Source organism: Castor canadensis, chromosome 4 (assembly GCF_047511655.1).
Source record: "Castor canadensis chromosome 4, mCasCan1.hap1v2, whole genome shotgun sequence".
In the NCBI taxonomy this organism is placed as follows: Eukaryota; Metazoa; Chordata; class Mammalia; order Rodentia; family Castoridae; genus Castor; species Castor canadensis.
Window position 1 is genome coordinate 112,149,176 of NC_133389.1, and position 144,179 is coordinate 112,293,354.

Consider the following 144,179-nt stretch of genomic DNA (forward strand, 5'->3'; position numbering starts at 1 on the left):
TTTTGGGTTTTCTACCTATTCCCATATCTCCCGTATGTGCTCTCCCCTTGTCATGTGATCCAAGTCCAACCACATTGCTGCATTTGCCCTAGATCTAAAGTACACATATGAGGGAGAACATACGATTTTTGGTCTTCTGAGCTAATCTTCCTCTTTTTCTCACTTGTAACTGTGTTTTTTGTCTTCCATTATCCACAATTTATTTACTCATTTGCTCAGCCTTACAATACATATGAAGTGGTGTTAGGATGACTAATATATAGCCCTGGGAAAAACAAATCTACTAAAGTAAGTACAGCATTTATGTGCAGTGCAGTTCTTTGGTCTTTGGCCTTGTATAATATATTAAAATACTGCTTTCCACTATTATTGAGGTTTATTCTTTACCTTTTTATCTAGTTTGTTATGGTTGTGGTACTCATTTCTAATATAGTTACATTCATTGGTTACTGTTTGCATTCTATATGGGTTCCTCACACATCCCTGTTAATATTAATTGTTCATTAATATGTGAAACACTACTCAATTCTAAAAGTTGGAAAGATACAAGAAAGTGTTCTTAAGAGAAATGTCCTTACTTTTCCCTTCTGCCCATTCCCAGTTCCTTATTCTTCCCATCCCATTCTTACTCATCCTTACAGGTAATGACCCATATTCATTCCTAGTTTATTCTTTCCACATTCCTTTCTGCATACATGAGCAAATATGTGAATATTTTTTATAACTCTTTCCTTATCTCCTGAGGGCTTCATATTGTACTTACATTTCTACAATTTTTCCACTTAAAAAGTATAACCTTTCTTGATTGAGAAATATCAGTCCCGAGAGATTTTTCTTATTTTTTTATAGTAGATAATGCTGTCTGTTGTGCACATCCACTATCACTTATTCAGCAACTCTCCCATGTATGGACATTGAAGTGGTTTCCCATGTTTTACGTTTACAAACAGTGCTCCAACAAATCACATTGTGCACATGTAGTTGTGTTGCTGAAGGTATGTCTTTAGAACAACCTCCTAGAAATGAGATGTGGATTTAAAAGATGTGTTTAATCTTGTTTGTCATTTTGACTGGATTAAAAGATGCCTAGGCAATTGGTAAAGCATAATTCTGGGTGTGTCTGTGAGAGTTTTCTAGAGACAGTTATTATGTGGGTCAACAAACTGAGTAAGGGAGACTTGCCCCCCATGTAGCACTGTCCAATAAGCTGGGGGCCCAGGTGGAGCAAAAAGTGGAAAAGGGGTGAAGCTTGCTCCCACATGCATGCTTGCCTCTTTTTGAGCAGATGTATATTTTGCTGCAGCCACTGCCTGTGAATTTCAGATTCTAGATTCATCAGTTTTTGACTTGAACTTGTATCAGCAACTCACTATGGGGCTTCCAGGCCTTAATGCTTAGTCTGGGGCTACCTCCTTGGTCTCACTTATTCCAAACTTCTAGGTTCTTGAACTAAACTACTGGTTTCCTTGGCTCTCCAAACAACTGCCATTATAAGACTATTCATCCTCTGATGATCATGGAATCCAATCTAAGAAATCTTTCATATATATACATATTTGTTCCAGACAACCCTGACTAATACAAAAGGTAAATGCATATGTACTTTTCTTAGATGTTGCTAAACTTCTCTGGACAACTTTTAATACCTATCAGTATCTAACCAGATATTCTAATAAAATTTTTCTAAAGGTAGGTTCAAGCAGTCATATCAATTTTTATAATTTTACTTGCTGAGGTATAATTTGCATACTCTAAGTGTACAATTTAATGATTTTAAGGCAAATTTAAATAGCTGTGAAAATATCATCAGTATTAGTATCTTTTCAAAATTCCCTAAGTGATTTTAATCACAAGTGTTTTTAGATAATAGTTGGTGCATTATTTTTAATGTGTGTTTTGCTATCACAAGGTATTGTTACTAAAGTTGCATTCAGCTTACTTGGGCTTTTCCTGCACTGCAATGTTCCTGCTGGATTAGATTAAGCAGAATTTGTTTCATATTAAATAAAAGCATGCAGCTCAAAATCAGTCTTTGTTCTTCAAAGTCAAATTGGAATTGCTATGCTATAAATGCTATATCTGAGGGAACTTCCAGCCCAAGAGGTCCACTTGTCCAATCAGGCTCTCCTCTAAAAAGCCTTGTGCTATAACCATGCCATCAAACTGTCCTTATGACTTCTTTCAGGAAATTCTTTTGTTCATGTCCACTGTCCCTTCTGTCACAGCAATTGATTAAGCATAACTCTAGAAAAGGAAAAATATCTTCCATATGAGGTATGCAGCACTCACACTGTTCCATATATATAGAGTCTTTCTAGACCCAGTCTGGGATGTGTTGGACACGGTTTCCTTAGACTGATGATATATGAACTGAGTTTTAACAGATTACTATGAAATAACCCTGGGGAGCAAAGGGAGGCAGAGGGCCACACATTCTAGGCAAAGCAAGCAACTCAGGCAAAGACCCTGAGGGAGAAGAAGACTGTATCTGGTGAACAGGGACATGAGGGTAGAAAACACCTAGTAAAGTATAACTGAGACAAATCACCGGGGGTCTTTTTAATTCTGAAGGATTTTGGTCCTGATATTAAAAGCAGTGAAAGCCAACTGCTAAGTGCTGGATGAAAAGAGGATAGGTAGGTTGGTAGGACATGACCAGATTTACTAAGAAAACTTGCACGGCTGCAGCAAAGAAAATAGACTAGCAAGAATAGCTGCTGGGAGACCAATTAGAAAACTAATGTGCTGAAACAGGAGAAATGACATTTTTAATCCTACTGGTGACTAAAATGGTGCAGCTATTGATAAAAAGCAATAAATTGACCGGACTCAATGATTGGTTGACTCCAGCGGTGACAGAGATAAGGGCACTATCAAGGACTGCTCAAGTGAAAAGACTACACCACCCTCTTCTCTTTGTGGGTACCAGAGCCCTCTCTTCTTTACTCCATGGAGCTTTTAACACTTATTTTTCTCTCATTCTCTCTATGCTGTCATAAGTTTTTATTTATTATTTTCTACATATGTAGATAATCCTTCCATTTTCCTAGTTGTTTCATTCCTTGAGCTCTCTCCTTTGATCACTTTGTACTGTAACACCTCAGCCACTGATTCCCATAGGTATACCATTGACATTTCACTGTTAACTGAAATCCCTCCATAATCGTATCTGCAAACACTTTTCCTCATACCCCAACTCCAGCAATCCTTTGACTCTTCCAGGTCCTATGTTCCATTGATTGTTTCACTCTTGTACTGTCTGTCCTCCCCTTAGATCTCCATTTTTATTTCTAGGCAGTTTAAATTAGACTCAACCATTGCAATCACTCTCCTTATAACCTCACCACACTTAGGCCCCTCTCAGTTTGTAGAATCTCTTGGCCAAGCCACCATTATTACAATTAAATGGTGCCTGCCCTAAGGAGTTGTATTTAAAAAAACAGGGCATAAGGCTGGTGTTGTAGCTCAGTGGTAGAGTGCTTGCCTAATATGCACAAGGTCCTGGGTTTGATCCCCAGCCTGAAGAAAAAAATGTATGGCATATATCTTCTCTTTCTTTTTTCCCTTTAAGATTCATTCTCTTTTCCTCCCTATTCTATGCCCTAGGAAGATAACCTACGAGTGTTCCATCAACAAAATTCCCATATTCATAGGCTTTAAAATTGTTCAACCAATGGAGGGCGCTGGCAGAAAATAAGAAGGTAGAAGAGAATTCAGTTCCTTTTATTTTTTCACTGTTTCCATCCTTGAACGTTCATCAAGGTTTGTCTGAGTCCCTATCTGAAGTCAGTTCACTGGCCTGCTTTTGCACACTCATTCTCTTTCTGAGTTTTGGAAATCTCTTCTACTACCCATGCTCCTCCTATCAAGAGATGTTAGCAACTGGTAGACTGAGGTTCTGGTACATTAAAGTTCTGTGTTTCCCTGTAGTTTAACTATACCCATTCACAACATTTTTTATACTTATTACCATGAATGTATAAATGACCTGGTGAAACACATACAAGCCAATCAACTTTAGCAAATATGTACACCTAGAAATACCACATTCCAATTGAGGGCTGGCAGTGAGGCTTAAGTAGTACCTGAGTTCAAACTGTCGTACCACCAAAAAAAGAGAAAAGTGTTCAGATTAAAATATAGAACATTTCCATCACTCCAGAAAGCTTCTCATTCTCCTTTCTAGTCAGTACATTCTCCACCAAAGCAAGAACTGTTCTGATGTCTATCATCATGAATTACTTTTGCTCATTTTGAATGTCCATAGCTTAAATCATATGATGTTTTACTGTTTTGTGTCTTGCCTTTATTTCTCAACATTATATCTATGAGACATGACATAGTTCTATTGTAGGGTATCTTCCTTTACTGTATAATCTGATCTTATGAGTGTACCACAATTTATCTGTTGCCTTGTCCATGAGCACATGGGTGGTTTTTAGTTATTGGGTATTTGTTTGTTTGTTTTGGTGGTACTAGAAATGGAACTCAGCTCCTCATACTTGCTAGGCAAGTGCTGTACTGCTTGAACCACACCATAGTCATAATGTTTTTAGTTTAGTTGTTTTGTTTTTTTTTAGATAGAGTCTCCTGTTTTCACCCAGGCCAGCCTCAGACTTTCATCCTTCTACCTCCACCTCCTGAGTAGTTGGGATACAGGCATGAACCTACATGCACACCTTGTTTTTGCAATAGTATCTCACTAACTTTTGCCCAGACTTGCCTCAAACCATGATCTCCTGTCTCTACCTCTTGAGTAGCTAGTATTGTTATTGGCTTTTATACATAAAGATGTTATAAATATTCTCATAAAACCTTTTTATGAGGTTTTTTTTCATTTTCCTGGATAATTAAAGAGAAGTGAAATAGATGGGTCATAGGAGAAAAATACCTTTATCTTTGTAAGAAACTGGCAAACAGGTTTTTCAAAGTGATTGAACAATTTAGTACTTCATAAGTAAAGCATGATATGTCTAATTGTTCTATATTGTTGCCAAAATTTGGGGTTGTTACATTGTTTTTCTAATTTTAGATATTCTACTGAATGTGTATTGGTATCTTATTGTGGGTTTAACTTGAATTTCTAACACTGAGTGCCTTCCTAGATACTCATTAATCATTTGTCAATCTTTCTTTTTTGTGTGTGGTGTCCCAGTCTTTGGCCCAATGGAGAAAAGGGCATCTATCTACAATTAAGTTACAAGAGTAATTTTTATATTCTGAATGCAAGGTCTTTGCAGATACATATTTTAACAGTATTTTCTCCCATTTGAGGCTTTGCCTTTCCATATTTCATGAATTAGGTGATGGTATTATGTCAATGGTCATTTCCTATATGATCACTGTATTGTGGTTATCTAAAAGACTATCCCTGTGTTTAGGACACACATACTGACACATACTGAAATAAGTAGAAGTAAAGAAGCATGAAAGAAAGAGACAGAGACAGGGAGATAAGATACCAAATGTAAATCTAGTGAAGGGTAATGATTAAGAATTATTTATATAACTTTTCTGAAATTAGTTTAACATGAGTTTTTTGTGTGTAGGGGGAAGTGTTGGTTTTATGAGACAGTCTTGCTATATAGCCCTAGGCTGTTCTTGAGCTCACAATCTCCTGCCTCAGCATAGGATTTTTTTTAAGAATATATACCAAAGAAATAATAGGAAGAAAGTACTTTAATCAGAAGGAAGGTGTTTTTAATTGAATGTTTGTTTTTCCCCAAAATTCCTATGTTCTGAACTCTAACCCTTCAATGTGGTGGTATTAGGAAGTGGAGCCCTGGGGCGGTAACTAAGTTTAGATGAGGGTGGAGCCCCATGATAGGATTAGACCCTTTAATAAGAAGAGAAAGAAATACCACAGTTTCCTTTCTCTGCCATGTGAAGATATAGCAAGAAGGCAGCTGTCTGTACACTAAAAAGATGACTTTCACAAAAAAATGAATGTTCTCATAACTTAATCTTGGGCTTCTCAGGCTCCAGAACTGTGAGAAATAAATGTTGATTAAGCCACCCACTCTATGGATCCCTAACTGTCTAAGACCGAAAGGTTTATCAGACTTTATGAACTGGTATGAAGTTAAATCAGATAGGAACTAAGCTGTGTTGGAAAAGTACACAATGGCCAAATATAGAAGTCTTAGATTTTGGAATAAAGGTAACTGATTGTATTCCTGGAGGCAATAGGAATGCATTAACAGTTAGTGAACATTGGAACAACATGTGTGAGATTTTGTTTTAGAAACATTAAAAGGCATTCTTGGGGAAATGAAAGATTAGTTTCATTCACACCAATTAATACATAATTGTGGCAACCTAGGATGAAGGTTTGGACTTACTTGGGTAGTAATAAAGAGAATGGAAAGGAAGGGAGAAAAAAATATGTTTCTCTAGCTGATGGTGGGCCTTAGAAATCTGTAACTTCCAAAAGCTCCTCAGAAAACTTTGATACACAGCCAAACTTGGGGACTGTGAGACTAAAGAGGTTCTATTCGGTGACATTAATGAGGACATGACCCCTGGACAAAAATTAGCGGTCAAAGGGAACAGATTGAGGGTAAAGAAAATAGGAAATTAGTATAATAAAATTGTGTGTTTAGTTATTGTAAGATAGGGAACTTGACAAAAATGAAAATTCAATGCAATAGCAAATCTAAAGGGAAAGTACTGAATTAAAAAAACTGTACATTGACTGGAAATGGAGCTGGAGATTTGGGTGGGGCCTGTTCAGTATTATTTAGTATAAAATGTTTTTTATACTTTTTATTGAATTACAATAGTTTCAAATTGTATTTTATGTATTTGGGGCACAATATTAATGAATAAAAAATGTGTGATACAATACGAGCTGTATCCACTCCTGTTCCCTTTCTTCATCCTCTCTTACTATTCTAAGCTGTAAAAATCTCCCATGCATGTTTCTTAAGAAGTGAGTCAAATGCCTTTCCAAAAGACCTTCTACTTATAGGTTTTATTCTATGCAATTTCTACATCATGATCTTCCACATAACAGCATAGATAAATACATTGTGCTTTGGTATGAACAAACAGGAATGAAGTCACTCTGCCATGGCTGAAGGGGGACATATTTACTTTTTTCTCTTCCCCTATCAAATAGAAGTCACATAATCTGTTAATAGTGAATATATTTTTAAAATGATAAAAGTTGACTAATCCAGAAGGCAAGTGCATCATCAAATGATAGCATTAAATGACTACATCATCACCTGTAGTGGCAAGATAATCAATAAACAGTAGCTTGCCCGCTCTTCACAACTCCATCCACCACTTGAGACGTGTGAGAGGTAGAAAACATTGTCACAATTTTAAAATAATGTTAATTTGTGTTTTGCTGACAATCTCAGTTTTCTCTACAGGCAACAAATTCATCTGTAGTGGATTCTATCCACATGAAGTGTGTTTCCCAAAAAGGGGTATGGAGAGGTTACAAAGTAACTTTCAGAAATATTTTTTGCTTATTGTGGGAGGAGAGAGAGAGTAGGCAAAGAACTCTGGGAACAAAAGTGTCTCTCCCACTAATTCTATCAATTAGAGATTCAAAGTAGTTAATGAACTGTTCTCTTATAGTGCAAAGGTGTCATAGGGTTATCCCTCATTAGCACGTGAATGTCATTAAACAAATAATAATCAGGGTTAGCTCAATTTCCAGGCAGAAAAGTTTGTGGCAGGAGATGAGAAAGGAATAGGGGGTGGTGGACTGCTGATACCAGAAGCCCTAAGGTCTGCTAGCATCTAAAGGTTGGGAGGAAATAGCAGGGGCACCAGGATTGCCAAAGAGATCTGAACAATGGACAAGGTGACATTTTGTTCAGGAATCAGAGAGCAATGGGTGTGTGCCACTCATTTTCCAGCAAGGCTCACTTGAATACAACTACATTAATATACTCAGACTAATAATACTTGTTTCCCTTACTTCCATATTAAAAGTATATACCTGAAAACAATTTTGCAAGATTGATATGATATCCTCATCGCCCAGTTGAGGAAACTTGCATACAGAGAGATTATACAGCTTGCTGAGGGTCTTACAAAACTATTAAGCACAAGGGCAGAATATGACTACAAAATTTTTTAATCAAAAAACATGTCTTATTTTCAAGGAAGTCCTCTATGTTGTCAGGTTACAAACCTCATCTTTGTTCTACTGGGCTCAATTTTCTTAGGTTAGAACTTAATATACTTTTTGGTTCAATCCCACATCTTTCTGCCCTCTTTCAAGTCTATGTTGAAGAGTGGAAGGAACTCAAAGTTCATATACACTGGGGTTCTTGGTTTAGCTCTGCCATTTACATGTTACATGGCTGTCAACATACATTCTTATTAATAAAGTAGATGATCATATTATCCTATAACATTCTTAATGTATTATCTATTGCTGTATAAAAAATCATTTCATAATTTAGTAGCTTAAATGATATTCATTATGCCCATAATTCGGTAATCTGGTGAGAGTCTGTTAGCAATAACTCATCTCTGTTCCACTTTGGGGCAGTTTAAAGGCTAAAAACAGAATCATATGAAAGTTCCATTACTCACAAGTCAGCTCTTGTCTGAGATCTTAGCTGGTGCTCTCAAACGGAGCATCTACACTTGGCCTACAGCTTGGGCTTTCTCATAGTATGATACCTGAATTCCAAAGGCAAGCATTCCAAGGGAAAGAATGGTTAGGTGGAAGCTCTATTTCTTTCTATGACCTAAACTCAGGAATCACACAGTCTCACTTTGATGGGATCCTACTCTTAAAGTAGTTGGAAAGTATTGACCAGTTTTAGGGGATAGGACTTATTCATTAATGGGGGCAAGGTTCTGGAAGGACATTTGGCACCAAAGTATTAATGAAGGCCACTCTTGGAAACTAAAATCTGCCACAATGCAGTTTCAGTCCACAACTTACATCTCTTCCACTGGCAAAATACATTCATCTGTTTGCTACCAGCCTCTCTACCAAGTTCTTAAGGCTCAGCTTGAGGTCCAGGTTCTTGTTATCTAAATCAAATGAAGTTCCTTGAGAATGGTTTCTTGACTTTACCACCTTCATTGCAATCCTCCTGATCTGAAGATCTATGAACTAAACAGATGATTCCTATACTCCACGCACACCTGACATACAATAATGTGATAGATGGAGGAAAAGCATTAAATGAACTCACATTCAAACAAGATGAAAACAGATAAAACACAGCATTCACTGGTCTATAACAGTTATGAAATATAGCCAGGTAAATATTACCAGTTCCTTTACTAGGCATCAGATCTGCTTCCAAGGAGTTCTCTGTGGCTTTTTGCACTGCATTTTGATTCTATCAAACCATTAATGTATCCTTCCGATTCTAGAAAAAATAAGGTCATCTTTGTAGTTGGGTCATTTTCTTGGTCTGCTTCTTTCCCACAAATATTTTGGGGTTGAAAGGTTTCATTTGTGTACTTTTCAATAAAAGGTGAAAAAATTCCTTTAAACACATTGTGGGTTTCTTATGAATCAATTTATAATCAACTCCATTAGACAAACGCCACATGTTCAAACTCACTAAGACAAGCCTATTTGTGAAATATGTAAGAATACCACTTTTAAGATTCTGAGAAATCTTACTACTTTACAGAAGGAATCTGTGAAGTACACCATGAAATCCTTATATGACCTTTTGTCTGTTAAAATGGTCTATACCACACTATTTCAAAACTTTATGAAGCCTTAACAAAAGGTATTTATCTTTAGATCATAGTTTCTTGACAGCACCCTGGATTTGATCTCTGCTCAGAAGCCATGTCTTAATTTAGCATCATTTGCCATCTGGAGAGGCTGGGAATGAGAAACAGTTTTCATTTCCAACGCAGCAAGTCCTGGAGACATTATATATAACAGTTCTTTCTTTAGCTCATCTTTCTTCTTTGCATTTTACTACAGGCAGCTAGAAACAGACAGAAGGCAAAGCACTTTCAATGCTCTTTCTGAAACACTCCTTAGCTAGAAAATAGGTATATTTTCTATTTTCACCTCACTGCAGGAGATATTGTTGCTAAACTTTCTGCCAGTACATAACGAGAGTCCCCTCTCCTCTGGGTTCCAGTAACATTTTCTTCTCTTTCCTTTTAGTTTCCACCAGCATTCTTTTCAAGGTCCACTAGGTTTCTTCCAATAGTCTCCCTAGCTCCTCTAGGCTTTCACTAAGGCTGTCCTAAGGACACTTCACATCCCCATCTGACACTGATCCTAAGCCTACTGCCAAATGTATTAGGTTAGGTTTTGGCTGCACTTCAGTTCACAAAATCAAAATGTGTTCCAGCTATCTACTACTACCTATAAAAACTATCTGAAACTTAATGATCTTAAAAAAATGACATTTATTTTGCGCAGAAATTCTGTGGGAATTGCTCCTCTGTGCTCAATACAGCATTGGTAGGGAAATTCAAAAGCTGAGGATTGAATTCACATTGTGTCCCTGCTCTGTGATGTTTGGAATCTCAGCTGATAGATTAAACCCGCAGATAACTTATTGGCTGTGGCCTGGAATCTTCTGAAGACTTGTTCAGGTTCATATTTGATTGTTGGTACTAGATGCAAGATGAGATCTTCACTGGAGCTATTGGCTAGACTACCTACATGTAATAATAGTGTCCTAGACTTCCTCAGAACTTGGTGACTGTGTTTCAAGAAAGAGCATCTGAGGGAAATAGTGAGCCACGAAGATGTAATGCCTTTTATAACTTAGCCTCAGTAGTCATGTTTATTACTCTTTCTGCATTCTTTTTGTTGAGACAGACACATAGGCTCCATAAATTCAAGTGGAGGGGAAATACATTTCCACAGGTGAGGAAGTGGCAAAGTTCTGGAAGACCATGTGAGACCAAAAATATTGTTGCCATCATTATTAGAAAATATTCTCTACCTCGAAAGTGTTAAATGAAATAATTTATATTGAAAATAGATACTCAGCACATATCAGTTCCTTCCTCAAGCAAAACATACATTTCCTTTCCATTTTCTTCCAAAATATTACTTCAGCATAGGGAGTAGGGGTGGTCTTTAAAGATCCTTGGATAGAATCTAAAACTCATGAGATTTGAATATTAAGAGAACCCATAAGAGCCTTAAAAATATCCATGACTGGGAAAGACATAGTTAAACTGTGATCTGCATCCTTGAAAACAATATTTTTTAAATATATTTTTTGGGAAAAAAGGAGCTATTTTCTGTAATCCTGAAGATCAATTTTACTTTTTGTTTCTGTCAGAGAAATAATTGGTTAGAAAAAAAAGATGATCAATGCAAAAAAAAAAAAAGGTAAAGTTTTCATCTGTTAGAATTCAATAGATACATGTTACATATGTGGAAGCTAGCACATATTACATCCTTTCTTTAACTTGCCCTTAAATAATTTAGCTCAATTAAAACTGAAATAAATTTGCAGTAGTTCAGAATTCCCATTTCCTTAGAGTAGGCATACGTAGTAAGACTGAAAGGAGTTGGAATTTGTGGCAACCTGCCTCTAGAGTTGTTCTTCCTCAAATATCAATAAAAAAGCTGTGGTTCTACAAACTTAGGCTCAAAAGACCTTATGCTAGATTTTATAGGGATCATGACTAAGCCACATGAAGGAAGAAGTAATGAAACAAAATTCATCCCCTTCTAAACCAATATTAATGACTGTAATCCTTCTACTATAATGCTTCTTGAGTGAGAAAGACTGGGAAATGGAAGAATACACAAAATCCAAAAAGAAAAGAAGAAAATGTGGGAGTAAGAAAAAGAGCATAAATGTCACATTAGAGGGCATGTCAGGCACCTGCCACTCCAACCCCCAACCATCCAGAGAGAGAAACGTAACTGTCAGAAATAAGACAGAAGTATCAAAAGTATATATAATTATCACATTCATTTAGAATAATAATCAATGATTTTGTTCTAGAGTTCCATAGAAAATGGGAGATTTTATAGAGAACTAATGTTTAAAGATCTAACTAATTAAAGCACAATAAAAAATACTATCTCCCAGCTATACTTATAATAAGATTGATGTTAGAAGGACAATTGTGGAGATGTTTGCACTACTTACAAGTAGTCCATCCTCAAAAGTTATCGTTCATCACCTCCCACTATCTGTCTATTTGATCCTTCAATACGAATATGAAGCTCTCAAAATTTTTTTCTCTCTTGCTTTCCTCTCTCCCCATTTCTCTATCTCTCAATAATATAGATGAATTTTGATGAATTGGACACATTCAAATTTTTATTTTAGGTATTTGTCATTCAGTTGGATTTGACTTCATTCAATCTCAAAAGATGTAGTCCATAGAATAAGCAAGAATCTAGGTAAATAATTGAAAAAACAAATACAGCATGTTTTGAACTTTAAAAATGAAAATAGGGACTTCTGCTTCCACCCATGACAGACTAGCTGGCACTATAACTGCCCTCCTGCCATAAAAAGCTAAAATTCAAGGGATATATTATATATATCATATATCTATTCATATATACATATATATGAATTAAACATATATATGAACATATGTGTAAAACATACCAGTGAAAGTACATGCATATACATATATACTTCAGGCATTCAAAGATAGGTGGCAGTACAGGATTTTAATCCCTAAAATAAGGGACACATGGAACAAGCTTCACCATTGCCCAGGGTATTTCCCTAGAGGCATTGGGAGAGAAGAGGAAGAACCATACTAAGAATGGAAGTCTTGCTGACTGGAGGAGACTAAGCAAGAAAAGATAAAAATAACTGGTGTTTAAAGAACAGAAGGTCCTTCATAGAGGGACAACTTCAAAAATCTGTATTGTGTTACCCTGGCATCTTTTTCCAAATGCTACATATTACAAACTTAGGTGGATCTTTAGGAGACAAGTCAAAGAATAACTACCAAGAAGTTATGTACATATTTTTTAGAGTTCACTCTGAGCTTGGAGATGTAGAGTCCTGAACAGAGTATAGAGAGATTACTGAAACTTTGGCATTTAGTTAAAATCCCAGGAGGGTCACAATCTTGCAGTAAGATTAAGTTAGTCCTACAGTTAAGGTTACTCAAGGCCTTCAAAACAAAACTTAAAACTGACTCTTGAGAGGAATGAATTATTCTTGAAGCCCCTTAAATGCCTTCCAAATCAAAGTTCAACTTTCCAGAAAAGATGACAATAAAATTTAGACAATAATATCACCTCTAAAATATCTGGCATCTAATAGGAAATTGCAGACATGCAAAGAAGAAAATTTTATTAACTACACGAAAAGAAAGGAAGGAAATGAAAAAGAGCAGATCCAGAGAAGACAAAGGATTGAATATATCTATTATAAATATGCTCACCACTAAAGAAATACAATAATGGGAAAATAAGTGGAAAATATGAAAAGAGCCAAGTGATACTTATGGAGCTGAAAATATATCTAAAATGAAAATTTCATTGGAAGTATACATCAGGAGATTAGAAAATGCAAAAGAAAGGAGTGATTAACTTGAAGAAATAAGCAAGAGAACTGAATCACATTGAGGCACAGAAAAAGAAGAAACTATGGGAAACTGAGTAGAATCTTATTTACCAATGGAACAATATCAAGTTGCCTAACATACATGTATTTGAAACATCCTAAAAGAGAGAAAATGGGGATGGGACAGACAAAAAAAAATCTGAAGACATGGTGAGACCCAGAAAATTTCAAGAGTTTGATGAAAATTGTAAACACAGATTCAAGAATATCAATAAAACAAAAGTCAGATAAAAATAAATTAACAGCAACAAAAAATACCTGAGTCCATCCTAATCTCATTGCTGAAAACCCATGAAAAGAGAAACAAATCTAAAATGGAAAAAAGGAAGGGGTACAATAGAGAGAAAAATAATTGCCACTGACGTTGTCAGAAATAATGAGAATTGGGGCTGGTGGAATGGCTCAAGTGGTAAGAGTGCTTGACTGGCAAGTGTGAAGTCTTGAGTTCAAACTCCAGTGTTGCCAAAAAAAAAAAAAAGTACTAGAAATAATGAGAATTAGGGGGTAATGAAACATCTTCAAGTGCTGATCAACAAAGAAATAAGAAAACAAAAACTGCTAAGAGAATTCTGTGACCAGTGAAAACATCCTTTAGAAAGGAAGATATTTTTCAGATAAAAGAGTCTGAGTGAATTCAATGCTTCATGGGAATGTCAAAGAAAAAAATCTGTTTTGAAGAAAATAATATTGGATCAAAACTCAGAACTGGATTAGGGCTATAACTCAGTGGTGAAGGGGTAGAGGGCATACCTAGCATAAATGAGACCATAGGCTCTATCTCTGTCTCCATACAAAAGATTTTTTTAACCCTCAGAACTACACAAAGAAATAAGTAGTATCAGAGAACACAAGAAATATTTAAAATTTTAAAATTTAATTATTTAAAATATAATTGACTAAAAAATTATAAAAATATCTGAAATGTATAATATGTATGGAAGGTATGATAGCATGAACAATGCCAGCAGCTCTTTAGCCTCTAAAACTAAGTGAGCTTAGTAAGTCTCTTTCCACCATAATGTACTAATCCTCAGGTACTTCATTGTAGAAATGGAAAAACTGACTGACAGAATTAAATGACTATTTCAGAAATGTTGAAAAGACTCTTGATAAAATTCAATATTCATTCCAAATAATAAAATAGATGTATATTTCCTTAGCAACAACAACAAAAAAGAATAAGGGGAGAAAATAAAAATATATTTTGTAGGAGTCTTACTTCATATGTAAACCAATTTAGCAGTATGTCAAAGTAGATTATGGTAAATTAAAGATGCATAGTGTAAATCTTAGAACAATCCCTAAAATTTTAGAGAGATATCACTTATAAGTGATAGAGAAAATAATTTGGAATACTAAAACTAAGAAAGAAGAAAATAAATAAGGAAGATGAGAAAAATTGAAAAAAATAGTAAAGTAATAAGGTTAAAGCTAAACATATTGAAATTTACATTAAATATAAATGGCCTTCACACTTGAATTTTAAAAGTGAGAGGTTGTCAGACTAAATAAAAATGTTAATTCCAACTATATGCTGTCTACAAATTTGATATATAAAGACACAGATATGTAAAATTTGATATATAAAGAAAAAGTATGGAAAAATACATTTCATGGAAAAACTAATCATAGGAAAGCTTCATTGACCATATTAATATCAGACTGTAGACTTCAAATCAAGGATTTTTATGAGACATAAAAAAGATTTGTCATAATAATAAAAGGACTCATTCATCAAGAAGACATCACAGTCTAAATGTGTATAAACCTAAAAACAGATTCAAAAATCAGAAATAAAGACAGAAACTGCAAGGAAAAATCAGCACACTCACAATTATAGTCAAATATTTCAACTTTTCTTTGAATAATTAAGAATTAGACAGAAGCCAGGCACTGGTCCTTTATGCCTATAATCCTAGCTACTAAGGAGGCAGAGCTCAGGAGGATTTCAATGTCAAGCCAGCCTGGGCAAATCGTTCATGAGACCCTATCTTGAAAAACCCCTCACACACAAAAAAAGGCTGGTTATGCAGCTCAATATGTAGGCCTTGAGTTCAGGCCCCAGTACTGAAAAATAAGAGTAAGACGGAAGTCAGATAGGATAAAAAAGATTTGAACACTATGAAACAATTTATATGCATAGAGCAGTTTACAGAAAACTTAGAGAAGATATGTTCTTTTTAAGTACACACAGAACACACACCAAGATCAACCATATTCTGGGCCATAAACAAATATCAGTATATTGAAGAGAACAGAAACCATTCAGAGTGTGAACAATTCAGGACAAAATGATCAGAAAGTAGAATAATTAGATATGAGCTCAGTAGCAAAACCCATTACAACACACTAACAGCAGAGGTGAAATACTGTCATGTTCTGAGAAGATATTCTTTTTTTCCTAGGGAATTACTGGTCCAAGTATACACACACACACACACACACACACAGAGACATATACACACAAGTATATGTAATCCAGAATTTAGACATTCAAAATATTCCATTTTATGGATTCTTCATATTTTGTTTATCCATTTATGTATTACTCATCTGTTTGATAAGTAGAAAGGAAAATTAGATTTTATCCACACTCATGCCCGATTTTGTCAACTGAAGTTTTCCAGATAGAATAGTTTCTTTTGGTTTTAAACTTCATCCTTTGATTCCTTGGCAACCTAGAGCAGCCAGTTGTGAACTTTAATGCATAGCTTGTCACTGTCCTCCATACTATTCAAGTTTTTGTGCTCACAGCTATCACTCTTATCACACATAGCCAGTTATTTAATACCTGGTCCTCAGTTTTCTCACCTGGAAATAAAAGGCTACTATTGATTTCACTATTCCATCACTTGCCCAAAAAAATCACCTCAAGATTTTTAAAGTTTATAAAGAATGTATGACATCCCTCTATAACTTATGGAAAGCTAAAACTTCAGTACTTCACTGATTAAATTTAGACTTTGAGCTAAAATAATTTTAAAACACAAATTCATTAAATTCAATAGATATGTACCAATTTCTTAGCATGTCTAAGCTACTGCCCTCAGTACTGTGGATAAATGAAAGGTATAACGATGAGCCTAGTCCCTGGAGGAACTGATGTAGAAAGAACAATTGTATTTCCAAATATTAATACAGTGGAAAAACTAAGAAGTGAAAACTTTTTAATATTACCATACTATCCTAAAAGCATGCTATACTTATGGATCACTTAAAATAAGTGCAAAATGAACAGGTGAGGAGAAAGCCTCCAAAACATTGCTGAAAGAAATTAAGGAAAACACAAACAAAGGAGAAATGTATAATGTTCATAGATTGGACATATAAAAAATTGGTGTTGTTTTAAGGAAGCAATTTTCTCCAAATTGACCTCTGATATTAATGCAATCTCTATCAAAATTGCACAGACCTTTTTGTAGAAAATGAAAATCTGGTTCCAAAATACGTATAGAAATTCAAGGACTGGCTGGATGTGGTGCTGAGTTCCTGTAATCCCAGGTACTCAGGAGGCAGAAGTAGGAGGATTGTATCCTAAGGTTGGCCAGGGCAGAAACTGCAGACCCTATGAGAAAAAAACCTAAAAGGACTCAGGCATGGCTCCAGTGGTAGAGCCCTTGCCTAGCAGGTATGAGGTCCCTATGTTCAATCCCCTGTAGTGCCAAAATAAATAAATTAGTTAGTTAATAAAATCATGTGACTTAGAATACATAAGAACATTTCTAAACAAAAAAACTTGGTGGACTTATTTTCATTCATCTTAAGCCTTACTATAAAGTGAAAATAATCCAGATAATGTGCAGTTGGAATAATTATAGACACACAGATGAAAGAAACAGATTTACAAATACATGACAAATCAAACTTTGACAAAAGGTGTCAATACTTAAATGTGAAAAGCTTCCTTTCAAGAAAAGATGCTGAAACAACAGGACATCCATGAGTGTGAAACTTACCTCACACCATAGACAAAAGTTAAATCAAAATATATAGAAGAATAGAACTTAAATCTAAAGCTTTACAGTTGTAAAACTTTTAGAACACATAGGGTAGAATTCTTCACTGTCTTGAAGTAGACACACTTTCAGATAGAACTCAAAAGCACACCATGCACAAAAAAGAAATCAGTAAATTGTTCTTCATTGATTTCATCAATTTCTCAAACTTCTGCTGTTGAAAAACACTTTGACTAAAAAGCAAATCACCAAGGAGAAGGAAATATTTACAATGAATATACTTGGCAAAAATACATGCTCTATAATTTCATTCATATTAAATTGATTTTTGCACATTAATCTTACATTTTGTGACCTTGCTGAATTAATGTTATTACTTCTAGTAACATTTTAATGGATTTGTTAAGATTTTGTACATACATAACCATTTCATTTATTTCTTCCTTCCAATCTGTATTTCATTATTTCTTTCTCTTACCTTATTTCATGGATTAGCTCTGCAATACAATGTTGAATAGAAGTTGCAGGAGTGAACATTCTTAACTTATTCCTGATCTGGGGGAAAAGCATTCAGTCTTTAAAAATTAAATATGGCTGCTTTAAGCTTACCATACATTTGAAAAATGAACCAAAGGAGGACAAATAAGGGAATTTAGTTATCATATTCTAATTTTGTCCTGAAGCAAATGGAAAGCTTTTAAATATGATTTTTAAATGAATAGGCTGCAATGATAATTATTATTATGAGTCATCTGCCACTATTTAGAACACTCACTAGTATGATTAAATATATAGGAGTGGAAATGGAAAACTACATGAGAAGAGATGATGGCAGACACCAAGGTAAGACCTGGTAGGGACCTGAGCTAAGTCAGTAGTAACCGCATAAAGATGGAGAGGAGTGACAGATACATTACTGAGGTAGGAACAACATGACTTGGTGGCTGGGTAGAACAAGAGGGGCCTGTCATGAAAAGACATTGAGTTCATTTTTGATAAAATATTTGTATCCAACATACATAAAGTATACTTACAACTCACTAAGAAAACAACCAATAAAAGCGAGCAAAATATTTTCATGTATTCCGCAATATATGCAGTCAACATTTGCAGGAAAATGAAGCTAAATATAATTAGTGATCACAAAACTACAATTTAAAATACCAGTGAGATACCACTGTACTCTCATTAGAGGGCTAAACTGAAAAGGACTGGAGTAGCTATTATTCTGTATTATTTTTACACTGTAGTAAAATGAGAGTTTAAAATGGTACAAAGCTTTGGGCAATAGTTTCCGTTTAATGCCCTAGGTATTTACCCAATTATACTCCTAAGTATTTACTCTCCAGCAATTACACTCCTAAGTATTCCCCCAAGATAAATAAAAACATATATCCTCCAAAATCTTTTACATGAGTGTTCATAGAAGATTTATTTGTAATAACTCCAAACTAGAAACAATCTGAATATTCAACAAGTGAATGGATAAACAAAAGCAGTATGCTGGTAGAATTGTACCAGCAATAGAAAAGAACAAGCTGCCGACACATCTAACAACATGGTTGAATCTCAAAAACATTATGCTAAGCAAAAGAAGTCAGATACAAAGTATACTTTGACATCTGACTCTGAAGTGATATTGCCACATCCAAGAGAGAATTTCAGGAGGCTGCTGAACGTTAGGGCTTGGATCTTAAAAGCGAATCTGGAACAAAGATATATCTTTGGAAGCCACTAGCCTTGGTAAACACAAAAGAGTAGATGAGATCACCAAGGAGGAGTATTTAGGATGAAGTGTGCCACAGCCAGCATTCTGATTAAATATTACTGCTTTAGGACACAGAGAAAGGAAAATATATGGAGAACAGAAAAAGAGAATGGAAGGCAAAGGGAAAAGAGTCAGAAGAAGGTGCTATTTCAGAAGTGAGTGAAAAGAATTCTAGTAGATAGAATTTATGATAGAACCTTCTGACATAAAAGTCTTAGGAGGACCAAGGGAAGAAAAAGAGTAAACATTCTTTACACTAGCCTACTGAGCAGTCCTCAGTGAGTACAGAGAAGACAGCTTTCAAGGATGAATGAGGGCAAAAGTTGTATTGTGGTGGGTGCAGTAGTGAAGGGAGGCAGAGGGATGGTGGGGACAGAATGTTTCCTGCTCCAAAAGAACTTGTTTCAGAGAGCAAAGAATACAGTCTACGCCTTTCAACATCACTTTCCTATCTGATTGTAAATTTCTGGTATCTAATAAATTCCTCACAGCCTCTGGATTCTCAGTTGGATGTTTTTGATATAGCCAATGGATTTCTGGTGAAGGAAAAGCTAACATAGAGAAAAGTGCATTTTTATGAACTGATTCAAAAATCCAGATTGCAGTATAGAATTGAAATGGGTTTAGCAAAGCCTGGCTTTTGTTCTGTGCTGAAAACCTGGACTATATTTCCCCAGTTCCAGTTCACTTACGTCTTATATGGTTGTGTCACCTTGTGTTTCTCCATTTAAAAATAAAAGGCAAACTCAGCAATTCCTTTTTCTTAAACTGCTTCAGTAACCAGCAGTTGCCACATTAAAAGCTTTAGCTGGAAGACTATAAAAATAGTCTAATGCTCCCTAGCAGGTAAGGAGCCAATTCTCCTTTCAGGGATTCTGCAAGGTCAAATCAAATGACCAGGGAAGGACAGAATGGGGGAGAGGGGAATCCAGTTGGCTTTCAAAGGGCAAAAGTGCATTGTGCTTGGAATGTTTTGTGTAAATGTTAAACAGTGCCCACATTTAAACACCTGCTTCTTGTTTAGAAGAGTTCGAATGAACAATTTCAAGCACAATTGAGTAACACTCAAAAGAAAATCAAGAGTAATTTCCTAAGTTGCTGAAGCAAGTGTTCTTGTATGAAATGGCCATTAGTATTTCTAAACCCATTTGGTTATATTTGAAAAATAATGCACACAGTGCAGTGGCACCTGGAAATTTCTTCACGCAGAGATAGAATTGCAAGGTAGACCTTTTTCAATGATTGTTTCTGTCAGTGTACATGTGTATATGTGTGTGTGCTTTTTTAAAAAAAATTCTCTGGGTCATACTTTCAATACAATAAAATTATTAAAGATGAAATCTCTCACTTCTTCTTTCTCTTCCTGGTAACAATATTGCTGTACTTTGAAAACACAATAGAAGGAAAAGCACCATATAAAAACACCTACATCACACCATCTTGAAATTCTGCATGTGTCTACAATCTCTAAACACCAATAACAGGAGACAATTATATTATGGAAGCTTCAGGTTACTTTGATAAATCTCTTAAGAAAGTAATTATTTTTTTTTGGTGGTGCTGGGATTTGAACTCAGCCTGGCACTTGCTGGGAAAGCGCTCTACCACTAGAGAATATAGTGCAAATGCTATGTGCACATGTATGTAAACGGAAAAAAGATACCTGTTGAAACTATTCCAGATATTGGAAGGGAAGATAAAAGAAAATGGTGGAGGGGGTGAATTCAAGTATGATGTAGTCAATATATTGTAAGAACCTTTGTAAATGCCACAATGTACCCCCACCCAGCACAATAAAAAAAATTTTAAAGAAGGTAATTATTTTGCTGTTTTTGTTAAATACCAACTTCTCATGATCACTGCTGCTTTTAACCTCTAGAGTGTTCCTCAATGATAAGATCAGGTTTCAGCACTGATCTGATCCTTAAACAAACCCTCCATTCTTGCTCTGTAAGTTATTCACTGTAGTGAGCAGTCCTGACTTTGTTTTAGACATTTTTGTCAATTTTCTTGATTTTTCCAACTGAATTGATACTTTATTTCTATTCATTCACAATATTTATACCCACACTAGGCCTTAATATTTTTCCCTCCTTATGGCATCACTTACATTACTGCCTTCTAAGGTTACATAGCTTTCATGAGCATCCCTTATCTCCCTAAATAGATTGTTAATTTCTTAAATGCAGAAGCTTATTATTTTCTTAATACCACTTGCAATGACTGCTATGTTCCTATTCACCTAGCAGTAGCATTTGACAAAGATTTGTTGGCTAATATATGAAGGGAAAAGAATGTTAAAATACTTTAATTAAGGAAATGATTGCATGTATAATTTTGCTGGTTATAGCTTTAACAAAAAAAAAAAAACCTCCTTAAAGGAAAATAGATTTTAAAGAAACTATTCAAATCAAAATTTTCATAATTCTCTCAAGTATTCTTATCTCCTCTAAAAGTCATGGAGCAAATCTTGAAAATCTCATTTCCAGAATGCCCCATATAACAGCCTAGGTTTAGTGATTATCCCATCTCCAGGAATTTATCCAGATGGCAAAAAAAGTATCCAATTTTAAGTTCGCACTTTAGGTAAACCATTTCATCAGTATAAATATCTACCAAAATTTGTTTAAAACTTGAGACCTTGACATTGTAAAATGACAATTGAAGAAAAAGTTACTGCTAATACTGACTGACACTTAAGCATTTATTTCCTGTCATTCATAAGTCCACAATTGGTACTATTGTAAAATAAATAATTTGTTCTCTCTATAAAGGGGAAGCTAAAGGTAAAGTCTCTTGAGAACTTGACTTAATGATTGTTAATCAAAAATATTTGGCTTGTGAATCTGGTTAGTTCCAACATACTGCAAGATAATCAGGACACCTGTTACAAAACTCCAAAAAAGAAAAAGAAGTAGCAAAAACCACTTAAGAAACTTTACTAAAAGTAAGGTTGACGGTATGGCTCAAGTGATAGACTTGCCTGTCAAGCTTAAGACTTTGAGTTCAAATCCCATGCCACCAAAAAAAATTACCAAAAGTAAAACTAACACAGAGGCTCTGCCTCTCTTATAGTATGTCTCAAAAGCATCAGTTTCTTAAGAGTTAGAGGTATAAACCAAACCCCTCCTCATCTTCTCATAATATATTCTGAAACAATCACCTTTAGTCTAAACTATTCTTGATTGAGTTTATAATTCTCTCAACTTTTATCCCAGACATTTGGTGGATAGTGAGTTCCATAGAGCACTTCTCATTGTGCAAAACAATATATTCTGAAGGTTTTAAAACTACATCTTCAAATGTAAATGAAATGACCCCTAATCCCAATGCTAAGGACTTAGTCTTTATCATACTATACACTGTCAGATATAGGATATAAAATAAAGCCATTAATAAGTGCAATAAAGAAAAACAAAACAGGCTAAATGTTGATGAAGGGTGCTAATTTAGAAAAAGACCCATACTATATAAATATCTGGAGGAAGAGCATTGCAGATAGAGACAACAGTCAGGGACAGGCATATGTTTGACAAGTTCAAGGTAGAGCAAGAAGCCAGAGTACAAAGATGGAGGTGAGGGATACCAGAAATGAAAGCAGAGAGGTTACTCTGTATCGTGAAAACATGAGATGTTTGCGATTTTAAGTGTTACAGAAGTTATTTTAGGCTTGACAGCGAATCCATCTAATAGTCCTTTGATAAATGCATCAAAAATTGCAATATACTAGAAAAAAATAAAAAACTGTTTTCCCAAGTGTCATGAAGAAAAACAGTTGTTAAATAAGTGTTTCCTTTATCTCAGAAATTCTAGAACTCTGTAACTCTCTGGCAGGAAAGAAGAAAGCAAAATTCCAGTGCCACTGGAGCCAACATTCAAGTTTCCAACACCATTTCCATACTCTGCACACAAATATAAGCACAGTTTCAAAATAACAGAATATAACTATATGGAAGCCAAAATATGACACATTTCTTTTATTTAAAATAGAGTTCTATATACTTCACAGAAACAAGTGCAAGGAGTGCTTATTATCTTTGTCACTTTTCAGAACAATACATTTTCAGAAAATGCATATGTAAAAATATAACATTTAGGCAGACAAATATTTACATCTGGAGGCAGCTAAAAGTTGCACAATAATACTAAAAAGCTTTAAAATACTTTTATGACTTGCTGTTGATAAAGTTTAACATTTTGGTATGAAGGCTATCACTGAGTTCCTACTAAATTCTAAAATACCATTATTTCTAAATAAAACAAGTATATACATGTATATATAACTACAAAAATGTATATTTTCAAGGACTTGAAATGAATGAACCATCTGAATACCATTCATTTCTCTCTGGAATTTGGAATTCTATTCACCCTCAACAATTAATTGCAACTACATACTAAAATTCCCATCTGCACATTTTTGACACAATTTATTGCCTAGTTTTCATTTTAAAACCTAATTTATTTTTTCATATTCTTTATATACATTCATTTGGGCCTGTCTGTTGAAAGGCAGTATCTTTTTATATACTTAAGAATATCAGCTTACAAAAAGTCTTTACAACAGTGATTCTTTTCATAGTAGTTCAAGAGTTCAAGGCATGTTTTGCAATGTCAAAATGCAATGGTTTTGACACTTGTAATATGTTCTTAGGTATAAGAAGAGTCACGCTACCAAAAGAAAAGTATAATTAGTATTAGTACTTTGAAAGTCAATCCAAAACTCTTTTTTTGTGATTTGAATCTAATTTTCTGGTTTTAGGGCATTTTTAAAACGTGAAACACAGATCAAGTTTGAGTAATCTTACCTACTCTAGGATCTGAAGAGTACATGAGCTGACACTAGTCATTGCAGAAATGAACAAGAATTTAATATTTTGCTCAGATATCCTCATTTTTGTATAAAGAAGAAAAGTAGTGGATCTTTAAAATTGCTTAGTTATTACTACTTAGCCTCTGGAGAAGATGGAAATGTTGGTGAATCTGGTTCTGTGCTTGAATTAGAGCCTAGGCACACAAGCCTCTCTTTACAGGAAAGTCAATAAATAGGTTCCACATAGAATAAAAACCCAATGGAGATATTAAAATCAGTGTCCATGGGCCATCCTGAAGATTGTTTGGGTTGAAAAATTCAATCAACACGACAAAAATGCAACCTTACATTCTTTGAAATGCTAGATGAAAAGCCAAAGTATTTTTTATTCTAAATTCTCTGTTCAATTTGCAAATGTCAAAAACATTTTTAATTTTTAATTTTCATTTCCTGAGTATGTATAAGAAGGGCCATTTTCCTGAAAATATAGGAAGTACACAAGGTTCTTTTCTGCAAATTATAAAATTATGTCCTGATGGAAGAGCCAATTACAATTCTGATTTCAGCCCTTCATCTGCTTCTCACCTGGGAGCATTTGTATAGAGCACAGCAGCATTCCCAACAGAGGTGGTAACAATGGATATGAGATTAATTTCCTACTGCACTCAGATTCTTAGTGGCCACATTAACAATGAGATTCATATAGTCCAGGAATAAAATATTGCAATTAAGACTGTTAGGTCTGTAAAGAAAAACCCTCTTGCAGTATAACATGAACCAATAGTTAGAAAATATGGTCATATCTGAACATACTAAAATTAGTATGATATAGATATCATATTTTCCCACATGTTGTATTCATCTATTACCAAAGTAGAGAGGTATCATGGCTGTTCTTAACAGATGAATTTTAAAATGGGAATTATTACCTAATTTCAGTATAATAAGATATTCCAAACCATATGTCATAATGGCTTAATTTAAAAAGATGGCAAAATCAAAACAAAGCAATAGTATTAAACATCTCAGAAATAAATTTAATAGTCACATTATGGGACATATTTTTGCATTAATTTTCCAAATCACTGTCTCGAGTGGAGTTTAAGATTAAAGCAAAAGTAGACATTCTTGGTAGCTAAAAACTAGACTATAACAAGTCTTTTTAAAGTTTAAAAGAAAGTCATCTCGGTCATTAAGACACCTTCTTCATAGTGCCAAGAGAATAACTACCAATGAAGTTATGAGGTGAAACGTCTCTTACATAGGTAGAGAAATTAAAATCTTGTTAAGAAATTTTGTGTGTAACAATCTGGAGAGGGCTAGAACAGAACTAAAGGGCAGGAATTACAGAGTAATTTGGAGCTGATGAAATCTGGCAAGGATTTTTTTAAAGCACTGAAAAGAAAGGAATGTCAAAGATAAAACTAATGAGAAAATGAGAGGAAAAAGAAAATAGGCAGATAATATGCCGCTGGACATAATCCCAAATTCATCAGGAAGATGAATCAGGAAGAAGAATCAGGAAGCTTCTGTAATCATTAGGTAGTGCTAAGACTTTGTTTTTTGCTATTATTGTTTTGTTTTGCTTTGATATGCTGGGGATAGAACCTAGGTCCTTGCACACACTAAGCAAGCGCTCTACCACTGAGCTGTACCCAGCCTGCACTAAGAACTTCTTTATGCTCATCATTCTCAATTTTATTCATCAGCTTTATCAGCACTCTGGTGATTTTCCACCTAGATTGACAACTATTTTACAACTCTTCATTTGCCTCTTTTGGTTTTTCTCACTGACCTGAGCCTGAACAAATTATTTCACTATGAATACAAAGTCAAGTAAGATTTGATCATCATCACTGAGTGGTGCATTATATAGTCAAGATAGGTTTAGATACATGCTAATTAATATTTTAATTAGGAAACGTTGGAGAAGGCACAGTGGTAGATGTCATCACTGAGTGTTTATAATAACTAGTAGCATTTCATCGTTAATCTTTGATTTCTTCATCTATTAAATATTGGAATCAAGTTATAAATTCTCTAATTCCCAAATTCTGGTTTTCATTTTTGATTGTGACATATCTGAAATAATTAAGATCTCTAAGAGATTTTTTTTTCATTAGAAGGCTAAAAGTCCAAATGATTAAGTTAAATAATAACCATGCCTTAAAATTAAGAACTAATTATAATCGGGAAGCTGATGAAGGACTATTTGTTTTTAAAAGGAGGTGAAAAAATAATGAAACATAAAAAAGGATAGACGGAGGAAAAAAAAGGCAAATATCTGGATGTTTGCATTAAAATGTTTGGAAAAGCTTCCTATGTTATAGAACTTCTAGTTAATATTAAATTTTTAATGAAAGTTTTACATTCCAGTAATTTTTTTTTATTTCAAAGAATTCCTCAAAATAAATAAATAACATCCTTGATCACAGAAATTGCTCATTTTCACCAAAATAGTGAAAAAATTTCAGGTAGTTATTAGCAAATGGTAGTTATTAACATTTCCTGTTCAACATAGAAGTGTTATGTTTCACAAAAAAAAAGATTTTTATGATATTGTCCAAAAACAATGATGCCATTTTATAAAACTAACATTAAACATTTCTAAGTAGCTTAAATGTATTTGTAAATTTATTTAAAGGAATGGCTGTTGAAGATCTCAACTACCAATTTTTATTCATTTGCTAATATGCTCAGTTTCTTGATGGTAGATAAAATTTCCAAATTTTAAATAAATTTACTTAACCACATAAAATTTCCTAAGTATTTTCAATAATCAATCAAAAACTATTCCCTTCTGAGTAACTTTAAGTTGTTCTCTTGACCTTTGTATAATGGTAAGCTCAACTCCCTTCTTTCATGTGATTTGCTAAGTAGGTTTCCTGGTAAGACTCTAAGATTGCCCTGAGTTTGCTCTGCCCCAATAAGACACAGGGTGGCAAAATTCCAAGATAATAGTTCTCTTTTCCTTCACTTAATCATTTTATAATAATAGAAGTATTAAAAATAGTAAATAATTGTGGAACTTCTCATCTAATGAATTTGTTGTAGATTTTCATCTTAAGAGAAAAGCTGATTTTGAATTCTTCAGACACTGCAATCAGATTACTATTTTCATACAATCATGGAAATTTAAAATGCAAAGTTAATTGAAAGTATAAAGATGAAAAGCAAGTGCTATGCCTAAAATAGTGCACAACAGTCATGTTTCACTTAACTCTCAAGTCAGAACATAAATTACAAATTCTAGATGTGACATGCCAAATATTTGAAACATGGAAGAATGCATACAACAGAATCTGTACCAATTACAAACTTAAATGCATAACTTATAAGGGAACAAATTCATGCTTAAATATTAACAGCAAATAATGCTTTTCTTATTTTCAGAAAGTGATGCTGCAAATAAATTCCATCACCACTTTATACAGTACTGAAAATTCACAACAGCATATCCCCAAGCTTTGAAAAATATCTGAAAGGAGCAAAAGAACATGGATACTCTGAGCCTAAAGAAAAATATTTTTTGCTCATATTACAATTAAAAGAAAGACATATTACACAATGGAATACCATCAAAAACAAATATTATAAAATTTAACAACATAGGTATATACAGGAAATCTGCCTTATGCTGTATACTTTATCTTATTTTTATAAGCGAACATTTTCTATGTATAATTATGTTGAGAGTTAAGGAATAATGATAAGTTTTAAGTTTTAAGTTTTCCTTATGTTTTTGTTGCTCTATCACTTTCTTAAAAATATATTCTGTAATTGAAATACAAGATTATTCACTCACTCAGGAGTTATAGCTAACCAATATGAGAACAAGCAAAACTTCTCAGAATGTGCCAACATATAAATTTCTCCAGAGTGAAAGCTGAATCAATAAAATATAAAATTATATTTAGATACTTTCACATAAATTATAAAATATGACAAAGAAAATAGAGATGATAAAGCATCTTAAAAATTCAATACATATATTCACCCAACATACATAATAAAAAGGAAATATTCTTTTTTATGTGACTAGAGTACAACCATAGTAAATAAATAATTTCATTTTCCTATATGCAGAAACAATATATGAGAAACAAGGTAACAAGCAAGCTTACCCTTTCACATAAGCTCTTTTAAAAATCCCTTAACATAGGCACTTTTAAAAACTGATGATATATTTAGACTGCAATATCTAAAAACAGATACTTTTTAAATGTATTGCAAATTGAAAGTGATTTTCAGACCTATTCTAGAAACCCACTGTCATACAGAACTCAAGACATCCCACTTTATATTTTATCTGTCAATTTACTTTCTTCTTCCCCACACTCACATCCTTTTTCCCATTCCCAAATTAGACTTTAAAATCCCTGAGGGCAGGACCTATCTATCTTTTTATTCCCTCTTGCACCCAATATTGTGGCAAGCAAGATATGGGGTGCTCCATGATTATTTAATAAATGGATGAATGCATGAATAAGAATGAAAGTATATGCAAACCCCACAGCTGTCAGTTTTTTGTCTTCCTTATATCAAGTCAATCAAATGAAGATGGATTCTGTAACATATTTTCACAGTAAAATGAAGTATAATCACTAAATTGTGCTGTATGTGAAAATATATAGGCACATCCTTCAGAACACTGATACCCAAGCAGTGAGATAGTAAGCTGTATCCTGCCCTTAGTTAAAAAAAAAAAGCTCCATTAGGGTCAAATAATTTGAGAAATGCAGTATTTTAAAATTTTTGAGCAACGTGTCTTTACCACTCGATCCCTCAAAGCACATATGCTAATGTGAAGTGTCACTCTCTAAGGTGCTATCAAAGAACGCTTTTGTTCTTGGATCACCTCAGCAAAAGAATGTTCTAAGGAACAGAATACGGGAAACTGTTTTAGAAGAATAAAAGACACCATGTTAAATCTCCTTCACTAAAGCAATTTTATAGATTTGAAGGAAATATTTAGTGTTGCATTAAATATTCATCACTCTGTCTCCTCAGAAAGTAGAATGAAGACAAAACTATCACAAGCATCCTTCTGCACCCACCTGTCCCTCTTTAAGGGGTAGGGAATATCTATTCATTGGTGCTGATATTCTTTATAGGGATTGGTCGGTACACTTTTTGAAGAATTTTCTTCATTTTTCCTCAAAATATTTATTTCCCCTTCTTTTTGTGTTCTATTCTTTCTACACATATATGTTCAAAATAAAGGAACCTCTGGATTGCATCTTAAGAAACATATCTTCAGACAATAGATCATTATATTTGGTTAATCTTTAGGAGTGTTCAGAAAATATTAATACTCATTAATAAGCAGAATAACTATGACATTTCTATGAGGAAATGTTAATAGATATGGTTCTGAGATTTCCTACAGGCTCATTGTGATTCTGCAAAATTAATCTACATACTTTCTATATAACTAAGCTGCAGACATGATAATGAAAGGTTTTTCTACATTGGAAAAATAGTACTATGGGGATTCAAGGGAAAGTAGGAGACCAGATAACTCTCCACTGTTGATGGTCACAAGATTTAGACCTGCTGCCATCTCTAGCATTAGCTGGGTGACTTTGGAACATTGGTAAGTGTTTCACAGTGTCAGGTGTCTCTTTTATATATCTGAGAAAGTAATTCAGTGGTTTTTGAGCTATGTACCTTAGGGACTGCTGGAGCAGTGGGTTATGAAGACTAGGGGATTAGGGAGGACAGACCAAGGAGACAGTGGGGCTCTGGCCCCACGTATGCCACCTAGCAGCTCTGCCTTAAGATGTTTCACACATTAAAATTCAAAACAATATTTATTTTTAAAGCATCCTGTAAATTTAAAAAGAGAAACCCATAGATTACATGATCTAAAGTTCTGTTTGGGTATATGTTCTGTTTATATTTCTAATGGATATGTTTTCATCTCAGAAAAAAATCTTTTTACTTTTTTTCCTATTCATTCATATGCTCTTGGTTCAAGTAAAAAAAAACATAGTGATTTTTATTATTTTTATATAGCTTATTTTACACTTGTATAATTCTCTCTCTTTAAATAAAAACATAAGTTGATGTGTCATTTTTCAAAGCACAATTAAAGACAGCATGGAGATTGGATAATGTTAACTCTTGCTCACACATAACTTTAAGCGATCTTTTCATGCTGCCTTTGGACACTTAAATACTGTACTAAATAATCTTTGAGGTAGAACCAAAATGAAATAAAACAACAACAAAAAAGAAGCAAAAACATTCACAGGAAGCGGGAAAATGGGAAAGGAAGCTGTGGGAGATTTCCTTTTGACACAAGTATCATCGTTGGGCTTTGCAGTCTTCTTTGAGGCAGAGTTGGGAAATGGTCTTCTTAATCCGAAGTGCTGTCAGACGCGCTGCTCCGTTGGCATACCAACACTCACGCATTACTCTTCCCATGACCCGGAGTGCCTTTAAGAGAGAGAAAAATACCAACAGTTTTTAGCTTCTTACACAAAGCAGAGTACAAAAGAAACAAAACCACAAACCCAAGACTTGATGCTAAACTTTGATGGGGAAAAAAAATAGCAAACTTTATGCAACATTTGAAATAGACTGGGGCCAAACTTCTTCACTAATCCTATCAAGACACAAATATTGCAGTGGTTAGCTTAAATGAAAATCAGTCTGTTGGTTTCTGGAAATGTTGTAGGATGTCTATCTTTTAAAATTCTCACTTAAGAAGGGGCATGAAAAATATAAAGGAGAGAACTTGCTTAAGTCTTTGCTTTTGAGGAAGAAAAAAGAAAATGAAGTCTATGTTTCTAAATATTTCAGGAAACCTGAGCTCATATTGAAAATCCACAAACACACAGGGAAACACGGTCCCACACCAAGAGTCAACTGAAACAATAACCAGTAGACTCACGTCCATGAAAATATCAGATGTTAGAATTAAGTGATATAAGATAGCCATAGAAAATATGCTTTAAAAAGAAAAACTGCAGATATGCATAAATGTACTTTTAAATACCAATAAAGTTCTTGATATGAAAAATAATTAAAGATTTCAGTGGATGAGTTAGATTGCAGTTTAGATATATGAAACAAAGAACTAGAAGAAAATTTTGTGAGCTACAGCATAAAAAAGACCCAAATACAGGAAATATGAACAGAGAGAAGACAACTAAAACAGAATGAAAGAGTTAAGATTCATTCAATGAATTTTCCAAAATGAGTAATATAGACAATGAGAAGAGCAACTATTTGAAGAGATACTGTCCCAGAATTTTCAAGAAATGTCACAAATCCTTAGAATTAGAAAGGTTATAACTTCTAAGCCAGATTACCAAAGAGACACTAAAGACATGGAAAAGTTTTTAAGACTAATCAGAAAGAAAAGATAAATTAAGTGAAAAGAAACACAAACTTGATTACATGCAGACCTCTCAACAGTAATAATGGAAACTAGATGACAGTGAAATACTTCAGGTATTTAGAGAAAGTAGCCATTAGCTGAAATGTGCATGTCCAGATAAAGTACCTATTCAAGATTGAGGACAAAATAAAGACATTTTTGGACACCACAAACTTACAACCTGAAAGAACTTGTACCCACCAGACCTTCACTAAAACAAATAAATATACAGACAGATAAATACTTAAAGAATGAATATCAGAAGGTGAGAAAATGATTTTAGAAGAAAGCTTTGAGAGGCATGAAGGGATGGTGCATAAAAAAAATTATAATAGCCTGGTGTGGTGACAGATACCCGTAATCCCAGCACTCAGGAGGCTGAGGCAGGAGAATTGCAAGTTTGAGGACAGCCTGGGCTGAGATAGTGAGGCCCTATATCAAAAAACAGAACAAAACAAAACTAAAAGGGAAAATGATAATAAATATACAACAATGATATAAATCAGACCAATATCTAATACAAAAGATCAACATAAAATAAGCTATTAAGTAAATGACTAGACAAAAAACATATGTATCAACACTATGTAAAGTCAATCACATATAAAATGATAAGGTTGGGTCTCTTCCAGGAATGGAACAGTGGAATGGTTTAACAGTGGAAACTCTGGAAATGCAACTTATTACATTAAAAGAAATTAAAGCAGAAGTATCATATTATCACCTCATATACAGAAGAAAGATTTTATTCAAACCAAAATCAGCTTTTATTTAACCTACTTTTTTCCAATAAATCATAGCAGATATCATAGTCAAGAGTGAAAAATCTTTAAAAAATAAGGAGCAGAACAACGATACCCTTTACCACATTCAGGCAATATAATAGAAAATGTCCTTAAAAAGTGCAGTGAGAAAAAAGAACGTGAGGACTTGTCCCAGGACTCTCTGATTTGGAGCTACGGCTGTCTATGTAAACATCTCAAAAGAATCAGTAAGTTTTATACCTTAACAACTTTTCGAAACATGTATTTGTATAACCACATCATCTCCTTAAAAACTAACCATAACTCATACATCTGACAACCAATAGTAAAATGAACAAAGATATTCTGCTATATCCATGCTACACAGCAATGAAAATGGACAGATTATGGCTACATGCATACATATATATGTATATATGTGTAGCATAGTGAAAAAATTGAAAAGAAGGTATATACTAAGTTTTAATCATATAAGCTTCATAAATATACAAAAGCAAATAATAAATTTTTAGGAACTATGTAGTGATATAAATACACATATGGCAAATTTCTAAATAAAAACAAGGCAATAATAGTAGGAAATAATTAATTACAATTGGCAGAAATAAACAGCAATAATTAGAATGGGGGATTACAACATCAGAATAGTTTTGGAATTAGTTTTGGACTTTGCTTAAGCAAGACATAAAATCACCAGGTGAAATCACCAGGATTTCAGGATCTGTTATGGGATATGTTCTGCTAAAAGGAATAAAATTCTTCTAAAGGCTTATAAAAAGATACATTTTTAAATATATGGAGTGAATAGGCTTATAAAAAGATACATTTTTAAATATATGGAGTGAATATATAGGTGTCCTAGGTTGAGACACACATGGTGTCTGAAAATCCTCCCTGACAGTCACCTGAAAATACAATAGAAAAAACATACATAAGAACATAGCTGGTGCTAGATTTCTAGCACCATGGAACAACACCAAAAGCATAATGGCCTTACTTCACAGCTCTGCCACTGGTTTGGGATACTTGGCCGGAACTTCTGGTCACAAACAACCTTCCTCATTTCCTCTATCGAGGGATCAGAAGGCACCATGTCATAATAAGGCAACTGGTACTCCTCAACAATTCCTATAGGAAATTTGCATAGTAAGTGTATCTGCATAAATAATCAATAAGATGTCTATGTTAAAGTAATACCAATTAGGTCTTCTGGGCACAAGTCACCACCTTAGGAAACTGGAAAGGCAGATTTATTAAAACAATGTATGACTATAAAACTAAAGATTCAATTTAAAGTACTCGAATAGTCGTGTGAGTTATGAAATTTTATTATGAAAACACAAAGATTTTATGTGATTATTTATCATATGTGACACATAAAATGTTTTATAAAACATGTATTTTATAAAAATTATATATATTGCTTCCAATGAAAGTTTTGTAAATTTTTATTTACATAAATGTCTATGCAATTTTAAAATGACACTTAATTTCTCCTAATGATAAAAGTTATAGTATAGCCTCATTGCTCAGAATAAAGTATATTTTTATATCAAATTAATTTTTTGAAAGAAAGCAGCTCTCTTTGAAAAATTTCTGGCAATCTTTTAAAAGTTTATTTTCTCCCATTTAGAAGTTAGATCTACTGCAGGTGAAAACGATGAAGCAGACGGGATTGAGGAGGGAAAGTTCAACATGAAGGCTAGTGTTTACAGAGACTCAAATCCAAAGTCAAAGGCGACCTAAAGTATCAGGATTCTACTAGAATTCCAAGAAATTCCTTGTAAAGTCTTTTTCATTAACTATACCTCTCTTAACTGAAATATTTGAGGGCAGGGCTGGCAAAGGGGCTCAAGTGGTAGAGCCCCTGCCTAGCAAGCATGAGGCCCTGAGTATGAACCCCAGCACAGAAAGGAAAAATTAAGGACAAAATCCTAAAAGCAAATTTAGATAAGTATCAATAATGAATGTGCTAGAAATCCTTATTTGCCCCAGTCATTTTTATAAGCTTTCTATAAGTTTTAACTAATTACACCCCAAAACCACGAACCAAAGAAGGTACCATCTCATCCCTGTTTACAGATGAGGGAACTGAGACACAGTATGGTGAGTTTGCTAGTTAACTGGCAGACCTGGAGTTCAAACACAGGCTTAGAAATTCCAGGATTTGCATTTGCACTGCTCCAATTCAATTGCTTCTATGAATAGTTTCATAGTCCTGAATTTTTTGCTATCCAACTATGAGTAAAAGAGAAAAATGTTTTTTCATTCAAATACATTTTAATCTTATAAGCTTTTCATAAAATCTGCAAGTGTTTTTAAAATGAGATGGATATAATGCAAAGTAACATCAATACAAAATGCAAAAAAATGACAGTGGATTAGTAATAACAAATTTTATTGAATGCTTACTATGCAGTACTGTAAGTGCCACACGTATTGAATCATTAAATCCTCCAAGCCCAAGGAATAAGTTTCATCATTATCTTCATTGACTTCATCCTAAGTCTGTTTCATTTAAAAGTGAAAACTGGGCACCGTGGTTCATACCTGTAATCCCATCTACTTAGGAGGTAGGGATCAAGAGAATCACAATTCAGTGCCAGCCTGAGCAAAAAGTTAGCAAGACTCCATCTCAACAAATAAGCCAGGTGTGGTGGTATACCAGCTACACGAGAGGCATCCATAGAAGGATTACAATCCTAGGCTGGTTGCAGCAAAAAGCAAGATCCTATATAAAAAATAACCTAAAGCAAAAGGGGTGAGGGCATGGCTCAAGTGCAGGGTACTTGCCTAGCAAGTGCAAGGCCCTAAGTTCAAACCCTTGTACTACAAAAAATGTTTAAACTTTATAATCCGTTTTTCACCAGCATTAATTTTTTTCTCCACATATGCAATAATTTCAGCAGGCTGCATTTGTAGGACTTCATGTACCCAATTAATTTCTAGCTGCTGGAAAAAACAGAGGCAGGAATTTGTCTTCGCTCAGGACCCCTCTGCTTTCTTCCTTATTTCTGCCCCATATTCATCATATCACAGGAAAGAAAAGAAGAGCAAGAAGAATCTGAAAAACAGAAGACTTCAATTTAAGTCTTGTGGTCTTGGGAAGTCATGTAAGTTCTCTGGGATATAAACTAGGAATTCTAGCTAACTGCACACAAACTCAAATAAGATAGTTTTCCAGTGCCTCACAAAGCACCATGATGGGAATCGATTTCCAGGAGGACTGTCACTCCATCTAAGCAGAACTCAAAATATAAAATCTCCATTATATGTAGGATGTTCCACTTTTGTCACTGCAAAGATATTACCAAAGGGCAATTCTCTTAAATATTTTAAAAATGATTCAATATAGTGCTTAGGATAAAAAGATAGAAAACCACATTTTGTATTCAGGGTATCCAGGTAAGGCAGACAGAAAGGGTATTTCCAAACTCTTACCACCAACTGAACACCTTCGGGCGATTTCCCAGTAAACCAGACCAACAGAATAGATGTCCGCTCGTTTGAAGGACTCAAAGATACTCACATTCATTGTGTCATCAAGCATTTCTGGAGCCATATACCTTCAAAAACACGCACATTTCAGTGCCAGTCTATGACCTTATAGAAGTCTAACAAAATACAATCTTAATAAATCCTGACCTAAAGTATAAATTAAGATAGCTTCCATCAACATTAAAAGGATATCCAAAGTACCATAATGTTATACAATTTTATATATAAACTTACTCTTAAAGTTATATTATATAGTTATTGACCCAACAATCAAATTCAAAAACATTTCAAACAGATCTAGAGGTCATTCAATTTGGCATGACAGCGGGTGCAACAGGAGCCTAGTACTTGAAAAGTACAAATGAGAGAGAAATTCAGTGACAAAGCAGTCAGCATAAGATGGAACTCAATCTCCACCAATAACTTGCTGCCCCAGAAAGGTCTTTGAGAACAGAGTGAGCTTTACTCATCACAGTGGGCCCAAGCCTCCAACATGGTGCTGGGCAGCATTCCACAAATACCTTCTCCAAATAAATAAGTTTACTATATATTGTGTCAAGAAAAGTGTAGCCTTGTTTGAACAGAATTAAATGGAATTTCATGGGAACTGACAGCCTAGCCTACCTAGGAAGATTTTGGAGACTTCTCATACCTTTGAAGTAAAGATGCCACACTCTCCAAGTTCTTTCAAAAGTCTTAGAACCTCTGAAGGAATCCAGCATCCTAGCCTGCCCCAAGGATCTGTGATGTGAGACAGAAGAACTGTACTCTAGGACTTCCCATTCTCAATACACTGCCCTGAAGTGGTTCTGCTACTTTATTAATGTCTCCAGGAAGTCAGGAGCAGGATTCACAGGCATTGTCCTATAATCTCAAACACAGCATAGAAGCCAGCTGCACCAGCTTAGAAATTTTCTACTCTCTAGGGTCCTTAACAACTCTGGGAAAATATTTTGATTGTTGCTGAGTTCAGGGTCAAGAACCCTGGAATTATGCCAAAATAGCATAGCACCTGAAATTCAAGTAAAAGAAATGGAAATAGACTGGGTGGGTGGCCACCTGCTGTTCATAACAAGAAACACACTAGAAATCCATTACTAATGAATCTGTCCCAATACACATGTGGTGTGCTCCACTTACATCATGCTTTTCTTTGCTTTATCTTTCTTTACTTTTCCTTTTTTGGTGCTGGGGATCAAACCCAGGGCCTCACACATGCAGGGCAAGTATTCTACCATTAAGTTACATCCCAGCTCACATCCTGCTTCTTCTTAATATTCATGAATTATCTTCCTGGACAGTGGGAATTTTGTCTAAACTCATATTACCTGATGCATATCACTTGGAATACTTAATCATAAGTACGATTTTAGGTAACACACATCATATCTTTAAATTTTAATGGAATGTAATAGCACATAAATATATTTATTATATAGAATTCCTAACCTATCTATTTCAGTACATTGATTCTGTACCTGTTGCTTAGAATATGACCATGTAGAAAGAACCCTCAGTTTCAGTTCATTTGTGGGATAAAGTAGCTATTCACCACTAAAGGTATTTTCTTATCTGTAAGAAAATGGCACACTGTCTCTTCTACCATTCCCACTCTATGGACTCTGCACCCAAGTGGCTACTCCATAGCCAAAAATATCATCTCTACCACTCTAAGTCATTGTGTCCACTCACTTCTTAGTGACTCAGAAAAGACTTCTTGCTTTCTCTGGTCTAATCATTTCCCAGTTGAACCTGAGCCCCCTGTACACACATCATAGGCATTCATGTTTTTCTGGTTAAACATAAGTTTCAGTGTGCTACCAAAGTAGCCAGCTTACCTCTTGGTTCCCACTTTAGGATTCTGAGGTATATCTATAGTGTTAAGTATTGAATCATGCTTCACAGCCAGCCCTAAGTCTGCTATGGCACACGTTTCACATTTTTTCACTAAGATATTTTTTGATTTTATATCGCGATGAGCAATGGCAGGTTTACCTATGAAGGATAAGAAAAGCACATTCATTTTTCTTCTTTACTAAAGACTGAGTCTTTCCAAGAGGAGTCATTTTGAAGACTTAGCTCAAATGTTACCTCCACAGATAGCTCTTCCCTACCCACCCATTCTTCATTCCAAATCCTTCATCAGAACACCTACTCTGCTTTCCTCATAGCTTAGTAGTGTCTAGATTATCTTCTTTACTCATAAATGTGTCTAACCATCTGTCTTTCCAAACTAAACCATAAGCTGAATGAGAACAGTGACTTGTCTTGTTTGTCACCATGGCTTAGAATGCTAAGTGACATTAGTAGGCACTAATAAATAATTTTTGAATAAGAATGATGAAAATTACCATTACTGTGTATACCTATAAACATGGCAGATATTTTCTAACAAAACAGTTTAAATTTTTATGACCCTAGATCAGTGGTTCCAGATGTGAACAAAGCTCTGTGGGGTCCTTGAGACCATTTTCTAACTGTATTATTTGTGTGGTGCCACCTTTTCTTTACTTACTTCAACCAAAATAATATAATGGGACACACTGAATGAAGAACAGGTATGAAAATCTAGACAAGCTGGACATTAAAGAGAGGTACAAAAAATGTAAAACAAAGCCATTATTTCTGATAGGTTTTATATCAGGAAAAGTAATATAACATATAAAACTATTATTTACATTAACATTTAATTGGCTTATTACTATTACTTTAAGTAAATAATTTTTACTCAATTTTAATTTTTAATATGATAAATATTTATATAGCCTACATACACAAAACCTTTTTGGGTTTTGAATAATTTTTAAGAGTGTAAAGAGATCATGAATCCAGACTTGAGAACCATCGATCTGTTTATAATGACTTTCTACAGTCAACTTCCTATTAATTCAATAAGTTGAAAAGGCAGTGGATATCATTTGGCCTTCAAGTATTTGATAATCAAATATCTTTCATGTTTACATTATCTTTTCCAATTATTGTTTAATTATCAAAGACAAATATTTAAATTATTTTAATCTCAGAATGTTTATAGTCTCTGAGCTTTTGCCACCAGCACAAGATCTGTAGGCACATAGGTTAAATGACAAAAAGAGAGCCACTGGAAATAAGAATATATATAACAGATAACACAAAGAATTGAAAGTATACATGTAAAAGTTGACTGTATCATGCCAAAACCTCATGTTTAGGGCCAAATGTGATGGCTCAAAGCTATTATCTTAGCTACTCAGGAGATGGAGATGGGGAAGATTGTGGTTCAAGGCCAGACCAGGCAATAAGTTCATTAAGCCCCATCTCAACAAAGAGTTGGGTGCAGTGGCATACCTGTCATCCCAGCTACATGGGAAGCTGAAATTGGGAGGATCGCAGTTCCAGCCCAGTCCAAGCAAAAAAGTTCATGAGACACCCCAGCTATGCAGGGAAGCACAAATAGGAGTATCTCAGTCCAGGCCTGTCCAGGCAAAAAAGCCAGACCATATCTCAAAAATCAACAAGGAAAGGGCTGGCATAGAAATCTAAGTGGTAGCTCACCTGCCTACCAAGCATGAGGGCTTTCCCAGTACTGCCAATAAATAAGTAAATAAAGTTCCTTTATAACTGATCACTATATGTAAAGAACTAAAGTACAACTTAGTAGTCTATCCTCATATTCAAGGAGAAATAGTCTGAAAGGAAATGCATACCTTGTGTCCCAACAATCTCCATATGAAGGTGGGCCAGACCACTCGCTATTGAAAGTGCCAATTTGATCATTCCAGCCACTGTCACTATGTTTCTATTCAAATAGTCGAATAAGGAGCCCTGTTCATGATACTCAGATACAAGCCAAAGCTGAGTCCAAGTTCCATTATCTAAATACAATAGAAATATTATGGAAAACATAATTTGTTGCTGTAAAATATATGTTAAGAAAGAAGCCAAAAGGTTTTTTTAGCAAATGGCAGTACTTAACATTAATCTGTATTGTTATCAAAGCAAAGTTAATTCCTTCAGTAGGAATATTTTCAGTCCAAATTAGGAAAGCAGAAAATTGTTGACAAATTACTGACAATTTGTCAGAGCCCACCATAGAAACAGGAAGTTGTGAAATAGTGGTTCTAACAACCGAGTGATGCTTTCTTATAACAGCGTCCACACTGCAGGAGAAACTCCTGAGAGACACATGTAAGCTCAGTGTTGTGTCATAAATCACTCTAAGATTTAAGAATAATGACACCAAAAAAGATCAGAAATGCAACAAATTTGCACAAAGTATTTTTAGTGTCATAAAATCTCTAACGTTCCAACAATGTCCATGCTATTTGCCTTTCAAAATAGGAAGCGGATGATGTTCCCCAAATGCTTATAAAGGGCAAATACAATTGCTGGACATTTTTTAAAAATTTGCTTCATTCAACCAAAAGCTAACCCAGTTTCATATTCTTAAAGACTTTCAGTGAAGAGAAATTAGTCTAACATTTCTCTAGGTATTAGCACTCCCAGGATTAGCTTTAGCTTTCTAAATAAAATGTATGTAATGACCTATATGACTGGCCAGTTCTGACACTCAGGGAATGGAATCTAACATTTCTCAGAACCTCTCCCGCCAGATGTTGTATTGCAGGAGCTTCTTGTTATCCAAATTTCATTTCCAAACTCAAGTAGTGATAGAATTTCCTAGTAATACAAAGGTCACCCTAACGATAAGTTCACTAATAAGCTGGTCACACATAAAACTCACCCTTACATTCTCTCCCTGATTGGTGGCAGTGGCTATCTTTGCTCTTTCACATTGCCTTTGTGAGGCAGATGACTAAAAAGTGAGACTATAAGTGTCTCAGGAAGTACAGGAATTCACGAAGATGAAAGTAGTATTAGGCACCATTTGGTACTGTGCACAAAGAGATTGGTAATTAGGACCAGTTAAACTGAGGAAGAGAAACCTAAGGATGATTCCCATTTTGCACGGTCTTTTATAATCCAATAAGGAGCATGATTAACTAGTGCCATCAAGATGAGCCGAGCCGTCTGACTGTAGTCACGACTCAGTTGATAGCATTGCTAATTAATTTAACCAGCAGGGAGGTAGCTCGGCTCCAGATTAGGAGGGAAAAATTATTAATAGCTAAATGAGAAATGTCTCATTTTAAAAATTCTGGATAAAGTTTCAAAGTACATGTTGTTAAAAATTTGGAAATAACTTTTTTTATTCATTTTGGCTTTTCTCAATTTCTCCCTAGCAATTTAGAAATGACAAATCATCAACAAATACAACTACGGCCAAAATGTGTGACAAATGCTAAGTCTCTCTTTTGCCATCTAATTAATAATGAATACTTTTATTTAGATTAAAAGAACCATGCTTTTAATGTTTACAGGCAATGGTGGATGCCTGACATCTACAGAGAATTGGTTTTAAGCTTGTTTTGGATGAGGTTGTAACTGTGATTCCACCAAAGTACTTCATAAATTCTACTGATTAGAGATGTAATTTAAAAATGAACTGAATCAAGTTTTGCTCACTTTTGTTCCCCATTTCCTTTCCTGGAACAGTTAAAGAATAAAAGCTTTGAGGAAAGAAGAAAGCATAGGTAATCCATAAGGTTCATATCCAGCCTGATTACTCAGTCTTATATGTTATTTTAGGAATACTGATTTTAAAAACTAGAAAGCCGATGCTCTATTTTGCTTCATTGAACTCAAAAAACAAATAACACTGTTTATCACTTGTTAATGTTAAACTTCAAGATATAAATCATGTTCAAAGCAATTGAACATTGCTTCTATCCTTCTAATACAATCTGGAGATAACACTCATTGAAAACGGGAATCCTGAAAATCAAGTCTGTTACACAGATGAGAAGTACAGTCATAGCACAGCATCCATTGGTATGTCTGTAGAATATTGAAATATTTCCATCCTGGTGGGTAAACAGCTGCTATTCAACACTCCCAATGGCACTTCTTTGCCCTTGACGTGCAAATAGCCACGCCTATCAAGGTGCCACCAGATCTTTCCATGACCCAGCAGCAACTAAAGAAATGACACCCAGCATGGCAGGGTTTTCCAGGACTGGGCTGCAGATGAGACTTCTGTTTGATTGGTTGGTTCCCACTCCACACTAGTCATCAAATGCTTTAAACATCAACCTCGCTACTGCGTCATCGTGGTTTCATATCAGTCACTTGCCTTGCTTTACGGAATGGTCATGTACATGAATTTGTAGAAAAGAAGACAGAATTTTCTTCCTCAGTAAAGAAATTAGAGTTTTATGCAGCATTCTGTTGAAACAAAAAGATACTTTCGCTGCTGGCAGAGATAAGGAGGATCATGGTTCAAAGCCAGCCCAGGCAAATAGTTGGTGAAACCCTATTTTGAAAAAAACCATCACAGAAAAAGGCTGGTGTAGTGGCTCAAGGTATAGACCCTGAGTTCAAGCCCCAGTACCACAAAAAGAAAAAGGGAGATATATTCTCATCTGACAGTAGATGTGACATTTTTATTACTAAACCCAATTAAAGTGAAAATACCTTTGTTGTCAGCAGCGATGAAACCAAGGATGTTTTCATGTCGTAGCATAACCGTCTGATAAATTTCTGCCTCACGAAACCAAGACCTTTCATCTCTAGAGGAGAATATTTTCACAGCCACATCTTCCCCGCACCATCGGCCATGCCACACCTCACCAAATCTACCTTTTCCTACTATTTCCTGAAGTACAATCGTTCTTGCAATTGTTCTTTGAACTAGAAGAGGCAGACCTAACCAAAAAAAAAAAAAAAAAGTAGAATCAATCATTGAAAACAAATGGTCACTATTTTCATGACAAAAGCAAATATTTAAGCACTTTAATAATTTTATCAATTTTGAAGGAATAAGCATCATTATAGCAAATCTTAATGCAAAGGCATGCTCAAGAAAATACTCTAAATTATGAGTGTGAATTTCTCTTCTCCTAGCCACAAATAAAAATTTTTTGAACATAGTTTGCTGTTACAGTTATTGGAGTTTCAAGAATTGCTGAAAATCTCCCTGGATTGCTCATCAAAGCCAGTTAGGTTACTAAAGACACAAAGGAAAAACAAAGTTTGTTGACATCTAAAATAATGTGTGGTTTTTGATACACCTTGGAAAGCAAAAGAATTCTTTGTGAATTTTTTTCAATGCACTTTAAAATTTAAAAGTAAAGGATCAAATTTGGACTGGAGATATGGCTCAGTGATAGAATACCTGAAGTCCTGGGTTAAATTCTAAGCACAGTTAAAAAAAAAAAAATCCAGTGATCTAGTGAGGCAGTAATTCCTCACTAAATTATACTAAAAATATTTTTTCTGTGTAATAAAAAAATCAAAGAAAACATTCTGAGTGTATGCATAATTAGTTATGTATTTTAAACCAATGACTTCACCTCTAGAATTTTATCCTAAAGATTTCTTTTAAAATGCAGAGGCAGAAGCAGTAGCTCACACTTAATCACAGCTATTTGAATTGCAGTTTAAGACCAGCCCAGGCACAACCAATAAAACCCAATAAGAATCTGGGTACAGTGGTGCACTCCTGTAATTCCAGCTATGTTGGAGGCTTGTGGTTTGAGACTGGCTTGGGCAAAAATCATAAAACTCTATTTTTAAAAAAAAAGTAGCCTAAAGCTAAAGTGCTAGAGATGTGGCTCAAGTGGTAGAGCTCCAAGCAAGTATGAGGCCCTAAGTTCAAACCCCAGTACTGCCCAAAACATTAAATTAAAAAATAAAATGCAGAAAATGTTATGTCAAATGTTGAATACATTATTATTATTTATAAGGAAATGTGTCAGGTCACAGAAAAAAATTTTAAATATAGTACGGATGCTACAAGCACAGATAAGAAAGAACTGGGTTCAAATCTCGACTCTACTACCTGGTAACCATTAGAAAGTTAGTTAACCTCTCTGGGCGTTTGCTTCTTTCTCTGAAAAGCAGGGAAATAATATTACCTATCCCTCAGAAATGATGAGGGAATTAATAAGCATGGTAAACACCTAGCACAGTGTCTGACATATTACATGCTCAATAATGGTTTTACCTTTAATATTATATGCATCGTAGCTACATGCCTGTCACACCAACTACTACAGAAAGCATAGATAGGAGGGTGTGGTCCAGGCCACCCCAGGGAAAAAGTGAGACTTTACCTCAAAAATAACCAGAGCAAAAAGGGGTGAAGTTGTGACTCAAATGGTAGAGTGCCTGCCTAGCAAGAACAAAGCCCTGAATTCAAACCCCAGTACCATTAAAAATAAATGAAAAAAGTGTCTCTAGCTTTTAAAAATATGCAGAAGAGAAAAATATGTAGAATGAAATCTGCTAAGTGCTATGATGGTTATTTCCATTTGGTGAATTAAGGTGAATCATAATATTCTTCTTTCTCATTTTCATAATTTCTAAAATGCATATTTATTGCTCTTATAAGTCTTATAATCAGAGGGAAAATAGTTAAACAGGCTATAAGATAAATTTACTCTAGAAAGTCAGTTTGATTATTGTCATTGTCTTCAGATGGCTGTGACAGCAACAACCCTGAAGCTCCTGGGGGCTTCAGCCCTGGTTCTAAAAACAAGCCACTGTTTCTTCAGATGTTCTCATCTTCATGAGAACTGCTCACTGTGGCTAAATAGGCACAGACTAGAAATTTATTGGTATGAGCCTTGACAACTAGTCACAAAGCCCCACAGTCAGAAAGTTCTTTTGACATTGTCTAGCTCATCTTATCATTAGTGATAAGAAAATTGAAGCCCGACCAACATTAATCAAAGACTATGCTACCAGGACTACGCTGCTGCTGGGAGGCAAATGCAAAACTAAAATGGGTTTCCTGCCCAAACTCTACTCTCTTGCTATTGGGTGAATATGACTACAGTCCTCCCTGTGGGAAGATTTCTAGCAGTAAATTGTAAGGACTACTTTTGTTGGCTATAGTCAATTTTACTATTTGATAACACACAGAAAGTAACACTAACATCTTAGGCCAAATCTCAATCTCAGTCTCTCCCTCATTTCACGGTCTTAGACCCACATACATACACACTCACTCACACTCACAAAATCATCATGCCAACAGCCAGCATCACCACCACTGACACAACAAATGCATAGACAAATAGATGAGTCAATGTTTTCAAAGTGCAATTGATCAAATATACTGTCAGTGGTGCAGGCAAAGAAAGACAACATGTAAGTACTCAACAGAGCAATTAAGACTGTAAAAATGATAGTGCTTTGCTATCTTTCAAAGCAACCACTGGTGTAGTTCTTGTGTTGCGCACCTAGAGATTTCATTTGAAGACACATAGACTTTGCCTTTCGCTCAAGTTCTTTTTAATCTTTTCACCAGGAATTGTAGAAGCTGTTGCCTGATTTGTGTCACCATTCATCAGAACTGTTATACCACAAGAGAGAGTAGCAAACTTCCAGTCTTTTAGAAGCCAGCTGAGACACAATCCACTCTCAGAGACAGTCCAATAAAACATCAGTCTATTTTCCCCTCTTGCAGGCACTATATGTCTTTGAAATTTGTCCCAGACCAGATCAGGGATAAGCTTCACCATTTTTGTTTCTCAACATCTGACAAAGTTGCCTCACATTATTCAAGGTCAGTGGCCAATTAAGGAAAGCAGACAGGAAGTAGAACCACCCAGTCCCCCCCCCCCACCTTGCCTGTGAGCTTTTGTGTCGGAAGACTTGCTGTGGACAAATCCATTCTCTGATTTTCAAAAGCAGAGAAATGTCAGCTACTTTTAGCCAGAGGTCACTGCCAAACATATGCAACTGGGTTTGGAGAAGAATACCTAAAACTCCTTCAAATTTGTCTTTAAAGGAACCATTTGTGCTTGGTTACATTGACTCCTTTCTTTTTACAAGAGATCTTAGACTAACCTAAAAAAGGAAGAATCCAGAAATCAGGAAATCCAGAATTAGGTATGAAGATACACAGAAAATATCAAAAACCCTAGCTTGGACTCATGACTATTTTCTTAAACTAAATATCCAGTATCCAATTTTTAAATCTGTATTATTGTATCTGGAAACGAATTCCTTGGTTATCTTGATTTAAGAATAACTCTAAAATACACATTTCTACCTAACTCAGATGAAGCAAAATGTTTTGGTAGGGACTAAGTGGCTAGTTATTTAATCATTTGAACCTTAAGAAGAAATTAAATAAATTTTCAAGAAATTAGGCACAAATCAGAGTTTTTTGTGCCTAAAATGTTGTCCATGCTCAAAAGCTTAGGACACAGTGGGCTTCAAAATGTAACACTGAAATAAGGAAAGAGTAATGAGTCCCAATAAGTATTACTTTTAAGGAAAGAATGTCAGCCTTCTATCCAATGATTTTAATTTGGGTTCCAGTCTATAAATTTTGAAGTTTCAATATTTTTTTCCTAATTTTCCTTATTTGAAAACATACAACTAATTTGTGTGGTGATGGTATAGACATTTAGACTTGGGTCAGGAAAGGTCAGGGAATATACCAGGCGATCCCCTACCATTTTAGGAAGTTTTTATTATGATGAAAAGCTTTGTGCTATGAGAAATTCTCATTTGGGCCATAATACACACAGCCTGGAACTTGGAATTGCTTCACCAAGATCTGGAGTCCAATAAAGAGGAAAAGAGTCATCATAGACACTTAAGCAGCAGAAGCCAGCTCAGGGATGTAGTGCTGCTGCCTTTAATCTCAGCTTCTACCCTTTCGAAACGTACTGTTGATTTAATTCTACATCAGCTCCGTTAACTTTGCACACGTCCATGGTGTCTACAGATTCTGAAGCCCCTCATAACTACAAGCAAAGAGTACTACTTTGCATAACTAATGCATTTTCCCAGAATTCACTGCTTTAAATACAATAACCCTAATTGTTTTGTGTCCAAAAAACAGTGCCAAGACATTAATAAGTATTATTAAATAATCAAAATAGAGGTGTTAGGGAGGACAAAAGAGACACTGAAATAAATAAGGAGATAAATAAATAATGAATCAAACAAATAAATCCTAAAAGGGACAAGAAAATGAAAATCTCAACACATAAGGCTACAGGTGCAACTGAAAAGACTATTAGGCCGTGACAGTTTTTTTCCCTTAATCTAAAAGAAGTTTCTACACCAGAGCTTTCTATGTACCTCAGCAAGCATTTGAAATGATGGAATTCGTAATATTTGGGCACTATTTTGTCAAAAATTTTTTCATTTATTTTTAAATAAGGATTTCCTTCCTGAAAGTGGGGAATGGCACACACCAGAGCCCGATCCCGAGGCCGTGACATCGTAGATCAGATCTTTCAGCGTTTTTCCAGCATTTACTAGGTTGTACTCAGATAGCGGCTCCTCCACATTCTGTCTCTTTTTCTTTCTGTTCGTGCACTGCCGATCTTGGCATGCCCATATCGTCAGCATGGCTGCTATGGACAGAAGGCAAACAGGCACAGTAATAACAATGGTCAGCTCCATGGGTCCAAGTTTTGGGGCATTTGGAGATGCTGCCGTTAAAAAAGAAAGAAATAAAAAGAAGACAACCATAAATCAACCCATCTAAAACATTTTAGAAATAAGAAATGCAAATTTTCATATCTAGAATATTCGGCTACACAGTATGCACTCACGTTCATGGTGGTAGAAGCAAAGACAGGGAAAGAGGAACAGTTATGTCAGTAACAATGGAAAACATAATTAGTATCACGGAAGATGGCTAGCTTATAAGACTCTTTTTTTAAACCTCCAAGTGTTTGACATTTTTATGTATACTGTTTTCTCCCCGTTATTCAGCAGTCCATCCACAGAGCTCATTCATTCTTCATGCTGCAAATATTTAGCAGGCTATGCTGATGTATTGCTATTGTTCCAGGGGCTGGAGATAGGATGGTGAGTAAGGCACCCAATGCCTGCAGTCCTAATGTGTTGTTCTCACATGCACAATGAAGCAGAGATGTGAAAGGTAAGAGAGGATAAGCTATGAAGATGAAACAGCAGGAATGAGAGGTGATGGCAAGATGCCATATTAGTGCTCCTAGAAGGACTTTCTAGAGAGGTGTTTAGCAGGAAAATGAAACAGGTAGTATCACAGAGTAGGGATGAGTGTCTCTAGCTATGGAAAGCCAGCGTTAGGGACTCTGAGGCAGAAGTTAGCTTGATATGTTAGGAACGTATCCTAGAGTGCAATAAATAAGGGAAAGAGAAAGGAAGTAGAGATCAAGGACTTCATGGAAAACACTGTGTGGGGTCTTATAGGCTAAGAAAAGGGCTATAAATTTTATTCTATGCAGAAGCTGTTGGAGAGTTTTGAGCAGGTAAGAGATATAGTGGAACTTTTATTTAGTGGCCACTGTGTGAATAGACCATGGTAAAACAGAAAGAAAAGCAATGCGAAATCCAGTGAAATAAGCCTGGCGGGCGGCTATGGTCTTGGCTAATAACACTGCCTATAAAAGAACTTTCTTGTAGCCAGGTGTGGTGGTACCTGCCTATAATCCCAGCACTCAGGAGACTGAGGCAGGAGAATCTCGAGTTTGAAGGCAGCCTGTGCTGTATAGTGAGGCCCTGTCTCCAAAAAATCAAAATATAAAAAAAGAATTTCTTGCCATTCCTCATTTACTCTCTAGAACTGTGTCATGCTTTAACATCTGGCTAATATGACCACATGGGACATCACACACTCATTTATTTTTTATCTGATTTTTCTTCAAAGAACAAAAGGTTTATGAAAGGACGAAGTTTGCATACACTGCTCCCAAGTATACGCCCAAAGCTTACACAGTGCATGACAAATCGTGGATGATCTGTAAATAGTTCTTAAATGTCAGAATCATTAAAAGTTCTGTTAGCTTTCTTTCTAATAAGTCAGGGATCAGATTCTTTCTTTTAGAAAAATAAATGTGATCGTTGAAACCAAACAACATAAAGGTACAATTAAATTTGTGACTCTAATTTTAAAACAAACATAGCCAAATTTTAAAAATATAAACTACATTGTGCACTTAAGAAATCTTTTTCTTTAATTTTAGTAAAAAAGTGATATATAAAAACTCTATAGTGGCAGATATTTCCTATGGCTTTCAAAGAGGTTGTTTTGTCATCTGAAACTAAGCATTGTTCATTTCCTTTTCATTCACTGAAAACAGCCTCAGCATCAATTTACTTTTATCCTGTGTCCTACCATATAGGTGTTGATTTTTATTTTTAATACACCATGAGATGTATTTGATAGAGTAGGGGAATAGAGTTGAGGAGACTTAGGTTCTCAAACATCAAGAAGAATCATGTAGGCTCTGGAGAGAGAGAAGCCTGACTCAGTCGTGGGCTGCCTCTTTCTTACCCTGAACCTTGGGGAAACTGTCTTCTACCCACTTCAACCCAGCCCCCCTCCTCCCCCCTGCCACACACACAGAGCTGCTTTTGCACAGGCTTGGGAGAGGGTTAGAGACCATATCTAGAAAGCAATAATATAATACCCACACCTTAAACAATGACTATATCAATGGACCTTGTGAATTACACCATTCCTCAGACTTCCTTCTTTCCATTGAGAAGGCTACACAGCTTATTGTATTCACTGTGTTTCCATTTTACTTTGCAATGTGTCAAAAAGACATAATTATCATTTGAAAGCAAATATTATTCAATTCTACAGGAAAGGGAATCAAATTCCTCAAGAATGTGTACATAGATATTTCACCATAATCCTAAAAGTTGTTAATCTATTATCAGTAAGTAAAAGATGTTAAATTGTGAAATGAACTTTGGAAATATAATTCAGGCTCTTCAGACATTATATAGTAAATATGAGTGGGTCACCAACTTTGCTTCCTCTGAAGCTTCTAGACGCCTCTGGAGAAATTAATACAGATACTTTAAAGTGACTGAGGCCAATAGAAGAAGGGGACCAGGAACTAGAGAAAAGGTTAGTTCGAGAAGAATTAACTTAGAAGGTAACACACATGTACAGGAAATCAATGCATGTCAACTCCCTGTATAGCTACCCTTATCTCAACTAGCAAAAACCCTTGGTTCTTCCTATTACTGCTTATGCTCTCTCTTCAACAAAATTAGAGATAAGGGCAAAATAGTTTCTGCCTGGTAGTGAGGGGTTGGGGAGGTAAGGGAGGGGGGTGAGGGGGTAAGAGAGGGGATGGGGTGAAGGGGGGAGAAATGACCCAAACATTGTATGCACGTGTGAATAAAATAAAAAAAATAAAAAGACTCCTCTGGAATCACTAGAACTTAAACAGGTGCTTGGGCAAACAGCCTGAGTGTTCTTTGACAGGTGCTAATAGAGTTCTATGAAAACTTTGCTTAGAAATTATTAACCATGGTCTTTGTGACTTTTAAAGTTTGTTGTTATAAAAGAATTTTATTGTCTACTTCACAGTGATCTTTTAAACTGTATCTATATTTTTATGACCTCACAAGTGTATTCTACGTATTCTAAGAAAGCCACAGAATGCACTCTGTCACCTGAATTGACTTTATTTTTAAAACACCTATTTAAACATATTTAAAGGCAAAATTCCACTATTGGATATATTTATATGGATCAATTTTATTTTGATATGTTACTAGGAACTACCAATATAAACATTAGCCTTAAAAAGCTTACTGATTGTCTTCGTTTCCATAAACCTCTATTAAGCAGAGCTCAGATTGTCACTATAGCAACTAACGAGTAGGCAAAAGGTCATCAACCTGAAAACAGAATCATCACAAAAGCACACAGCTCTAGTGCTGGCCACTGCTCTCAAAGATGTTTATTACACATGGGCAGTGTTTCCACTTTTATGAACAAATTTACTAATATGGGGTAGTAAGAAAAAATAGATTACTCAGCTAGAAAAAAGCTAGCAACTATCCAGAAAGAACTCCTTAAACACTGAGCAATTTTAAAAGCAAACATTTGAAACACTATGCTTTAAATCAAATGATGATTGTAATCTCTAAAGGAAAAAAATGAAAGAAAAAAGTATAGTATATACTCAATGAATCATGGTAGAAGACAATAATGTAGCTAGGAGTATGTTTTAATAATATATATCTTTGATGTACATATTAATTTTCTAGCAGGTTCTACATTCTTCATCACAAAAGAACTTTTAACATTTAACAATTTCTAATTCAGGGGATTTGAGATGCATTCCCCATGGGAAAAGCAATTCCATGAAAGGATGAGGTCTGGAAAGCCCTGCATTGCTAATTCTAGTTATTTCAGTCCCATGCAAATTAAATAGAAGAGGATGAAAAAGATGAGGGAAAAGCACTAGTTCAGTTGTGTGAGAGCCTAGCTCACAAATTTCTCCCCTATTTATATAAGCTCCAGAATGCATTAAACTGGAAAAATGCAAGGAAAAGAAGTACAGTTGTCCTTTGATATTTGTGGGGAGTGATTCAAAATTCACAAATGCAAAAAATAGCATGATGTGTACAAAATCTATGCACAACCTCCCCATGCACCTCAACTCATCTAGGGTTACTTACAATACCTAATGCAATGTAAATGCATTGTAACTGCCATATTGTTTTAGGGAATCATGACAGAGAAAAGTCTGCATGTGTCATTATCTGCATAACTTTTTCCTGAATATTTTCAATCTGCAGTTGACTGAATCTGTGGATGCAGAACTCACAGACATGGAGGATTGACTGCATTAGCAAAGTAGAGAGAAGGAGGATAGGGAAGGGGAAAAAAATTCATTTATCGCTGTGAATTTTGCAATTCTTCCTAGAGACCTGGGTGAAAATGGTGGTGGTGGAAGCCACTGGTGGTAGCTACTGTCCACATGAAATGAGGAGCTGGTGGAGTTGCATCAGCTTCTCCCAGGACAGCTCACTACTCCCACTATCCCTCACCACTCCTACTACCCCTCACCACTTCCTATTTCTTGCCTTAGGGAGGCAAATTCATCAAGATGAAATGTAAAAATGACACTACATGGTCATGGATCCTCACTTGTTTACTCTTTTTGTCTTTTTTTATCAAAAGTACAAAAAAAACCCATGATGTTTGTGAGATTTGCATGGCCTTCACCTTAATAAATTTACATTTCCTTAACATATGCAATAAGGGAGATGGCTTAGAATTCAGTGGAAGTGTGTACATGATCATTGCTTCAAATAATTCATATTGACCGTTGACTTGAAAATATCTAGGTATAATACAACTAATTACATTCAACTTGTTACAGACACATTTACCTACCACATTCGAATGACATTCAACTGCTGGAAAGCTAAGAGATTACAGTGAAGCAATGAACAGAAACTCTTTGAAGCTAGAGGGACCAAAGAGATATGTACTGACTAGCAGGCTATTTTAAAACAAATTATGGCGAAGAAAGCAGAGATTTTTATCCAATGTGCAATTTTGCAAGTTTTCAAGGTTTGTGCTTTTATGAAGCAAGAAGCTACAGAAAATTAAAAGGGCCTCAAACACCCCTAAAGAAACCCAGACTAGTCTTCTATTAAAACCACTCCTCATTTTATGAAAAGCTCTTCCCAGGTGAAAAGACACCATTTTGTAAGGTCCAATTCATGAATGTATAAATATCAACCCTTCAACTGCCTTCTTACCCCATTCTACCCTTTAAAATGGAACATATCTTTTTTTCAGATAGTGACTTTGAAATGTTTTCAAGTAATAATCAAGCAAAAATAATTATTGGTAAAGATGTTTTCCAATGGGTCTCTTCCAATCTTGGCACCTGGAAGAAATGCCACCATGGTCAACTGAATGACACGGCAATGTTCTGTCCATTTACATTCCCTATATAAAGCTTCTATGGCACAGTTCTATGACTTTAATTAAAGAGGCTTTGTTTTGTTTGCATGTTTCTGAGGGGAGAAAAAATGAAGTTATTTTATAGCTGAAACAAAAGAGATTGAGAGCTACTGCATTAATTAGCTTTAAAAGAATGATTTCTTTTGTCAAAAGCACAGTGGCTTGCTAAGCAGTGAGAAATCTCTCAAATCTTCATGATAAACCTCCCTCAACCTGCCCCTTCAAAGCATTCTTAAGTGTAATAATGAAAACACATTTTTAATTGCCTAGCAAGCATGAGGTCTCGAGTTCAAACCCAGTACGACCAAAACCCAAGATAAGCACTCAATCATGTGAGCCATGCCTCCCACCCTTTTTTGCTTTAGTTTGTTTTTCAGATGTGGTCTTGTACTTTTTCCTGGCTGGCCTTAGACCCTGATCCTCCTACCTCTGCCTCCCAAGTAGCTGGGATTACAGGCATGAGCCAATACCTGGTCCTTAATTGGTTTCTTTTAGCTTTCCTGAATTGAGTCAAAGACTAGATCCAAATGGATTGCTTTGTACACAATTTACTGAGAACAACACTGGGGGAATGCTAGAGAAGCATGGCACAGTCCACATCATTGTAGAATTTAGGAACTACTAAGTAATACATGATCCATCTAGAGACCAATTCCAAAGCAACTCCACAAGTAAAAATATGGAAAAACTTTTCGTAAGAATGGGGGAAAGCAGGAATAAAAAAAATCATGATGAGATATTCAGTTCATAATGACTATGTCCAGCATAAAAGAAAATGCACACTGGCTGGAATGTGAAGTAGAAGGGGCTAAGGAGCTCAGTTATAAATGCTGGTTTTGTCTATCTGACACTCTGACTGCAGGCAGATAGCCATGCCCCAGCTCTCCCCAGCTCTCCCACCTCCCTCATGTAGCCTACTACTTCTTCACAGTGCCATCAGGAAGTTAACAGTGTACTTCCCTCCAATAAGCCCACTGTAGGTGGCAGCCAATGGTCTTCCTTCTGCACACAGTGATGACAACCATGTAAAAAGTGCCATGGTCAACATGAACCTCATATACTGCACAAGGGAAGGAGATGTTCTCATCTAGAGATTTTACCACACCATGGCAGGGGCAAGAATAGGACGACAATTATTTCTACCTTCTAACTGAATCACATGAGCTATTGACAGATCATTTCATTGCATCCCATTGTTTGGTGCTCAATCCATAAATGGCTATTTGCATATGCTAACCTCATCTGGCAGATTTCACAACTTTACAGCAGGTAGAGACCATCACACATGGAAAGAGATTGTCTAGACAGTTTCACCTTGTGCTGTTGGTTTTCTGGGAATATGTGAGGAACACCAAAAAGGCTGCAAATCTTTTACCTGTTAGCATCTGAATTTAAGAATAATAATGGTTTTTATATCCTAAGGGAAAAGGAACATTGGATTGAAGAATTAATCATTGATATGAAGGATATGAGGAAATTTCATTCAAGCAGAGGTGAGATTAATAAAACACCAGAAGGAGAATTCAAATAAGTTCCATGGTTTGTTTTCCTTAATTTCAGGGCAGTAAAAATGATAGTTTTTTCACCTCTATCATCAAAACACTTATTCTCCAATGATACATGTTTGTAAAGAAGTGAGATCACAATTATTCACTGAGTATTTTAGGGGGGTTTTCCCCTTTAATCAAGCTTTTATATGATAAAAATGAAAGTCCCTTGGAAGCAGCACTCATATCTCATACCTCTCTCTTCAGCTCCTACCAAAGAGCCTTGTCCAGAGAAGGTACTTAAAATATTGATGACAAGGGGAAAGTCAAACTTCTCTGTCCTAAAGCCTCTGCTAGCATATCTTCTCCCACAGCTAATATATTCCACAAAGCAGCTTGTTCACTTGGAACAGATTGATGGGGGATAATCACATTTTGACCTGGTTCAATGTCCTGCATAAAATAATCACCCTAAACACATGTGAGTAAAAACATAATGGTTTTGCAAGATGAAGAGAGTAGAGCCTTACTTAATGTTGAAGCCCCAATTTATAAAATTTTATAAATTTTATAAATTTTCCTTTTAATTTCCCATTATGTCCTTATGAACAAAATTTCATTACTTAAATCAGTGTACTTGTTTCTGAAGACAAGGAATGCTTCCAATATTAAACTTTTAAGACACAAGTTTGACTTCTTTCTGTACTTAGATTTCAGGACACCTTCCAAAAAAATAAAAATTATAGCACCTTTCACTTTGTGGAGGAGGAAAAAAAGCACGTCTGGCACACCTGTCAGGTGTGCACTGGATCCTCCGAGAATGAGCTATAAACGGATTTGTTCATGTGATTAAAGAAGAATTCCACCAGGGGTCCCGGGAGTATTTCCCAGCATACACATGGCACCTTCTCCTGACTACAGCAGTAAACTTGTGTCTCAAGCAGAAACCACAGAAAGTTTTTTAAAATATGGACATTTTTAAAGAAATAAAGATAACAAGACTTGTACTCCAAAAAGAATAACACTTACTTCCTGAAACTGCAATTTTTAAAAGTATAGCAACCTTTAAAATGATTGATTTTTGATAAATTTGATTGTTTTGGCAGTTCATCTTTCTTCAACTGCAAGCCTTTCATTTGGTTTAAATGAAAGTATAATGCAGACATGTACAAGCATCTAATCGATATGCACTGTACACCTAACACAATTGATTTAAATAATCTTTCTTTTCCCCTTCACACAATGGAGAACAGAACAGGAAGGTGAGAATTGTACTAAAGTTAACAAAAACCTAAATTTTAATGTCATGTCTGTATTCACTTTATTGAAAGTAATTATTTAAATTAATGAAGATCTTAGTATTATTGAAATCTGGAAAGAAAAATCAGAAATTATTACTACACTTTGCTGTTTCAAATACTGTATGTTTTGGTACCAAAATAGGAACAAAGATGCCTGGTACTCGAAGGCTTTTGTTGAATAGTTTATTTCCATATTGTAATCAGGGTAAGCATGAACTGAATTGAAATTCTTATCAAAATTAACCCTATAATAACCAGCTTGCTGGGTGAATTTTTGTGGACAATTTTAGAGTGATCTTGATGCTATTTGATGTGACAGTCATTTCTCTAGGTATATTTCTAATTTTACCTAGTGTCACCAGAAATAAACCAAATGCAAAGCCAGTCATAAATGACTCAAGGAACAAAATGTGGTTCCTTCACATAGTAAAAAGATGTACATTTTTAAGAAGAAAAGAATGATATAAAATTGTGTTAGAAAGAACAGCTCAAGCATGTTAAAATAGAAAACATATTACACTAGTGATAATGGGAACTCTAGAACAGTAGGCATAAGCTTCATACATCATAAATGAGTGAAGTGAGTGGGAAAACCCTTTAAAAATATGGCTGAATAATGATTCAGCTTCAGTTATTGGCTTAAGAGGGAGAATTAGGAAGGCCAAATCTTTTGATTTTTGAAGAGAAACCAGGAATCTGAATTTTTATATTAAAACTTTATCTTGGTCCATTCTGGCTTCTGTAACAAATACCATAAACTGAATAGCTTATAAACAGCAAAGACTTAATCCAAACAGTCTGGGAAGCTGGGATGTCCAAGGTCAAGGCCTCAGCAAATTCTGTATGGCTGAGTAAGGGCCTGCTTCTGGCTCACAAGTGATACCTTTTCAAAACGTCCTTCTTCAAGGACAAAGTGGAAGGGGCACCTCAGGCCTTTCCCTTCTTCCCCCATGCATTTAGTGTTTTTTTGTAAAGGCACTAACTCCATTTAATATGAGTCCATTCTCATGACTTAGTTGCTTCCCCAAAGGCTCCTCCTCCTAATACCATTATATTAAGGGTTACCATTTCAGCAAACAAATCTGGTAGTGTCAACACAAATATTTAGATACAATCAGATTCTTATTTTTTAACTCTATAAACAAAGACATTGTTTTTTATTCATACGTGCATACAATGTTTGGGTCATTTCTCTCCCTACATTTTTTTTTTCTTTTCTAGAAACTGACAATTGAAAATGAAAGCTGTGAGCCAAATACAGCCCATAGTCAGGCAGAACTCTGGATGAGTTGTTCTGCTGTCTCTATGTTAACTAGAATTAAATTTAACTACAAATAACAGAGGATACCAAATAGAAGTTTCCTATTCCCTCCTATGGAAAAGAAATTTGAAGATGAAGTTTAATGTTAGCAGGGTGGCTCCAAGAAGTTTGCAGGCTCCTCTCTGCAGCAACCTCATGGCCCAAGTCAGATGCTAGAACTCTAACTTGTACATCAGGGCAGAATGAAGAAGGATGGCATAAAAACATACAGCTCTATCTTGATGACATTTTCCAAAACACTGACACTCACCTTGTTACCCAGAACTCAGTGTGTAGCATATTTTCTATTAGGTGGACAGATAAAAATCTACATTCTACTAAATAGGTGTTTTTAAAAAACCAGATGTCTTTGAAACATTGGTAGTCATTTTAATCTTAGATTCCTTTGATTTTCATTGCGTATGAATTTATAAGAAAGAGTTAAGAAATGTCCTGCGTTGTCAGCTCTTTCCAATGCTGAGTCCAGATGTTAATAGAAAGTGGGACTTCCCATAGATTTACCTGTATACAAGCGTAAGTTGAAAACTTAACATTTTGTTCTTTTTTTGTGAAATGTAATGAATATACAGAAAACTGCATACAACAATAAAGTAGAATGTAAGAGATAATGATAAATTCCCTTCCCCCACCCCTGCTCTAAAATACCTTCACATGATCACCGGCTTATCCCTTCCCCTAAGGCAACCATTGTCCTGATTTGAAGAATAATTATTTCTTTGCCTTTTTAGAAAAAACTAATTTTATCATGTTTGATCATTTTTTTAAATAAACTTAACACTGTGTTCTTAAGCACACATAAATTTGAATTTCTTTTTCTTTTCTTTATTCCTCCTCGCATGTCAGAACTTTGGTATTACTTTCTTTATGCCTGATCTACATTCTTCAGAAGTTCCTGTATCCAAACATCTGTTAATGGCAAACTCCTATATTTTCAAAGCATTGGCTTTGAAAATTTCCTCTCCTTTCCTTTATGTTTTAAAGATAAATTTACTAGCTATGGAACACGTGCTGACAGTAATTTTTTCCAGGTTATTGAAAATATAAATCCAGTTTTTCACATTTTACTTTTGACTATTAAGAAGACGATGTCAGTCCTACTGCAACTCTCTTGAATTTAACCTAGGTTATCTCCCTGTAAACTTTTAGGATTTCCCTTTGCTTTAGTATTCTATAGTTATGCAATAATGCATCAAGGGTTGGATTTCTTTGCAATTGCCCTGTTAATATTCACTGACTTAATGAGATTTGTGGACTGGTATTCTTCATCAATTCTGGGAAATCCTCAGCTATTATCTCTGCAGAGGCCACTTTTACACAATATTTTTTTCTCCTCTTTTTTGTACCATTATATAAAAGCACATGCTAAAACCTCCCTACATTTTCCTTTACTTGCCACCTCTTCTCTTGTTTTCCATTATGCAGTATCTACAAACTACACATAAAATATCTCCTCTAAACTGTATTCAGATCTCTAACTCTCTCTCCAATTGTTAAACCTATTCTGTCAGTTTTAATTTCAGTGATTGTGTTTTAATGTTAAAGAGTTTTCTTCTGTCTCTGTTCACATCTGCTACTCACTTTTTTGTGACTTCCTAATCTCGAAATATATTTTCAAGCTTGTCTTTTGTTCCCTTAAACTTAGAATATTTTTGTCTGATGAGCCTCATATATGAAACGATCATTTGCTTCTGGTGAGTGCTTTTTTCCGCTGGTTCCTACTCATGTTGTCTTGCAGGCCTGTATGCTGGGTTAATCTGTGATTACTCTGCAGCGTGTACTGATGAAATCCCTGAAAGCATGGTTGTCGTGTCTCATTGAGGCCCAGTATTAGAGTGCTTTTCTCCAAAGAGAATTTACACTTTCTTCTGGCAGTCAGCTGGGGTCACTAAAAGGCTGCCTTAAAGAGAGTTTTTATCTGGAGAGTCTGGTAGAACTCAATCAGTAAAAACTCAATTCTAAAGTCTGCATGATTGCCAGTTTGTGTTCATGGGGTATCAGAAGCAAGTTATTGCTTGATTTTTTATTATTGGGTTTTGTTTTGTTTTGTTTTTGCTATGCTTAGTAATAAGCCCAAATCTTCTACCTTGGGTTAGAAGAAGATGTACAGATATACTTATATATCTGGTTTAAACTTACAATAAGGAATCAGATCTTTGTTTCTCAGCTAAACATAAATGGGTTTCTATCAAACTACTTAACTTAGACAAACTTGTTTCTTGACTATTGTCTCCCGTGAAAATTGAGCTCCCTAAAAACAAAATCCAACACTTGCCTCATTAGTAAAGGCAGAGCCACAAGAGATAAAAAAAGTATCAGAAAGTTAAATAATAATGTCAGAAATAAAAGTTCATGGACCGACAAACAAGAAATCTGAAAGCACGCTGGTAACATTAGTGTCTTTATTAACAAACTACAGAACCAGACCCATTTCAAATTTCTTGTCATATTAGTCAGTGAATTCATTTATTATTGTAATGTACTAGTACAGTATTACCTAATTTTCTGATACTCTTATTTGAAAGCATTCTGACTGATATGTCACTCTTTTTAACTTTTGCCACTCTTATGGGTGAAAAATGCTCTGTGGTTATTTTAATTTACATCTCTCCATCTGCTAGTGATGTTGAACATCTTTAATACTTGAACATTTTGGATTTTCTCTTCTGTAAAATTTTACTTGTTTTTTCACTTAGCACCCACCTCTCCCATAACCCTCTTGACACACACACTCACACACAGACACACTCAAACTCATCATTTAAATAATTACTTTTTTCCAGTCATATGCTCCAAATATTTCTACCCAATATTTAATTTATCTCTTAGTTTTATTTATGTTCTTCTTTATCATTCATTTTTATTTTAGTTTTCTTTCAGTCAATTATATCTGACTTATCCTTTTATAGCAACTGAGTTTCCTGTCTTATTTAAGAACAGCTTCTATACTATAAAGTCATAGAAATCTTTTTTCTAAATTTTCCTCTGACATTTAAATTGTTTTATATGTCACAATTAGATGTTTAATCAGGCTGCAATTTATTTTTGTGTATGTATGACACTGTGGTACAGCCCTGTTTTCTTCCAGATGGATAGATAATTATGCCAGTATCATTTCAAAAATAAACCATCCTAGAATTTCCATTTGTGCCAAGTTACACTTTAGATGTCCACAAAAAACCCTTCTTGGTACTGTATACATGAAAATGCTAAATAAAATATAAATGAAATTTTTTTTTTCTATTTTACAATTTAGCTTGTAGAAAAATAAATGAATTGCTCAGCAGGCAAAACACAGTGAAAATCCAGAAAAGCATCTGAGCAGTGGAGATGCCATTTATACTGGAGGTGTCTGCCAGGTCTCGGTGGCCAAGGGCTTACTTTACAAAATCAGAGGATAAAACATGGTTCCTGAAACAATAAAAAGTCCAATCAGAGATCTGTACTATGAATAGTGTTACCTTAAAGACAAAAGAAAACAAATACAATGTGCCACAGAGAGAGAGAGACAGGGTGTATATGTCCCTGTGTCAAGCAGAAAAACATTCCTTCTCTCCTCACCACAAATGTGTATCCTCAAAGGTAGGTTTACAGTCAGAATTCACCCTTTATATTGTCCCAAAAGATCTAATCAAATTACTGAATGGATTTGGATTGATACCCCAAATACCAGGCCAAAAAAAAATCCAATTCTTCTTTGAAGGAACAAATTTTAAATAAAGGATAAGAAAGTTTCCTCCAAATAAGGGCACTAAAAACATGATCTTGTAGTTAAAAAAAAAAAAAATCACAAAACAAACAAAGAAGAAAGCTATGAAGACTATGAGTCCACAAAATCAAAATCAGCAGAATTCAACCCACAGAAGCTGTAGCTACTGAAATTACCAAGGATTCAAAAATTAGGAAATTGGGAAAAAAGTGTTTGAGAGACATAGAGGATAGAGACAGAAGACCCAGTTTATACCAAATTAGTAAAGGACCTGTGAGAACAATTCAGGGGACTGGATAACAGGGCTGACACAACCCATGGAAGGGACAAGTGCACAAACGATCTTCCATTGAGTAGAGAATGTTTTCACCTGTCATTTATTTGTTTAGCCTACCTAATTTCCCCTTGCTGCACACTGACTTGTACAAATAACCATTTTCTTTCTGAGAAGGGAATATTCTTGAAGGGTTGAGGATATATCTGAAGATGAAATTTTCTAACCAAAAAATAGCTTCTGTTCATTTCAGAGGAAACAGAGTAGACAATCCTGTTCATGTTGTGAAAAAGCCTGGCAAGACTACATCAAGACACCAGGTCAGAGAAAGAAACGTAGCCTCAGAAAGGAGGGCAAATATTTCTGAAATTGAAGATTGTTTTCTTATCTGCTTTAAAATAAACAGGAAGGTGAAATTAGAAAGGGTAAGCTCTCTGCTCAACAAAAGAAATGGTCTCTAAACTGAAGAGACCACCCACAGAGTGGGAGAAAATATTTGCCAGCTACACATCAGATAAAGAACTGATAACCAGAATATATAGAGAACTCAAAAAACTAAACGCTCCCAAAATTAATGAACCAATAAAGAAATGGGCAAGTGAACTAAACACAACTTTCTCAAAAGAAGAAATTCAAATGGCCAAAAAACACATGAAAAAATGCTCACCATCTCTAGCAATAAAGGAAATGCAAATTAAAACCACACTAAGATTCCACCTCACCCCTGTTAGAATAGCCATCATTAGAAACACCACCAACAGGTGTTGGCAAGGATGTGGGGGAAAAGGAACCCTTATAATACACTGATGGTGGTAGTGCAAACTAGTACAACCACTCTGGAAAAAAATTTGGAGGCTTCTTAAAAAGCTAAACATAGATCTGCCATATGATCCAGCAATAACACTCTTGGGGATATACCCAAAGGAATGTGACACAGGTTACTCCAGAGGCACCTGCACACCCATGTTTATTGCAGCACTATTCACAATAGCCAAGTTATGGAAACAGCCAAGATGCCCCACTATCGATGAATGCATTAAAAAAATGTGGTATTTATACACAATGGAATACTACTCAGCCATGAAGAAGAATGAAATCTTATCATTTGCAGGTAAATGGATGGAACTGGAGAACATCATCCTGAGTGAGGTTAGCCTGGCCCAGAAGACCAAAAATCATATGTTCTCCCTCATATGCGGACGTTAGATCAAGGGCAAACACAACAAGGGGATTGGACTTTGATCACATGGTGAGGCAAGAACACACAAGGGAGGTATGAGGATAGGCAAGAAACCTCAAAAAAAAAAAAAAAAACAAGATAGCATTTGATGTCCTCAATGCAAAGGAACTAATGCAGAAACTTTAAAGTGACAGAGGCCAATAGAAGAAGGGGACCAGGATCTAGAGAAAAGGTTAGTTCAAGAAGAACTAATTTAGAATGTAACATACATGTACAGGAAAGCAATATGAGTAAACTCCCTGTATAGCTATCCTTATCTCAACTAGCAAAAACCCTTTGTCCTTCCTATTATTGCTTATACTCTCTCTTCAACAAAATTAGAGATAAGGGCAAAATAGTTTCTGCCTGGTAGCAAGGGGATTTGGGAGAGAGGGAGGGGATGGGAAAAAAGGAGGAGGCTGGGGGAAGGGGGGAGAAATGACTCAAATATTGTATGCACATACGAATAAAAGAAATTTTAAAAAAAGGAAAGGGTAAGCTCCATAAAACACATGTAAGTTTCTCTTGTTTAACTGATTTGCATAGTCTATATTTAACTTTAAAATATGCAATACCATACTTTTTGTGGAAATAATAACATGTTGTTTGTAAAGATATGAACTTGAAAAACTATTCAAATAAATGATTTTTTTAAAAAAATTCTGAGTATTTGTGATAACCAGTTAAATTTGAAATATTTCTCTGATGATATCAAAGATATACTTTAATAAATTTTAGGAAACAGGGCAAGTTTTCTAACAATATATTTCTACCAAAATATAAAATTACTTCCATCAAATAAATAATTAACTCCTAGCCAGGTGCCAGTCATAATCCTAACTACACAGGAGGCAGAGATCAAGAAGATTTCAATTCGAAGCCAGCCCTGGGAAAATAGTTCATAAGACTCTATCTTGGAAAACAAACAAACAAAAAACCCCACAAAATATCACAAAAGAAAAAAAGAAGGGAAGGAGGCTAGCAGAGTGGTTCAAGCAGTATGAGCTTCTGCCTAGCAAGTGTAAGGCCCTGAGTTCAAACCCCACTGCCACCAAAAAAAAAAAAAAAGAAAAAAAATTAACTCCTAAAAATTAAAACCATGTGCAGTGTGAAACAAAAAGGTAATTTTAAGGGCAAATGATTGACTTCAATGTGACCCAAATTAAAATTTTAAATTAACTCATTATACTCACAACGATCTAAATTAATTTGACTTAAATCTAATTAATTTTAGTATTTAAAATGAATACATAAGAAGGGTTTAAAGGCCATTTAAAAGGAAATTAAAATGGTAACTAAAATTTTAAATAGTTTTTTATATCAGAGAATTAAAATAATAAATGTTCTTGCTCCACCTAAAAATTTTACATTTTAAATACTAAAGTAGTGTTTCTTAAACTGTGAAAAAACCTATTAGTGGGATCTAACCAGCATTTTTATCACCAAGTGCCTGCACATTTTAAGGGTGAATATATTTTGTAAAACTGTTGTTCAAGTTGTTTGTACATGAGAGGATGTGGAAATTATGTAAAATTAATTTCTTTCTGTGTGCCACAAAAGAAACCTGTATGAAAGTCACTAAGGTTTTAGGAATCAGCATTAAACATTAAAAGGCTTTTCAGGGGGGCAAGAATAAACGCCAGCAATTCTCCACTCACTGAGCTACTAGTAGGGAAGGGGTGGGGCAGAGGAGGTAGGAGCTATAGTCAAGGTAGAAATTTTGTCACAAAGAAACAAAGCAAGAGCCCAATCATTATAAACAGGATCTAAGAACAAAAGAGGGCCCCTGAAGCATGCTGAAACTAAGTTACTTCAGTTACATCAAACCAGCTATCTAGAAATGGCTCCACCATCTGGGGTGATGGATGAAAGTGTTAGTGAGGAAAGGATTCACATGCTTTCATCTGGAACCATAAAGGGAAGTTCCCAATTTTATCCAACCTCTTCTTGTCAGCTCCTGACCTTTCCTTCAACTGTTTGGGCATGAACAGGATGCTGAGTACCAAGCACTACAGAAATGGCACACTATCGACCTCAGAGAGATTTTCTCATTTTCATTTATGCATGACCACATTTGAATTGACAGACTCTTACTAAGCAGAGCAGGGAACACCAATCACAGTCATTGATGGTTCAGAAAAGGTGGAGTTGCTGGCACTGACTGTGCACATGCTCAGCCTGGAGGTCCCCAACCCTTCTCCAAACGGCTGTTGTTCCATCTACAGGTCAGCACCACCCAGAGTTGCCTCAGAGACAAACATGTTACACTAGGTGATGGTGTGTACTATATATGCTCCTTTTCAACTCAGTGTCCATTTACTATATCATGTCAAGAAAAGAAACAAATTCTTAGTTTAAATAAAATGTTTGAATTCAAAGAAATGCCATAAAGCATTTGTAGACAACACATGCATTCCCTAATAGAGGCAAAGTTTAAAACAATGTAATTCATCAAATCATCAGACTTAAAGACACATCATAGGATAACCTCAAGCAAGTCATGAAAATGCTTGAAAAATTTTAATATCCATTCAAGATTTTTTTAAAAACCTTTCAGCAAATTAGAAATAAAACAAAAGTCCCTCAATTTGTAACAGGCATCTACAACTTAGAGGTAACACCATCATAATGGTCATAGACAATCTTTTCGAAGACCAAAAAAAAGACAAGAAACTTCACTGTCACCATCCCTCCATGATATTGGAGATTGAGCAGTGCCAAAAGCCAAGAAAGAGAAACAAAATGCAGACATATCAGAACGGAGAGGGGTTTTAATGCCTATATTTGTATATAACTATATATGCAGAAAATTCCAAAGAATCTGCTTTTAAAAACTGCTAGAACTAATGTAAGTTATGTTCCCAATCTTTCAGGCTATAAGGTCAATATACAAAATTGATTTTTTTCACATAGTATAAATCAACATTTAGAAAATGAGATGCTAAAAATAGCATTCACAATAGCATCCACCAGAGAACAACTTCAATGAAATATTTATATGACCTGTTGTCTGATAACTACAAAACACCATTAAGAGTAACTGAAGAAGAACCAAATAAATGGAAAACACACTATGTTCGTAGATTGATATTGTTAACTATTCTCTCCAAATTAATCTATACACTCAACTCAATCTAATCAAATTCTCATCGTGTGTTTGGTAGAAATAATCAAGCTGATTCTAAATTTTAAATGAAAATGACTTATAATATCAAATCAATTTTTCAAAAGAGCAAAGTTGGAGGGGTCACACAACCTAATTCCAATATTTACTATTAAACAGCAATTATCAGCACAGTTCAACAGTGGCCTAAGACATATAGAACAAATGAATGGCATAAAGAGGCCAGAGATACACTCACGTATATTTGGTCACTTTATTTTCAACCAAAGTGCCAAAGTGACTCAACAAGGGAAAGAAAGACTTTATTAACAACTGATACTGGAACAACCTCATGTCCATTAGGGGAAAGAAAAAAAAAACTCCACCTTTACCTCACTACTATATGTTGTGTACTATTTTATACCAATTGGAACTGAGCACATGCTTAAAAGTAAAAACTGAAATGATAAAACTTCTATGTGAAAACATGTGTAAACTTTGGGTAAATGCAGATTTCTTAGGAGATGAAATAAGTGAGCAAATAATAATAACAATGATAATTTTTATCAAATGTTTAATCTCTGGTTCTATGGAAGACACCTTCAAGAAAAAAACGGCAATTCACAGAAAAGAAAAAACAATTACAATGTATACATTTAGTCATGAATTAGTATCAAAATATCGAAGAACTCTTACAACTCAATCATAAGAAAAAATGTAACCCAATTTTCAATAGTCCTGTATAAAGGAATGGGAATGTAGCTAAGTAGTAGAGTGCTTGCTTAGCATGCACAAGACCATGGATTCAATCCCTAGCTCTGCAAGTAAACAAAATAAAATAAAAGTTTTCTTCTCTGGAAATATCTTCCAAAGAACTTGTATATGAATGTTTACAATAAGTTTGTTAATAACAAACTTGAATATCCATCAACAGAGAAATATGTTTTAAGAATTATAGATATCCACATAATAGAATAATACTGAGCAATAAAAAGTAAACTACTAATACACTCAACAACATGAGTGAATCTCAATAACATCATGTTGAGTGAAAGAAGACAATCCCTCCAGAAATATACTCTATAATGATTCCTTTCGTATACAATTCTAAGGGAAAATCTAATCCACAGTGATAGAAAACAGATCAGACATTAACTAGTGTACTGCTATCACCATATCAGCAAAACACTGTAGTGTTTTTTATAAACTGACTTTTTAACCGAAAATCATTTATCTTATACAGAAACTTAGTGTCACTACCACAAATTTAAAACCAATTTTATTGCTATAAATAGAAGATAACTCTGTAAATAAACAACAAATTTTTTAAATGATGTTACTGCATTTCAGTTAGGTATTTTGTTTTTTTCTCTGCTTAAAAGAGAGAGAACAAAATGTTAAGAACATACTACCAAGAAATGAGATATCTTGGTGCAAAAATAGAAAAACTAAGAGAATTAGAGAAGAAATTATTATGTAATTAATATGTAATTCAATGTTATGTAATATTTTTGTTTTCTTTAATGTTGAAAACTGTTTGAGTAACATGTATTAATTATACATATTAGTAGAGCATGATATTTCAACACCACATACAATGTACACTGATCAAATCCAATATTGTGTTTGTTTAACACTCTAATTCATCTAAAAATCTCTTAAAACCTTTTCATGAGTACCACTGGTACTCATCTCACTCCTTAGGAAGCACTATTCTATGGTATTATCTTACATATTGCAACTTCAAAAGTTATACTTGACCAATTTCATCCCCTAAAGCTACTTGCAGTCTTGGTTTTTTAGATCACACTTACTCTCTCTGTCTCATATTCCATAGACTTCCTTGACTTGGTGGTTATCTGGTATCCATATGGATGTTTTCCTACTGGTTTATCTGTAAATCAGACACACCCTAAAATGAAGTTTACTTAAATTTGATGTTACTCTTACCCCTAACCAAATACAAAAATTAAGGTGATGAGGGGGGTGGGGTCTTCTCATTAGCTGTGGCAGTGGCCTCTTTAATATGTCTTCTCAATAACAAACTATCCAGAAGATCATACTCTGTCACTACGCATGGGTATGAGACAACACCTTTGACTATAGCAAAAGCTTTGGAAGACAAGGTACAGTTGGGTAAATTAAAGGTACCTTGTGCAGGTGGAATGTATGTCCTTTCTAGCCCAGTTATAAACTCTGCTTAAGTACTGAGAATCCTATATTCTATTCTCAAATTCAGACAGGAACCAGTCTTTTTTCTTTAAAAATCAATTTTAGTGAGTTACAATTTCAATATAATAAAATACATGTTTTAAATGTACATTTTAGATGGTGGTTGACACATACGTATGACCATGTAACCACTGCATTTCCATCACTGAAAAATGTTCTCAGTCACTCCCCACATCCACCAGGGCTAGACTGATGATCCATCTTTTGTCACTTAGAGTAGGTTTTTGCCCATTTGTTTCCTTTTTGCCTTTTTCTTTTTTTCTTGCTATACATATCAATTTGTTTCCTCTAAAAGAATCAATGAAAGTTTACATTTTACTTTAGGTCTATTAATCACATCAAAAATATTATTCATGTGAACAAACTTCTTCTAAATTGTGATGATATTGTCCATACTTTGACAGTGATGTGCAATATTTTAAAATAATCAACCTCAGCTAGACTAGAGAATTTTACCAGTCCAAAAAAAGAAAACTATAAAAACAGATTTTCTTATTCAAAGAAACACAAAACAGTTTGATTTCTGCCATGTTTAAAGTTTCACAAGAATAAAATTAAATTTGGAATGAACAAGGATAAATCCCTTACCTGTTGGAAGGTGCAGTGTTATGTTGTTGCAAAAATCTGTGAAGCAGCATTCAGTTTTGGTTACATTGTTGGAACTATGGCAAAAGACTTGAGCATTTAATTCTGGAAGAGATACACAGGATTTGATCACCTGCTCCTTGCCGTTGGTTAGCATGACAGAGGCCCAACATGCTCCTTCTGTTTGGCAGGTAAAGTTTGAGGAGTCACACAAAAGACACACACACTTCAATCCTGGAAAGAGTAAGGCAAAAAGCTTTAAAATGCAAAAGATATGCACAGTTATTCCACAGAAGTTGAGAATGGAAACTCAACCTTAATGGAAATTCAGGAAGACCAATTATTGATAATGCACCCTCCCAGTCTTGTATTTCACTAAATAGGCTGCCTAATTGTCGTTTACTATTGTTAGTATTTTTATGAATTTATTCAGTTGCTACTATATTTTCATACATTTTCCTCACCTATGCTTTAAGTCCTTCATAACCTCCATTAGTTTATTTTAAAATTAATAACTCCTATGAAATGCTGCCACAGGGAGCTGTCCAGCATTACTTGTAGAACATTAGTGTGGTTACCATAGCTGTAACAAAATAAACTGGAGTAATTCTGTTCATTTCCTCTTTTTCCTTTAGACTTTTAAGTGAGTGTGCTAAACACAAAACTAACCATAGAAATTTATAGCTCTAAAAATAATTGGGACTCTTCATTTTTATATTCTCTGACATTTTAACATTATTGTTATTGTTATGGTACTTTTAAGGCATTGATGAACCATTATACTTCCCCTCTTCACTAAGTTATACATCTTAGAGGTATTTGAACATAGACCATGACCTTGAGGCAATTTTCTCTAATGCACACATCTATTCCATAAAGCAAAGTACATCAATAATAGAATTTAATATAACAATAAATCTTTCAAAATTTAGACTTTGCTAAATTAATCTGTTTGCTTCTTCATGTCACTTCAACATTCCCCATTTATTACACACACACACACACACACACACACACACACAAACTCACATGTTCAAAGTGGTTCAGCAGTTCTCTGTTTTGATGTAAAGTATTTGTCAGTATGAAGCGTCTGAGATTGTGAGTAACTTATTCAAATTTTATTTAAATATATTCTTTCTAAGTAGTATAATTCTAAATAAATTTTTGTTTTATGATGTTAGTGAACTTTTTGTTAAATTGTAACTGCCTCCACAATTATCTGAATGTTCAAATTTTTACCACATAATTATTTGTTAATAAAATCAATGTCTTTAGATTGCTAATCACTCCAATTAGAGTTGATTTTATACTTATAAAATATATGGTATAAAAATGATCACTTTTACTCAGTTTCAAATATTAATATGGTAACAAAATGGGTAATATTACTATATGTATACATATTATATATGTATGAAAGAACAAATTACGTATTAATCAGATAACTTCTCTTGAGAATTTTTCTTGACATAAAAATATTCCTATAATGGTAGAATTTACGTATTTTCATTAAAATGTCCTAAGGAAAACATAATCTTAAAATAAAATGTTTTGTTTCCAACTATAATAGCTTGCTCCTTTGTTATTGTAGAATTGACCAACATGAGTAAATATATTCTTTCATCAATAGTTATGTGCTACAATAGAACCACATATTCTAGATTGACTGAGATTCCATAAAACTAGATGTATAAAACCTAACAATTTAGAAAATGTATTAAGGCACTTTGCTTGTATAAAAGAACACATACAGTGAGTGTCCATGAATTTGGGTGTCTTCTGACAGTGGGATCTCTCTAGCATTTCCAATTCCAATCTGACAAAGGCATTCAAATCCTGGTTATACTAAGCCTTGTAATTTTAGGGATTACTTGGTCCCTTTGTGCCTGCATTTCCTTAATGAAAGGTAATAAGTGTGATGATAATATACCTTCTCATAGTGACATTGTGGAGAATAAATGGGTTAATCTTTGAAAAATCTTTAGATCAATGACACAATGGCACATAAAAAGTATTATATAAACATTAGTTGCTATCTCTCCTACTACTGGACAGGGTAAAGCTGGTTGTCCTACACAAACAACCAAAAGGCAATTGTAATCCATAAAGGAATAGCTGAATGAACTCGGGTACAGAAACCATTTAAAAGATAAAACAAAGGAATGTATGTCTCCCTGCCATCCCAAGTGTGAATTCAATGACCTTTATTCTTTTGATGGTCCAGGCTCGATCCTTCTCTACCACCACACTAGTTCCTAGTAACTGTGAATAAAATATAATTGTAATACAGCAGAAAGAAATTAGTAATTAAGCCAGGCATGTTGGTCTGTAATCCTTGCTACTTGGGAGGCAGAGACTGGAGTTTGGTGAGTTTGAGGTCAGCCCAGAAAAAAGTTAGTGAGACCTTGTCTCAAAAACAAACAGGAAAGACCCAGTGACATAGCTCAAATGGTAGAGTACTTGCTCAGTATATACAAAACCCTGGGTTCAAGCCATAGTACTATAAAGTAAATGGTAGCTAATTGATAATTGAGATTTAGATCTATATGATTTTAAGAAACTTAAAACACAGTTGACATTTTAAAAACTATCACAGCAAGATGGTTTCTGATGATAATCCAGACAAAGAATACAGGAAAGAAGGAGGGTTCTAGCCATTGTTGTGCCACTCACTTGCTGATTAACTTGGAGAAAATATTTAATTTTATGGAGTCTTTCTGAAAATAGGAAATGAACCAGGGCAGGGACAGTGAGTCTAGAAATCTTGAAGTTTCATATGCAACATTTTATGACTAAATTTACAACTTACAGAAATCTGTCACTTAAATATGAAAAAATTCAACAATTTAAGAAACTTTCCTCTCTGTAGCTATTCTTCACCCCCCATATTTAAGAGTCTGAAAGTGGGAAGAAGAGTAACCCTTCTGATATGCAACCTCAAATCATTTGTCACTATGCTCATCAGAGTCTCCTTGAATTTTCTATTTCCAAGAGAAATTTAGCCAGGAAATCAGAGCAACCAACTAAAGAATATGGACCCACTGAGTGAAGACAACCATATCACACTTAAGAATTAAACATGTTAGTTTCATGTGCATTCATCATGGCATATATAACTCCCAGTGCAACTGTGGGAGTTGGTTGTCACTATCTCCATTTTATAGACACGAAATGAGGCTCAAAAAGATCAAGTAATTGACTTAATGTAACAGTTTCTAGACTGCATAAGCAATATTGTTTCTATCTCATCAAAGGTGCCATTCCCAACTAGTTTTTAGCAATTGTGAATAAAATGTATTTCTAACATAGCAGAAAGTAATTAGCAAATAATAATCAACCATTCAGATTTTGATCTGTGTTGTTTCAATAGAACGTAAAACACAGTTGACATTTTTAAACAAATGCTACCTACCTGTTTTCTAGCAAGACAGGTGGTCAAATAAAAGTCACTATCACATGCCTTGAATCTAAAATAAATAATCTCATGTTTCACCTTATCTGAATTCTATATTAAGTAGACTTCTAACTACCTACTCTCATACTTCCTCTTCTAAGTGCTACTGGCTCCTTCTAAAGATGATTACATAGTATTTCTTATCAAGGAATAATGAATGTGAATATTCCCTGAATGTTTAACAGGCTATAAAAATTTCCTTCAGTTGAAAGTAAAAGGTACCAACCAGAATAATACAGACCAAGGTGATAGAGTTAAGACAGAAAATGACACCATACATTATATCTTGCATGATGGAAAACACTGACAAAACTGAGGGTTTGTTAATGATAATGGATCCAAACATCTGCCAAATGCTCCCATTTATTCCAGGTCAACTGGTAGTCACCATCACACTAACAAAGAACAAGCTGTAAACTCAACAGGACCTGCAATGTATAAGTGACACATGACATATTTAGTCTCTCATTTTTCATTTCTCCCCAGTCCACCACACAGTCACATTTGGCATATAATTAAACTATATTATAACAACTATACTCAACACAGAAACTTTGTGCTGCCAATTAAAATGTAAGTTGCCATTAGTGTTTAGACTTATGCTTTCCTACGATTTTTTTAAAATCTGATGTTAATTGAGTTAATTATACTAGAATATTCCATGACAGGATAAACCTAGCTGTTAGCAGACAGTAGTCCTGCCTTATGATTCTTTATCTTACACTTTGTCGTTACAATGTACTTGAGTCATATGAAAAGGGATAGCAAATGAGGTTGAAGAAAGAGGCAATTACCCATAATAAGGAGGTCTATTAGGTTTTTCCCCACAAGGAAGACTGCACTTTTCTTGTGTCTCCTCCCACCCCTTTAATTATCTCCCTTTTTCTCCCTCTTTGCCAATTAGTCTGTAAAAGCCAAGACATCTGTTACCCACAAGACATCTGTTTCCCACATCCACCAAAGGACACGCACATTCCTAATCAACCAGGAAATACATTTTCATCCATATTCACATGAGAGGACCAGCACACCCTGGTGTACAGAAGTGTAAAGACCATTAGACTACAAAAAAGAACCAAATTTATCTAATATGCATTTTTAAAAGTCAAATATTTTCTTGGCACAAACTAGATACTATTTTCACTAAGTTGGTTTCTCATTACCTGTTTCCTATATTTTGAGCCTATGTGCTAAAATATCTATTGGCCAAGGATCAGTGTAAACATCTGATACATAGCATTTCCTCTTTTCCAGATTAGTTTAGACTTTATTCAATTTCTCTAATTTTAAACCAGGCTATGAAACATGATATTTTTTTTAATTTGTAAAAGTGTGTCAGATCAAATCTACTGCATATATAACCTTTTCATCACTTGCAGCTTCTGAGTTAACAAAGGGAGTCATTCAAGCTCATCACTGTGCTGAACATGAAAAGGAAAAAAGCCAGGACAATTAGCACTCATGAACCTAAAGGAAAACCAGACATTTCACAGCAAAGCATTTGCTTTTCCTTTTTGAGATGAGAGCTCACCGTGTTGCCCTAATCTGTCTCAATGCCCCGTGCTCAGGAGACCCTCCTGCCTCAGCCTCCCGAGTGCCAGTACTACAGACACGTGCCACCATGACCAGCTTTGCCTTTCTTGGCGGAAAGAGAAAACAGAATGGAGAAAATAAGTAGCATTATTAAAACATGGGCAATAAAGACGCAACATTTTTGGCCAAGTGGGCTTTCAATAGATTCAGCTTATAGAAATTCTATTTTCTAGGCTCCATTCAAGAAAATTCAGAACCCCAAAAGTCTAAGAATATACCCAGCACAAAAGAAAATCATTCCTTTCTGCAAAGTGGGAGTTATGCCCCTTGTTCAAGAAGATATTGTCCATATAGTTCAGAGGGAATAAAACCACCTTTCAGGAGGGACTCGATCCAAGAGTACCGCTTTAACTTCCAGCTCGATTTGGGAAGAGTAGAGTGCTATTTGAATTGTAGTACTAATCACTTCAAATTTCTTTAGTCAAAAGGCAGAATTCAATGAAACCAACGATTTCAGCTCAACAATAACACAACCTACCTAAGACTTTTGCTGAGTTTCTCAATATCCCCAAATCTTGAAATTTCCAAAGACCCTTCCAGTTTTATTGTGCTTTGCTGTTCTGAGCTTGTGTATAATTCTCAATATAAGTAACTTGAGTGTTACCTTATCTGTGATAGACAAGAAGAGAGGTTGGGCTGGAAATATGAGTTCTCACAGAGAATAGATTTGTTCCCTCAAATTTACACACTAATAAGTGAGATAATCTTTTTGGGTTTTAATACAGCAAAACTTCTCTAGTCAATATTAAAGATCATTTATCTTTTCTAACATTTATATATCATAGGAGAATCTAACGTTCTTTCCAATATCATGAATTTTCAGGGAGAGAAGGAGAAATGATGGGAGCCTACAAATAGCTTCTGTGAATTAAGCTGGACATCCAGAGACTGTGGTCCAATCCTTTAATCACAGTATTTACACCACCACAGAGACAGTACGCAAGACCAAAATGACTCAAAAGAGTACCACACTTTAGCTGTCTGAGTACTCTACGTTCTATTATGTAGAAGTAAGAAACATTTCCAAGTAGCACTTAAGTGGATGACAAAAATAAGAATTTAAATCTGGCTAGAATGTTATTTATTTACTTATGGCCTCACATTGTAACTAAATACGGAAAGGATAAGAATAATGGCACAATGTCATAAAGTTTTTAGTAGAATTCACAGAGTAAAATTATCACTGAGACATTTTTGCTTTTTAGCACAGTAATTAACAGAAAGGTTCCCTTTTCAAATGCTTATCCAAAATGACTATTAATAACATCAGACATTCAGTTCCTACAGTACGCTGCAAATACAAATCAACCGTTAAGAGGTATCACCTAATCAACTGGCTGGTGACATAATTATTTGTGTGGATTCTCTTAAAATAACAGATGGGAATGCAGAACTCTTAGATGGGAAGATGACAGACTTTTCCTTCATACCTGATAAAAGTCAGGTATTAGTAGGCAACGGGCTGGCAGAGGTGGCAGATATGTGATGGCTGCTTTGGGGGCACCGTGCAGAGAAATCTAAATCCTTGTTTCCTTAGGGAGGACAAAGACTACCTGGAGTCTCCATGACCAAATTGAGACTACTCTACTTGGGGGTCTCCCATCTGAAAGCCTCAAGTCAAAGAAAAGAGCTTTCTTAATCACAGGGCGCATTTCTTCTGCTACCCTTTCACACACTTTTTACTTCTTTTGAGAGGTCATTTTCTTACACAGGCAGCCTAAATATTTCCTCATCAATCTGTTCCCTCAATCTTGGGATTTTAATACTTACTGTGGTTTGTTTAGGAGACTAACAATGCTCAATCGATTCCAGATACACTTAAAATAAGCAAATTCACAATTATTATTATAACCTAAGAGGCTGAGTTTGAGCTCTTCCCTCTTTTTGAAACTCATCTCTTCTAATTCCACCCTCCAAACCAGGGGGCCTTCTTTTCATAGCTCTAACATACCTCTTTCTCACCTTGCCAGTATTCTGTTGTTCCCTTTGTTGCAGCACTCATCCTTCTTTCTAATTCTCCAGCTCTCACCCCCAGAGTAATCTTCACAGCCTCCCCTTGATCAAGGGTCTGCAACTCATCATCCCTCCTGACACCTATTACTTTGTTACTTAGCACAATTTGTAGTTAGCTCATGTATCAGCGTCAATAGAATGAAAACAGGAAACTTCCCGTTTTGTTGCTGTTGTTTTAATGAAAGTACATGTAGGAATTTATTGAAAGTTTCTTCAGGATGAAGAGAAATTGCTTGTCATCTACACCACACCTTCCCTCTGCATCCTTTTATTGTTTTATACGTAGGAGTAATATTGTTCCCAACACCTAGAACAGGTCTGTACTGGATAAAAATCCAACACATTTTGAACTTAAAATTGTAAAGAATTTCAAAGCAGAGAAAAATTTACAACTAAAAGACTCATAATCCAACAACTATTCTCATTGTGGTATGTTTTCTTCCAGTCTTTTTTCTATTTGAATTTTTCAAATCCCATAAACACAATTTTAAGTGCTGCTTTTTCATTCTTTCATCATTGTGTCAGGGGCTTTGTGGTGTCTCCTAGGTTTTTAGTGGCATGTACAGGACTATCATCAAAGTAAATAGATAGCATTTCCTTACTCTTAGGAATTTCAGTTGTTTCCAATTGTTGCAACTAAATAACAATGTGTTGGATATCTTTGTGAATTAACCTTTATCTAAATTTCACTTCATTTCCTGGGCAAGAATTACAGAAGAACTACAACATTAGACGTTCTTGATCGATATGGCCAAACAGCTTTTCAGAGAAGTTGTACCAATGAAGATTTCTATTGCCTTGTATAAAAGTACTCATCTCACAATCCTCCTATCAGCAGTAGTCTCACTAAAATCTTAATGACAGGAGAAGTAGTATCTTTTATTGATTTACTTTTCCTTTCTGAAGGAGTTGAACTTTTTTCCCAAATATTTCATCTGGCTTTCCTTCTGAGTGAAGTTGTTACCCATAGCATTTACCTAGGGTGAATCTTAAAGTTTCTTCTCAACCTGAAAGAGCTTTTTATAAAGATGGAAATCCTTTGTCATATTTATCTACTTTCTCTTAACACATTGTCTTCATTTTTTATTTGTTGCAGTGCTAGGGATGGAATCCACGCTTCCTGAAAGCTAGACAAACACTCTAATTATTTCTGTAAAAATATATGTATTTTTCCTTGTCAAAAAGATTTCAGTAATACATATAATACCAAGGAAGTAAAATAAATTTCCCCAATCCCATGTCTTCAAAATGACTGAAATTAATGACCTCCCAAATGTCTCTCTATGGAGTTAACATACAGATATACATAGTGATGTTCTCATTAAAATCCTGGTAATGCTATAAATGTAAACTATACCTATCAGTCTTTTGCTCTCCAATTTCTTCCTTTGCCTTAAAGCTCAGCAGACCCCCCCACCCAGATATCTTCTAAATATTCCATATTTTCTTCCAATTTATTTTTATATAAATCTTAAATTTATATAGATTCTGGATATGGATTATACACATTATGGCTAATACATACATCTCTTTGATAGGTTATAAGTGAATTACTTCACCTAAGTCCTTGGATGTTAAAAAGATTTTAAAATCATTAAAGCATATTTTACTGTATGCAAAACCTGAGTTAAGGGAGAAAAGGAGGGAGGAGAAGAAAGAAAGATAGCCCCAAAGTACCTTTGCCCAGTGGGTTAAAGGATGTTAAGAGAGTGTGGAAAAGTTACAGGACACTGGGACACTGAGGGGCACACTGCTTCACCATGTTGGGTGGCGGGTGGGAGGAAACTCCTTTGAGGCGAGTCCTGCCAGCGCTCCTGTTCTTCCCCATCGGGGAGCTCCGAGGCCACCCCGAAAGACCAGACCGCCCCACCAGCACCACCAGCCTGGGGAGCCACGCGGTCTTCACCCACAGGCGTGTAGAAATACCTCCTGCGGGAGGCTGCCCCCACTTTGGCAACGGTTTCTGTCACACCCACTCTCCAGCTGGAACTCGGCTCGCGTACCCGCCCGCTCCCATCTCTGCGTCCCGGTCCGCCCCTGCGGAGGCCTGGACGGCGCGGTGGCACCCTTCATCGCGACCCTGGACTTTGAGATCCTGATCGGAGCCTCGCCCGGAGTCCCTGCTGCCGCCTCCTCTGTGCCTGATCGATTTGCTAACCCTTCTGGGGTCACCGGGACGCACAGGATTTCAGCCGGGATTTGGCAGACGTGACATGGACTGGGGGCTGCAACACTTTCGCGCCCACCTGCCCCGGGGAGCCCAACTCAGGTGGAAACGGACTCCTCGAATGGGTACTGGCGCTCCTGAGTGTCACGTAGTGGCAGCAGAGGCTACCTTTTACAGAGTGACCTCCATTCAGATTAGCATCTCTCAAGCATTTTTTAAACCCTGACTTCTTAAAATAAGCTTTCTGTGAGCTGAAACTTCAAAATCAATGCCTTATCTAGAGACCTATCAATACAGTGAAGACTGGAATATGCTTTTCCACTGGGAAAAGTGCTCCCCTCCCCACCCCACTCACGCGTGCGTACACACACGCACACGTACTCTAAAGCCCGGCTGCTTCAGCTTGGAGGAAAGGCTTTGCACGCCTCCTTGCTGGACAAATATTTAAAAGAAGTCCCTTGTTTGTGACAATTCCAGCTATGCAAATATTGTTAGTGAAGTCTTTTCAAAATATATGAAGAACAGAAAATTAATAATTAACTCTTTAATGCTTATTGAAATTTGTGTATTCATTTAGATTCCATTGGTCATAACAGATTTATATATATATATATATATATATATATATGTATGTATGTTATATTTATGTTCACACAAAATCATGACTGATAGCAATGGTTAGCATCATTTAAAAAGAACTTGATTTAATCATTCTACATTACATATATATATCAAAACATCACATTGTATCACACAAATGGATACAATTGATTTGTTGATTGAAAATACTAATTTTAAAAATAAAAAAGCTCAAAAGGAAGGGAAGGAGGGAGGGAGGGAAGGAGGGAGAGAAAGAAGTAAAGAAAGAGAGAAGGAAAGAAGGAAAGAAAAAAGAAAGGCAAGGTAGGACATACTCTTAGAAATAAGAACTGACTTCCCCAAGATCAAGGATATCTTTTTAAATGTCAAATGTCGTAAAAATAATTTTATTTTAATATGTTACATTTCTTTTGTCTTTTTCTAATACAAATGGTAAATCTGGAAGTTGACCATGTATCAGAAAGTACAGTTTGAGTGTTCAACCTGTTCCAACCTAGGTTTTGTTTATAATCACTGGCCATAGCGCACATACAAATGATATATCAGCTGGACACTGGTGGCTCACGCCTGTAATCCTAGCTACTCAGGAAGCAGAGATCAGGAGGATCACCGGTTCAAAGCACGCCTGGGCAAATAGTTCCACAAGATCCTATCTTGAAAAACCCTTCACAGATATTGGGCTGGTGAAGTGGCTCAAGAAAAAAAAAAAGAGAGAGAGAGAATGGTATCTCAAATGGAAGTAGCAATTGTCTATGAGCTATTTTTCCTCAATGTGAAATATTCTGGAAAACTGAAAAAGCTGAATAATATTAATAACCCACTCACTCCAAGCTACAAAGACAGCTGGTAGTGACAGACCAAGTGCCTGGCTAACAGGAGACTTCCTTGTTCAGGGAATGACTGATGGACTTTCCTGGCTCAATGATCTTGCTCCAAGCAGGTGCTCACCTGCCAGAAGTTCACCTGGCAATGTCTCCATCAGAAATGGGACACAGATCTAACAGTGTATCTGACCACACTGCATATTTAGGTCTGTTTTACAGAACTTGGAGCATAGCATACATTTTTTTTTAAAATTATTATAGACTTGTGTTCAATGTATTGTTCATCATATTTGATTTAATTAATCATAAACTCTTGATCAGGAATATACCATACAATTTTACTGCTGTTTCTGTGGAAAAATAATTAGCAAATGGTGCTAACTCCTTAAGGATGCAGTATTAAAGCAACATCTTGTGATAAGCAAGAATTGCTACTATTTTGCATAGAGAAGTCAACCTCTATAAAAAAGTATTTCAGGAGTCCTGATCCATCCGGGCATTTAAGAGCCAAGCTAGGAGATTTGGGGTTCTAACCTTAGTTTTAGTCACGTGGCCTTTGATACTTGTGTCCACAACAGTTCTGTCCCAGAAAGAATTCAACTTAGATGATATATAATGTCTCTGTCAAGTCTAAATTTCTACAATCCTAAGAAACGAATGCATCAACAGCCACCATGCAGTAAGAGCAGCTTGCATGACTGCATATCCAGAGAACTAAGAAGCTGTTTTCCTACAATCATGGTTCAGGAAGAAAAGTATTCCAGAGAAGCACTTACTTTGATAAAGGCTAAAGCCTTTATCAGAGTTCATAATTTGGGGATCCACTAAGTCACAGAAGTCTAACTTTGTGTTTTCAATCTCCATTGAGGTACAGAAGATAGAAACCAAAGGGAGAAGATCACAGGTGATACAAGGAGAGCAGGAGCACATGGTATGTACAATCGATTTGGGAAAGATGGCATCAAACACTAAAAGTTAATTATAAAAATGGTAAGACTTCAAATACTAAAGAAGCTCCTTGTTTAAAAGAAGAAAATACAACAGTAAAAAGAAATAAGTGATCAATAATTAATAGTTAAACTACAAGGCTAAAAGAATACACAAAAGTTTAGAATGAAAGTAGCAAAGAAAATTGAAGTTAAAATCCTCAAGGGTTCTCAGGGGTTCACTTGTCAAAAATTTTCATCACAATCCACAATTATACATTTATATGATCAGATATGGTAAAGAATAGACTATTCTCGATCTAGAAATAAAAGGGACCTATCCAAAGTAAGAAGTTAATCTAACTAAAAATAGATGGCAAGTGAGGAGTTGAAAGGGAAAAAAGAGGGCAAGTGATTTAGAAAGAGAGAGAGTGAGTGTTTTAAGACATATTTAACTCCCTTTTTTCCAACATTGACCTCAAGGCTCAAAGTTCTAGCCTGAATAATATGAAGAATTCATATTGTGCAAGAAAAATAAACAGCATCAGCTGACCCTCTCTTCAGAGAAGATGGGTGGGAGTGGGAGATAATGAGTGGGTGTTAAATTTTTTAAACCCATAATTTTTTAAAATGTAATTCTCAGACTTCTAGGATTATTACAACCACTTTGAAAGATGGATTATATGATTTCTGGTTCCTTTGTCTATCAAAGCATTATTAAGTAGACTAACTACCCCTACTATGAAAATGAGAAATATGAAAAATAAATTAGCACTCTGAGAAGTCTCAAAGAGTTCATATTAGCCAGAACAAGAGAAAAGTGGTTAAGGCAGCCTGTTCTGCCTTTTGCTGCTTCTATTGTGATAAGCAAATATAAAACAAAACAAAGTAGAAAAAAAAAAGCTATAACACGGTAACAAACAAAAACCTTGTCTTTGTACCTGTGTTCATTTCAGTTCAGCACTGTCAGAATCCAGCAAAGTGTAGCAAAAAGATCCTATCTTTAGAAGACAATGTGTCCATAGATGAAATCTTAAACGTCTCCTAGATCAGCCACATGGCCTGATAACCATGTGGCCTGAGAGGGTTCTACACCTCTCTGTCTTCTACTGGGGAAGGGATAATTACTACCTTACAGGGTTGTTATGAAGATTAAAAGAGAAGTTTTAGATAACACATTTGATACTCCACAGATGTCAAAAAAATAAATATTTAGCTTCTGCTATGATCTGTTCAGAGCACTCCATTCAAGGGACAAACCACACTCCTTAAAAATAACATTCGGTGTTTTTGACAGCTTTTTCTGGTTTTGATTAACTTTTTGTTTGTAGTGCCACACTGTCACACTAAAATGTTAAAACCAACAGCTTCAAAACAAGGTAGGCATTGGGGAAACAGCATTTGAATATAATGAAAGGGTAGAAATAGCTGGAACCATTACCTCTCACACTGGTTTCTCCTTTTCAATCAATTACCTTAGATTTGACAGAAGTTTCATTAAAAATGAACAAAGTGGACTAACAGAAAAAGTAAAACCACTAATAAATATGAAAAAGTTTAATCTCATTAATATTCAAAAGAGAAAACAAATACAAAGGCATAACTTTCATTTGCCCAATTAAAAATTTTTTATAAATTTTAACACCCAGATATGTGGGGGAGAGGGCTGTCTGGGCGATCCATGAAATTTTGTCTTCATACATAGTAGAGTACCAATTGGTACAACCTTTTAAAAGAACAATCTGAAATATTTATCTTAAGACAACTAAAAATATTATCTTTGGTTGTATGTCTTCTTTCTCTAGATGAAATAATCACAAAACAAATGTTTATTTAAAACTTCTGTTGCAATTATTATTCACAAAATAAAAATAATGGAAATAAGCTAAATATCCCCAAAGCAAAATGTTTAAGTATATTTTTACTACATGTGGTTACACAGTTTTCTACTTTTTAATAGTATTTAGAATGGAAATTGCTCATAAATGTTAATGAAAAGAATTCTCATAAAACATATGATATGATCTTTAAAATATATGTACAGATAAAGGCTAAAAAGTAATATATCAAAAACATTAACAGTGGTTATCTCTGAGATATTGTGCTAGAGATGATTTCTACATTTTTCAACATTTTCCTCTAATGTTCTATAATGAACACGTTAATGCTATAATCAGAAATGGACATTATTTTGTTAAACTCATTCCTTTCTCTGTCAAAGTATTTAGTTCACAGTGGGTGACTGAAGAGCTCAGGAGGATATTGTAACTCAGCTGTTTTGCAAACTCCTGTGAAAGAACACTGATGGCAGAGTATGGGTCAATACCCACAGGCCCTGCTGCCATGCCACCCCAAAGTGACTGGAACTCTGATTTCAAGTCCCAAAGCTGGCATTTGTAGTCTGGAAATCGACTGGCATATTGAAAAGCAGGGTTCTCCCCCCAAAATTTAAATATTTGGTCACAAATAACTCCCATTCTATATAGAAACTTACGTGATATCTGGGACATAAATCAACAGACTGGCCCAGTCTGATGATCTTTCTGTAACTTTCACTCTCATCCTTTCATTGCGTTGGGGAGATATAGTAACTTTCCCTGACTATAGAAGGTAATCAAGAAAATGCTGACTGGCCACTGTGTGCATGGCAATACACTGAACAAGGGGTACCACGAATCTGACTCAGCAAAACCTGGGTCGTTAAATGCATTAATGGGCCTACACAGAGTGCAGATGCAAGCAAAATTCTCCATAAGCAAGTTTAATGCTATAGTAAATGGAACAAAGGAACCCAAGTAGCTCCTAAGTGTTCCCTTGTAGGTGACAAATGACCTTTCAAGTTGAAGCAAATGCTTTCACCTTTAAATGAGCCAGTGAGCAATGTTGCATTTACAATGAGCTTTACCTATGTATGGATAATATCCCTGAGCTGCAATTTCCTTTACTAAGAGAGCTAACTGTTCCATGCTAACAAGTTAAACATAACCTAATGTATCTGATGTACCTGAATTGGATTTCATATCTACCAATTTCATGCCATTTTACAGAATGAAGATGATACATATAAAAAAAATCCTATTTTAACATGTACAGAAATTCCTTACTTAAAAAAATAACAAAAGTCAATTATTTCTAATTTTTAAAAATTTTATTATTCAGTCAATCTCATGGGACAAGAAAAAAGTGCAGGAATAGTATAAGAATAAGTAAAATGAAAATTGTTGCTATTTTTTAGTACATTATCTTAGGACAATAACACTAAAAATATACTACCATTCTTGATTAACCAGTTTGAAACATCTTCTGACTTCCTTATTTATATAGGATTTTGAAGTTTACATACACCTCCAATTTGGGGAGGAGAGTCAGGTTTATTGAGATGTAATTTACATTTGGAAATTCATCCCTTTTAGTGTATACTTTTATGAGGTTTGACAATGGCTGTTCAATCCAGATCTCCTCATTTTTATACAACTCCTTTTTATTTATACAACTCCCTCCCCACCCAACTGCTGTCAAGCAGTGATGTTATCTGTTCCTATACTTTTGCCTTCTTCAGAATGTTGGATAATTGAAGCCTTGTAAGTCTTGTTTCATTTGGCTTAAAGCATTTGAGATTCATTCATGTTTGCATACCTCAGTAGTTTCTTTTTAAAATGAATGAATGAATGTACAACAGTTTTTTTGCCATTTTCCAGTTTAAAAACTTTTGGGTTTCTCTCAGTTTTTACTAAATAAACCTGTAAGAAACAGTGTACAAATCTTTATAGGAAGTATGCTTTCCTCAAATATCTAAGAGTGGAATAATCATGTTATATAGAAAGAGTAAGTCTAACTTTGCATAAAAATGCCAAAATGTTTTCCAAAGTGGTCATGTCATTTGATATTCCCACCTGTAATGTTTGAGAGTTTCAGTTATTTATAGCTTTTTAAAAGTTCTTAGTGGGTTGTTTCTTTCTTTATTATTGGGTCCTGAGAATTCTTTACAAATCTTGAATACAAGAGCTTGATCAGATATGGGTTTTGCAAATATCTCCCAGTCTATGGCTAGCTAGTCTTTTGTTCTCTTAATGCTGTCTTTCAAGAAACAAAAGTTTTTAATTTTGATAAAATCTAATTTATCATTTTTAATGCATGGTACTTTGGGTGATCTTGCCCAAGACAATAATGCCTGAGATCAAAAGATTGTCTTTTATATTTTCTTTCAGAAGATTTTATTTTTAGGTCCATGATCCATTCTGAGTTAGTATGTAGTGCATATTTTGAAGGTTTTGTTTTGTTGCTTACTGATGCCCAATTAGTCCAGCATCACTTGTTGAAAAAAAACTATTAAATTATTCTTACACCCTTATCCAAAAGCAATTGAAAACTGTTGAAAAAAAGGAGGGGGAGGAAGAAAGGTCAAAAAAGAGTAATAAAATATGCATGTTGTATACTTCACATTGCATAATTAACTTATGGTACTAAAATTAAATTTAAAAAAACAATAGACATATATGTGCAGATCTATCTCTTGTTTATCTATTCATATCCATTGACCAGTGTGCCTCTCCTTTGACCAATACCACGCTGTCTTAATTACTGTAGTTTTTGTTTTGGTTCATTAGTTGTTCATTTGTTTGTTTTTGCAGTACTAAAGATCGAGCTGAGGGCCTTGCAAGGCAAGTATTACCACTGAACTGTATCCTCAGCCATTACTATAGATTTAAAGGTCTTGAAAGAAGATACTGTGGGACTGACCACCAGTGGCTCACCCCTGTAATCATAGCTATTCAGGAAGCAGAGATCAGGAGGATCACAGTTTGAAGCCAACCTGGGCAAATAGTTCGTGAGACCCTATTTCAAAAAAACCTATCACAAAAAGGGCTGGTGGAGTAGCTCAAGGTGAAGGCCCTGAGTTTAAACCCCAGTACCACACACAAAAAAAAAGATACTGTGAACATTTCTACTGTGTTCTTCTTTTTCCAAAATTTATTTGATTATCCTAGTTCCTTTCCCTTTCTATATAAATTAAGAATCAGTTTGATGAATTCAGCAAAAATTTCTACTATGATTTTGGTTAAGATTTTGATTGGAGTTACCACTTTTCTGCCTTTTGGCTAAGATCAAGTGTTGATTGAGATTATATTAAATTTATAGGCCAAATTGGGGATAATTAGCTTACAACACTGAGAGCCCAGCACAGTAGCGCAAGCCTGCCATTCCAGCACTTGGTAGACAGTTTGAGGTCTATGAGGGCCACAATAGTGCATTCTGGGACAGCCTAGGCTATGTAGTGAGACCTTATGTCAAATAAATAAAACCCACTGAGCCACTGATTCTGTGAGTATAATTCTTTCAACTTTGTTTTGTAGTAGAATGTTATCATCTGGTTTTGTGGTTTTGGTTTTTGGGTTTTTTTGGTTTGTTTGTTTGTTTGTTTGTTTGTTTTGCAGTACTGGAGTTGGAACTCAGAATCTTGTGCTTGCTACCACTTGAGCCATGCTCTCAGCCCTATCATCTGGTTTTCATGTATTTACTGATATTATCATATAGTTTTCTTAATTAGTCTGCTGAAATGGTGAATTGCGACATTAGATTTTCTGATGTTGAAACAGTCTTGAATTCCAAGGATGAGCTCCACTTGATCATGACTTATCTTATTTTTATATTAATGCTCAATTTGATAATATTTTATTGAGGATTTTGGATTTTCATGAGAAATACTGCATTTATCTCTAACTTGGTTTTGGTTTCAAGAAAATGCTATCCTTGTGACATGAGCAGGAAGGTTTTCTCTCCCTTTCTATATTCTGGAAGAATTTGTATAAGAATTTGTATTAGGAAGAATTTGTATTAGGAAGAATTTGTTCCTAATATTTTTGGTAGAATTTATCAGTAAAGCCATTGGGGATTGGAGTCTTCTTTGTTAGAAGTTTTTGAGCGGTAAGCTATGAAATGAATGTCTTATATAAGACCATTCACTTTATATGTTATATATTATTTTTAGTGGTCTTTGATACTTTATATCTTTCAAGGAATTTGTCTATTTTACTTAAATTTTTTAATTATGAACATAAAAATTTAAATATTGCCTTATTTTTATTTTTCTCTTTAAAAGTATGAAATTATGTCTCTTTTTAAATTTCTGGCTGGGAATTTGTGTTTTTGGTTTTGGTTTTGGTTTTTTTTTTTTTTGGTAAATCTAACCAGAAATGAAACAATTTGATTAACATTAAAAAAAATAAGGCAGCTTTTAGTTTCCTTGATTTTGTTGTTGTTGTTTTATCTTGCTTGGCTTTGTTTTTGTTTTTTGAGACAGGGTCTCAACATGTAGTCCATCTTGTCTTCAACTGTGGATCCTTCTGATCATCCTCCTGCCTCATCCTCCTGATCTGGGAATGCGAGCATGCATCACCATGCCCAACTTGTTTCCTTGACTTTTAAAAATGTTTTTCTATTCTCAACTTCACTGATTTCTCTTCTTTACCTGTATTATTTCCTTCTTTTGGTTTGATTTAAGTTTATTTTGTACTCCCATAAATTTCATTCTAAGTACTGCTGTAGAGGTATACTATAATTTCTGGTATGTTTTAATTTTCATTCAATTCAAAAATATTTTCTCATTTATCTATTGAATTCCACTCACTTTGAGTTATGAGCACTTAGAAGTTTGTTGCTTACTTTCCAAATATTTAAGAAATTTTCAGTTAAACTGCTGATGCTTATTTCTAGTTTGTTACCATAATGTTCACAAAACATATCTGTGTGCTTTAAGTTCTTTTAAGTTTGTTATTCTTCTGTGTGGCTCATCTTGGTTAGCATTCTATGATACCTTAAAAATAATGTGTATAGCATTGTTTTGATTGGAATATTACACTAGGGTCAATTACGTCAAGTGAGCTAAAAGCATTTTTTCATTTCTTATATGTCCTTACTAATTTTTTATCTCCTTATTCTATGAGTTAAAATAGAGTAGTGTTGAAGACTCAAAATATAATTATGGGTTTATGTAGTTCCCCATTTGGTTCTATAAATTGTTGCTTCATGCATTATGAAGCTCTGTAGTTAAGTGGATACACACTTAAGATTATTATATTTTATTGATGAAGTGATTCCTTCATTTCTATGGAATTATCACTTGTAACATCCTATTTTCTGGTCTGTTAGTTACTAATAGTGTCACTTCAGCTGTCTTCTGATTAGGGTTTGCATGGAACAAGATTTTTCATCTTTTAACCTGTTTGCTCTTTACATTTCAAGTGTGTTTCTTATATTGAAAGAGGGTTTCTTACTGACAATATATAGTTGGATCTTGCTTTTTTACCCAGTCTGACAATCTCGGTTATTTTTTTAAAAACATTTACATTTAATGTTATTGATTTGACTGAATAAAAATCCACAATCTTGTTAGCTGCTTTCTATCTTTTTGTCATGTTTTTGGTTCCATTGCCATTTTGCCATATGCTTTTTCATTAATTAAATATTTTTTGTTCCATTTATGTATTTTACTGTCTTTTAATTTATATTTCAACATACTTTAGGTCATCTATGTGTATAAAATGTATATCTTTAATCACAGTACATAGAACATTCCTTCAAATAACATTGTAATAGTTTATATGTGATATAAGGAACTTAAATTTTCATCCTCCTAATTCTTCCTTACTATCCTTTGTGTTAAGGCTGTCATAAATTTTACCTCTACATATGATATAAATTCACAGAGACTTGCTAGTATTTTAGCTTTGGAGAGTCAACAACCTTTTAGAGTGGTTTAATTTAAGGAAAAATGTATTTTATATTTATCTTTGTGTTAGTCATTTCCAGAGATTTTTATTTCCTGTGTGGATCCAATATTCTTTCTGAAGTTGTATTTACTTTGTCTTTAAAAGTTCCTTTAAATTTTCTTGCAGTGCATGTCTATCTAAGGGTTATGAATTCTCTTAGTTTTTATTTAACTAAAATGTTTATTTCTTCAACTAAAATGTTTATTTCTCCTTCATTTTAAAAGATAATTTCAAGTAATATTGGAATATTTGGTTGAAAGATTTTTGCTTATTGCATTTTAAAGTTGTCACTTCATTGTTTTATGTTTTGAGTAGTTCCTGATTATATTATACTTCAATTATGAAAACTGTTCCTTTAAACTTGATAGGCTTATGTTATTTAGTTTGCCCTGAAGATTTTCTCTTAATCTTTGAATCTCATCAACTTGAATATGGTACATCTAATGGTGTAACATGTAAGAGGAGAGGTATTTATCCTGTTTGGTTCTCTGAGCTTCTGTGAGTGGTAATTTGCAATCTTTCACTATGTTTGGAAAAGTATTAACCAATATTTCTTTTAACCAATGTTTCTTTTATCCAATTCTCTTTCTTTCCAATATAAGACCCCACTTATACATGTATTGTACCATTGATACTGTCCCATACTTCTTAGATGCTCTGTCTTGCTTCCTTTTGCTTCTACTTCTTTATTTCCTGACACCGCTCACTTTAGTATAAAGACATTATAACAGTATAATTACACTATTATAAGGTAATTTCTATTGCTCTATCTTCAAATTCAAGATTTATTTTGGGCTATGTCAATTCTACTGATAAACACATCTAAGTATTTTTTATTTCCTGTTTTTTATATTTAGCATTTCCATTTAACAGTTTCTTATGCTTTCTATCTTTCTGCTGAAATGTCACATCTGTTCATGTATATCTTCCATCTTTTCCATCATAGACTTTGTTATTCTTTTAAATATATCTACATGGTATTTCTAACATATGTATCATATCTGATCTCTTAAAAGTAGTAATTTTCTTGATTATTTGTGTATCTCACAAGTTTTGATTGATGTAAATATACTGCTTATAAATTTAATCATACTATCACAAGGTCTTTATACTGAAAGTGGAATGTGGCAGGATAAAGAGAAATATGTCAAGTAGGAAGAGTGTGAAGATGCTGGGTATAAATAGTAAAGTATAAAACAGCACTATATTGACACAAAATGAACACTAACTTAAGAAAGAATACAGTTAAACTGGGATTAACCATTAAAATAATGAATAGGAAGAATTAAGAAATCAGTAAAGGAAATGAAATGGGACATTGAAAATATGACTATCAAAAAAAGGCAAAAAAAGAGAAACAGAGACACAACAGAGAGAGACAAGTAGCAAGATGGTAGAGTTAAAACCACACCAATTAAATGTGAATGGGCTAACCACCATAATTAAAGGCAAAATAATTAAAGTCATAATATTCACATATTATTAAAAGATTAAAATGAAAAACCAACTATATACTATGTATGAAGAATGCAGTTCCAATATAAGGTCACAGATAGGTTGTAAGTAAAAGAATGGAGAAAATACACATCCAAACATTAAACATAAGAAATTTAACATGGTTATGTTAATATTACACAGAGTAGACTTTAATTTAAATCCTATTACTGAGATAAGTAGTAATATTTTATAATAACAAAATAATCACTGCATCAGGAAGTCATGGCAATCATAAATGTGTGAATGTCTAATTAAAACAATTGAAATAAAACCTGACAGAACTAAAGAAAAAAATCAGTAATCATAATTGGAGATTTAACACAACCCTCTTCATAAAAATATAGACAATTTGAGCAGCACCATCATCAAACTTCATCTAATTGACATTTACAAAGCTATACACACAAACAGTCAAACCTGATCTATGGAAAAATAAAAAGAGCAGGTGCTTTTGGGAATACAGCATTGAAGAACAAATGAAGAGGGACATGAGGGAGCTTATTGTGGTGCTGTTAATTTTTAACACCTTGAAAAAGATGAGATAGATGCATTTCTCAAAATCCCACGAATAAACACATAAGACTTGTAAATGTCATATATAAATATTTGATCAAAAGAGAAAAATGTTAGCAAATATTGGACTCTGCATAATAATAGGCATGCTGAAGTATTTAAAAGGAAGTATACTGCTATCTGTAATTTATTCAGAAGTGCATCAAAAATAATATGCATTATGGACAGAAGGATGAATAAATGGATACATATTTAGTAAGGCAAATATAATAAAATGATACTGGTAGGTACAGGGGTAATAACCATAAAATTCAATTCTGATGTGTATTTAAGAGTTAAATAATACATTTTGGAGGAAAATGAATGCAAAAAAAAAAAACTTTCCCCAAACAAAAATAAATTGGAATTCATTGCTATCAGAATTGTGCTATAAAAAAGAATGAAGGAAGGTCTTCAGGAGGAAGTTATAAAGTTGGATTTATACAATAAAGAACACTGGAAATGATAAAGAGATGGGTACATGAAAATGTTATGTTCATTTTTAAAAACTAATTTAAATATAATCAATCATTTAAAACCAAAATAATAATAATGTATTTCAAGGTCTCCAAAATGTTTAGAAGTAAAAGGAATGAGATTAATGGCAGAAAGAACAAGAAGGACCCAGAAGTACAGGATGGTAAGGTTCTTAAGTAAACTGTGATAATTTAAAGATAGGTATTATAAATTTTGAGGCAACTACTAAAATAAAACAAAGAAGTACAGCCTATAAACTAATCATGTAAATAATACGTAACACTAATATTTGGCCAGTTAAACCAAATGAAGGGGGAAATGAAAGAAAAGATATAAAAATAACAAGAGGACAGATTAAAGACCAAACATATTGACAAATACATTAACTATATATATTGTAAACACTCCAGCTAAAAGGTAAATATAGAAGACACAATGAGAAAGCAGGACTCAACCACATCTCTCTAAAAAAGTTTAAAGATAAATATGTATATAAATTAAGAATAAGAGCATGGAAAAAATCTATAAAAATGCAGACATTTTGGGCCTAAGAAAGCTGGAATAGTTATATTCATAGTTTTCAAAATAGATATAAAAATATTAAGCATAAGATGGCTAGGATGATTATACTAATTTTGACAAAGTAGACTTCTGGGTACCAGTGATAAATAGAGACATATCATCATAACAAATATTACCCAGGATAAAACAGCAGGTTTCCTATTGATAAATACATATCAAGAGGGGACAGAAATTCTGTATGTGTATGTACCCAATAACAAAGTATGTAAATACATGAAGCAAAAACTGTAAAAGCTGAAAAGATAAATAGACAAATTCTATTATCAATTCTTCAATAACTGATAAAATAAGAAGACAAAAATGTCAGCAAAGATATATAAGATATGAATAACACTGTCAAGCAACTTGACCTAACTGATTTTTAGAAAACACCACACCTATAAGAAGCAGAAAATACATTATTTTCAAGTATATTGCATAGACATATGCTGAGCAGGCAAACAATAAGAATGAACTCAAAAGAACCAAAATTATACAGCTTATGCCATTTCATCACTAATAGATTCAAGTTAGAATTCAATAACAAAAAATATGGAAATTCCTAAAATATTTGGAGTTAAATAACAAACATCTAAATATCACACTGGCCCCAGAAAATTAGAAAATATTTTGAGCTCAATGAAAATGAAAACAAAACAGATCACAATGTATGGATGAGTTGAAACCTAGTAGGAAATTAGAACTTTAAATTTTTATATTAGAAAATAATAAAGGTTTTAAATAAATGATGTAAGAAACGGTCGGCAAGGTATCACCTACTGGCTGGAACATTTGTAAGTAAAGTCTTACTACCATTCAGCAACATGTATTCGCTTATGTATTGTTTATGACTGCTTTCATACTACAAAGCCAAAATTAAGACTGTATGGATCTCAAGTCTGAAATATACTACCTGAGCTTTTAGGAAAACATTGCCCACACTTGATCTAAAATACCATTTAGAGAAGCTAGAACAAGAATTTTATTTTTAATGCTAATTTTATCTCAATTTATTAAAATAATTCAAATATAATGTAGAGAAAGGAAATAATGCAGATAAAAGTAGAAAATAAGTTAAAAACAGATAGAAATCAGTAAAACAAATAGCTATTTATTTGAAAGGAATCAATAAAATTGATATACCTCCAATTTGACTGATCAAAGTCAAAAGAGAGAAAATTCAAAGTACCAAAGTCAGAAATATAAAAGGGGACATCCCTACAAATACTATAAATTAAAAATATAATAAGAAAATGTGGGGACACCCTAATGGTGTCAATATCCAAACATAGTATTGAAAAAAGACAATCATATAGGAGTATCTTCATGTTGATTTGGCACAACTCTCAAGCCTTGATAGGAATCCAGTTGTTTTAATAAAGTCAACTTTCTTCACTCTGCAAAAAGCTATGCCTTTTAATATAATATAACCAGAAAACAGCTGTAGGAAGGAAAGATATAAAAAAGAGGTTTTCATTCAATTGCACATTTTTTATCCTATAAGGATCTTCTAATTATATAACTACTCTTTCAAGTTCAGTGCTTTGTCTATTTCCTGGAAATACACACTACAGATTGTAAGTGGAATTTAAGTGAGAACATAATCGAACTATGACTCTCATAGCAGGCAAATGTTCACAGAGTAGAATTCTTACTCTTGGAAAGTTATAATGGGGATGGTAGAAAAGGAAAAAAATACACTTCTAGGGAAGCAGGCCAGAAAAATGTCATCAGATAAAATTGTGATATGTGATGAGTTAATACTCTTAATATATTCGGGGTCTGTTTTTAAAACAATCTGTTTTTTTGAAAAACTGTGTTAATCTGGATTACCACTCTGCATTAGCATCTCTTGGATAAGCATGCATTTATGAAGCTAAACATTTTGCATTAAAATTATCATTATCCTGGTGCTGATGGATTAGATTTTTGTCTAATCCTATTTTTGACCACAGACTCTTTATTTCAATCAATCATGGAGTTGCACAAAAAATTATATGGCGCTTAATCAACATGTAGAGATGTGGCAGCTATCATAGTCATTGTACCTTACCATAAGGTAAGGACAACAAAACAGATTGGGGAGGGGGGTATGGAATATATGCTTCACTTTCAAAATGTGAGCATCCTAATGATTTTCTTGATGTGAAAAGGTTAATGAAAAAGCAGATTGATCTAATTTAGGATGTTTAAGTCATTGCAAATTTAAATTGTTTTAAAAAATAATAAGCAAGCTCTTGAGTCATATTGAATGATTCACCCATGAATTCTTGAGGGGATTAATTTAAAACAGCTCCAAAGAAACAGTGTCTTCACAAGCCTACTCTCTAAAAGACAGAAGAGAACAACAGAAAAAGGAAGTTATTCTAGAAGGAAAAAAGTGAAAAATCAGGACAAAGCAGAACCTTGTTGTTAGCTGCCTGGCCAATCAGAGCAATGAATTTAGGAGTCGCAGGCTTAGAAGGAGCCTGTTGGCTTTTGTGGAAATAATCTTGTCTTTTACACTCTTACTCACTTCCCCCGGCTTTTAGTTTTCACTGGATCCCGAAGTGGGAGAAAAAGTGATTTGTGTTGTTTAGATTTTACAGACCAAGTGACCCACATGATTTAGAGATCCAACTTTCAAAGAATGAAAAAGGTACAGCGTTCATGATCAGGGTCTTATCATCTGCCTCTTTTCCATGGCAAGTATGGGAGTACCACTCCCATACTGCTTTTTCATAGAAGAGATCTTTCCACAGATTCTCTCCCTTCTCATTTAGCAGCCACCCCTAAAGTTATTACTGAAACTCTTCAGTTTCCATGAGTGCTGGACCATTGTGGGGTGATGGGAGGAGAGGTCCCTTGCTTTGCCACCTCTCTGGCTCTTTTGTCAGGCATTGGATGACCATTCAATGTCAGAATCTTTCAATGTCAGGATCTAGGATTTTATTTTATCAAACCTGCCCCCCCACTTATCTTTGGGCTTTTTAGCTACTAAGAATTTAGAAAAGCAGTGTTTATTGGAGTTCTGCCATGCAACTGGGAGCCAAAGCAACAGGTAACAAGAAGTTACCTTTGCTTTGCTTCAGCTCCTTTTTCTAGATATCCCCTCATGACTGAGCCAAGATAATATTTAGGTATTCCTCAGTTCCTTGGTAAAAGTGTCATTTGTATATCACCTATGAATATATCCTAGTTCCTCAAACAATGTAAGGATAAACCCTGAAATTTTAACCATTGGCTGAAAATTTCAAGTTAGAGAAAACCAAAGGAATGAAAAATTCAGTGAAAGCTCAAAGGTATGACAATAAAGTATGACATATCAGATACTCAGCTTAGAATTTTTACTTCTTTCTGTTTACCATCTATATTTGGAAGTTAGTTCTGTCATTTTATTATTCATTAAAATAAACTATTTATACCACATGTGAACAAATCTGTTAGAGATTTTTAAGGACCCATTTGTAGCATACTTTCCACTACAAATGTCAAAATAAGACATACTAAGTAGTTGATAGCAATAATTGCAAAGACAGACTAAGCTGAAGTAGGACTACACAGCTCTGGCTAAGTTTTATGTATCTCAGCCTCTTTCCTAAGTTTCCTGCAAACATTTTCTTAAAAATATGCTCCAAGCACTTGCCTCCCATGAGCATGGTCCTGGTTTTGATCCTCAGCAATGAAAAAAAAAAAACCTAAAAGAATGTAGAATTTCTACAGCAATTTTTGAAAATACATAGATATTTATACATTAAATGTTTTTCTCAATTATTTGTGAACTTGTCTAAATGTGTGGATCCACAACTTACTAAGAATTTAAATGTATAATTCTTGCTTACTATTAAAATTCTTGAGATAAAAAAATGCTGCAAAACCACAAGTTGTGTCAGATTATCAGGTCCTGTAGGACTCATCAGCTTCCCTAACCAGGACTCTACCCAGTTTCCTCTCCTCTTAACCTGATGCTTTGCAATTAAAGATGCAAGTACTACTGAACAGGGAAAAAAAAATGTTGGGTCTTTACTGTGTAGAAGCATTTCCTCTGAAAGAGAAACATGAAAGTTTATTCAAAATGCATCTGTAAATAATAATCACTTTCAAAAGATGGACAATTTGGGAAAAACCAACTGTTTTCACATACCAATCACTTCCATGGAACCCAGGGAGTTATTTTCTTTCACACATACTTTCATGTTGAGATATTCATGTCAACTTGGGAAAGGGTAGGTACACCTGTGGTTTACACAGAAGCAGTGAGACTTTCTGTCCAAAGCTATGAGTGACCCATCCTGAAATGCTTGTGGGGACAGGAGCAAAGCTAGAACAGAAGTTCTAAGAGATAAAACTCAGAAAACAGGAGAGCTAGGATATATACATTTACAACAGATGATCTCACCGCAATGCTGCTTTTACATCGGGTAACCAGGTGAAAGTATAGAGTATAGCATTAACTTAGAACCAATGAATTTTTGGTGAGGTGGTATTGGAGTTTGAACTATGGGCCTACCATTTGCATGGCAGGCATGTTACCACTTGAGCCACACCCTCAACCCTTTTTGCTTTAGTTATTTTTCTTGAATAGGGTCTCACAATTGCACTCAGGCCAGCCTGGACCATGATCCTCATATTTATACTTCACTGAGTAGCTAGAATGAAAGGCACCAGTCACTGGGTCCAGCCATTGGGAGTGGAAATGGCGATCTCCCTAACTTTTTGCCCCATTGGCTTCAAAAGGCAATCCCCCTGATCTTTGCCTCTGAATAGCTAGGATTACAGGTGAGAGCTACCACACCCACCCACAATTAATTTTTACTATATGTTTATATCCCAAATCATATTTGTGACATACTTATAGTAAAAAAATTATTCACTGTTTATCTGAAATTCAGTTGAATGGGGTGTTCTGTGCTTTGTTTGCTAAATCTGAGAGCCAATTTGATGCATATTTCAAAATCATCTGTAAATGTCCTTTTCTCAGTTTTTAACCTTCAGCCTGAACTCCAGACCCATAAAATTAATTACTTACTCAAGATCTTCACTTCAGAGTCTAATAGACATTTTTAAATCATCTGAGTTAATCAACCCATTTATTACCCAACTGAGTTTTTTCTATCTGCCACCAGTCCCTTCATCCCTCCAGAACAGTCTCCTACAGTGTGCCCCACCACAGTCAAAGGACTATTCTTCATTGCTTGACATTACAAAAATACAATGTCACCCTTAGCTCCTCACTTTCTCTCCCACCTCAAATGCTTATTATTTATTTATTCACTTATTTATTATCAATTTATTTGGTATGGGTTTGCAAATTCAGAGGAACTCTATTTTCTATGCTTGTAAGTTTGAGGCTAGATAATGAACTTGGGCAGTATAGTAGATGAAGAAATAAGATCCCAACGCTGTCAGCAGTTTTTATGGGCCAGAGACATCTCTTCCTTAGAACCGTACAGGCTCTTGCCGCACTTGTGCCAATCAACCAGTAAAATGACTGTGCTTAAAGCAGGGCAAAGGTGGTGACATCTTTGCATTTGTACTTTCACTTCCAGAAGCGCCACTGAAAACTCTTCCTGAGAATGGTTAACTATTGTTTTGGGGAAGGAGGAGACCTCACTACCCGAAACTCCACTCCCACTTATTATTAAAGGAAACAGGAACCTTTCTACTTTTAGAGTAACATATGTAACTTTCTGGAGTCTTAATAAATCTCTCCCAACCAGATGACAAAGGAGTGCCATGAAACTGCAAGAAAAAAACACAATGTAAATCTGTACGCTATCCAAAACACAGCTTCAAAGTGGTGAACCCCAGGATGTTTTCTACCAATCTTTTTCAATATGAATTATGCATATTGTGAGGCCATGTCTTATCACAAAGGAATCCAAAACCTAGATAATCAGAGCAGCTTAATTTTTAAATCTAGTACATATCAATAAATAGTTTTTCTAAGTTTCCACCTGTTGTTGCTGTCTGAGACCCTGAATGATCTCTACTCTATTCTTAATGCATGATACCTCAAAGGTGACAGAGATGTTGGAGAACAGTGAAAGAAAAGGTTTACTGGCTCATCATGGTTTCACAAATTGAAGATCCTAGTCCTGGAACTCAGTGGAGCCAAATCGGAAGTTGGTGCTTTCTGTCATAGTTTCACTATGTCATCACGACAGGAACAATTTCACATAGAATAGTCCAACAATGGCAAGCACATGCTCATAAATGGCCAATATGATCAATGTTGTAATTTACAAAAGTGGCCAGGTCAAAAGTGGATAGGTAACCATGTGAGAAAACCAATTTACAGATGGGGGTAGAGAGGAAACTACCTGGAATTCCTTCACCAAATAAGCAAAGAGTCATATAAAAATTTAAAATAAATAATGCACCTGGCTATAGATATTGTTTATGTGAGACACAAAGTTTCATAAAGAAACTTGAAAATAATTGCATTTGACAGAAAAGTTCATTGTAAATTTCAACTTTAATGACTACTTCTCTACTATATTGACACATTAACTCCATATTAGGTATTTTCTTAGATTTCAGATTTTGAGGAAACAATCAAATTTGAAAGATGGCCTCTATGTTTATTTTTCTTTTTTGCACATTTCCATGTCAAAAGTTTCTATGGCTTGTCAAGAACATAATGGGACACTTATTATATTGCTATGCCCAAGGTCTCTGACATATTCTAAAGATTCTGTCATACAGCAAAATCTACCTTTCAAGCCTAGATAAAAAGAATAACAGGCTCTGTTTTTTAAATGTATAGCCCAGTTCTTAGCTCCCCAAATAAAAAGGGTTACAGAGTCAGCCTGTAGAGGCATTTTCATAGGTGCCCCATGAAAACGGTAATATCTGGAATTTACTTTTTGTTTTTTGTGATTTGGGGGCAAGGTGTAACTGTATTACATTGTCAGTAGCACTTTCAGAATTCAAAGTTGGCAGGATTTTCATCCATTTCTTATCAAGACTTTCCCATGGTTTTCTTCCCATTGATTAATTTTCTAACTCTAAATGCACATATGTCACTTTGTCCCATCTTCTTCCTGACAGTCTTGGGGTAACTGCTCTTTAAAAGATAACTGGAATGCATCAATCCTCAGATCTTACCAACTAAATCCTTCCCAAATATCAATTTTTCCTCGAATGTTGTATTTAGTGATTCTTCCAGGCCATCTGAAATACTGAAATCTGTACATGACAGCAATCACGCTATTCAAAATAATCTCCTGCACATGTCACCAGGAGGAAAACTACCCACCCTGAGTATAGCTATTAATGTCAAACAGATTGTCATCTGGGAAAACAAAAATGCATCAAAATCAGCTTCGGACAAAGTACAGCTTTATGGAAAAACACCAGGTTTTATGTGCAAATGTCTTCAGTGTCTGATTGAAATGTTCAGAGAATAAGTTAGCAAGGGATCTGTTCTTGGTCTATGCCATCCAGGACAAGGTAATGAAAATAGTTTCAGAGCTAAATGATTTTTAGCCATAGCAGTCTATAACTTTACTAAAGATGCATTTGCCCCACTTTTCTAGTAAATCTTGTAAAGAACGTTTTGATTCTAGCTTGGGTCGAGGGCTCTATTTAGCCTACCAAGACACAGACCTGTTAAAAACTCTGGGGCGCTTGCCAGAATTATTTGCCCTGAAATTCTGGGTAAAAATCGTACCTCGAAAGCAATGTGCGTTGCAAACCACACAGATTTCAATTCCCACGCCTGCCTTCCTAGGATGGCACTAGCGGCCTGCGAAATACCTTTTGCCTCCTAAAATTCAGACTAGATCGCCACCACCACCCCCACACCATGTCACCATCAATGCACAGCTCTCAGAGGCTCTGCATAGTGTCTCCTAAGCGCACCTGCAGCGCTCCAAGTCCCTGCAGGGTAGATTCATGTGCTACCAGCTCCCAGCCGAGCACGCACCTACAAATGCTGCAAATTGCCCCCAAATTAGTCACCCACCTCTCTCCTACTATGCATAATCGCTCGTCCCTGTCTCTTATTTCCGCCCTCCTTCTGGTTGTTTCGTCCCCAACACACCTGTCTACCCCTACGGCTGCCAGACTTCAGGTGCCCACGCTGCGCGCTATCAGCGCCCCCTCAGTCCGACAAGCGCTCCCCCTCCGCGGGGCGGTCGGTTGGCCAGTTCACTCGGATCGCTCTCTTTCCCTCACCCGCACACGGTCAGCAAACTCCCACCCTCGCGAGCGAAGGGAACAAACACCCACTGTACCTGCCGAGAGCTCTGCGGCCAAGGCCGACAGCAGGAGAGCTTGGCGGAGCAAGGAGCAGAGCGCCAGGGTCATGGCCACCAGGCGGCCGCGCTGGGGCTGCGTGGCCCCAGAGCGGAGCTAGGTAGCCGGGGCAGCGCGGGCCGTTTTGAAGTTCCCGGGGCGCGGAAGGGGAGCGCAGCCCCGCGTCCCTTTTGAAGTGTGCGCTTGGCTCCAGTCAGTGCTGGCGCTCCCCACCTACGCCTCCCCAGTCCCACGCCCCCCGCAGCTGGCGGAGCGCCGCGCTCCTACCACTAGCCCCAGCCTCAGGCTGAGAGGGGGTGGGGGACAGAGCCCGCCCCTGCCGCGCCTCCGCCCCCTACGCCCTCTGGCAGCCATCCGGCCTGGTGCTGCGGGACAGTCGGGCAAAGGCGGCCCGATGGCGGGGCGGTGGGATCGCCCAGAGCCGGAACGAAGAAAGAGGGGGTGGCCCGGCAGCGGTATGGAGCCCCCAAGACTGGACACCCTGTCTATAAGGAGGGTCGGGATAGGAGGGAAAGCGCCGCTGAGACTTTGGGGTAACTTAAGACTGCACCGTTTGCTCTGTAGTTTCCTACAGAAGATTCACCCGTCTTGGTCTTTCGACGTTCTTTTATTCGTCAAGTGTCCCTAAATCCAACCACTGCGCCATAGGAATAGCCTCCTGTATTCCTCCAGGCTTGTCCCGCCACCATGTCCTGGCAGTTCTTGCGTCTGTGAGAGTGCGCCCTCTCTGTCCATCCCTAGAAATAATCAGTTGTCCTTTGGGAACTATAGTTTTACCTTAAATTTCATCTCTTAATCTGATGCTTTAGCGAAAACTGAACCACCTGTGCTAGGTGATGTGACCATCCACAACACATAAAGGAGTTGAAGGAGCAGACCTATGGAAGGAATCTCCGCAGCTACAGTTTTCAACAATTGAACGGCGGGGGCTGGAGGGGATCTCACACACATTTAAAGGGAGGAGAAGAATTGTTAAAGTAATAGAAAGTTGTTGGAGTATTGTTTAAATCCCTAGAGGCTTACTGTCAAATGGGCGTGCTTCCCAGCTAGATTGTGGTTCCAATTATAAGGGCAACATTACTCATTAATAGAAATTAGCCTAGACTCAGTTCATCATGCAGCCTGAACATAAAAAGGATTGGGATTATATTCACCTGAGCAACACCAAAAAAAAAAAAAACCAAGAATAAAATACTGGCGCTATCACTGCTGTTTGAGGGTTCCTTGAAAAGTGATTGAGTCATAGAAATTAATTGCTTTAGAGTAAGAGATTGCTTGTGCCTCTTCATCTTGCTCAGCACTAAATAACCAGAGTTCATTCTGAGGTCTCTGAAAACCTTACTGTGAAGTGACTTTACTATCAAGGATCACACTATTGGAGGTAGGTAGGGTGGTTGTTGGACTTTGAGGCATGAAGAGAACAAGTCTCCAGGGTCTCTTCCACCACCACTTCAAGTGAATCAAAACATTCCTAGGTATAAGAAGACTTTGTCTTCATTTTATGCTGGATACAAGAAAAAAAGGGGGTGGGGGGGAGATGCCAACAAGTTTGAGCCTTTCCAGACACCCACAAAACAGATGCTTTAAAAAAAAATGCCAGAACACGTTATATTTTGGCTGACTTGGCTTGCTCATTATTTGGTAACTGTACCCTAGATTGTAATCTACAGCTGTATCATGAGACTTGGAGCTTGTGCAGAATTTAGTGCACTCTCTGGGTCTTTTTCCAAAAAAGTACATGGAACTTCATTCCTATTTCTCAGAACTGTGACCAGATCAAAAAAGGTAGTGTATGTGAAAACACTCTTAAATCAAAGGCATCAGATGAATGTCAGGTATTTCCTCCCCACATGCTGATTGTGTCCTGAGTATAGAAAGCAATGTCCTCTGCAAATTGGAAAGCTCTTGTTTTCTAAGAAAACAAGGTTATTATCCCAAGACGTCTGACGCTGAATAACTTCAGTGTTTTAAACAAACTCAGTGCCTTCTTCTTAGTCTAATGGTGCACTGTCAATATGGTGTCCACTATCCATTTGTGGATATTAAGCACTTGCAATGAGTCCAGACCAAATTGACATGTGTGGTAACTGTACAATACATGCTAGATTTCAAAGACTCAGTAGAAAAACAAGAATCAAATATATATCAGTAATAATTTTTATATTGCCTACAAGCCAAAATGATGATATTTTGGACAGATTGTATCAAAGATTGAAATTTCAGTCACCACAGACCTCACATATGACAGTGACGGTGAAAGATTACAATGGAACTGAAAAATTCCTATTACTAGTGATATCATATCCATCATAAAATTGTAGCAAAATGCGTTACTCACACTTTTGATGTGACATTGATATAAACAAACCTATTGTACTACATGTCACATAAAAGTATAGAGTGCATACTTACGTACAATGCATAATACTTGATAATGATAAATGACTGTTGCTGGTATATATATTTACTGTGTTTTACTTTTTATCTTCAGAATATATACACATATATTACACATATTTATTTACATGTGAAAGTTCTCTGTAAAACAGCCTCAGGCAGATCCTTCAGGAGGCATTCCAGAAGAAGGTACTATTTTCTTGGGAGATGACGGTCCATGTGTATTATTCCCCTAAAGACACTGAGATAAGATGTGGAGGTGGACAACAGTGATATTGATGATTGTGCCTGTGTATTAGTTTTCAACAAAAAATTCAAAGAGTAAAAGAAAACAAAAAATTAAAAATAGAGCTGGAGGCATGGCTCAAGTGCTTGGAAAGTGCAAGGCCCTGAGCTCAACCCCCAGTATACCAAAAAAAAGGCTGTGCATTTAATCACAATGAAACTCCTTTGTGCAACTAACGTATGCTAATAAAAATGTTTTAAAATCTCACAGAAATTATTTCTTGGGCTGGTGGAGGGGCTCAAGCACTAGACAGCCTGCCTAGCAAGTGTGAGGCCCTGAGTTCAAACCCTAGTGCTGCCAAAAAAAAAAGAAAATAGTTCTGTGTTGTTGTACAATGTGTGTTTTAAGCCAAGTGATATTACAAACAAGTCAAAAGTTTTTTAAAAGGGGGAGGAAAGAAGAAAATTACAATAAACTGAGGTTAATTTATTATTGAAGAAGAAAATATTCTAATTATTTTATAAATTTAGTGTAGCCATATACACAGTAGTGCACATTAATTTCCTTGGACTTCATGTTCACTCACCTCTCACTCACAATGCATCCAGAGCAATGTCTAGTCCTGCATGCTCAGATCCTGGTAATGCCCTTTATAGGAAAAACATTTTAAATCTATTATACTGTGTTTCAAATGTAACGTTTCTATGCTTAGATGTATTTCAATGCACAAATAGTGACTGTTGTGTTACAGTTGCCTATAGTATAAAGTATAGAAATGTGCTGTACAGGTTTGTAGCCTGAATAGCCTGGGTGTCTAGGTTCATCTAAATGCACGCTATGATGTTTTCACAATGTGAAATTGTCTAATGATACATTTATCAGAACTTATTCCATCTTAAAGAGATGCATTACTTTTTTCAAAGTAGGGCTCACTGTGCAGCCCAGGTTAGCTTGAAACTTGCAATCCTCCTGCTTTAGCCTCCTAAGCACTGGGATTGCAGGCATATGCCATCTCACCCAACTCACTATATATTATTAAAATTGATTTCACCTATTTCTTTTTGCTTTATAGTATGTGCTGTGATTTGGATAAGTGTTCCCTAAACATCTGTGTGTTAAAGTCTTGGTCCCCCACCTGTGGTGCTATTGGGAGGTGGTAAAACCGTTTGGAGCTAAGGCCCATAGTGGGAAGTCTTCAGGTCATTGAGGGCATGTCCTAAAGGGAGATAATGAAACTCCAGTCCTTCTCCTTTGTCTCTTTTACTTCCTGCCATGAGGTGAGCAGTTTTGCTTTGCCATTTGCTTTCATCCTACAGTGCTGCCACAGGCATAAAGCAACAGAGTCAACTAATCAAGGTCTGACACCTCTAAAACTGAGATAAGACAAATTTTTCCTCTTCGTAAGTTGAGTATCTCAGGTATTTGTTATAGTGACAGAAAGTTGACTTTGACTATAGTATAGTATAGAATACTATACTTACTTACAGTGTGTCACATATAGAGTACCATAGTATATAATATACTCTATTATGACTACCAGAAAATTTCAAATTGCATATTTGGTTCACTTTAATCTCTTTTTGACAGTACTGATCTAAAGAGTTCTCATTAGATGGCAAAGATCATTACCTTGTCTGAAGAACAGTATTAAAAGCAAAACAAAACAAAACAAAAAAACCCCAGAGTGGTAGGTGTCTTTCTAGTCAACCAATGACGGAGTCAATTCCTTCAGTCAATGAAGGAGTCAGGATCTTTTGAATTCTTGGCACAAAGTTCTGTGACACAACTAAAAAGTTAATATGACAAAAATTTAAGTTTTTCATTTATAAGAGTATTTTTAACTAGGTCGTCAAATACTATATTCCCCATCCTTTTGTGCATGTTCCAATGTCAATACTATGAAAGCTTTGAAGTAAGGTGTTAACCACTCTCAATGTATTGGATACCAAAAGCTAGTAAATTATAAATTTGACAATTAGAAATACTTTCAATATGCTTGAGTCCTTAATAAGACTATCTTCATAGACACCAAGGAAAGACCTTCATTCTTATAATGTATCCCAAATTTAATTTGTTTATGCATACACATACCTTTATGGAAATCAATACAGTCTTAATCCAATGTCTTTTTAAGTGAGCCATTATTAAGAAAATACTCTGTAGCATATTGAGTTGCTCCTGTGGACTAGTAGAAACAACAGAAAAAACATCATTCAAGATGTAATATAATTGCTGGGCACTGGTAGTTCATGCCTGTAATCTTAGCTACTTGGGAGGCTGAGATAGGGAGGATCACAGACCAAGTCCAGCCCAGGCAAATAGTTTGAGAGACCTCATCTCCAAAATAACCAGAGTAAAATGGACCAGAGACATAGTTCAAGTGAAAGAATACCTGCTTTGCAAGTGTGAAGCCCTGAGTTTAAAGCCCAATCCTTCCAAAAAACAGATGTACTGTCTTTTATCTTTTGTACATAACAGAAAATATTTAACATGCAAGAGTTTTCATTTCACTAGAAATGTACATGTCCATTGCTATAGCAACATGGCATCATGATTCCTGGATTTTCAGAACCAAAAGAAAATAACAACAAATAATCATGTATGAGTAAATCTTATATAAGCAAGGGAGGCAAATAAAAGTACTTCAAACTACAGAGATTTAATATGTTGCAGAATATCATCTTAAATTAATAGCGCAGATAAATGTGTATAATAACTGAACTTTGAAAAAAGGCTATTGGATTTGATTGTTTAGGAATTTTTATCCTACAGGTTCTTTTATTATTATCCTTTCCAGAAACTCCAGTGCTGTGCATCTTAATTTCTAATTTCATTTTGGAACATGAACTTATCATGGAATGAGCATATGGTGAGGGGGCATACCACAGTAATTTGTTATGCATTATCAAGGTCTAATCTTTTCTCATTTCACTGAAGTTTTCCTTCCCCAAACTCACATTACTCCTGTGGGAATACATGACATACTCCTCTCCATTCATCTCATCTTTTAATCCCAGAAATCTTTGCACTGGGAAAACTTGGTTTCATTTCTGTTCTTTTAAAATTATTTACATTCAACAATACATACTCATGTGTTTTAGGATCTTTATTAAGATTGTGCAACATGCACCCACAATGAGTCTACCTCATGGGACAGCTCAGGATTCATAAAGAAGAAAAATAATAACCAACCCTTCTCTGGACATGGATAATGAGGGGGATATCAAACAGTTTCTTAGCTCAACTGTCATGCTAAAATCTTTGTTTTCAGTACCTACAATTTCCATTTTTCCCACCTTCTAAGATGTGTACATTCCATTGATTTTTCAGACCATTTTAATACTTTGGCCATGGTCTTTCCATATACCTCAAACTTTGTTTTTCCTTCCACTGACCAACGTCAGTGTGCTGGATTGATTAGGTACATTTCATACAGCCCTTTAAAAGGCAGGTCAGAGATTCAGTTCCAGGTAAGCAAGCCACCATGACTTAGATCATTTCCTTCCAACAGACCCATTATTACACCATACACAAGCAAGGTCACAAGGAAGTAAGAGAGCTAGATGACTCAGTACAAATCCATCACTTCCTGGGAAAATAGCTCAAAAGGGACAGATTTTTTTTAAACCTCAGACAAAAATAGCATTAGGATTCTGATGATCTGGACTCAAGTAAAAGAGTAGTTTAAAGCTGCTGTGAAAAATGGTTGCCACTAGCTACTGTAGCTATTAAGTACTTAAAATTTGACTAGTCTGATTTGATGTGTGTTATACCTGTAAAATATGTGCCATATTTCAAACACCTAACACCAAAAAAAAGGATTTTGAAGTATCTCATTAATAACTTTTATATTAATTACATGTTGAAATAATATTTTGGTATATTGGATTAAATAAAATATAGTATTTTAATTAATTTTACCCTTTTTCTTTATAATACAGCTAACAAAAAACTTGATAGCATTTGTGGCTGTCATTATGTTTTTACTTGATAATGTTTGTATAGTGAATCCCTTTTTAATATTAAGTATCATTTCTTTCCTGTGCTTGAAAGGTAGCCATAGCAAAACCTTTCTTCCAATCGTATTGCTCCAACTCCAATTGCCTTTTACCCCTTTCCCTTCTTCAACAGTAACATCAATTCAGTCAATATCCAAGTCACATTTATGTTTCTTTTGTTTTGGCATTGTCATTCCAGCTGTTGTTTCCATAGTCTGAGCCTCTAATAATTTCATACCTGAGTTGTCATAATTGCCAACTAAATATCCTTGTAACTTCGTGTCATTCCCCATCTTAATGTATTCTCAAGGCTATAGTCAGAACAACTCTCTATTAACATGAACCTGGTTATGTTCAATCCTGCCCTCTAATCTTCATTACCACACTTGCCTAGAGAATCAAAATCAAGGCTAAATTCTCTAGCACACTGGCTCTCAAACTTTTTAATTTCATGACCATTTTTACATTCTTCAAAATTTTTGAGGGCCCTAAAGAGTTTATTCTTAAGTGGATTATCTGTCCATATTTAGTATACTGGAAATTAAAATCGAGAAATTCTTGGAGCATAAGAATATTCAAGGACTCATTCCTTTAGCCTTCAGAGCAAGGACATCATTTAATACCTTGTAGCTTCTGAAAAACTTCAGTGTGCATTCATATGAGACTGAGTGGAAAAGAAAAATGACATTGAGTATTACTTATAGAAGTTGCATTCACCTTGTATATCCCAAAAATTCTTGGGCACCTCCAGGGGCACCTGGGTCACACCGTGTGGACTGCTAGTCTATCTCCAGATAACCTAATCCATTCCCTTAACTGCAACTTTTATTTCTGTTATATGCTCAAATCTCCCAAATCTGTCTCTAGTCTGATCTTACTTCTGAACTACAAATTTGTATATCCTACTACCACTTCTACCTAAATAACCCAAATGCAGCCGGAACCACCATGTGTAAAGTAGAGCACTCCTCCCAAATCTGCTCCTCCTCTCTCTTATCTCAGTAATTGTCACTGTTCAAGACAGGTACCTTACCTTTTTCATCTTTTCCCACTTCCTCATCCCCTTCACATCCAATTAACTAACAGTTTCTAGAACTCTAATATATAAAAAATCTAATATATAAAAATCTCTCAAATTTTTTCACTTCTTTTGACCATACTGTCAACAGCTGATCACCACCTCCTTCCACTTAAAGTTTACAAAAATCTCCTTAACTCATCTCCTTTTCTTGAGACTCACTCCCCTCCAATCCTTCTAGACTCCTTCAGCCTAGGGATCTTTTTATAGTACAAATGTGATCATATCACATAATGCCAAATCTAACACTTGTATTATTTATTATTTAACCTTTCCAAACTCCAATTACCTTACCTACAAATGAAGGTCATATTTGTAACTCCCTCCCCTGCTTGCTGTTAGTGATAAATGACACATAAGCAAAGGAAGTACCAAGGAGTATCTAGCCCTTCTGATGTAAGCACCAGTAAACTTCAATGTACTGGATTATGATTGTGATGTTTATGATCTCGAAGCCACTGAGCACTAATTTAAACACTTTCCACAACTTAACATTTTCTTCAGGTTAAATCCCAAACCTTTTCTCTGGCTTAATGACCCTTAAATATCCAACCACTGCTTATCAATCCAACCTCAATTCACTTCTCCACCCTTCCCCTGCAAGCTGTCTCATCTCTCTTTATCTTTGTATATATGGCCCTTGATTTTCTAAACAGAACACAGACTTCCTGCCATATTCCCTTTCTCACAGCTAGATTCTATTCAGCCTTCAGTTCTTCAGCAAAGGAATCACTGTCTTGGGAAAATTTTCCCCAGTATTTTGTCTCCTATTGAAGAATTCTGAGTTGTGTGCCACTTCCTGTTTGCTACCACAGTGCTGATTTAATACCTATTATGTCACTTTTCCGAGTGTATATCCATCTTTCCCTTTGCTCCCCTACACCAATGTTATCTGTGTTGAATAAATGAGTTAGCTCCATAATAGCAACATTTTTATAACTAAAATTTACCTCCTTTATATCCACATTGCCAAACTTGAGACACTAGTTGGATAAAGTACTGAAAATAAGAGGAAATGCTAAAGCCAAGAGTGAATAAGCCTCAAAAGTGACCAAAGAGTGTTCAGTGAAAGAATTCTCTGGCTTGAGGACTAAGTTATTCTAGTAAAAGACATTTTAACTCCATTTCAGCCAAGGTTTTTAGATGCAAACATATGAATCCTACCTTCATAAGTTAAAGCAGAAACTGAATTTATTAAAGAATATTCAGTAGATCATATATTCTTCAGCATGTCCCAAAAAAATAGACAGCCAGGGACAATATGCCACATTTTTCTATAGACCTGTCCTTAGAGAAGCCTTCACTGGGTAAAAACAGTGCATCTTGCCCAATCAACAACCTGAGGCTGAATGGATGCTTCTGCTAGAACCACTCCAACCATTGCATCTAAACTGGATGTGGCTTCCTCATCCTCACCACAACTCAAAGGAGGCCTAGGCACTGCATATTGGGCTTTTACAGGGATACCTAAAGAGAGGTAGGAATTTGTATGGTAGGGAATTCTCCTGATATAGAATGAATTTCAAAGGTTCTGGAGGATCTGAGAGGAATAACAAATGGGGATCCAGATGCCTAGGTTTCTAATCTCACTTTTTCAAAATTTAAGCAAGTTACTCAACCTTTCCAAAATTACAATCAGAAATTAAGGTCTCAGACCTCTTATAATGTCTATTTAGCCATAATTTTCCACATTTTTGTATTCTTCATATAGAAAATGAAAAAATGTACCTTGTTTTGTGAATGGAATGCTTTTAGATTATTACATAAATATAACTTGTTACTATTATCATTATCACAATATGGGGATAATATTTTACCATGCACAAAACTTGTGATAAGATAGTGGGAAAGCCTTTTGGAATTAAAAAAAGTTGGACAAATACAAGGAACAGGTTATTGATAACTTACATGAGAAAGGAATGGAATACCAAACATAATAAAAATTTATAAATATTTGATTATGTTGTTATGAAAGTCTTTGAAAAATATTAGATCTTTGTTTCCCTTTTCTGTCCCATGTCTCAGTTCATTTTTTGTTATCACAATTGAGTTAATTTATAAAAACAGAGGTTTATTTAACTCAAGGTTCTGGAGTCTAGGAAGCCCAAGACTGTAGCTGTAGCATGTGGCGAGGCCTTCTATCTGCACCAGAACGTGGTGGAGAGCATCACATGATAAAGTAAGCATTTGCAAGTGAGAACTCACTTTTATTACAAAGCCACTCCCCTGGTACCTATTAGTCCATTAGTCATGAACAGATTTACCCATTCATAACAGCAGAGCTCCCATGAACCATATCTTAAAGGTCCGTCTTTCAAATACTATTAACACACCACTTTGGATATTAAGTTTCCAACATCTGAACTTTGAGGGACACATTCAAACCACAGAGGATGCTAAACGAAGTTTGTGTATAAATTCTTGTTGCTTTGAGTGACCTCTTTCTAGACCACATGATTGTGTTTTTTCTTTTCTATTGTCTGTCCCCTGACCCCTGACACTTTTTTGGGTGATTGTCTGGCAGGGAGTTGGTTCTCCACATGCTTATAAACAAAATGTAAAAAATAAAATATAGCCAGACATAAAAGTAGACCCTATTCAAAAAATTAAAAAGAAAATATAAAAATATAAAAAAGATTACAAATAACAAGTGCTCTGAAAGTAGTTACCCAAAATGATCACTTTCTGTCCCCTTACAGAAAGCCAAGTTGTCCCTACACTCAAATGTCAGTGGGCATTTAAACAAATACCACTTTAAGCTCAGAGAATTTCAGAAAACAACAATCTCATTAGTGAGAAATTTGAAGGCTATGGAGAAACTTGAAATATCACTATCAAAAATATTCTAAAGCATTTCTGTAAAGAAAGCAAAAATCTGCCTTAAGCAAGTCTAGTATTTTCAAAAGTTTCAATGGACAGAATATTGTCCTGTGGGGTAGAGTCCATGAATAGACCTGTCAGTAATCAATTCTCCTATTGCCACATGGACCCAGAGAGTGGGGACATGAAGGACCAAAAGTAGAAGAAAATGTTCACCTCTAATTTCATAGCTCAAATATGGAACAAATCTATTCTCGTAATTCCCAGTACTAGAGTTGACATGAGTGGGGGTCATTTAAACAAACATTACTTAAAGCACAGAGATAACAAAAACCAGAAACAAAACAAGAAAGGAAAATACAGTCAGGCAATATACTTCATCAAACATAATTTCCTCATGTTTTATCCTGTGTTCTTCTAGAAGCATTTACTCTTCTAGCTCCAGACTCAATTTCCTGTGGCATTTGTTTTGTAGAGTCCGCTTTCACAGGAGGGGAAAGCTAACTCCAGAAAGCAGCAGCCATTCCCTCTTGCCTTTTTAAAGCCTATCTACTACATGCTCATTTTCTCCAAAGAATCCTCCTCTTCACCACATAATTGACTCCAGGAAAATTTAATTCTCAAGTGAGACCTCTCTCCTCTCACCCACATATGTGTGGCCTTAACACTTCATAGGAGAACCTTATCAGAACACAAGAGGAATAAAGCAACAAAGGACATATGGTACTCTAAACCTTCTCCCAACATACACACTGTTGCAGTGGGCCCAATTCACTGTAGCACCAAATTTATCTCTTTGTGGATGACAGACAGTCAAATCCAAAATCAAAAGCACCAAAAATGAATTTCTCCTAAAGAGGATAGCTGTCCCATTACCTTGCTGTGGTCAGCTGTGTCTTAAGAGACTAAGCCTCAAAATATGGTAGAATTGAGAAATGTACAACCTGTTGTCATTTGCTTCTTCAAGGTCCTAGAACATGTCAAGCTATAGCACAGAAACATCTGGCCAATTCCTACATCTTTAAGAAAAAGGATAGGGAGAATGGAGATTCTTCATATGATTTCAAAAACCTCAGATCCAAATATCATAGTTCATGGCATAAAAGCAGATAGAAAACTTAATGATTTCTTATCTCAGTTTGATTGAGACTATTCCACAAAGCCTCAAAGTCTCAGAGTATATCAAAACACTATTACTAATATCTCTTTTTCTTTGTTCATTCCATAAATAGAGAAACATCACTGATGAGAATGTCTTCTTGACACATAAAACAAACCTAAATCCCAGCATCCCCTTTTGGTAGCAAAATTTCAATAAATTGACAGAATTCTCCAGAAATATTTGTTAAATGCCTACCACATGGAAGATGTTATCATAGCTCTGTGATACACAAGGAGATAAATTTGGTCCTTTGTTGCAAGACAGAGGACCTGTTTTCCTGGAACCATTGAATTATTACCATCTTTGCCATGTAATAGCTATATAACTGTGGTCAAGGTTTCTCCTCAGTTCTCTTGCCTGTTCCATGAAGTCTCACTGGGTAATTGTCAGAATTACATTAGAATTAGTATTACCTGAATGACTTAAAGGCCTTGTACATTGCTAGCATTCAATAAATTTAAGTACTCATCTTTCCCTTTCCCTCTTTTTACTAAAATTTGTGCCTAGAATTGATTTTCCCAAAATTAAATAGAAAGAGTAAATAAAATTAATTTTTAAAAGATTCTACAAGGCAAAATCATATAACTATTTATAATAGGGTTTTCTAAACTATTCAGGTGGTTTGTCACTTTGGGGGGGCAGTACTGGGGTCTGAACTCAGGGCCTTGTGCTTGCTAGGCAGGTGCTCTACCACTTGAGCTACACCTCCAGCCCAGTTTATCATTCATTATATAGTTCATTAATTTATTCAACACTCACTATGTGCAATGAACTATGGCAGACACTGGGTGTACAGTGTGAAAAAGAAAAATGCCATTCACTGTTCATGGACTTTATATCAAATCATAGAGAAAGGCCTTAAACAAGTAGTTATACAACTAATTAAATTACAGGGTAGTATAAAAACTCTAATGGAGTAAATGTTTCAAAATTGGCATGGAAGGTGTTTTTTAAGAAGTAAGTACTAAGCAGAGATCAGGAGTAGAACAGAAATTAGGTGTGTGTGTGTGTGTGTGTGTGTGTGTGTGTGTGTGTGTGTGTGAAAGAGAGAAGGGCTTGAGAAAGCAGTTGATTTTTAGAAGAACTTGAATAAAGCCAATATGACAAGGTATGGAAAGTGCTGGAAATGAATCCAAAAACATGTCTAGATAAGGTATGAGTCTTTTGGCCACTTTAAGAATTTAGATTCTAATTTTTAAAGTAATGGGAAGTTATTAAAGAATTTCATGCAAGGGCATGCTCTAATTTCATGGAAAAGTTGAACTGCCACTCTGGCTTATAGTGTAGAGAATGGACTGTGTCTAGGCAGGAATGAAATCTGGGCCACTAGCTGGAGGATTGTGCAGTCATTTGGGTAAAAAGGATGTTGGCAGGGACAAGTTTTGGCAAGGGAGATGGGAAAAAAAATTGTATTGATGGAGGTGGAAAGAGGAAAGGAACAGAGTGATTCAAGGTATTCCCCAGGATTCTGATGTCTGTGGTGGGTGGATACAGCTGCCATTCACACAGAGGAAGCACTAAGAAGAGTCAGGTTGGATGTATGAGTTCTACTTCAGACTTTGGGCTTGAGGTGGCTGTGGGAAACCCATGGAGAGCTGAAGAGTTGGTAATTAGATATACAGGTCAGGGCTTAGACAGTCAGTCCTAAATGGTAGTAAACATTTTTTTCTGGGGGTGGGGGAAGCAGCCAAGACCATGGGTAAGATTTTCTGACTACATGTTTTCAAGACATTTGATGAAGCCGTCCTGAGGTTCTCCGTAATTTTTTATAGTCTCCCAGGAAAGCTCCCAACTGATTCAACCTGACTTACAATACTTCCAAGACTCATGCTATATGGCATCATGGTTTAGACTCTGAATAGGTTAATTTAACTACTTAAGAAAATCCAATATTCCATCCTTGGAAAAATGTTGACTCTATGTGTAGATAACATTATATTGGCCAGCACCTGTGCTGGTATATTGATCTTTTGACTGGGATAGACTTCAAGTTCTTGTACTCAAGTGGACACAGCTTAAAGAGAACTTTGTCCTGTGAAACCTGGGGTGTAAACTGAGCTCTCATTCTATTCACAAACCTCTTACATTACATTGACTTTATAGAAAACCCAATGACCAGTGAAATAAATCTATTTTTGCCTGAGATAAGTGTTTATGGAGGGACAGTGAAGCAAGACATCACGCTCTATTATGCTAAATAATCAGATGTGAAAGACAAGGAAAACTATAAACCACTAAAGAAAGAAATTAAAGACTACAAAAGATGGAACGATCTCCCATGCTCACGGATTGGTAGAATCAACTTAGTGAAAATGGCTATACTACCAAAAGCAATCTACATGTTCAATGCAATTCCCATCAAAATCCCAATGACATTCATCACAGAAATTCAAAAATGTACCCTAAAGTTCATTTGGAAACACTAAGAATGTGAATAGCCAAGGCAATACTCAGCAAAAAGAGCAACACTGGAGGTATTGCCAACTTCAATACCCAACTTCAAACTATACTACAGAGCCATAGCAAAAAAAACAGCATAGTATAGCACAAAAAGAGATATGAAGACCAGTGGAACAGAATAGAAGATCCAGATAGGAATCCACACAGCTATGCCCACCTGATTTTTGACAAAGGTGAGGAAAACATATGATGGAGAAAAGACAGTCTTTTCTAAAAATGTTGCTAGGAGGAATGGATATTTGTATGCAGAAAACTCAAACTAAATCCATATCTTTCAATCTGTACAAGTATCAACTCAGAGTGAATTAAGGACCTTAATGTAAGGCCTGAAACTTTGAAGCTAGTCTAGGAAAGATCAGGGAATACACCAGAATTAGTAGGTATAGGCAATGACTTCCTCAATAGAACTCAGATGGCTCAGCAACTAAGAGCAATGATTGACAAATGGGATTACAAGGAATTAAAAAATTCTGCACAACAAAAGAAATGGTGTCTAAATTGAAGAGACTGCCCAAAGAATGAGACAAAAATCTTTGCCAGTTGTAATCTGACAAAGGATTAACAACCAGAATATAAAGGGAGCTCAAAAAACTAAACTCAAAAATTCAATGACCAAATGAAGAAATGGGCAAATGAACTGAACAGAGCTTTTTCAAAGGAAGAAATCCAAATTACCAAAAAAAACACATGAAAAAATGCTCACCATCCCTGACCACATAGGAAATGCAAATCAAAACCAAGTTAAGAATGGCTACCATCAAGAACACAAACAACAACAAATGTTGTCGAGGATGTGGGGACAAAGGAACCCTCATACACTGTTGGTTGGAATATAAATTAATGCAACTGCTTTGGAAAACAATATGGAGGCTTCTCAAAAAACTAAAACTAGAACTGCCATATGATCCAGCAATTCTTCTCCTAGCTATATACAGGAAGGAATGTAAGTAAAGGCACCTGCACATCCATGTTTATTGCAGTACTATTCACAATAGCTTAGCTATGGAAACAGCCAAGATGCCCCACTATTGACCAATGGATTAAAATGTGGTATTTATAAAGAATGGAATTTTATTCAGCCACAAACAAGAATTTGGTTGTTTGCAGGTAAATGGATAGAACTGGAGAACATCATCTTAAGTGAAGTTAGCCAGGTGCAGAAGTCCAAAGGCCACGTATTTTATCTTAAATGTGGAATATAGACCTAATACATACATAAGCAATATTATTAAAAACAGGTCACACTAAGGGGAGGGTAAAAGAAAGAAGTTAAGAAGGTTTATATGGTTGGTGTACTTCTTATACAAGAATGAATATGGAATTTTTAAACCTGTTGAAATCACCAGAAGAAGGGACTAAAGTAGAAAGGAGAAAAATAGACAAAATAAACTAATTCAAGCTATTTTATATATATATATATATATATATATATATATATATATATATATATATATATATATATATATATATATATATATATATAAATGTCACAAGGAAGCTCCCTGTATAGTTATCTTATACAAACAAAAATATCATTTTTTTTTCTTTTACAAAATCAAGGAACAGTAGAGCAAAATAGGGCCTGTCTGGGGGTTTGGTAAAATGGGAGGGGGGAATAGGTGAGGAAAGGGTGTGGAAGGTGAATATGGTGCAAATACTGTGTGCACATGTATGTAAATAGAAACATGAAACCTGTGGAAACTATTCCAGGAATGGGGGAAGGAGAGATAAAGGAGAATGATGGAGGGGGAGAGTCCAAGTGTTATATATTTGATATATTGTAAGAACTTTTGTAAATGCCACAGTGTACTCCTAACACAACAATAAAATCAAACAATTTAAAAAATAGAAACCATTGGAAAAATTTTTTTTTAAAAAAGTGTCACTTAAGGTCTGTGTATTCTTTTATTCTGTTATATGGACCTAACAGGGATTGTTTCCTTGTATCATTTGAAGATTAAGATATAAAAACCATTTTCTGAAAGATTTCAAAGTTATGCCTCTTTTGAAGTTTGGGGTGGCAGAAGAGGAAGAGAGAAGACAAGTTAAATTTTTAATTTATATTCTTCTCTGTTTCTCAAAACAATTTGAGATGTCTTACAAGAATGCTGTAATGAAATATATGGATATATATTCAGAACAAAGGAACATACAAGTCAGAGTAGATGTCTATGGCTGAGGGGAAGTTAAAATGTGAATATGCAAGTCACAGGCCCCTACACAGTTACTAAAGTTGGATTGCAAATTTGACTCTGAAATTTTGGCTTTCAAATAGAGGGAAACACCATTATAATCTTTATAATACACAAGAAAAATACTTTCTTTCATGTATGCAAAAGTAATTAATTACTTAAAATCTTCTTTAGAAGATATTGAAAGATTAGAAAATACACTCAAAATGTACCTAAAGTAATTGCAATAGTAGATTTTGTACAACTATTTCTCGTAGTGTTCCTTAATTCAAGATTTAAATTTAATTTCAAAAACAACTTAATAAAGTGATACTGCAAGGTGAAAGAAGTAGAAGGAAGATGGTCAGTGTGACCCAACAATGTGACTCTGTGATCCTCTAACACAATCCAGAACTAAATGATTGGAATAGCTCAATGACTAACTGTTTACTGCTTTAGAGGGGAACACGATGACTCCAGTAAACAAATATTCCACATGCATGCATCCACACCCCCCACCATAGCATAGTATATAAATGCAGATGATTCACAAATCCTTTTGAGACCAGGTTAGAAAATGGGATCTTGTGTCCATTGAAAGTTTAGAGAGTGTAAGGGCATGCTTTAGAGTTTTTGCTCTGACATCAAAGTGAACTCAGTTTGATTTCTGGCTCTGCCACTTGTTAACTATAGAGCTATATGCAAACTACTTAATTTCAGTAAGCCTCAGTTTTCTCATTTAGAAAATGGGGTCACTAACATTGCTAACCTCAAGCAGTAAAGGTAAGTATTAAATATGTACAGGGCTTAACACAATGTCTTTAACATGGTAATTAATTAATAGTAGCCATTAGTTATTAGCTTAATTCAGAATTAATTGAAGCTGGTATTACTAGCTAGTACTTATGGTGTTTGCACTTACTTATATGACCACACACATTAAAGAAGGGATGATCAATCCACAAAATTCTGTGTTTATATGTAATGCAAGCTATTTGTCTAGGAAGATCATTTCTATAATCAGAAAATGTATGAATCACTAGAAAGAGGCAAACATAAGTTAGTTCTGTACTTTAGAAAGGAAACAACTCATAGCCACTGTTCAGGACTCACATTTATTTTCAATGTTCTGTAAAAAAAACCAATAGCGTCCTCGTGGATCATTAAATGTCACTAAGTTTTCATTAATCTCATTTCACTTCTGGATTCTTCATTGTTGACTTCAGTGGCTTGTGTCAAAAGGTGTGTCAGCATTAGAAATGATAGGCAACTTCAACAGTCACCAGTGTTCTTACTACTTTTTTCTACTCTCCTTTCATTCCATTCCCTGGGTTACTATTTTACCCCATGTATTTACTGTTCATTCTTTTGCTTAACAGATTCCTCATTCTGTCTAAAAGCTGGCATTTGCAATAAGGATATTCTCTTTGTTGACCAAACAACTAATCATAGTAAATTCTCAAAAATCTTCAAATCTTTACTTTTCCCACAGTGTTTACTACATCATGTTCAAAAATTTCTTTTCGTTTTTTGCTGCTTTCTTTTATTCTTTTTGCACTTCGGACCCATTTTGGACACTTGAGAGAGCCTCTTTCCACAAAGCCAAGAATATACTATATTGACATGAAAAATTTTAAGTTTAGGAATTGGGAAACTTCCAAAAGTCTTGCAAAATTAGTGTGAGAGTGAAAAGAAGACTTGTGCATCTAGGGGTCAGTGAGCTTTGTTTTTTTGAAGCTTTGCCTTGCTAATGTGTTGATGTGTTATGTGGCTCAAATAAAAGCCATTTCCAACTCACATTGCTTTGCTCTTTATTTTAGTATCAATTTTCTGTTTTTCACATGCAGTATAAATATTACAGTCATAAATTTCTTAGTTCAAGTATTTATTTCATATTTGGACAATATCCTCATTGCTAACAAGTCAGCTCCTTATGAGTACCTAGGATAACGGATAACTATTTATAGTGCACATGAAATGCTGGGACATGATCTGACACAGTCCTGTATTATCACCTTTCATCTTTACTGTGCTCTTGTGAGGTCAGATACCCCTCCCGGTTTGCAGGTAATATAAACTAAGGCCCAGGGGATTGAAATGAGTTGCTGCTGCTCAGTTAGTGTCACATTTTGATTTTTAACTCAAGTTTACCTAACCTAAAGCCCTCGCTTCTCTTACTAGACAAGAAAGATCCAGTTAATTTCATCAGAAACACTAAAGGAAACTTACAAAATTATATATTTTTGAGTCCCTGAAGTTTCTAAGACCAGTGGATCTCAAGTGAAACCTGGAAAAGTGATGAGGAGTCGATTAATGATGTCTATTGTGAGTTATTAGTTATGCTGCTTTAGCTTTTCTAATAGGATCAAGAACATTAGAGTAGAAGCTATTAATATTCAAAACATCATGTGAAGATGCAAATGTGCCCCTCTGGGAAGCATTCCATATCCTGTGCAGATTCTCAATGAGGCCCTTAAACCCAGAAGGTTGAAAACCACTGGATAGAAGCAAACACAAGTTGGTTTGCTCCATTTTTTAAAAAATCAAGGTTTCTGCTCACATCTGACTATACCTCAGTAACCATTTAAGAACATCAGCGTGCTCGTGCACGAGGCAAGCATGTTGATTTTATATATTGTAACTCTAAGCTATAAGTCACTAAAATGTCTCTAAGTTTTTCTACTGTTCAAATTACAAATACCTTCAGTCATTCCAATTTTCATGAAGAGCAATTAGTGCTCTTCATGTGTGCCTCTGTCCCTTGAAATTTCTAAAGCCATGTGATTCAGATTTACTGCCAGGTTTGGGAAAGACTAGAATTTACTGGATATCTTAGGAACATTCTCATTTTATTTATTAGCTATCACCCATTACCAGTTTAAAATAATGAAAGTTTTCCAAAATATATTGCATTTGTGCATAGTCTTTAAGTAGAATTCATCTTCCTCCTACAACTGAATTAATAGTCACTGCATTCACTCACCTCTAACCTTCCAGTTGTTAATGAACATGAATCTCTGATCTTTAGGAAAGCTATCCTTGATGTCAGATGGCACTCATCATCTGAGCACTAGAACCTGTTCTTTGAAATGATTTCTAGAGATGATGCAACACACACTGCTAGTTCCTTCCCTACCACCCACAACCTCATTCTTCTTGATCTGTTGGTTGCACTGTCCAGCATTCTTCCCAGTGATATATAAGGGAAGGGCAGCTGGGGCTTCAGAAAGTCTTTCCTCCCTGACATCAGGGCAGTGCTTAAGAAGAAAGGTTCACTTTGCCCCTACCATCTGTGCTTCTGCTGGGGACGCTCCCATATGAGTAATACTTGGAGCTGAGAAGCCATTTTGAAACCGTAAGGAGAGACAGTGCTGATACAAAAAGTATGGCTGAATTAAAGGAAAAGAAGAACCGTGGCTCTTTATGGCAATATTGATCTACCAAACCACTGAGAGTGCTCACATGTAGTTTTCTGATGATGACAAGAGATGATTGTAAGGTTTAAGCTGCTTACTTTCAGCCAAAAGCCTCTAAACTGACGCGAATGGTGATGAGCTATTTTCAACTATAGACACAGATATTTACGGACATCTCACTTCTCCCCAAAATTGTGATCAACAAAAGAGCCTGAGTAAGGGATAGAGAATAGCTCGAGGACAGATCAGAACAAAGAGGACTTCTTAGGAATTGAATTAGCAACCCAAGGGAATTGTGCTGAACTTCCTGACCAAAGACTTAAATTAGACTGGTGTCTACTAAATGAAAATTGAAGTGAATCAGTTCTCAAAAACTTTCTGCAAATCTGAGTTTAGAAACCTAGAAGTAACGGTTCTGAGTCCTGATTCCCAAACATGGTCCTCTGTCTTCCTCTCTCCACACGAACTTCTCAGGGAAGAAGGTGGGACCATGTCATGGAAGTATTTAAATATCATTTTTTAAAGCATAGATACTACCCTATGGGCCATGGTCAGAAAAGAAATTGTATATGTACCATCAGTCTTCACTTGCCTACGTCCAAGGTACACCTCACTAAAAGTTCACCAACCTTGTCCCAGAACCTGGTTACACTTTGATGTTCTCAAATCAGTGTTCCAGACAACCACCACTGACAGGTTAGAGTTTGGATTTAAGATGGATCTCATCTGCCATTCCAGTTATAGTTGATCAGCAGCTAGCCTGAAGCTATTCCTGAACTAACTGCATGCAGTCAATAAGAGAGCTTATAAAAATACAGTTTCTACCTTATTTGAGTGGGTCCTGATAGTCCATACTGTTCATAGCTGCTAGGTTTGAGAACCTATGATATAAGAGCACTGGAGATTAAAAAAAAAAGTGTCATAAACCTGAAGTTGAAAAGTGGTGGCCAGTATGCTAAATCTGGCCATCAGATAAGTCTTACAGAATTACTAAGTGATGTTTACATTTCATATTTATATTTTATCACAATATTTAGAAATTTAAGGGAGAATTACATAAAATTAGGATGTTTTGCTTCTCTTTAAAAATTAGAAAATTTACAACACTGGGCCTCCATGCCAACATGGAAGCAGTCTACTGGAGCAGAATAGAGCTGCCTTCTTTGAATGGGAGAGGGGCATGCCCTTTTGTTACAGTCTTCGTCATTCCCTGATGCCTCCCCGCCACTGCAGATGCATTTCATGGATGTTTACCAATGTGTTTTCACTGTCATTTTGCTTATCCAGATAGTTGTCAAAGGCAGGAAAACAAATGACAGACCAAAAAGGCCACTCTTGGAGGCAGAGAATTCAGTGATATTAGGGCATCAATCTCTTTGTCATGATCTTTCAAGGAAGATTAATGATGTCCTGGTGCAACAGCTTTGCCAAACGACTGTAAGTCAGTTTCACAATTAATGATACCAAGGAGGCCTCATTCTGCCACTATTTTTCTTACATGTTAAAGAGCAAAAGTTCAGTAGGATTGCAGCAGAGAAAGAAAGTCCATCCCAGTATGTGACAGTACGTGCTGCAGTGCAGAATTTAGTGTTATAGGATAGGTGCAGTTTGTCAGCAAAATCACCTCGTTATAACCCAGCTTCCACTCTAATGAGGATTCAGTTGTCATGCATGTGCTGTGACAGAGCTGGTCCTGTGGGTAGTGGCTGTGAACAGTCCTGTTATAGACCCTGACTATTTGTGATCTCAGAATTGGTTCTCTAACTGTATTCTCAAAAATAAATTATCTCAGGCAAGATTTTAGAAGTAATCACTACATTCCACTTCACATCAAGTACTATTGTGTACGGGTAGCCATGTTATTGTGGAGTTCATTTAAAGTTTTAACGTGAAGTATGCATGAATACATTTTAGTTATAACATTTTAAACAACAAAGAGATACAGAAAATAAAAAATGAGAATCTCTCATGACTCTCTCTTATACCTCTCTACTGCCTGCCCCCTTTCACCCATGAATCCTGTCTGCCTAATCAGAAGCATTTTCAATTAACACTTAGGTGTGTATTTACCCAGACATTTTTCTGCATAGTTTTATATATACATATATATTATCTGGAAGATTTCTCATCACTTGCACAATTCCATTGTGAAATTTGTTCTGCCATTTGCTTTTTCATATAATGATGTGTTTGGTGAGTCTTTTCATGTCAGATTTTGCCACATGATTTTTAACTATTGTTTAGTAACAGTTAAACTATCATATCAACCATTCCTCTGTTGATGGATATTTACATTATTCCCACTTCTTTATGATATCATAATCAATTCGCTTCATCATACAGCTTATCACATATGTGTCAGAATGTAGATAAAATATCTAGAAGTAGCATTTGCCAGTTCAAGGGGTATGTAAATGATAAGTTTTTAGGGACTCTCAAATTGCATCCTTCCTTAAATGTATGAATTCCTAACTTCTCCTGCTCTTAGATATTATAAATATGCTAAATGTTTGCCCATGTAAAAGCAAAATATATCTCTGTTTTAATTTGTATTTGAACATTTCTTATATTTTTACTAGCTATGCACAATTCTTTGAATTTCTATTAGGTTATCTTTTTGCCCTTAATTTTTGTGAAATCTTTAGATATTAAGGTTGTTTTTGTTTTATATACATGATTCAATAACTGGCCAGGTTGACAATCATCTTTTAACTTCACTTTTTGACATTAATTGTACAGAAGTTCTGAACTTTTAAACAGAATAACCCATTGAGGCTTTCCTTCATAACTTCTAAATGTTATGAATTCTAAAGAAGGTTTTGCCCCCACTCTGGGTTATAAATATATTCTCCTTTACTTTCTATGTATGTTACCCACCAGGCCTGCTGGTCTGGATGTGAATCCGGTAATTAGATGAACAGACATCTGCAGGCTTTTCAAAGGCATTGGTGGGCTCAGCATAAATGGGATTCTTCAGGGCCAAGTGAAAAGGTACAATGCGTTCCCACTTTCACTTTATGAAGCACTAAAACCTGTGACTTTGGGAGTATGGCATGCTTAGCAACAACACCTTAGACAATGACATTCCCACTGAGTGCACAGTTGGCATCTTTGAACTCCTCTACCAATCAGCAGGAGGAGCTATCTCAACATGATGCTACTGGATTAAATGATAACAATAATATTAATGGCAATAACGACAGTTACCAAGCACTTAGTGTTTAACAAGCACTTGACGTATGTCACCTCATTAACTCCTCACACAACATTTTGATGGAAACATTCATTACCACTACTATGGCCATAATAATATATTGACATTTTCTGAAGATGTCACAGCTAGTAAATAGCAGATCCAGAATTTCTGGACTCTGTTTGACTCCAGAAGCCACAATCACAATCAAGGAATTACCTCACACACAGGTGAATCATGAAATAATTCTTTAGGAAACTCGGAAGCAAACAAACAAAAAACAGGAAGGCTAACGGAATGAGTGATATCTCAAATCTAATACATAGAGATGTATGTCATTTAAATTGAGTGTTAAATTATACAAGTAGATTTGAAACTTGATGTGGAAAAATAAAACAATTCTCAGGTAAATATGAGATCTAAATGTGAAAATATGCCACAGAAGTATTTAAAAGATCAAACGATTTTTTGAAAACAACTTAAAAGATAAAATGAACTTTATAATGTAAAACGAAACTCAACAACTATTGAAAATAGATGATAAATTCTACCACATAAAATAAAACTTTTCTCAGTGCAAAAATAACACAAATTCCAAATAACAAATTTTGGCAAGAGGATGGATTTGCAGCTAATTTTACTAATAAATCACCAATATCCTTAGATACAAAGAGTTCACTTAGCTTAAGTAAGTGCAAGAATCAAACTGGAAGAAATGGAAGATGAATATTAATAGCAAAAATAAGACAGATGGTTCTCAAACACATGAATTATTGTTCGGCCTCATTGATAATATAAAAATATAGAAAACGAAATCATGATTCAGTACATTGTTACCTACCAGTGTGGCCAAGAAGTGAGAGAGAAAAACTGTTGGCGCATCAGGAGGGAAAGTGCTTTCTTAAACATTGCTGGTGGAAGCATATATTGTTACAAGTTTCCTATACAAAAAGTTTGAAATTTAAAATTTTCCAAAATAAAATTGCACAAATTCTTTGGTACAGCAATTCCACACTTAAGAATGATGCCACATATACATGACTGCCTGAAAAAAATGGCATATGCATGAATATATCACCTCATTTTGATAGTGAAGATGAAAACAATAAAGGGCTTTTAATATTTAAGAAGTTAAATACATTACACTATGAGCTGGGGGTATAGCTCAGTTGTGGGGTACTCACTTAGTAAGCATAGTGCCCTGGGTTCGACTCCCAGCATTGCAACAAAAACTAAAAAGTCACACTGTTCCCCTACAAGGGAATACCTCATAGTCAAGAAAAAAAACAGGCAGCTTATACAAACTGATCCATTATCATATTAAAGAGCGAGGTACAGAAGAGTGTTTGTATTGTGGTAGCATAGTTAGATGGAAATTCTGTACACATACACAGAAAATCTCTGGAAGGATTCTTTTAAGAAGAAGGAAATAGAGTAGAGAGGAAAGATAAATAGAAGGTTTATTTTTTACTATACTCTCATTTGTACCTTTTGAATTTTGAATCAAGTATAGATGACGCCTATTAAAATTATAACAATTAATATTCTTGGTAAATCTACAAGGATATTTTCACCAGGAAACATTTGTTCATAGAAAAAAATACCTATCAACAAATAAATGATTTTTAAAGGTGATACATGAAATAATGAAATTAACTTTCATTGTTGTGCACTTCCAAGATTAGAAACATAGGTTATCATTCAGTACATAAACAAAAAGTATGTACATGCATGTATGCATGTATACATGATAAGCTTGTGAAAGACACCTTGGGATGTATAAAAATACATTATAGATACCTCAAAAGCACAGGATGGGGAGGATAATAATTCTTTTTTTAATTAATTTCTCTGTTCTTTCAATTTTATATGGTTATGCATTACATTCATGGTTAAAAACATATACTGTTCATAATTTAAATCAGTGACACCCTCATTGAGAAGTCAGGGTCTTGGTAGTTATATAATATTATTTTGCTACTTTTGTCCAACTTTCCCACAGATGCATGTTTTCTATTTAAAATACTCAATATAGTCAAACATCAGAAACTATGTAGAAATAACTGAGAAATGTTTATTTTTTTATTATATGCCAAAGTTTGTATGCTAAAATTAATCTACAGTCAATATTTAGACCTCAATGAAAAGAAATTTTGATCAAGAGCAAATAAAAGATACTTTACTGGGTCTAAAATAAACAACAGGGAATTAAGAAAACAGAATTCTAACTCAGAGTGTTTTTTTTCTATGCATTTATTCTTTGAAGACCTGTGTCAGGCCAATTTACAGATGGTCTGATGAGCCACTGGAAAATAACCCTGCTTTCATGAATCATAAACAGTTACTCTAAATAGTTATTAACAAGACTTCTCAAGGCATCTGCCTTACCCAAAGGGATTTTTTTGCTCAAAAGTTTGAATCTTGTTCAAAAGCAAAATAGGTAGAGTGATGCCATGCTTATAAGTGAAACTGACTCATAATGAAGTCCTTTGGGTACTTCATAATCTAAATTCCTCACCACAGAGAAAGATTTGAATTAATTCATTCAAACTAAATTCTGTTCTGTAATTAACAGAGCTTATGGGAAGTACAAAGTTCTACAGTTGCACAATTGAGTATCATTAAGCACTCTAAAATACTAGAAGACTTCGCTACCACATACACACACACACACACACACACACACACACTATACTTTTATATATACAAATATATAGGTGGTACTGGGGTTTTAACTCAGGACTTCACACTTCCTAGGTAGGCACCCTACCACTTGAGACAAGGCCCCCACCCCTTCACTTCCATATTATTTAGAATGCAAACCATTTTAATAGGGAGAAAGCCCATTAAACACATGTTTCCATGTTTGTTAGTATATCCAGATAAAGGTTGGATTCAACAGATACTAACCAACAACTGAATTTTCAATTTTCCAAAGAAATCACTTACTTATCTTGCATATGCCTAAGGACCTAGTCATGGCTGGGAACCAATCCTTCCAGGACAGATGAAGGCAAACCAAGTCCTGTTCAATTTTAATCCAGAGATATTGATATTTAAATTTACTGGCACAAGATACTAGGAATATAACCTATGTTTTTTGGAATATAACTCTATGTGACTCATTTGTGAATGATAGTAAGGTAATAGGTATAAAAAGAAAACCTCAATGCAGCCCTTCAGATTTAAGGACAATGGATATGAAATGGTTTCCCTAAAAGACAAAAGCTGGGTGATAATCCCATGCCATCTATGAAATATACAGGGTAACAAAGCCTCACAGGTTGCAATAAATATAAAAATATTACAATTTTTACATTCCAATTTTAATCAATAGGCTAAGTCTCTATCTGTAACAAACATTTTTATGTGAAAAATCTTTTATTTTTATCTCTTTTTCCCCTATGAATTGGACATTCGGATGAGGAGTGTATTATATTGAGAACAAAGGACAAAGGATAATAGTAGAAAGATCACAGTGGGGCTCTAATTGCTCATGCCTATAATCCTAGCTATTTGGGAGGTTGAGATTAGTAGGATCATAGTTGCCCCAGAGGCCAGAATGTGCAAATAGTTTTGTGAGACCCTATGTCAAAACATCCAACACAAAAAAGGGCTGGTGGAGTGGCTCAAGCAGTGGAGTGTCTGCTTTGCAAGCATGAAGCCCTGAGTTCAAAAGAAAAAGAAAGATCACTAGTCTGCAAATCAGAAAATGTAATTCCAGTCAAAGCTTTGTCAAGAAGTGGCTGCATGCCAAGAAAAAGTCAGTTCTCTATGAACCTAGTCTCTATTTTACCAAATAAAGGACTAAAATTAAATTTCCTTAGTGTCTCAGCAGATCTAAGGCAATACAGAAGAGTGTTTAAGAGATTCTCCTCAGTGACATCCTGATATAGAATGGGTGTTTCTCAGTCATTTGTTCATAAAATGTTGTTTTGAAGAGTGACCCAAAAATATGAGACTAACAGGTAGAACAAGTCAATGTAAGTCAAGGATTTGCACTGAGGCCAGGCGTGGTGACTCACACCTGTAATTACAGCTACTCAGGAGGAGAAGATTGGGAGGATCGTGGTTGGAGGCAAAAAGTTAGTTGGGAGACCACATCTCAACAAACAAGCCAGGCAGAGTGATACGCACCAGTGATTCCAGCTACACAAGAGTCAGAGGTAAGAAGATGGAGGTCTGAGGTTTGCCCCAGGTAATAAGTGCAAGACCCTATATGAAAAATAATTAAAGGCAAAAAAGAAGACAGGAGCAAGCTTGTAATCCCAGGTACCCTGGAGGTGGAGGTTAGAAGCCAAGTGGTGCAAAAAGTTTGCAAGACCCCATCTTAACTAATGTCTAGGTATAGTGGTACACACCTGTCATCCCAGCTATGTGGAAAGTACACATAGAAGAATTGTGGTCAGAGCCAGCCTGGAAAACAAAGTGAGACCCTATATCAAAAATAACCAATGCTAAAAGGGCTGGTGGAGTGGCTCAAGTAATAGAGCACCTACCTAGCAAAAGCAAGGCCATGAGTTCAAATCCCTATTTTTGCCCTTTTTTGCTACCATTGGTCAGCATTGATCTGTGCCTAATTGCTCTGTATTTAAATAAGAGATTCTTAAAGAAAGCCAAAAATTTATAGTTGGCATGTCATCTTTAGATCAAAAGATCCACTTTTCCATGGATAACTATAGAATATTACAATTCTTCAAAATGTCCAAATGTCCAAATGAAACCTTTCCAGTGTGCTTTAGTACTTCCTCTTTTCTCCCCCTTCAAGAACAGAGCTACAATTGGATATTGTTTTACAAATCCACTCTCAGAAACACTTAGCCATATATTCCTGTAATAAAAAATCCTTCACAAGTCAGTGAAGTAACCATGTACACTGGGAAATGGTGTTCTGTACACCAAAATCTGCCCCAATGGTTAGCCAGTCCTCCTCTGAGTTCAGTGTGCCCACTGGTTCCTCTTTCAGTTCACAGGGTCTCCTTTCTCAGTAGCATAGCTGCTCCCAGGACAAGCCCAGTCTAGTGACTGACTTGTTGTCAACTTAGATAGTCCTCCAGGAAGTACTGTCATGCTGAAACACCAGCTTGAGGTTTTCTGTCTCAAGACCATGTCTTCCACCTAAAAAACTAGCTAGCATTTGTTGCCCTTAATGCAGAGAAACTAAAGCAGATACCTTAAAGCAACTGAGGCCAATAGGAAAAGGGGACCAGGAACTAGAGAAAAGGTTAGATCAAAAAGAATTAACCTAGAAGGTAACACCCACCCACAGGAAATCAATGTGAGTCAATGCCCTGTATAGCTATCCTTATCTCAACCAGCAAAACCCCTTGTTCCTTCCTATTATTGCTTATACTCTCTCTACAACAAAATTAGAGATAAGGGCAAAATAGTTTCTGCTGGGTATTGAGGGGGGGAGCGGGAGGGGGCGGAGTGGGTGGTAAGGGAGGGGGTGGGGGCAGTGGGGAGAAATAAACCAAGCCTTGTATGCACATATGAATAATAAAAGAAAAATGAAAAAAAAAAAAAAAAAAAGACCATGTCTTCATGAAACTGTGGGATTACAGCATGAAAATCCATTCTCTTTTGGCTTGCAGGAACTCTGTAGTTAATAATTGATGGGACGCATTATCAGTGCAATAGAGGCATGGTTGGTGCTGTAGTTATTTTCAATAACAGATAAAGCAGTTTTGAGAAAAGACTGCTAAGTTCAATCATGCTGTCCATAAGAAATGTTTCTAAAACATTTTGTGCACTATCTTCCAGTTCAGAGGAACAGAACCAGCCCTCATCAAAACTATTTATAAGGTTTTTTTGGAAAATCTAATCTCTTCTTTTGAACAATGCCCAAGGATAAATAGGTTTCTTATTTAATTCGCTGTAAGCTGTAAGCAGATATCCAACCATACTAAAATTTTGCATAAGGTAAGAGTTAATTGGGTCGGTGGCGGGGGTGGGGGGGTTAAGGGGTGTCTGAGTTGTTTTCCTGCAAGTAAATTTCTCAAGGCTTAATTGGTATATTCACTAACTTCTATTTTGGGTATGCAGAGGCTCATTTTTACTTATAAGATTGATATTATTTTTCAAAACTTGAAATTCTTGAATTAGTGGGTTGTTGCAGCTAATGAGCAATTTGTCATCATCCATATGGTTATGTAGTCATCTTCATAGGTCTATTATGTCTGTCATGAAGTATAAACATGCAAAGAGCAAAGGCTCTGCCTAAACAAATTCACACGGGCCTACTCGGCACAAGTCATGTAACAAGCATACCCTCAATGCCAAGTAAAAGTAATTGGAAAAAAAAGGAATTGAAAAAAGAATCAACACAAGTTTGTGGTGAAAAATGAAATCCATATCTTCCTATTTGGTATAGAGTTCTGTGAGGGCACAGTGACTCATTACCTTTGTATCATAACATGGAAGGCTGTGCCTGGCATATTGCACATTCATTACCTTCATCATTACTTTTGACAATGGCTAGAAATATGAGACTTTGGTAGACCACTTCCTAAACAATGCAGCATGGTGTAGTGCCTAGAACACTTACCCCCTGTGAATCTGGTTTTCTCATCTACAAATTGAGTGTAATTACTCCTATCCCAACGGGCAACTGTCAGCAGCAACTGAGGCAGTTGCTGACATGAATCATTGCCCATAGAAGGTGCATTGGGCTGTTTGCTGACCTAGAATCTTACATATTTTAAAATAAGTTAATAGCAAGGACAGATATGAGTTTCTTCATTCACCAAGTTTATTTAAATCAGAATAGCTACAGGATAGGGAGGTGAACTTTCCCTCCATATGGAGGACATTTACAGATAGCCTCTATTACCTAGACAAGTAGAATATATTAATAATAGCAAAGGGTTTGACTAGAGTATCATATAACAGTCTAGAATCTTAAATCTGGATAATTGCCTCCTTCATCCTGTACTCCTGAGCTATGAGAAACTGACTCATTCAGGGGAACTAGGGAACAAAAGAAAATTTAAAACTATAGACTTCACTGGGCCTGCAGCAACAATCCTGTCCAGCTGAGAGACTTCAATGAATCCACACAACCACTTATTTATTTATTTATTTATTTATTTATTTATTTTTATTATTCATATGTGCATACAAGGCTTCGGTCATTTCTCCCCCCTGCTCCCAGCCCCTCCCTTACCACCCACTCCGCCCCCTCCCTCTCCCCCCTCCCCTCAATACCCGGCAGAAACTATTTTGCCCTTATTTCTAATTTTGTTGTAGAGAGAGTATAAGCCATAATAGGAAGGAACAAGGGTTTTTGCTGCTTGAGATAAGGATAGCTATACAGGGAGTTGACTCACATTAATTTCCTGTGCATGTGTGTTACCTTCTAGGTTAATTCTTTTTGATCTCACCTTTTCTCTAGTTCCTGGTCCCCTTTTCCTATTGGCCTCAGTTGCTTTTAAGGTATCTGCTTTAGTTTCTCTGCGTTAAGGGCAACAAATGCTAACTAATTTTTTAGGTGTCTTACCTATCCTCACCCCTCCCTTGTGTGCTCTCGCTTTTATCATGTGCTCAAAGTCCAATCCCCTTGTTGTGTTTGCCCTTGATCTAATGTCCACATATGAGGGAGAACATATGATTTTTGGTCTTTTGGGCCAGGCTAACCTCACTCAGAATGATGTTCTCCAATTCCATCCATTTACCAGCAAATGATAACATTTTGTTCTTCTTCATGGCTGCATAAAATTCCATTGTGTATAGATACCACATTTTCTTAATCCATTCGTCAGTGGTGGGGCATCTTGGCTGTTTCCATAAGTTGGCTATTGTGAATAGTGCCGCAATAAACATGGGTGTGCAGGTGCCTCTGGAGTAACCTGTGTCACAGTCTTTTGGGTATATCCCCAAGAGTGACAACCACTTATTTATATAAAGGCCCTGAAAATCCTGTTTTTGGATATTCTAAGTTTCTTCTATTTCTCTTTTTTCCTTTAATTTTTATATTAACTGATTCATTTGCACCCTCATCAGAGAAATGGCAAATTGAAATATTATTATTTGCTAGCTATATAATCAGTTTAGTAAGGGCAGAAAAAGGTGATATCAAAATGATGGTTTTAAAATCATCACTGTTCTAGTGGTGAATTGAAAGTAACTAGGACTATTATTTTCAGGTCCCAAAACAGAGTATACTTTTACTCAAATTAAGAAGGCAAAAAAATTAAAGCATTCTTTTCTACTTGATAAAGGAATCTGAGACCAAAGTTAGTGAAATAAATGTCTTGAGCAAAGCAACAGCAACAAAAGTAGGCAAATAAAACCAGCTTCCTATGTTTTGTCACCTCACTGTGACAAAAGGTTATGGTACTGGAACTGGTGGCAAGATTTATAAATTTTCCAGGTTGACACACTAGGTCTGCTCATTTTCCATAAGAAGAAAACACTCCATATCCTTGACTTTAGGTTTTATTTTGGATTGTTTTGAAAAGGATAAGTACATTTTCTGCTCTAAAACGGGACATCATGTGCTACTGGTACTGCCTTACTACCTGAGTAACCTACGGAGCATTCCACAGTCCATACTGGTATTTATGTGCAAGCGTTGTTGCACATCTGCAATCAACTTACTTTTTGTGTGGAACACTGCCATGCTGTTCTACTGCACAATATGATTCTTGTAGGATTCCAGGAATTGTCCCCATTGTGATGTCTTAAGAGCAATAGAAAAATAGCCCTGTTTTCAGTGACTTTTGTTTGTTTTACAGTCACCAAAACAAATTATGGATGGCAAAAGACTTTTTTCAAACATTCATCTCCTCTCCTCCCCCCAAACTGCAGTTTTTGGAAAAAAAGAAATCAGAAACAATGAGGTGGACAAAGAAAGGGGGTATTTTTGTCTCTGTAATAAAATGGAGCACTGTGGCATGTAATGAAATTGCAACTGCTTCTGAGTGTCATCGTTAATCAACCATAGTCATTCAGGGGCTCAAAAAAATGAAGACAACAAAAGAAACACCTCAGGGTTGCCTCCTTCATAAGTAAAGTACATGACTGCCTAACTGTGTGGTAGATTAGTGTTACTCCAACTTTGATGTACACACAAATCACCTAGGAATCTTATTAAAATACAGATCCTGGCTCATTAGTCTAGGGTCGGGTGGATAATTTCTATATTCATACTAAATTACTTGAGGCTAATACTGCTGGTCAAGAGACTACATGTGAAGTTTCAAACTTCTAGACTCTCCCAGTGCCTTTTAGATTGCGACTCAGGACCAGAAAATCAGCAAGTTTTACTGTGAAGGACCAGATTGCAAACATTTTAGGTTTTGGGGGTCACAGAGTCTTTGCTGCAGCCACTCAACTCTACTCTCATAGCAAGAAAGTATTCATCTATGGCAATGAATAGACATGGCTGTGTTCCAATAAAGTTTTATATACAAAAATAGACAACAGGACAGATTTAGGTGACAGGTCACATTGTGCTAACCTCATGCCTAATAAAGGCAAAGAAAAATTCATCCAGAACCCAACCAAGGAAGTATCAGATAGCAAACTCTGACCTTAATATGCTTGTGGAAAATTTGTAATCTCTTTAGAAGTTCAGTCTGGTGCCCTAGACAGATAAGACATTAGAGGGGGAAGTGCAAAAGCACCAACCAATTACCCCATTTCACAATTCTATATACAACTGCCTATGCTCATTCTAGGGTTTCCTTAGAAGAATAAGGGACCCAGGAATGGGGCAGGAACAAGGAAAGTTTATATCCTGCATACTCGTGCTCATCCACCAGCTTTAGTTGATGCAGATAAAAAAATCACGCATTATTTTTCAGCAGCCAGAAGGAGGAACCATGTCCCTAAAAGGCACTACAAAGTCTATTGTACAAGTAAGACAAGGTGTCCCCCATCACCATTTTCTTGCTAATTGTTAAACCCTCTCTACCTGCCCACTCTATTCTTGAAAGCCTGAATGTGTCAATAGTCTACTAGGCATCCTCACATGACCAAACGTATTCCTTTATTCATCAAATATTTACTGAGTATTGTTTTATACTAGGATAGCAGTAATTCCTGGGGAAAAGCATAGATGGCCCCAGTCCCTGCCATCAGAGTTTATAGAAGTGTCTTCTGAAAAACACATATATAAGCATCAATGTTGAATGAACCACAAGGGCAGAAACAGTGATGCTCTGAGTGATGATAGAACAGAGATATAATGGAACTAAACTGACCTGAAGAAGGGGCAGACATTACCAAAGGTTAAAAGAAGATGAAAAGTGGTCAAGAAGAAAAGTATGAGCAATAGTCTGAAAGAAAAGAAGTGTCAGAAGAACTTACAGGTATTTAGTGAGACTTGAGTAGAATATAAGTAGGTAAGGATGAGGAATAGGGCCCAAAAGCATACAAAAACCCAGATAAAGCCTTACAAATAGGGTATCCATACAATGCATCAACTAAACTAGAATGTGTATAAGAGGGAAAGGAGAGGACAGGACTGATCATAATTATGGTGAGGCATAAACTGAAACTATTCCAGGATATGGGGATACTGGTCAACCTACTTTCAAACTCCAGGAAGGAGAAAGTTCTTTATACAAAGGACCATGAGACGTTGTTAAATATTTTAGGTAAAGGGTTATCTGTCTAGATTTTGGCTACACTACAGCAACACGAGAGGCAGGAAGATCATTAGGCAACTTTATCCAAGTGTTGGGGGATAATAGTAGCAACAAATAAGATGAGAGACGGGGATGGAGGTGGTCAAGAGCTACTTGGGACTTGGATTGCAGGGCTTGATAACTGGTGAAGATGTCTGATGAGAAGAGATAGCAAGGACAAAGAGAATGGGGTAGTGAAAACTGAATCCCAGATTTCTACTTTGAATAAATTGATCCACAGTGATACAGTTCAATAAGATTGGGAAGCAAAAGGGTTGACGTAGATGTGGCAGAATAATTGTAAATGTAATTTAATAGTAATAGTACATATTTAATTTCAGAGGTTATGTAATATCCAGGTGGAAAACCTGTATGCAACTAGCAGTATATATGGATCTGAAGCACATTAGAAAAGTCAAGGTAGAGATAGGATTACATGGTCATTGCCTTGTACATGGTAATTGAAAACATTATTGCCCTTGGAGAATGTGCTGTATAAGAAGAGAAAGCAGCCTAAAAGAGCAGATATGAATTTCACAGTCCTCTACCTTCCTTTATTTTGGGAGACCTTGTACTACATTTCCACTGCCTCTCAGACAAGGGTCCTTGGTTGAATGAATTCCTTTACCAATAGTTACTATTTATTAAGTTTATATTCTACACCAGACATTTATTTAACTTGGCACCTAGTTGGCTTTTTATTATACCTCTCATGCTATCAAACATCCATACTATACATGATTCTCAGCAGTGAGCACAGCCATTATCAAATTCTTCTTATCATTAGAAGTTCCTAGCTGAGGGAGTGAGCTAAGATGGATGTTCTTACCAAAATGAAGCAATAGGTTGATCTCTGAGATTGTCAGAACAATTTAAACTTTCCTCCCTCCCCACAGTCTGGAATGGTTAGTCCCTCTTCTATGTTCCCAAAGCAACACAAATTTAATTTCATCACAGCACTTGCCACCTGTGTCATATGTTTCCTTGCCATCTTCTCCACAGGAAACCCTTTGATGGCAGGGACTGTATCATGTTCACTGTTGTAGCCCAGTGCCAAGCACAGTGACTGATAAGCAATAGATTCCTTAAGTATTTGTTGAATGAATGAAGGATAAGTAGAAGAAAAGATGAGTATGCATTTTTCCTTTCTGCTGTTCTTCTTGGTATACATTTATTAACCTTGACCTCATGGTCTTAAGAAAAATTAGCTTTTCTGGGTCAAAGGGATTCAAAGCATTGTGCCAATCTCCTGTTTTGATCATTTCAGAGATCCTGATAGCAGGACCTCTGAAAACTTTCAATTGCACAAAAAAAGTTGACTACTTAAAGAGAAGGACTTACTGCTACTTAGTGTGAAGAAGTGTTAAAAAGAGAAACTCCTCAAACCACAAAGTGCCCCTTTGCTTTATCAACCTCATAAAACAGAAACTTACAGGTACACTTTTGCCATTTTCAGGTTTTGACTGTCACAAGTTGAATTAACTTTCATGCCTCAATTTCCTTGTTTATTTATAAAATGAAAGTAAAACTCTTTCATGGGATAGTAAGAATGACCAGAAGCCTTCTTAGTAAAACTCATCACAGGATGGTGTGGGCCTAGTCTGTGCCATACCTCGTCGATACCTACTACAGACCCAGTACCTAACAGAAAGTAGGTGTTATGTTTTCATTCACAAAAGCATAAATCATATGCACAATGCTCATGTTTTATTGGTTTTGACAATAAAGACAAGTTGTGCAATGCTGGTGAAATATGGCATTGACTTTGCCAGACCTTGACAAAGAAAGACATAAAGGAAGGAGGAATGGAAGTAAGAGGAAGGAAAAGAGAGTAAGTAGGCCCCAAGTAGATAACTAACATCACAAAATTAATTGTCAGTAGTTCCTCATTGCAGAAATGTAAATTCTGAGAAGTTGAAGATTTGCTAAAGACAACCAAAGCAATCTAAATAGAGATGAAGAACTAGAGAATAGAATTTGAGATTTTCATTCTTTGCACATGAAGAACTTCTCATCACGAATGGACAGAACAAGATTGTATGTTTGACATGGAAACATCTGGGTATTTGCCTTGACAAATTCTTCATATTAAATCACGTGCAACCATTGCCAGACTTCCCATCGATGGAACAACAGATGACAGAAAGGCTCTGCAGGCAATTAAAAAAAGCAGCTTGCTAGGTAAAGAACCCTAGAACATGAAATGGAAGCACCAGCTGCAATAGCACTGCTAAAGAATTTGGCCTACCTTTTTCTTTGCTAATTACTCACATTTCAGAAGAAAAGAGAGATGCATTCAAAGTATAGTCAGCCCTCTGTGTCTGTGATTGCATATCTCTGGATTCAACCAAGCATAGATAGGAAATATTTGGAAAGAAATTATGTTATACTGAACATATACAGACTTCATTGTCATTACTCCCTAAACAACACAGTATACCAACTATTTACATAGCATTTACATTGTATTGGTATTATAAGTAAGCTAGAATTCATTGAAAGTATTTGGAAGGGTATGTATAGGTTATATGCAACCCTATAGAAGGGACCTGAGTATTAAGGATTTTAGTATTCTTGGGGAGTCTTAGAATCAATCCTTCATGGATATGGAGGAATGACTGCACATTTACCCATCCAACCAACAAGCTTCATACCAAACAGCCTTTTAAACCAGCAGAGTAGGTTCCTTTCGTGTGCTGAGAGAGTGAGCTTCCCACAGAGATAACCTCACTGATGGAAAAAGCAGCTTCCATTCCAAAATGTCTCCCCTAGATTCTTTAGAAATCTTAAGATATCTACCATTTGTTGAATTTTATAAGGACTTGTGTAAGAAAACAGAGTAAGACAAAGTAGGTTCTTACCAGATGCATGAATGAGAAATTAAAATATTTTGTGGAGATAGGAAAAGTAAGATAGTACAGCAGAATACTAATTATTCCAAGAGACATTTTGCTCTTCTTCCTTATGCACATAACCAAGAAACTAGACAATGTATTTCCCACTCTTCTTGGTCATAGCTAGACAGGAGCTTGTGACTGACAAGCCACTTCTGGGTCAATTTTAACTTAAAGACAAATTGCTTTCTTTTTGTAGGACTGGAGGTTAAAATCAGAGCCTCAAACTTGCTAGTCAGGCACTCTACCACTTGAGCCATATCCCCAACCCTTTTTGCTTTGATTATTTTTGAGATAGGGTCTTGCATTTTTGTGTGGGCTGGCCTGAACCTCAATCATCCTAATTATGCTTCCACATAGCTGGGATGACAGGTGTGAGCCACCACACCCTGTTTATTGTTTGAGATGGATTCTGCTAACTTTTCTCTGGGCTGGCCTTGAACCAATATCCTCCAGATCATTCCTGAGAAGCTGTGATTATAACTGTGAACCACTGTGCCTGGTGATTTCTTGATTTTTGTCATTTGCTCTTCCCGTTGGCTGGAACTTTGCATGATAGTGACTCTGCTTCAGCCATGCAATTGAGGAGCTTGCCCTAGTGAATGGCAAAACTATAATTAGAAGAAGCATGGATCGCTGGTTGTCCTCATAGAAGAGAGCTGCCTAGTCAGAACAACCACACTATTATATGAGAGGACAATAAACTAGCATTTTATTCAACTCACTAATTCCGGGGCTCTTTTTGTTATACTAGGTGAGAATTAAAACAATAAGCAGAAGTATCAACAAACACCAGGAAGCAGCTAAGGAAGTAGCTGATGATAGTTTTGACATTCTTCACAAATGGGCCCCTTTCTGAGGGTCAAGGCAGATTGCAAAATAATTTAGTGCATTCCTTTCCTTCAGGTATTTTTAAAGTTTTGCTGAGAAACAGAGATAATGGATGATGATACAAAATATTTTGAGGAATTATGAAGAATCAATAGTATTTTTGTGAGAGACTTGTGAGGGAATTATGCTAGTGAGATTTCCATCATGGTAACAGAATAACCAAGAATAACTTATAAAGACATAAAATTTATTTTGGATCCAAACTATGTGGATTCATATCCAGTCCTCTTTTCTCTTCCACTGATCTTCATGTCTATTTTTGTGCCAGAACCATGCTGTTTTCATTGCTATGGCTCTATAGTATAGTTTAAAGTCAGCTATTGTGATTCCACCAGCATAGCTCCTTTTGCTCAGTATTGCCTTGGCTATTCTCAGTCTTTTGTGCTTCCAAATGAACTTTAGGGTTGATTTTTCAATGGAATTTTGATGGGGATTTCATTGAACATATAGATTGCTTTTGGTAATACAGCCATTTTCATACTGGCAGAATACTGATTCTACCAATGCATGAGCATGCATAAGGTTTCTATTGATTCTTTTACTTCCAGTCTTGTCCTCCTCTAAATTATAAAATGTTCTCTACTGTTACTTTGTTTCACTTGTCCATATCCCCAGGCAGTCAGCTTTAATCTTAAGAATAAGGAAGACTTGTATCTTTTTTTCTCTCCATAAGGACCAGGAAAATACATGACACTTTGTAAATATATGATAAATACTTAACAACTAAACGAAAGCCCACAGGTGAATCAAGAAAAATTATGGAGCCAATAGCATTTAATCAATCTTAAAGCCCTGTCTCAAATACCACCCACCCTGTGAAGAATTCCCTAAATTCCAAGGCAGGATGACTTCCTTCCTCCTCTCTATGGCTGTGGGTCATGGAAATATTTATTACACTGAATTTTTGGAGGAAAGGCAGCTATATCCTCAAATGGTGGAAATATGTTATACCCAACTTGTACCTCACAGCCTAGCACACCTGGTTTATGGTAAGTCCTCATTGAATATTTGATTACTGGAAGAAGGAAAACACTTCTGTTGGTGCTTGGAAACTTTGTAGCATTTCGTATAAGACATAGCATACTTAAATTGAGTGGCAACTGAAACTGACAAATGTACATCAAGATTAGGAAATGGCTGATTGCTAATTAGTGGTCTGCTTGAATAATCCTTGCATTTATTTGGTTACTAAGCACAAATGTGTTCCAAGGATCTCACAGGTGATTCCTGAAGTCATAGTCATAATTCTTTCAGTATATTTTTCTATCAGTACCCCCAAACTCTACCCTTACCCCCAAATAGTAGTCTTGAAGAATCTTTTAAAGTGTCTCTTACTTCAATTTCTGCAACACTTGGCAAAGTAAAGCATTTCATAATTCTTACTTCCTGGTTCCATGCAGCCATCTGAATATTTGTGTTTAAATTTGGTTCTGAATATTTCCTTAGACTCTTCCACCAAATGCCTTTGGGAGAAGTACTGGAGTTGTGCACCTGCTACCATGTCAAGCCCCTGTCTGACCTTTTGAACTGATTGCAGTCTTCCTTCCTACAACTTCTGAATACTTAACACATTGCTCAAGATAGTTATTACTAAATGACCAGATGAAATCAGCAGTATTTCTGATACCCAAGATTCATCTGTGCACACCACCTATTTTCGAAGTCATGTTTTCTCAATCATCATACTCTCTCTCTCTCTGTCTCTCTCTCTCTCTCTCTCTCTCTCTCTCTCATTCTTTCATATGTGCTTAAATCACCTAAAACCTAAAAATACTGAATCTGTAACATTGCTACAGTTATCAGTGTTCTTCCTTGACCCCTGCCCATGCAGCTGTTGTAGGTCTTATACCTTAATCTTATGCCTAGATGTTGAGCCATTTGCGTTCTTCTTTCTATGAGTATCTTTTTCCTTATGACATGGGATCTAGAAGAATGAGTTCTTGAATTCAGACTATGTGGTCTTACAGATTAGACTTCTGCAAATGCAATTGCCTGTGCTTCTGAATCTCCAGGGGGAAAGAGGTGTGAAGATTCAGGATATTGGGGGAAATGAATAAAAGAGAAAGAAATAGTCCTGAAGAATCTGGAAAGAATCCTGATGCCCTATTGAATATATATATAGTCTTCACCATCTTCACTAGTGCATTATCATTGTGACTACCAGATATATTAATGGTAATATTTGGAATGAATCCCCAAGTTGTAACATATTCTCATAAGTGGGATTGTTGATGATGGGAAATGTCTAGAAGATGGGATCGCTCATATACAAGATGTGTAATACCTCCAAATCTAACCCATCACCCTTTCACTTACGTCAGTCAGTGGCAATTACTACATAGAACCTGAAACTCACAGAATAGACACCTTTAATTGTCTATTCTTTAATTGTTTGGGGCATAAGTTAAGCTAACATGAGACATTCAGGACTATAATTACACTTATTACCTTTCCCTTAACAGTTTACCTTTTCACTGAAAAAATTTTCTCACTTTATCCCATGTGATTAAAACCAATCATTCTATCTCCATCATGATTAGTCCACAAAAAATATAATCAGAGTCTCTTCCAGATACTTCTTACATATGGGTGCTAAGACAGAAGATTCTCTAATCTTCTAAAATGGAAAGCTGTATGGGCCACATAAGACTGAAATTGACCCTAATTCCCATCATATGGATATAAACTACCTTAAAGTCAAGTTAACATAGAAGAAAACAGAGCTAAAAGATAAATTCCTGCTGATATTATCTGAACATCTAGATCCATGCATACTTGACCCATTCTACCACTGACCTTGTCAGTCACATAGATCAATAGATTTTTTTTTTTGCTTCAAGTAGTTTAGCATGAGTTTCTATCACCAAAACAAAAAAACTGAATTAAATATATATATTTATATGTTTTATATATATATTTATATATATATATAAAATATAATCTTGAAATTTGTGAATCTAAACTATACATCAAAATATATTCATTGGAACTGTTATAGTCCAACTTGCTACATCTAAACCATTCCCCTGAGTTCCTACTACTTAAGGCCCAAGGATGAGCTAGAAGCAAAAGTAAGAACAACTTAGTTAATTCCTCTTCCTGTTTGGTGACTCTACCTGCCTCCTGAAGAGTCTTCTTATATCTTCTGTGTTGCTTTAAATGCCATGACACAGCATATGCCTTCCTACTTTGTACTAACAGTTGCATATATCTTTCTGCCTGGCTAAATTCTAAGGAAAAGGACAATTCACACTTGTTTGGGTCCCCCAGACCTCAGAATAGAAAACCTGTCTCAAGAGTGTTTTCTTAGGAATTTTGGGGTTGTCACATGCAGTATTGATTTTCCATAGCAGATTGCTTCCATGATTCATTGTGATTCTGGAGTTTCATTAGAGGCAGCAACTGCAAAGCAATTACTAAAACAGATTCTGGGTAAAAAATAGTTTGTAGCTGTTGAACATGGGCTCAAGCCTCCAATTTTGTGGACTCAGCTTCTTCCAACTTAGCACACTCCCTAGTTAAATATTCTGGGCAATTGTTCATCTATTTACTTCGTGACACAAAGCTAGACTAACTTTGGGGAATGCAGCATTCTGGTGAATGACTTATAGCTACCCTTAAATCCTTCCATGTTCCATTCTCATTGCTAAAACTTCTTCACCTTCATAAATGAAGATAGAACATAATTTAATGTCTATTTGATACAATCCATTTTAGTGTCTTAAAGTCATCATTTAGAATATCAATTCTCTTTGTCCTTTAGACATAGTAGCTGGAAAATGTGGTCCCATATTTCTTCATCCCCAAAATGCATACTGGAATTTTTCTAAATAAATTCCTGATAAGGTTTTGTTATCTTTGAACTTGTTTCTCTCACCTAGACACTGAGTTCAGTAGGAAAAAAAAGTCAAATGAGCTGAAGGATTTGGAGTTCTATTATACTGTACTTGGATGGAGTAAAAATTCATGAATGAGGTTTTTTTATAAACTGTACCAACTGTACAGTGTTTTGTAACCCCTCAGTAAGCCAGAGTTGACACATTAAGAGTTACAAATGCTATTATGATACACACACATTGAGAAGACCTGCATTTTTTTAAAGCACAAGGAAGAGTGAAATGCCAGTAGACTTAATTTGGTCAGTATCTATATGTGTTAGGCTGGAATGAAGTGCAGATTTCCAAGTGTATGTTTACATTCCATGAAAAAGAGATTTGGAAAAAGACTGCAAAAAGAACAGAAGCGATCCTTGCCACAAATTTTTGGAAGCTGGAAAACAGATGGGTAACTTAGCAGACCCAAAAGCTAAATCCTAAACTGGCAGTGATAAGAACTGAGAAACAACTCAATTTATACTTTAGAACCCCCAAAGACTCAGGAATTGCTGGCACTGGGTACCTTTGGAGGTATGAGGTGGGATTAAATCAGGATAGTTGCTTGCAAGTCTGTTTAAGAAATAGTAACTTCCAAGTTTGGCTTCTCTTGGCAGACTCCTCCTCTTGGAGATTATCCATTAGAGAAGGTAAGATAGGTAGTCTCTGGCTGGGAGACCCGAGACACAATTGAGAAAGGGTGTCTTAATTCTCTCCCAAAAGTGTGACCCTCGTCTTTTGCTCCACTTGGATTCCTTAGCATTGGCAGCCTGGCATATACCCTCCAGGTCAAAGATTGTTAAGAATTTTCTCTAAGGAATATGACAAGCCAAAAAAGTGTTCAAGATAATGACGTTGGAAGCTCTTTAATTAAATGGTTCGGCCATGCACAGAGAGCTTTCAATTATCTTCTCGGGGCCCATTCTAACATATAATCAGCAAACATCTGGAGGACAGCTCAAAGACAAAGACAGAAGTCAAAGCCAAAAGACAAGGGCAAAATATCAGAGTAAGAGTTTGTTTTCATAAAAAAGGAAATCTAGAAAACAGCACATGAGCTATAATTAATATTGAGAGACTGTAAAGACAAGTATTCTGACTACTGAACTAGAACAGTAGTGTGTGTGTGTGTGTGTGTGTGTGTGTGTGTGTGTACATACATATATACACAGATATATTCAAAAACAAAAAATTTCCTTTGGAAATCCTTTGGGTAGTAGAAATGAAAAAGTCAAAAGAATCAGAAAATGAAGTTAAGGAGATACTCCCTAAAAGTAGAGCAATACAAAATAATAAGAAATTAGAGAAAACAAAAGGAGATTTTAGGAAAAATCCTGATAATCTTGAAATCTGATGAACAGGTATTTCTGAAAAAGAAAACAGAAAATGAAGGGAGAGATTCATCAAAGAAATAATTCAAGAATTTTTTTGCAAAATTGAGCAACATAATTTTCCAGAGTAAAAGGCAAATGAAAAGCTTATCACAATGGAAGCAAGAGACCCACATAGTGCCAGACACCTCTGATGTCACATCAGATCCTTTTGGTCTTTCTGACTTCTGTTTCAGTCATGGCAATGACAACCAGATGTGCCAGGCTTTGCCAAGATTCACATATGTCTCATCTCACACCAGTATTCCATGCTTGCAGCTTTTGCCCTGATGCTTTTTTGGTGGCACTGAGAAGTGGGATGTCCCAGAACCCTGTATGACACCCACACATGTGCCCACCTGAAGTTTAAGGAAAATCTTTAACCCATGGGAAGTAGGAGCTGACAAACTTCTTTCCTGTTTCTTCCATTAGATGGATAATCTTCAAGTGCAACTCATCCTGGAAATTACTTCAATTATAAGAGACAACTAGTAATTCACCTTTATATTCACTCTACTTTCTCTCTACTTTACTCCCTTGTCCTTACTCCTGATTTCAGGGTATGCACTCCCAATAAAGTAAAAGCAAATAAGCTTTTGCCTCAAGTTTCCTTTGGTAAATAAACTATCTAGGAGGTATGAACATCTTAATGAAATTTTGTATAACTCTAGGGATAAAGAAAAAATCCTAAACATTTTTGGGAGGAAAAAATAGGTCACATACAGAAAGTACAGTATCATAACATCAATACTGGAAAGCTAGAAGAAAATGAAGCAAAGTCTTTCAAGTTCTGAAGAAAAAACATTCCAACCATTGAACCTATAACCAGAAGCAGAAAAGGAATTCAATAAAATTTAACACCCATTTGTGATAAAAAAGAAAAAAAAAAACAGAAAACACAGAGAAAATATGCATGGTCAAAAAGTATTTATAAAAATTCAATTGGGAAAATTAGGAATCAAAGTAAAATAAGGGCATGAAACTTCACAAAAAGCAAATAAATATCAAAAACAAAATCTTAAAAATGACTTCTTATGTATCCTTTCTCAGGTAGTCACCAAAAACTAGATGGTAAACCAAGAAGAAAGAAAATGTGGAATATAAGGCACAGAAAATATAACCCACATGACAAGCACAGGCAATAATCCCCAGGATAATGGTAAAGGGAGATTCCATGAAGAATGATGTTCACTGGGTTTAGATGACAAAACCAGATTAGAGCAGGTCAAAACGCTCTAGAAACTTCTTCAACAAGATAATAAATACACAATATATTCTGTATATGAACATTTAGCAGGGAGGATGGGAGGACTGCAGTTTCACAGCCTGCCCAAGCATAAAGTTAACAAGACACTATCTTAAAACACAAGCTAGGTGTAGTAGCCCATGTTGGTAATCCCAACTATGCAGAAGGCAGAGGTAGCAGGAGTTCAAAGCCATCCTAGGCTATACAGGTAGCTTAAGGCCAGTCTGGGCTGCAAAGAAAAACTGTCTTGAAACAAATAAGCAAACGAAAATAAAAACAAAACAACAAAACCCCACAAGATAGTTATCAGCTTAGGAAAACTGAAAAATATGTGGCAATTTATATAAATAATCACAGTATACTATAAGGCCTAGGCATGAAATACATTCATATACTATAACAATGTAAACACAATATTTATCTAACCAAAACAACATAGAAAAATATTGGCGGAAGGCAGGAGATGGGAAAGATGTATATATATCACATAAATTTGGAGAATATAATAAAGAATCAACTCTCTATATTCCCTGGTGAGAAGTCAATGTGAAAAGGCTAAAGACTCAAGAAATAGCAACATAAAAAACAGAGATAAATGAGATTGTTTAATCACTGCAAAGATTTGAAAGGAGCTGTCTTTGGGTGTGAGTAATATGGTCAAGGAGAGGGACTGCCATTATGCTGTGTTGTTTTATTTTTATAGCAACTTACTAAAACTATTTGACTCTTCCAATTATGTGCACATATATTTTTGTGTACAAATTAAACTAGGACTATAAATCCTAGTGGATTCTGGCCATTAGGGAGAAAAAATGTTTCTAAAGAACTTATTGTCAGGCCATAATCAACTAGAAAGGTGAACAAAACATAACACAACTGCATTCAGACACAGAACAACAGGCAGAAAAGGATAGTGGCAGTGGTGCCTGGGACATGAAAAAAAATTAGATGAGCCCTAATGGGTGTATAGGAATTCCGCCTACAGGTACTTTCTGAAACAAGGTGCAAAAGGAACTGAAAGAGATTCCAAAAGTCTCACTAGGTTGAAACAACACAGTTCAGAGTTGAAGGAAGCTGGGAGAGCTAGAGTGTGAAGGAAAAGGAATGAAGAGGAGAAAGAACTTCTGAAATACAGAGTTCCCTTCAGCCTTTGGCCAAGTATAAATCTATATATGCACTGGATAAAATTCCACAAATCTGTGAAAAGAACAACTTCTGAAGCTAGAACAATTGTCAGGAAAACTAAGAACAACCCCAGAGACACAGCCTGATGGGGAATATCTTCAGTTCACACTAGTCAAAATGAAAAGTCCTTGTTAAATAGGGAAGGTAGTCAGTAGAAGCCACTAAGGGTCAACCCTTAGTAGTGGTACTTATCAAGCCATAAAATAATGACTACTCTATATGTACCTTAATAAAGGCTCTAAAAAATCAACCTTGAAACACAGTTTCAAGAAACTGTGTTTCAAGAAAAAACACAGTTTTTTCTGCCAGAAAAAGATCCAACAAATGTTTTTTAAAGGAATGTAACAAAATCTAACATTCAAATAGCATAAAATTTATAAAGTTCCCAATCAAATAAAAACTACTATATGTGTATAAAAAGATAAAATATAACAAATAAATATACACGATGTCAGTCTGTAATAACAAATCTAGCAATTATAGAGAAGTAGAATTAACAGGAAATTTTAAACAGCTATGATCACTAGATTTGAGAATTAAAGGGAAATGAATAAAAAGAAGAGGGAAATAGAAGATAGAAAGAAGTACCAAAGAACTTCTATGAATGAAAAATAATATGTTTGAAATAAAAACTTAATTGTATAGAATTTAGAAAGTATGAAAAAATAGTGAACATGAAGACAATGTAATAAAAACTCTCCAAAATAGAGCACAGACAGGAAAAAGAGTTAAAAAAAAAAAAAAAAAAAGAGGAGGAGAAGGGGGCTAGAGGAGT

General features: G+C 35.5%; 1 protein-coding gene across 4 annotated transcripts; it reads right to left on the minus strand.

Moving 5' to 3' along the window:
• Positions 1 to 23,197: 23,197 nt before the first annotated feature.
• Acvr1c (activin A receptor type 1C) lies at positions 23,198 to 98,675 on the minus strand. 4 transcript variants are annotated; one of them, XM_074070827.1, is made up of 9 exons: positions 98,373 to 98,675; positions 67,724 to 67,954; positions 46,968 to 47,129; positions 42,223 to 42,453; positions 39,396 to 39,563; positions 37,548 to 37,704; positions 35,653 to 35,777; positions 33,209 to 33,339; positions 23,198 to 30,501 (listed from the first exon to the last, which is right to left on the minus strand). In XM_074070827.1, the coding sequence occupies exons 1-9, from the start codon at positions 98,443 to 98,445 to the stop codon at positions 30,370 to 30,372; spliced, it is 1,410 nt and encodes a 469-aa protein (XP_073926928.1). In that variant the 5' UTR covers positions 98,446 to 98,675; the 3' UTR covers positions 23,198 to 30,369. The 4 variants fall into 4 exon arrangements, 3 of the variants coding, with proteins under 3 accessions (XP_073926928.1, XP_073926927.1, XP_020023109.1); XM_074070826.1 differs by having other exon boundaries at positions 46,968 to 47,207; XM_020167520.2 differs by lacking the exon at positions 98,373 to 98,675 and adding an exon at positions 98,180 to 98,334 and having other exon boundaries at positions 46,968 to 47,207.
• Positions 98,676 to 144,179: the final 45,504 nt, after the last annotated feature.

Excerpts from the sequence above, each read along its gene's own strand:
- Acvr1c (XM_074070826.1), bottom strand. The coding sequence starts at position 98,445 with ATGACCCTGGCGCTCTGCTCCTTGCTCCGCCAAGCTCTCCTGCTGTCG. Across the intron at positions 42,454-46,967 it reads GGCCTCGGGATCGGGCTCTG|GTCTGCCTCTTCTAGTTCAA; the intron begins GTGTGTGCCATT and ends TTTTTTGGTTAG. Across the intron at positions 39,564-42,222 it reads CATCGCTGCTGACAACAAAG|ATAATGGAACTTGGACTCAG; the intron begins GTATTTTCACTT and ends TATTGTATTTAG.